The sequence below is a fragment of the Pan paniscus genome, chromosome 3 (assembly GCF_029289425.2).
Source record: "Pan paniscus chromosome 3, NHGRI_mPanPan1-v2.0_pri, whole genome shotgun sequence".
Lineage (NCBI taxonomy): Eukaryota > Metazoa > Chordata > Mammalia > Primates > Hominidae > Pan > Pan paniscus.
The window spans coordinates 25,430,322-25,554,961 of record NC_073252.2 but is presented as its reverse complement, the minus strand read 5'-3'; the positions used below and the strand labels follow the sequence as shown (position 1 = coordinate 25,554,961).

The 124,640-nt window shown below is 42.1% G+C and overlaps 1 protein-coding gene, 1 long non-coding RNA gene and 1 other non-coding gene across 4 annotated transcripts; 1 reads left to right on the top strand and 2 right to left on the bottom strand.

The window, feature by feature from the left end:
- Window positions 1-28,064: 28,064 nt before the first annotated feature.
- On the bottom strand, window positions 28,065-73,311 carry PI4K2B (phosphatidylinositol 4-kinase type 2 beta). Of its 2 annotated transcripts, none has more exons than XM_034958385.3 (10): window positions 73,038-73,311; window positions 54,902-55,056; window positions 52,112-52,312; window positions 50,703-50,834; window positions 48,171-48,324; window positions 46,772-46,839; window positions 43,289-43,388; window positions 38,559-38,692; window positions 37,933-37,992; window positions 28,065-30,144 (listed from the first exon to the last, which is right to left on the bottom strand). In XM_034958385.3, exons 1-10 carry the CDS (start codon window positions 73,306-73,308, stop codon window positions 29,971-29,973), a joined length of 1,449 nt encoding a protein of 482 aa, XP_034814276.2. In that variant the 5' UTR covers window positions 73,309-73,311; the 3' UTR covers window positions 28,065-29,970. The 2 variants fall into 2 exon arrangements, with proteins under 2 accessions (XP_034814276.2, XP_034814277.2); XM_034958386.3 differs by having other exon boundaries at window positions 48,171-48,309.
- On the bottom strand, window positions 56,663-56,852 carry LOC112439767 (U2 spliceosomal RNA). Its single transcript, XR_003027998.1, has one exon. It is a non-coding gene; the product is annotated as a U2 spliceosomal RNA (small nuclear RNA).
- A 311-nt stretch (window positions 73,312-73,622) lies between the features above and the next one.
- On the top strand, window positions 73,623-117,620 carry LOC112439577 (uncharacterized). The gene is made up of 4 exons (XR_010111937.1): window positions 73,623-73,686; window positions 101,186-110,810; window positions 115,775-115,879; window positions 117,168-117,620. It is a non-coding gene; the product is annotated as an uncharacterized LOC112439577 (long non-coding RNA).
- Window positions 117,621-124,640: the final 7,020 nt, after the last annotated feature.

Below are 124,640 nucleotides of genomic sequence, written 5' to 3'. Positions count from 1 at the left end.
AAGCAAAACAACAATCATTCTCTCCCATGCATCGGTGGGTTTGCTGGGGGTTGGCTGGTTTTGGCTGGGCTCAGCTGGGCAGTCCTGCCTCAAGTGTGGTTAACTGGGCTTGGCCCCTTGCTTGTGATGGGTCCAGGTCTGTTCTAAATGTCTCATTGTGGGGCCCAGGCAGATGGGGCCGCAGATTCCTGGGAGAGGCTCTTCTCATGACAGTGGCAGAGGCACAAGAAAGCGAGCCTCCCTGCACCACACATTTCAAGCTTGCTTTCAGTCTTGTCTGCTGTTAGCCCAAGCGGCCAAAGCAGGCCCCATCGCCAAGCCTGAAGTCAACAGGTGGAAAAGTAAAAGCACACGCCTGCCGTGGAGGCGGAGGGAAGAGAGTAAATATGTTTGAGCAAAAATCTAACCTACCTCGGTGATTTGACCTGATTATCTTAATTTAGCCCTGATCTCAAAATGTCATATACAGGCCGGGCGCAGTGGCTCATGCCTGTAATCCCAGCACTTTGGGAGGCCGAGGCGGGAGGATCATGACGTCAGGAGATCGAGACTGTCCTGGCTAACACGGTGAAACCCCTTCTCTACTAAAAATATATATTAAAAAAAAATTAGCCGGGCATTGTGGCAGGCACCTGTAGTCCCAGCTACTCGGGAATCTGAGGCAGGAGAATGGCGTGAACCTGGGAGGCGGAGCTTGCAGTGAGCCGAGATCGCACCACTGCACTCCAGCCTGGGCGACAGAGCGAGACTCCTTCTCAAAAAAAAAAAAAAAAAAAAAGTCATATACAAAGAGAAAAAAAAAACCATTTTGCCTTACATATCTCCAGTACTAATGCACTCTGATAAGAAAGTCCATGCCTCTGATGATTTCATTATAACTTAACCATGTGGTCATGACTATTTACATACAAAATACATATAGTCACGTGTCACCTAATAACAGGACTACATGCGGAGAAATGCATTACTAGGTGATTTCATCACTGTGTGAACGTCGTAGAATGGACTTACACAAACCTCAGTGGTATAGCCTACTACACACCTAGGCTACAGGCGATAGCCTCTTGCTCCCAGACTACAAACCTGTGCAGTGTGTTACTGTACTGAATACTAAAGGCAACTGGAACCCAGTGGGAAGTATTTGTGTATCTAGGCATATCTAAACATAGAAAAGGCAAAGTAAAAAATGCCGTAAAAAAGATAAAAAATGCTACACCAGTCTAGGCACTTACCACAAATGGAGCTTGAAGGACTGGAAGTTGCTCTGGGCGAGTGAGTGAGTGAGTGACTGGTGAGTGAATGTGAAGGCCAAGGACGTTACTGTACACTACTGCAGACTTTGTAAACGCTGTACACTTAGGCTATACCAAATTTTACTTTTTAAAAAGTAATTGCATCCCAGCACTTTGGGAGGCTGAGGCGGGAGGACTGCTTTGAGCCCAGGTGTTCAAGGCCAGCCTGGGCAATATGGCGAGACTTCATCTCCACTAAGATTTTTTAAAAAAATCAGCTGGGCATGCCAGCATGCACTTGTAGTCCCACTGTGGGGGCGGTGGGGTGGGATTGGGGGGTAATGGGGAGGAGGGGTAGGATGAGGTGGGAAGATTGCTTTAGCTCAGGAGGTCAAGGTTGCAGTGAGCTGTGATTGCACCACTGCACCTCAGCCTAAGTGATAGAGCGAGACCTTGTCTCAAAAAAAATGGAAAATAGAAATTGCACCGCAACAGCACAATGGCTACAATGTCACTAGGGATTTTTCAGCTCCGTAATCTTATGGGGCCACCATCGTATATACAGTCAGTCACTGAGTAAGACATCATTATGCAGTTCATGACTATATTTTATTATAAATAACTGTCCTTTTATTTTTAATATATGTATTTTATTGGAAATTAGGTGTTTAGATAAATTGTATAATTTGTTAATTTCATTTCAAGAAAGTCAAGAGGTTTGCCAAGTATTTTTATGAAAAGGGGGCTGTGAATCCATACGTGTGAGACTCGCAGAGGTAATCCAACAGAGTTCAGCATAGCAAGGGGCAGGAGAGCTGAGTCAGAGGGCCTCCTTTGGAGTCCTGCCCTCCCGTTTACAAAGTATGTCACTTCAGGCAAGGTGTTTCACATCCCTGAGGCTTTCTCAAGTGTGCTATGTGGTAATAATACAAAACTCTTCCTGGCTGCTGTAAGAATTAAATAAGATCACATGTGTGACATTCAGGATGCTGGCAGGACACAGATGACACATTCAAGTGGGTTAATGGAGGGGCATTTCATAGAGGGACAATTTGCCAGGTTGTGGGCCAAGTTAAAATAAACCACTCAAGAGAACATGCATTATCTTAAGGCTATTACAGCAGAGAGCCATTTCTACCCCCAGGTCTACAAGGTCAAAGTGACATGGAAGTTTCTGGAACTTTCATAGAACCCAAAAAGAATAAGTATATGGAAAACACAACTCTACAACAGCTGTGGCCTTCGGTAGAGGGCTTCAGCCAACCACGACAAGCCCACCGGGCAGAAGCTGGCGAGATAAATGCTTCAATCTCACTCTCCTCCTTCAGCTTACAGATCTTTCTTCTGTGTCTCTCCTATTGGCAAAGAGCAACCAGAAGTGAGAGGTGTCCATAAAAGTGCCATCCATGAAAGTCAGCCTCCCAGAGCACAAGGCAGGAGGGAAGGGTGGAGAGTAGATCTGGAGGAGAAAACAGGAGATGTCCAGTGTAGCATGGACAACAGTTAGCACCCAGTAAAGTGAGATATACCAAGATACGGCCAGGCGCGGTGGCTCACACCTGTAATCCCAGCACATTGGGAGGCCGAGGCGGGCGGATCACAAGGTCAGGAGATTGAGACCATCCTGGCTAACACGGTGAAACCCCGTCTCTACTAAAAAATAGAAAACATTAGCCGGGCATGGTGGTGGGCGCCTGTAGTCCCAGCTACTCGGGAGTCTGAGGCAGGAGAATGGCGTGAACCCAGGAGGAAGAGCTTGCAGTGAGCCGAGATCGCGCCACTGCACTCCAGCCTGGGCGACAGAGCAAGACTCCATCTCAAAAAAAAAAAAAAAAAAGATATACCAAGATACGTGTGGTAGCACTGTGAAATAAATAAACAAGCACACACACAGACATGTACACAGACGATACATACGCATGCACAGGAAATTTAAATAACCTGCCCCAAATTATAAGGAGAACAGCCACTAGAATTGAGTTAATCTCTTCATTCAAAGTCAAAGATTTTTCCACTTCATTCCTGTAAGGATTACATTAAACTTCTGCATAACCATGACAACTTGTCCCGAGCCTCAGACTTTTGAAACTTAAAGGTAATAACATTTGTCCTCAAGACATATTAAGGGGATACTGTCCCACTGAAGGAGCAGGACTTTAGCCAGAAATTCAGGGAATGAAGCATTTCCAACTCCTCACAGACAACATGGATAGCAAGTGTAGCTAGATGATAAATTGCTTAGAAGTCATACTAGGGCAGTTACTTCCCTGGTTTAAACAAGTACTTGGGTTTAAATGCAGTTCCTGGTTACCTTTAAGTACTGCAATTTAAAACAAACACTTGAAGGCTACAGTAGCTTTCTAGATTGTTCCCAAAGCCACACTGAGATCAAAGGCAGTGTTGTTCTCCCAGACTGGCATTCAGGCAGAAGCACCTGGTTAAACCAGTTCCATCGGCTATGGGATCAGCCCAGCCCAAGATGTTTATACAACTTTCTGACTCTTGGGGGAAGGCAAGTCTACTTGATTTTTCTGCCGCTTCTGCGAGTCTCAGAAGTTTCTGAAGCTTTACCTGTCAGGTAGGAATTGTGTAACCAGAGCTTCTGGGGCAGGCAGCGTTCTGGGAGTCAAAGGAAAAATAAACACATCTCTTCACTTACAGAGATTAGCGGCTTCTTTTTGAAATCACACGCTTTCAATTTCCAGATCTTAAAAAACCCACAAGACAACATGCAAGAGCACCAGCTACTGACTGCCAGGTTAGCATTTCACCAGCTAGACCCAGGCGCCAGGATTCTGAACAAATACATTTGGAAATGCCACTTGGTCTATCCTGGAGTCAGCTTTGGGTAAGTCTCTAACTAGGGACCTCAGGTGCCTTTTCCTGTCAACCCCAGATTAACCCCATATATGCCATGGAACAGAAAACTTTAATAGCTTTATGATTCCAAATTTGTCACCGTGCTCCAAGAAAGATGTCATAAAATCTAGAAATTTGCATGCACACATATTCACTTTATGCGATAATCCAAACCCATAAACACGGGTGCATGCCTTATTTCGTCATCTAAAACCAAAGATCCAAAAGTGCCGTGAACACACAGACTCTGCTCAGTGGAGATGAAGACCGCTCATGCCACATTTTTCACAAAACAACCCTCATTTAATCCTTGGTACAAACGTCATGAGCTATTTGCTCATGTCTTTTATACGTGGAGAAAGAGCTGATTTGAGAGATTGCAAGATCTGCTCAAAGACATGAAACTAACAAAGGGCAGAACCAAGATTTAAACTCAGGTCCCTATCCCAAAACCCAAACTCAAAACAGAATGGTACATACTTTCTATCCACTTATTGAAGATAGACAACATTTAGAACATAAAGTAAGTAAGTTTACAGTATTTTTAAGTGACAAAAGTTAAATCAATTGTCATTGCTTAGCGGTAGAATAAAAACTTTAAAGCTTAAGGATTTATTTTCTTGAAGAACTCTTTATATGGCTTCTGAAGTAGGTTAAAAATTAGTAAACAAAATGATGCTGATTAATAATGCAGTTTGCTTAGATAAATGCATTTTTGTTATATATTTTTAACGTTCAAGCAATAGGCTCACAATATTTAGGAATCTTCTTATGAGGAACACTGGGTAAAAGCAAAATAGCTCACATAAGTGAATGAGAACTCACAGATTAGAAGTCAAATACTACCTCGTTGCGTGTTATGTATTTTGTTCCCCTGAGATTTTTTCCTTAATTAGTATCAATCATGACAATATTCTTTTGATATTGTGAAAAGATTAGTACGTTTGCTTGATGAAAATCAAAAGAGCATGGTACTGGCATAAAAACAGATGCACAGACCAATGAAACTGGACAGAGAGCCCAGAGAGAAAGCCACACATTTGTGGTCAATGGATTTTTGGCAAAGATGCCAGGAACACACTGTAGGAAAAGGACAGTCTCTTCGATAAATGGCACTGGGAAAACTGGATATCCAATGAAGAAGAATGAAAGTAGACTCTCATCTCACACTATATGCCAAAAAAAAAACTTCAAATGGAGAAAGACTTAAAATACAAGTTCTGAAACTATAAAACTACAGAAGGAAAACATAGGGAAAAGTTCCATGACACTAGTCAAGGCAATAAGTTTTTGGGTGTGACCCCAAACGCACAGGCGACAAAAGCAAAAATAGATAAAAAGGATTCCATCAAACTAAAAAGCTTTTCAGAGCAAAGGAAACAATCAACAGAGCAAAGAGACAACCTGCAGAATGGGAGAATATATTGACAAGCAATACATCTGATAAGGTATGAATAGCCAAAATATATCAGGAACTCAAATAACTCAATAACAAGTAAACAATCTGATTTTAAAATGGCAAAGGATCTGAATCGACATTTCTGAAAAGAAGACATACGTGGCCAATAGGTGTATGAAAAAATGCTCAACATGACTAATCAACAGAGAAATGCAAATTAGAACCACAAGTGATGGAAAGATGTGGGGAAAAGGGAACCCACGTACACCGTTGGTGAGAATGTAAATTAGTACAGCCACTATGGAAAACAGTATAGGAATTCCTCCAAAACTTAAAAATAGAACTACCATATGATCTAGCAATCCCACTGCTGGGTATATATCTAAAGGAAATGAAATCAGTATGTCAAAGAGATATCTGCACTCCCATGTTAATTGCAGCACTATTCATAATAGCCAAGGTATGGAATCAGCCTGAGTGTCCATCAGTGGAAGATGAATAAAGAAAATGTGGCATAATACACAGTGGAATGCCATTCAGTCTCAAGAAAGAAGAAAATCCTGTCATTTGTGATGTGAATGAACCTGGAGAACATCATGTTAACTGAAATATGTCAGGCACAAAAAGACAAATACAGCATAATACCACTATATGTGGAATGTAAAAAAATAATTGATCTCATAAAAACGAAGAGAAAAACAGTAGTTAGCAGTGGCTGCGGGTGGGAGGATTGGGGAGACGTTGGTCAAAGGACACAAAATTTCAGTTAGATGGAATAAGTTCAAAAGATCTACTGCACATCTTGTAACTGCAGTTTATATACTATCTTTTTTGGTTTTTGTTTGTTTGTTTCTTTCATTCTGTTTTGAAACAGAGTCTTGCTCTGTCACCCAGGCTGGAGTACAGTGGTGTGATCCTAGCCCACTGCAGCCCCGACCTCCTTGACTCAAGTGATCCTCCCACCTCAGCCTCCTGAGTAGCTGGGACTGTAGGCATGTGCCACTGCGCCCAGCTAACTTTTGTATTTTAAAAAATGTTTTGGAGATGAGGTTTCACCATGTTCCCCAGGCTGGTCTCAAACTCCTGGGCTCAAGCTATCTGCCCATCTGGACTCTTAAAGTGCTAGAATTTCAGGTACAAGCCACTACACACAGCAATACTGTATTGTATCCTTGAAAATTGCTCAGCCAGGCACAGTGGCTCACACCTATGATCCCAGCACTTTGGGAGGCTGGGGTGGGAGGATTACTTGAAGCCAGCAGTTCAAGACCGGTCTGAACAACATAGAAATATCCCGTCTTTATTTCTAAAAAGTTAAAAATTAGCTGGGCATGGTGACGTGCACCTGTAGTCACAGGTACCCAGGAGGCTGAGGTAAAAGTACCCCTTGATCCCAGAAGGTCAAGTTTATAGTGAACCAGGATCTCACTACTGCACTCCAGCCTGGGCTACAGAGTGAGACCCTGTCTTCGAAAAAAAAAAAAAGAATATTGCTAAGGGAGTAGATATTAAGTGTTCTCACCAGATACACACACACACACACACACACACACACACACACAAGTGAGCTAATGCATATGGTAAAAGCTTAGTGGCTGGGCGCGGTGGCTTATGCCTGTAATCCCAGCACTTTGGGAGGCCAAGGCAGGTGGATCACCTGAGGTCAGGACCAGCCTGACCAATATGCCAAAACCCCATCTCTACTAAAAACACAAAAATTAGCCGGGTGTGGTGGTGCACACCTGTAATCCCAGCTACTCAGGAGGCTGAAGCAGGAGAATTGTTTGAACCTGGGAGGCAGAGGTTGCAGTGAGCCAAGATCACGCCACTGTACTCTAGCCTGGGCTACAGAGCAAGACTCCATCTCAATAAATAAATAAATAAATAAATAAATAAATAAATAAAACATTTAGTCATTTCACAACATGTACATATACCAAAACATCATATTGTACACCATAAGTATATACAATTTTAACTTGTCAATTAAAAAGAGAAAATCAAAACACCATCATCATTTAAAAAGAGCTGAATAAAAACTCATTGGTGAAGCTGGGACAAGAATTAAGTTTTCAAAGAAGTGCGGGAAAGATCTAACAGTACTACATGGACAAGAATATTTTATGATTGTGAACAGAGTTCCTGCTGCCACAGCTCTCTGGATCCTTTGGGACTTCTTCTCTACCATGATGAATTATTCAATCAAAATTAAAGATCTCTTATCTAACTCCTGATGTAAAGGAGATATTAAGTTTATAGCACCATCAATGAAATACTTTGCCAGAAATATTTAACCTGTACCTATTTAAGCTTTTAGATATCACTTCCAGTTTATAGAATATAGATTACAGGATCAAGCTGAACATCAAGAGGAGATAATTATACAAATCCAGAACCAAGAATATTCCAAATGTTAATGTCAGCGGAAAGCAAAGGAACTGTTCTAGATTAAAAGATAAAACAAGGTCGGGCCCGGTGGCTCATGCCTGTAATCTCAGCACTTTGGAAGGCTGAGGTGGGCGGATCATTTGAGTTCAGGAGTTCAAGACCAGCCTGGCCAACATGGTGAAACCCTATCTTTACTAAAAACACAAAAAAAATTAGCGGGACCTGGTGGCGCGTGCCTGTAATCCCAGCTATTCGGCAGGCTGAGGCATGAGAATCGCTTGAACCCAGGAGGCTTGAACCCGGGAGATAGAGGTTGCAGTGAGCTGAGATTGCACCACTGCTCTCCAGCTTCAGCGACAGAGCGAGACTCCATCTCAAAAATAAGAAAAAAAGAAAAAGATAAAATGCAATGTATAAAACTTCATTGGATTCCAACACACACACACACACACACACACACACACAGAAATCTAGCTGTAAAATATATATTTGGTGAATAATTGAAGAAATTTTAATATGGTCTATATAGTGGAGTGGGAATTTTTCGTTAATTTTCTTTTTTTTTTTCTTTTTTTTTTTTTTTTTAGACGGAGTCTTGCTCTGTCGCCAGGCTGGAGTGCAGTGGCAGGATCTCTGCTCACTGCAACCTCCGCCTCCCAGGTTCAAGTGATTCTCCTGCCTCAACCTCCAGGGTAGCTGGGACTATAGGCCAGTGCCACCATGCCCAGCTAATTTTTGTATTTTTAGTAGAGACGAGGTTTCACCATGTTGGCCAGGCTGGTCTCAATCTCTTGACCTCGTGATCCACCTGCCTCAGCCTTCTAAAGTGCTGGGATTACAGGCGTGAGCCACTGCGTCCAGCGTGTTAATATTCTTAGTAGAGATGATGTTGTAGTAAGTGGAGAATGACATTCTCTTTCTCTTCCAACATGGCCTTTCCATGAGACTAGTTTGGACTTCCTCATAGCACAGTGGGCTCTGGGTAACTAGACTTCACACATGGCTGCTGACTTCCCAGGGTGACAATGGAGGCTCCGTGGTTTCTTAAAGGATAAGGTTAAAGCAAGCTGCAAGGCCAGCCCAAGTAGAAGGGGAGTGGAGGTAGATCCCACTTCATGATGAATGGAACAACTCATGCTTACAAAAAGGGAAGGAATTGATAGCGGCCATCTTTGGAGACTATCCACTCCCCAGCCCCAAGGACATGATTAAACATATCAAGAGGTGGAATGAAAGCTTTGCCCTCCACAATACATGAGAAATCCAGACACTGAAAATATGTTTCTATTATAAATAAGAAAAATGTAGAGAGTTCACATTAAAAACAGTCAACAAGCATTTGGTGTATAGAACATTTAAGTTCTTTTCCTTACATGTAAGGACTTTATCATCTAAGAAGCAAAGGTAGAAATATGCAGGTATAAAACATGTAAGAGCAAGGATTAGGATATTATTCCCTAGAAAATATCTGACTTTAGAGCTATTACCATTTTCAGCTTCCTCTCCCTCACTTTGAACAGTATTTGAAGAGTGAATCCCAGAAATGAAGCTGTATTTTATTGATTTTTGCTCTCCTACCAATGTTTTGAGAATCCGGCACACAATGAGCACCCAATGTTTGTTGAATTCAATGAGTGAATTGTATCTATCATACAAACGGTTATCCATTCAGGAGTGAGAATTTTAGGAAATACACAAGGGCTGCAGCAAATTAATATATCTGTCATAATTGAGAAATGAGCTGTTCTGGTTCACAACTCTGTAGAGTAGAACCATGAGCCTGGTAATAAGAAAGAACTTGATCTCAGTAGTCAAAATAGGTACTGCAGATCCAGGTTGAAAAGTTCCTACACTTAAGTAAAAGCTACTCACACTCACTTTAGGAAGGGTTTATAGGTGGGTTGAAGACTCAATAGTTTCAAGATCCTTGTCCTATCTCAATCTTCCACTGGGGATATGACTAAGAAGGGGTACTGGCTAATGCAGACATAGGTGCTTACAACCTTTATATAATACTTTGGGTGGTGTTATGGCTGAATCATGTCCTCCCCAAATTCATATTTTGAAGCCCTAATCCCCAGTGTGACAGTAATTGGAGACAGGGCCTTTAAAATTAAAGGAGGTCATAAGGGTGGAGCCCTAATTCAATATGACTGGGGTCCTTATAAGAAGAGAAAGAGACAGCAGGGATGTGCATGCAGAGGACCCCATGAGGATACGTACAGATGGCAGCTGTCTCCAAGTCCAATTCTACCAACACCTTGATCTTGGACTTCCAGCCTCCAGAACCATGAGAAAATAAATTTCTGTTGTTTAAGCCATGCAGGCTGTGGTATTTTGTTATGGCAGTCCTCACAACCTAATAAAGGTGGCAAACAAAACATTCAGGTAAATGTACTCTCTCATATTATACAAGCTTTTTTAAACAGTAAAATAATTGAAACTTGGAAAATAACAGAATATAAAAACATTTACCTACCACTCAGATTTTAACAAATGTGGACATCTTGTCATATTTGCTTCAGATTTTTTTTAACTTTAAGAAATAAATTTGTTTTTTTTTTTTTTTTTTTGAGATGGAGTCTCGCTCTGTTGCCCAGGCTGGAGTGCAGTGGTGCCATCTTGGCTCACTGCCATCTCCACCTGCCAGTTTAAGTGATTCTCCTGTCTTAGCATCCCGAGTATCTGGGATTACAGGCATGTGCCACCACACCTGGCCAATTTTTGTATTTTAAGTAGAAACAGGTTTTCACCATGTTGACCAAGCTGGACATTTGTGGGTTTTTTGTTTTGTTTTGTTTTTGAGAAGGGGACTTCCTGTGTCACCCAGGCTGGAGTTCAGTGGCACAATTACAGCTCACTGAAACCTCTGCCTCTGCCTCCCAGGCTCAGACGATTCTCCCATATCAGCCTCCTGAGTAGCTCAGGCCACAGGTGCATGCCACCATGCCCAGCTAATTTTTTGTATTTTTGGTAGAAACGGGGTTTCATCATGTTGTCCAGGCTGGTCTTGAACTCCTGGGCTCAAGAGATCTGCCCGCCTCCCTCCCAAAGTGCTGGGATTACAGGCATGAGCCACTGCATATAGCCCAGAAATAAAATTTTATGCTTTTATACTTAAAACTTTATATTTTGGCACCCTTTGGGTCTGCTTCCATACTGTCCTAGCCCAGAGGTAACCACAATTCTGAAGAAGGAGACCATTCCTGTCCACATATTCATATACTTACATATATGCATATGTCAAAAAGCAACATATAGTACTGCTTTGTATTTACAAAAAGGATATGGTTAAATACTTGTGCAAATTTTTCCTTCAACACTGTGTTGAGGTTTATGTACACAATTTGATACATGTAGCTATAGTTCATTTATTTTCACTGTTCTATAGTCTTCCATAGTATGAGCATACCACAATTTACTTATCCATTTTCCTGCTGTCAGATCTTTAGGTTGTTCTCAATTTTTCAGTGTTATAAACACCACAGCATTGAACAACCTTGCATATGTCTGCTTGCATGCATTAGTACCACAAGGTATTTGCACCTTCAGTTTTTTTTTTTTTTTTTAAAGTAGTCTTTTTTTTTTTTTTTTTTTTTTCTTTTTTATTGATCATTCTTGGGTGTTTCTCGCAGAGGGGGATTTGGCAGGGTCACAGGACAATAGTGGAGGGAAGGTCAGCAGATAAACAAGTGAACAAAGTTCTCTGGTTTTCCTAGGCAGAGGACCCTGCGGCCTTCCGCAGTGTTTGTGTCCCTGGGTACTTGAGATTAAGGAGTGGTGATGACTCTTAACGAACATGCTGCCTTCAAGCATCTGTTTAACAAAGCACATCTTGCACCGCCCTTAATCCATTCAACCCTGAGTGGATACAGCACATGTTTCAGAGAGCACAGGGTTGGGGGTAAGGTCACAGATCAACAGGATCCCAAGGCAGAAGAATTTTTCTTAGTACAGAACAAAATGAAAAGTCTCCCATGTCTACCTCTTTCTACACAGACACAGCAACCATCCGATTTCTCAATCTTTTCCCCACCTTTCCCCCCTTTCTATTCCACAAAACCGCCATTGTCTTCATGGCCCGTTCTCAATGAGCTGTTGAGTACACCTCCCAGATGGGGTGGTGGCCGGGCAGAGGAGCTCCTCACTTCCCAGTAGGGGCGGCCGGGCAGAAGCGCCCCTCACCTCCCGGACGGGGCGGCTGGCCGGGCGGGGGGCTGACCCCCCACCTCCCTCCCGGACAGGGCGGCTGGCCGGGCAGAGGGGCTCCTCACTTCCCAGTAGGGGCGGCCGGGCAGAGGTGCCCCTCACTTCCCCGACGGGGCGGCTGGCCCGGTGGGGGGCTGACCCCCCCACCTCCCTCCCGGAGGGGGCGGCTGGCCGGGCAGAGGGGCTCCTCACTTCCCTGTAGGGGCGGCCAGACAGAGGCGCCCCTCACCTCCCGGACAGGGCGGCTGGCCGGGCGGGGGGCTGATCCCCCCACCTCCCTCCCGGACGGGGCGGCTGGCCGGGCGGGGGGCTGACCCCCCCACCTCCCTCCCGGACGGGGCGGCTGGCCGGGCGGGGGGCTGACCCCCCCACCTCCCTCCCGGACGGGGCGGCTGGCCGGGCGGGGGGCTGACCCCCCCACCTCCCTCCCGGACGGGGCGGCTGGCCGGGCGGGGGGCTGACCCCCCACCTCCCTCCCGGACGGGGCGGCTGGCCGGGCGGGGGGCTGACCCCCCCACCTCCCTCCCGGACGGGGCGGCTGGCCGGGCGGGGGGCTGACCCCCCACCTCCCTCCCGGACGGGGCGGCTGGCCGGGCGGGGGGCTGACCCCCCCACCTCCCTCCCGGACGGGGCGGCTGGCCGGGCGGGGGGCTGACCCCCCCACCTCCCTCCCGGACGGGGCGGCTGGCCAGGCAGAGGGGCTCCTCACTTCCCAGAAGGGGCGGCCGGGCAGAGGCGCCCCTCACCTCCCGGATGGGGCGGCTGGCCAGGCGGGGGGCTAACCCCCCCACCTCCCTCCCGGACGGGGCGGCTGGCCGGGCTGGGGGCTGACCCCCCCCACCTCCCTCCCAGACAGAGCGGCTGGCCGGGCAGAGGGGCTCCTCACTTCCCAGTAGGGGCGGCCGGGCAGAGGCGCCCCCCCCACCTCCTGGACAGGGCGGCTGGCCGGGCAGGGGGCTGATCCCCCCACCTCCCTCCCGGACGGGGCGGCTGGCCAGGCGGGGGGCTGATCCCCCCACCTCCCTCCCGGACGGGGCGGCTGGCCGGGCGGGGGGCTGACCCCCCCACCTCCCTCCCGGAGGGGGCGGCTGGCCGGGCAGAGGGGCTCCTCACTTCCCTGTAGGGGCGGCCAGGCAGAGGCGCCCCTCACCTCCCGGACAGGGCGGCTGGCCGGGCGGGGGGCTGATCCCCCCACCTCCCTCCCGGACGGGGCGGCTGGCCGGGCGGGGGGCTGACCCCCCCACCTCCCTCCCGGACGGGGCGGCTGGCCGGGCGGGGGGCTGACCCCCCCACCTCCCTCCCGGACGGGGCGGCTGGCCGGGCGGGGGGCTGACCCCCCCACCTCCCTCCCGGACGGGGCGGCTGGCCGGGCGGGGGGCTGACCCCCCACCTCCCTCCCGGACGGGGCGGCTGGCCGGGCGGGGGGCTGACCCCCCCACCTCCCTCCCGGACGGGGCGGCTGGCCGGGCGGGGGGCTGACCCCCCCACCTCCCTCCCGGACGGGGCGGCTGGCCAGGCAGAGGGGCTCCTCACTTCCCAGAAGGGGCGGCCGGGCAGAGGCGCCCCTCACCTCCCGGATGGGGCGGCTGGCCAGGCGGGGGGCTAACCCCCCCACCTCCCTCCCGGACGGGGCGGCTGGCCAGGCGGGGGGCTGATCCCCCCACCTCCCTCCCGGACGGGGCGGCTGGCCGGGCGGGGGGCTGACCCCCCCACCTCCCTCCCGGACGGGGCGGCTGGCCGGGCAGAGGGGCTCCTCACTTCCCGGTAGGGGCAGCCGGGCAGAGGTGCCCCTCACCTCCCGGACGGGGCGGCTGGCCAGGCGGGGGGCTGACCCCCCCACCTCCCTCCCAGATGAGGAGGGAGGACGCTCCTCACTTCTCAGACGGGGTGGCTGCCAGGCGGAGGGGCTCCTCACTTCTCAGACGGGGCGGTTGCCAGGCAGAGGGTCTCCTCACTTCTCAGACAGGGCGGCCGGGCAGAGACACTCCTCACATCCCGGACGGGGCGGCAGGGCAGAGGTGCTCCCCACATCTCAGACGATGGGCGGCCGGGCAGAGACGCTCCTCACTTCCCAGATGTGATGGCGGCCGGGAAGAGGCGCTCCTCACTTCCTAGATGGGATGGCGGCCGGGCAGAGACGCTCCTCACTTTCCAGACTGGGCAGCCAGGCAGAGGGGCTCCTCACATCCCAGACGATGGGCAGTCAGGCGGAGACGCTCCTCACTTCCCAGACGGGGTGGCTGCCAGGCAGAGGCTGCAATCTCGGCACTTAGGGAGGCCAAGGCAGGCGGCTGGGAGGTGGTTGTAGCGAGCCGAGATCACGCCACTGCACTCCAGCCTGGGCGCCATTGAGCACTGAGTTAACGAGACTCCGTCTGCAATCCCGGCACCTCGGGAGGCCGAGGCTGGCGGATCACTCGCGGTTAGGAGCTGGAGACCAGCCCAGCTGACACATCGAAACCCCGTCTCCACCAAAAAAATTCGAAAACCAGTCAGGCGTGGCGGCGCACGCCTGCAATCGCAGGCACTCGGCAGGCTGAGGCAGGAGAATCGGGCAGGGAGGTTGCAGTGAGCTGAGATGGCAGCAGTACCGTCCAGCTTCGGCTCGGCATCAGAGGGAGACCGTGGAAAGAGGGGAGAGGGGAGAGGGGAGAGGGGAGAGGGGAGACGGGGGAGGGGGGAGGGGAGAGGGGAGAGGGGAGAGGGGAGAGGGGAGAGGGAGCTCTATCTACCACACAGTCCTTCTCTGAATGCACCTTCAGTTTTACCAGATAATTGCTCTACCAGATAATTGCTCTCCAGAATGAGGCTGAGGTAGGTAGATCATTTGAGTTCAGGAGTTTGAGAACAGCCTGGGCAACATGATGAAACCCCATCTCTATTAAAAATACATAAAACTTAGCCAGGTGTACTGGTGTGTGCCTTTAGCCCTAGCTACTTTGGGAGCTGAGGAAGGAGGATCACTTGAACCTGCGAGGTCGAGGCTTCAGTGAGCCGAGATTGCACCACTGCACTCCAGCTTGGGTGACAAATTGAAACTCTACCTCAAAAACAAACAAACAAACAACAACAACAAAAAAACAACGAAATGACTGTACCAATTTTTCCCAAATCTGATCCATTTCAAATGGTAAATCATTTTTTATTATTGTATGAAGGATAATCCACATACAACGAGCTGTACAATTTGATGGTCTTTCACGAATGTCTTCACTTGTGAAACCAGAACCATGATCAAGATAAAAAATATCTCCAGGGGCCAAGATGGCTGACTAGAAACAGCTGTAGTCAGGGCCTGCCACTGAGAAGAACAAAAATGGCAACTGAGGTATCCAGGTGCTCTCATTGGGACTGGCTAGGAGGTTGATGCGACCCATGGAGAGCGGGTAAAAGCAGGGTGGTGACAGCCCACCTGGGAGCCACACGGGGTAAGGGGAGCTCCCACCCGTCTAAACCCAAAGAATGGACTTAGAGGCATGAAGAACAGCAAAAGTGAGACTTTTAATAACAGTCTTGCAAGATTGGGTGTCTGGTGAGCAGGCACATCCACGGCAGTCACAACAGGTAATTTATCTCCTAGCACGCAAGTCCCTCCCCCAGTTCCTCATTGGTTGAGTACTATGGGGTTACAATCTTCCCAGTTGTCCCCTAAGTTTCATTATCCCTCTTATAAGGTTATACCCCGTCCCCTTCTCCACTTCAGTTTTGATTTCGCAATAATGAAACTTTCTTCTCTCTCGTGGGTTGACCCCTCCTCTACATTCTGTTCGCTTATTGTGACCTTCTAGGTGCATGAGCCATGCGGTTTGTCACATTTGCAGACTGGCTGCCATACTTAGATTTATCATGCCTTGAAAATGGACCATTTCAAATATTTTCTCACAGAGAAACCACACTTTTTCCATGGATCTGTGCAACCCGCAGATCAGGAGGTCCCTCTTGTGAGCCCATGCCTTGGGACTTTGGGTCCCAAGCACAGAGCTGTGCAGATTCTCAGTGGCCACTCAGCTGGAGACTGCTGAAGACTACTGAGCTACTGAGTTCCGGGGTGCAGGGAGGCGGGGAGCCATCATCACTGCAGCTGCCTTTGGCCTAAGACAACTGAGTTCCCCGGGGGAGGGGCAGCAGTCATCACTGCAGCTCTAGTCTGTAGTTTGGATCCAGGAGGAATTTTCCACAGTGCAGCACAGTGGCTGTGGCCGATTGTGGCCAGACTGCCTCCTCACTAGGCGGGGCCTCCCTGCGGGAATTTCAGCAACTCCAGCCAGGGGTTTATGGACAAAACTCTAATCTCCCTGGGACGAAGCCCTGTGGGGAGGGATGGTCGCGGTCTCTGTGGATCAGCAGACTTAGTCTTTCCACCAGCTGGCTCTGAGAAGTCCAGGCAGTCCAGATGAGTGGGATTCCCCACAGCACAGTGCACCATCTCCGCTAAGGGGCAGCCAGAGTGCTTCGTTAAGCAGATCCCTGATCCTGTGCCTCCTGATTAGGTGAGACCTCCCAACAGAGGTTGCCGAACACCTTATACAAGACCGTTCCTGCTAGTATTAAGTTGGTGCCCCTCTGGGACAGAGCTCCCAGAGAAAGGAGCAGGCAGCCATCTTTGCTCTTCTGCAGCCTCCACTGGTGACACCTTCAGGTCCAGGAGGGACCCAGGAAAATAGGGTTGGGAGTGGACCCCCAGCAAATCGCAGCAGCCCTATGGAAGAAGGGCCTGACTGTTAAAAAAGAAACAAGCAAACAGAAAACAACAACAACAACAACAGCATCAACAAAAAAGTCCCCACAAAAACCCCATCCCAAGTTCAGCAGCCTCAAAGACTGAAGCTAGATTAACTCTCAAAGATGAGAATCAATGAAAAATTGCTGAAAACTGAAAAAGCCAGAGTGCCTCTTCTCCTTCAAATGGTTGCAACACCTTTCTACCAAGGGCACAGATTTGGGCAGAGGCTGAGATGGATGAATTTGACAGAAGCAGGCTTCAGAAGGTGGGTAATAACAAACTTCACTGAGCTAAAAGAACATGTTCTAACTCAATGCAAAGAAGCTAAGGAACACGATAAAACAATACAGGAGTTGTTACCAGAATAACCAGTGTAGAGAGGAGCATAAATAACCTGATGGAGCTGAAAAACAACACAAGAACTTCACAATGCAACCACAAATATCAATAGCCGAATAGACCAAGTGGAGGAAAGAATTTCAGAGCTTGAAGACTATCTTGCTGAAATGAGACAGGCAGATGAAATTAGGAAAAAAAAAAAAGAATGAAAAGGAACAAACGAAATCTCTGAGAACTATGGGATTATAGAAAAAGACCAAACCTACAACTGATTGGGGTACCTGAAAGAGACAGGGAGAAGAGAACCAAGTTGGAAAACATACTTTAGGATATCATCCAGGAGAACTTCCCCAACCTAGCAAGACGGGCCAACGTTCCAATTCAGGAAATCCAGAGAATTCCTGTAATATACCCCGTGAGAAGATCAACCCCAAGACACATATTTATTTACCTCCAAGGTCAAAATGAAGGAAAAAATGTTAAGTGCAGCCAAAGAGAAAGGCCAGATCACCTACAGAAAGAAGGCCATCAACCTAACAGTGGACCTCTCAGCAGAAACACTACAAGCCAGAAGAGATTGGGGCTCAATATTTCACATTCTTAAAGGAAAGAATTTCCAACCCAGAATTTCATATCTGCCCAAATTAAGCTTCCTAAGTGAAAGAGAAAATCCTTTTCAGACAACCAAATCCTGAGGCAATTCATCACCTCCAGGCCTGCCTTGCAAGAGCTCTTGAAGGAAGCACTAAATATGGAAAGGAAAAACCATTAATGGCCACTACAAAAACACACTGAAGTACAAAAACCAATGACACTATGGAGCAACTACATCAGCAAGTATGCAAAATAGCCAGCTAGCATCACGATGACAGGATAAACTTCACACATAACAATATTAACCTTAAATATAAATGGGCTAAATGCCCCAATTAAAAGACACAAAATGTCAAGCTGAATAAAGAGTCAAGACCCATCAGGTCCTGTATTCAAGAGACCCATCTCACGTGCAAAGACACACATAGGCTCAAAATAAAGAGATGAAGGAAAATTTATGAAGCAAATGGAAAGCAGAAAAACGCAAGAATTGCAATCCTGGTTTCTGACACAACAGACTTTAAACTAACAAAGAAAAAAAAAATTGAGAAGGGCATTACATAATGGTAAAGGGTTCAATTCAACAAGAAGAGCTAACTATCCTAAATATATATTCACCCAACACAGGAGTACCCAGATTCATAAAACAAGTTCATAGAGACCTACAAAGAGACTTAGACTCCCACACAATAATAGTGGGAGAATTTAACACCCCGCTGTCAATATTAAACAGATCATTGAGACAGAAAATTAACAAAGATACTCAGGACTTGGACTCAGCTGTAGATCAAGTGGACCTGATAGATATCTACAGAACTCTCCACCCAAAACAACAGAATATACATTCTTCTCAGTGCCACATGGCACTTACTCTCAAATCCATGACAAAATTGGAAGTAAAACACTCCTCAGCAAATGCATAAGAACTGAAATCATAACAGTCTCTCAGACCATAGCACAATCAAATTAGAACTCAAGATTAAGAAACTCACCCAAAACCACACAACTGCATGGAAACTAAACAACCTGCTCCTGAATGTCTACTGGGTAAATAATGAAATTAAGGCAGAAATCAAGAAGTTCTTTGAAACCAAGGATAACAAAAAGACAACGTACCAGAATCTCTGGGATGCAGCTAAAGCAGTGTTAAGAGGGAAAGGTATAGCACTAAATGTCCACAACAAACAGCTAGAAAGATCTCAAATTGACACTGTAACATCACAACTAAAAGAACTAAAGAACCGAGAGCAAAAAAACCCTAAAGCTAGAAGAAGACAAGAAATAACCAAGATCAGACTGGAACTGAAGGAGATGGAGACATGAAAAATCCTTAAAAAAAAAATCAACTAATCCAGGAGCTGGTTTTTTGAAAAAATTTATAAAATAGACTACTAGCTAGACTAATAAACAAGAAAAGAGAGGAGAATCAAATAGACACAATAAAAAAATGATAAAGGAGATATCATAACTGATCCCACAGAAATGCAAGCAACCATTAGAGAATATTATAAACACCTCTATTCAAATAAACTAGAAAATTTAGAAGAAATGGATAAATTCCTGTATATATACACCCTCCCATGACTGAATCAGAAAGAAGTTGAATTCCTGAATAGAACAGTAACAAGTTCTGAAACTGAGGCAGTAAGAAATAGCCAACCAACCAAAAAAAGTCCAGGACCAGATGGATTTACAGCTGAATCCTACCAGAAGTATAAAGAGAAGCTGGTACCATTTCTTCTGAAATTATTCCAAACCACAAAAGGAGAATATCCTCCCTAACTCATTTTATGAGGCCAGCATCATTCTGATACCAAAACCTGGCAGAGATAAAACAAAAAAAGAAAACTTCAGGCCAATATTCCTGATGAACATCAATGCAAAAATCATCAATGAAATACTGGCAAACTAAATCCAGTAGCAAATCAAAAAGCTTATCCACTACAATCAAGTCAGCTTCATCCCCAGGATGCAAGGCTGGTTCAATGTATGCAAATCAATAAGCATAATTCATCACATAAACAGAACTAAAAACAAAAACCACAAGATTATCTCAATAGATGCAGAAAAGGCCTTCAGTAAAATTCAGCATCCTTTCATGTTAAAAACTCTCAATAAACTAGGTATTGATGGAACACACCTCAAGATAATAAGAGCCATTTATGACAAACCCACAGCAATATCATACTGAATGGGCAAAAGCTGGAAGCATTCCCCTTGAAAACTGGCATAAGACAAGGATGCTCTCTCTCACCACTCCTATTCAACATAGTATTGGAATTTCTGGTCAGGGCGATCAGGCAAGAGGAAAAAACAGAGGATTCAAATAGGAAGAGAGAAAGTTAAACTGTCTCTGTTTGCAGATGACATGATCCTATACCTAGAAAACCCCATTGTCTTAGCCCAAAAGCTTCTTAAGCTGATAAATAACTTCAGCAAAGTCTCAGGATACAAAATCAATATGCAAAAGTCACAAGCATTCCTGTCCAAAAACCATAGACAAGCAGAGAGCCAAATCATGAATGAACTCCCATTCACAATTGCTACAAAGAGAATAAAATACCTAGGAATACAGCTAACCAGGGAAGTGAAGGACCTCTTCAAGGAGAACAACAAACCACTGCTCAAGGAAGTCAGAGAGGACACAAACAAATGGAGAAATATTCCAAGTTAACGGAGAAGAAGAATCAATATTGTGAAAATGCCCATACTGCCCAAATTAATTCATAGATTCAATGCTATTCCCATTCAACTACCTCAGACCTTCTTCACAGAATTAGAAAAAACTACTTTGAAATTCATATAGAACAACAACAACAAAAGCCCGTGTAGCAAAAACAATCTTAAGCAAAAAGAACAATACATATTACCCAACTTCAAACTCTACTACAAGGCTACAGTAACCAAAACAGCACCGTACTGGTACAAAAACAGACACATAGGGCAATGAAACAGAATAGAGATCTCAGAAATAAGACTGCACATCTACAACTATCTGATCTTCAACAAACCTGGCAAAAACAAGCAATAAGGAAAGAATTCCCTATTTAATAAATGGTTCTGGGAGAACTGGCTAGCCATATGCAGAAAATTGAAACTGGACCCCTTTCTTACACCTTCTATAAAAATTAACTCAAGATGGATTAAAAACTTAAAGGTAAAACCCCAAACTGTAAAAACCCTAGAAGAAAATCTAGGCAATACCCATTCAGGACATAGGCATGGGCAAAGATTTTATTACAAAAAGGTCAAAAGCAATTGCAACAAAAGCAAAAATTGACAAATGGGATCTAATTAAACTAAAGAGCTTCTGCACAGCAAAAGAAACTACTATCGGTGAGAAAGACAACCTACAGAATGGGAGAAAATTTTTGCAACTAGACAAAGGTCTAATATCCAGAGTCTAAAAGAACTTAAACAAATAATACAAGAAAAAAACAAACAACCCTGCTAAAAAGTGGACAAAGGACATGAACAGACACTTCTCAAAAGAAGACATTTATGCAGCCAACAAACATGAAAAAAAGCTCAACATCACTGACCATTAGATAAATGCAAATCAAAACTACAGTGAGGCTGGGCACAGTGGCTCATGCCTATAATCCCAGCACTTTGGGAGGCCAAGGCAGATGGATCACTTGAGGTCAGGAGTTCAAGACCAGCCTGGCCAACGTGCTGAAACCTGTCTCTACTAAAAATACAAAAATTAGCCAGGCATGGTGGTGTGTACCTATAGTCCCAGCTACTTGGGAAGCTAAGGCAGCAGAATCGCTTGAACCCAGGAGGCAGAGATTGCAGTGAGGGGAGATCACACCACTGCATTCCAGCTTGGGCAACAGAGTGAGACTCCTTCACTCACACACACAAAAAACTACAGTGAGATAACATCTCATGCCAGTCAGAATGGTGATTATTAAAAAGTCAAGAAACAACAGATACTGGTGAGGGTGTGGAGAAATAGGAAAACTTTTACACTGTTGGTGGGAATGTAAATTAGTTCAACCATTGTGGAAAACAGCATGGGGATTCCTCAAAGATCTAGAACCAGAAATCCCATTTGACCCAGAAATCCCATTGCCGGGTATATACCCAAGGAGGAATACAAATCATTCTTCTTTTTTTTTTTTTTTTTTTTTTTTTGAGATGGAGTCTCGCTCTGTCGCCCAGGCTGGACTGCAGTGGCGCGATCTCGGCTCACTGCAACCTCCACCTCATGGGTTCAAGCAGTTCTTCTGCCTCAGCCTCCCGAGTAGCTGGGACTACAGGCGCCCACCACCAAGCCCAGCTAATTTTTTGTATTTTTTTTGGTAGAGAAGGGGTTTCACCTTGTTAGCCAGGATGGTCTCCATCTCCTGACCTCGCGATCCCCCCGCCTCGGCCTCCCAAAGTAATTGGATTACAGGCGTGAGCTACCGCGCCCGGCCGGAATACAAATCATTCTATTATGAAGACACATGCATGTGTATGTTCATTGCAGCACTATTCACAATAACAAAGACATGGAATTATTATTATTATTGTCAACCCGAATGTCCATCAATGATAGACTGGATAAAGAAAATGTGGTACATGTATACCGTGGAATTCTATACAACCTTAAAAAGGAATGAAATCATGTCCTTTGCAGGGACATGGATGGAGCTTGAAGCCATTATCCTCAGCAAACTATGCAGGAACAGAAAAACAAATACCACATATTCTCACTTACAAGTAGAAGCTGAACAGTGAGAACACAGGGACACAGGGAGGGGAACTACACATACTGGGGCCTGTTGCAGGGATGGTATGGGGGAAGGGACAGCAGCCGGATAAATAGCTGATGCATATGAGGCTTAATACCTAGGTGATGGGTTGATAGATGGAGCACACCATCATGTCACACGTTTACCTATGTAATAAACCTGCATGTCTTGTACATAGATCCTGGATCATAAAATAAAAATATTTCCATCATCTCCCAAAGTTTCCTTATGCCTGCATGCAATCTAACCCTCCTTCAATGTCCATACCCACTTTTTTCTTTAACAATAGTTTTCATTTTAGAGAATTTTATATAAGTGGAATTCATACAGTATGTTCTGTGTCTGGCTTCTCCAGTTACCGTAATGATTTTGAAATTCATCCATGTCACTGTGTATTAGTAGTTCATATTTTTATTGTATGGATATGCTGCATTTTGCTTATCCATTCACCTGTTGGTGGACACCTGGGTTATTTTTAGTTCGGAGTATTACAAAACAGCCTGCTATGAATATTTTCATGTGGACATTTGCTTTTATTTATCTTGGGCAAGTACAAAGAAGTGATATGACCGGATGGTGTAAGTGTATGTTTAACTTTACTCATGGTTTTTATTTGCATTTTCCTAATGACTAACAATGTTGAATATCTTTTCATGTGCTTATTGGACATTCATTTCTACATCTTTTTTTGTGAAGTGTCTTTTTAAATCTTTTGTTTCTTAATTGGGAATTTTCTTTTATTATTGTTAATTAATTTTTTTGAGACAAAGTCTTGCTCGGTCATCCAGGCTGGAGTACAGTCATATGATCTTAGCTCACTGCAACCTCTGCCTCCCAGATATAAGGGATTCTCATGCCTCAGCCTCCCAAGTAGCTGGGATTACATGCATGTGCCACCAGCCCGGCTAATTCTATTTTTAGTAGAGTTTTGCCATGTTGGCCAGGCTGGTCTTGAGCTCCTGGCCTCAAGTGATTCGTTCGCCTTGGCCTCCCAAAGTGCTGGGATTACAGGCATGAGCCACTGCGCCCAGCCTGGGAATATTCTTGAGTTGTAAGATCACTTCATACATTCTGGAATTCTGGATACAGGTACTTTACTAGATATGTTTGGCAAACATTTTCTCTCAGTTTGTAGCAAGAAATGTGTTTCTTAAAAGTGTCTTTTGAAAAGAAGTTTTTAATTTTCATGAAGCCCAACTTCCTTTTTTTTTTTTTTTTTTTTAATGGTTTATGCCATTTGTAGTCTAAGAAATCTTTGCAAACCCAGAGCCATTAGATTTTCTGCTGTTTTCTTCTGGAAGTTTAGCTTTTATTAACTCTTTTAAGTCTATGAGGTAAAGGTGATGATTCATCTTTGATTTCTTTGCCTATCTCCCTCTACGGCACCATTTGTTGAAATGACTATCCTTTCCCATTGAATTGCCTTGGCACCTTTGTTAAAAAATCAGTTTACCACACGTGTTGGGTTTATTTCTGGATTTTCTATTGTTTCATTGATCTATGTGTTTATCTATACACCAATGCTACAATGTCTGTAGCTTTATAAGTTTTGAGATCAGGTAGTATAAGTTCTCCAACTTCGTTCTTCTTGTCCAGTTGTTTTGGGCAGAACATTTCCATATACGTTATAGAATTAGCTGTCAATTTTTACAAAAAAAATCAGATAGGATTTTGAGTTGAATCTATAAGTTTGGGAGAATCAATGTCTTGATATTATCAATACCTAAGCATCGTACAGCCTTCCACTTATGAGAATCTTTCATTTTTTCCAGTGCTCTCTTATGGTTTAGTGTAGAGGTCTTGCTCATCTTCATGGGACTTATTTCTAGGAATCCAATGTGTTTTGATGCTGCTATAAATGATCTCTTTTAAAATTTTCAGACTAACGTTGCTCATATGTAAACCTTGCAAAATTCACTTATTAAGGCTAATAGGTTTCTGTAGATATTTTTGAATTTCCAATATGCATAATTATGCCATCTGTAAATAATCACAATTTTATTTCTTCCTTTGACTTCTCTTCCTTGCCTTACTGCACTGGTTAGGCTCTAGAGTATAACACTTGAATAAAAATAGCAAAAGCAGGTGTCCTCGTCACATCACTGATCTCAGGGGGAAAGTGCAAAGCCAGAATAATGGTTCCCAAAGATGTCTCTATCTGGGGAATTTAAAAGTTGCAAATGGAATTAAGGTTGTATATCGACTGACCTTAAAAATGGGGCGATTATTCCAGATTATCTGGGAGGGCCCAATGTAATCACAAAGGCCCTTAAAAGTGGAAGAAGAAGGCAGAAGAGTCCGTTTAAGAGCAATGCAATAAGAAAAGGATTCAACGCACTACCTCCGACTTTGAAGATGGAGGAGGAGAAACAGAGCCGAGGAATGTGAGTGGCCTTAAAAAGCTGGAAAGGGCGAGAAAATGGATTCTCCCTGAAGGCCTCCAGAAAGGAATGCAGCCCTACTGGCACCTTGATTTTAGCCCAATGAAACCTGCATCAAGACATCTACCTACGGGCTGTAAGATAATAAATCTGTTGCTTTGAGCCAGTAAGTTTATTATAACTTATTAGAGCAGCAATAGAGAACGAACACCCAAAGCTTTAGATTTTTCAACACTAAGTACGATGTTTGCTGTTGGGTGGTTGCAGATATGTTGTCTATTTGCACTTGTGTTCCTTCTAGTTTACTTATTTTGTAGAGATGGGGGTCTTCCTATGTTGCCTAGGCTGGTCTTGAACTCCTGGGCTCAAGGGATCCTCCTGTCTTGGTCTCCCAAAGTGCTGGGATTACAGGTGTGAGCCACCACACCTGGCCTTATTTTTATTTTTCGAGACAGGTCTATGTCGCCTAAGCTGGAGTGCAGTGGTGTGACCATAGCAGCCTTGAACTCCTGAGCTCAAGTGATCCTCCTGCCTCAGCCTCCTTAGTAGCTGGGACTATGGGCATGCACAACCACACCTAAGTAATTTTTACATTTTTTTTGTAGAGATGGGGGGCTTGCCATGTTGCCCAGGCTGGTCTCCAACTCCTGGCCTCAAGGGATCCTCCCACCTCGGCCTCCCAAAGTGCTGAGATTACAGGCATGAACTACCATGCCCGATCAGAGTTTTTTCAATTTTTGTTGTTCTTTCTTAGCTTCCATGGCTTCTTAAATTCCTTCAGCATGTTTTAAAACATTAGATTACTGTTTTCCTTTGCTTTAGAGAGATGTTTCTGGGATATCTTCATTTCTGTGGGTATGTTATGCAGATTGTAAACCTTTTTTTCTTCAAGCATATTGTAAGATGTAGTCTTACATCTTGTAAGATGTTTAAATCAGATGGATTTTTCTATATGTTTCCTCCTGTATTTTTAGAAGATTCCTGTGTAGGAGGTGAGGGTGGGCTAGGACAGTTTCTGAGCTTCGTGGCTCTAGGGCTCTCTCTTCTGTCGTTATTAGAGTATTAGATAAGATGGTTTTGTGTGTTCCTACCTCTTCAGTACTTTCTGAGTTCGGTCTCATTCATTTGGTCCCCTCTTCTCTCATTATCTGAACCACTCTCCTTTACCCCTGGGGTCCTTCCCTCGTCTGTGCATGTTCTATTCCCAGTACTTTTTCTCGGTATAGCCCTATGTCCTCTCACTGGTTATTTTTGAAAACTACGAAGACCAGATTGCCTTAGTACCCTCACACCTTTCTGCAGGCCTTTTTGCTAGCTACCAGGTGAATGCTGGGCAGCCTTCTCCTAATTTTGATTGTGGTTTTTGGTTCTACCAATTGAAATTCCCACCGCTATTGGGGATCCTTCTTGTGGGGGCTTGGTACATGGTGGCAAATTCTGGGTTCTTTGGCTCTTAGGACCATCACAAATCCCCCTTCCCTTCTCTCTGCTTGATCCTCCGAAGCTGCTATTGCCACATGATCTTGTTGGTATTGATTTTATTTATTTTAAGAGATGAGGTCTCACTATGTTGCCCAGGCTAGTCTCAAACTACCCGAGCTCAAGGGATCCTCCCGCCTTGGCCTCTAAAAGTGCTGGAATTACAGGCATGAGCCACCATGCCTGGCCATGTATTGATGGTTTTAACCCAAACTATTCATATTCTGGAATTCAAAAAGATAACCTTTCACCTAGCTTTAGTGAAGAAATGTTACGGTATGCCTCCTATTTAAAAGTGATTGGTATTTTTCTTTTTACATCATAATGTCTGGGATAGGAGAGACGAAGCTAGAGTAACAATTACATTCAAAACTGCAGTGACTCAACACAGAACTTCTTTCTTGCTCATGTCACCATCAAGTGCAGTCAGGAGGCTCTCCTGGTAGCTTTCCCCAGCAGTGCCTCCTGTGCCCTGGCTGCTTCCATTTTGCAAATTCTTCGTTCATAGCTGAATGGAAAGACAAGAGAGTGGTCAATCGTGACAGTTTTACTGCCAGGCCTGGAAGTTGCATATATCACTTGTCTCCACATCTCACTGGCCAGAACTCAGTCACAAGGCCCCAAACTAATTGCAAGAGAGACTTGGAAACATAGCACAGCACTAAGAATCTCTGCTACAACTCTGTACAGTTGCCCAAGCAAGTTGGTGAAAGAAGGCAGACTATAAAACCTAGGATGCTGCCTGTCTATTCAAACAGCTGTACAAGGATTTAAGATGTAATTTGATCAAAGAACGTGGCACCATCATTTTTAAAAAAGGTTTTAATTCCATATAGTACAGTACTTCAATTTTTTTGTTTGTTTGTTTGAGACAGAATCTACTCTGTCACCCAGGCTGGAAGGCAGTGGTGTGATCTCGGCTCACTGCAACCTCCGCCCTCCCTCTTGGGTTCAATAATTTTCGTGCCTCAGCCTCTCGAGTAGCTGGGATTACAGGTGTGTGTCACCATGCCTGGGCAATTTTTGTATTTTTAGTAGAGATGGGGTTTCGTCATGTTGGCCAGGCTGGTCTCGAACTCCTGACCTCAGGTGATCCGCCCGCCTCGGCTGCCCAAAGTATTTCAAATTTTTGAAAAGTTTTCTGAATCAAATTATCTTCAAGTATGCAAAAACCATGTCTCCACAGTCTTCGATTGCTGACAAATTTTGGGGTGATAAGGTGGTGGCATATTTAATTAAGTACAATTAAGATGTCTTTAATTATAAAGGTTTCAGTTAAATATCTTTTGGAATTATAAAGAATTAGGCTAGGTGCGGTGGCTCACGCCTGTAATCCCACCACTTTGGGAGACCGAGGCAGGCAAATCATTTGAGGTCAGGAGTTCAAGACCAGCCTGGCTAACATAGTGAAACCTCATCTCTACTAAAAATACAAAAATTAGCCGGGCATGGTGGCACACGCCTGTAGTCCCAGCTACTTGGGAGGCTGAGGCAGGAGAATTGCTTGAACCTGGGAGATGAAGGTTGTGGTGAGCTGAGATCATGCCACTGCACTCCAGCTTGGGCAACACAGTGAGACTCCGTCTCAAAAAAAAAAAAAAAAAAAAAAGAATTAAACTATACCTTTAATATATGAAGAAAATGGTAGTTTGGCATCATTTATAGTAATTGTGTTCATAAACATTCTAAATATTCCAAACACATACATACAGAAGAACATAATCTTAAGACAATGATTTTTATTACCTTTAGTCTACCACATTTGACACTGTAAATATACTTATTGAAAAAGAACCATACTATTTAAATAAGAATTCAGTTCATGAAAGTTTACAAAATACAACCAATGTACTCTGACTTGTGGTTATATCTTAACTATCTCAACTGTACTTTTCTGGTATGGCCAGACCTTTTGCAAATATTACCATGGTATTTTAATTTTATGATATAAAACAGTAGCAATTTATTAAGTTTTCCATTATAAAAATTAATATGGCAATTCTCAAAATACTGAAAAAACTGTTTTATGAAAGCAGTACCCACATCACTGCAACGTATTTCCTTTCCCTTAGAAAACATCTTCAAAAGGCACATTTTAATTACTAGTGTTTATATCTAAAGATAGTAGTTTGAGTTTTGAATTTCCAGTCAATTTTCCATTATCTCAAAATTGAGCTAATGGAAGGTTGGAAGAGGTAGGAGAACACAGGTTTCCAATGAACTCCCTCAGGGCAGCAGAATCCTCATTCATCTCGTCCATGAAGACCAAAAGGAAGATATAAGGGAAAAAGGAATGGCAGATCTGTTTTGCATCCTAATTTAACCTTCTACACAAAATACTTCATTAAAAGCAAATAAACAAACACAAGATAGTAAGCTTAGAAAACAAAAGGCCTAGACTACAAATTACCCAGTTAAGCCCGAGTGGTGATATTGGTTTTAAGCCTCAAGAAAATGAAACTTCTGCTTCTGTAAAATCACATCTTCATCAATTGAATTTAAATCACTTAGTGCATTAACAGTGTTACAAATTCCAATAATGTCAGACATACGGATGATATTCAAAATAAAGTACAAAAATACATTTCAAAATCAAATATAAATGACTTTATGGTTATCTGCCATGCTCCCCTTTAATTTGGCCTGATAGTCTACATTTGACTGTAATTATAATAACATCTGTAATTTCAAGTACAATAGTACAATCATAATAATTTTGAAGAACATATGACCTAGGACCCCAAAATGCAATCCAATATACAATTTGGAGTATGGTTTACTTTTTAGTGAAGTTTAATACTAATTGAAGTACTAAATTGAACAAGGCCAGTACTCTGAAGTACTAATCTCAAGTATTTGATCCCATATAAGAAACAGAAGGGAATTTTTAAGGCAATTTTGGTATTCCAAAATATTGGGGATCTACCTTAATTTTCTATTATTCCCCTCAAGTCTCAATTGAATATTTCCATTTTTTAAAAAAAGGGGAAATTTCTTTAGATTTTTTCCTCACTACAACAAAGTAATTCACCAAAAATATTCTCAAGTACAAAAACCAAAATGGTCCTCTATTACTTAGCCAAGATATAATTTTCTGGTCCCTAATAATGGTCACTTTAGGAGTACTTATTCAAATTCTAAAATAGCAGCTTTTGAAATTAAGGCAACATTGCTTTATTCTTACCTGTTTTTCTATTAGCTAACTATTTTATTAAAGTTCGCAAGAGCAATTTCAGATGTAGGCATCCTCAAAGGCCTTTTGTAATGTAAGAAGAATTAGCATGAACATTCTTCTCAATATTAAAAGTTATTGTATTCTACTTGGAGTTCTAGAGTAATTACAGTCATTCCAGCATGTGTAAAATTACCTTTTAAACTAACAACAACATAAAATACAAATTTTCTACAAAAATACAATATAGGAGATATAGCACTTCTTCCCTGAAATAGAAATTTAATATTTGGACAAAAAACTGTAAACTTTTGGTTACATTCAAAATACAACCTTTTAAAGACTTAAGTTGAGGTTTTAGCAACTGGAGCTCCTAACAGCAGATTTATATTACTATGATGTTTTAAAAACATGATAATTCTAAACAGTTTGTTTCTCTTACTCTGACATTTACTACCAGGAGGAAAAAAATGGCTTCCTGCAATTGACAGTCTGGGTAAAGGAATTGCTCAGGTGGACAATCCGACCCTGACTTCCACCTTGACTGCGTTCCACAATCACACAAGGTATCTGTACTAGCTGGAAAGGACTCTTCCCGTCTCTCAATGCCTGAGTAAGGTTTAAGATCTGTGGGAAGAAGAGAGATTTTTACCAATTTAAAAAGATAAAAAGCTTCACTTCACTGACATTTTTTAAACCATTTATTCATTATAATTTTTATTTCATCCATTTATGAGCAACAGAGACTGTGAAGATAAGTACCTGTTATAAATATGTATTATATGAATGTATGTTTACACACACACACACGCACACACACACACACACAATTAGCATTAAATAACTTTTGCCAGATGGTAAGTTTAAAATATTCTAGAATATCCTGCCTATGTCCAGGAGTAATGGAATCAAAGAACGGTAAGTGAAGAGGTCTACATACATATTCAATTTAAAATAAAAACTCAACAAATACTGGTTTAAACAGTCTGGTTTTGACTAAATACTTGCCTTATCCATTCATTCAACAAATTTATTGTATGCCTACTATGTGCGAGGTTCTGCTGTAAGTGCTAGGGATACAATATTTAAAAAAACCAAGCAAAATTGCTGCCTTCGTAGAGCTTACACTTTAGCAGGGAGAAGAGTCAATAAACATGAATATGTAAATTATGCCATGTATTAGAAGGTGAAATTGCTATGGGAAAGCATGAAGCAGGGCAAATAGGTTAGAGAATTTGGGAAGGCAGTCATTTCAAATAAAGGTACATTTAAGAGTTTACTCTTAATAAGAAAAATAAAATTAGGGAAAGTAAAATATATTACATATCATGTTCAAAGATACTCTGGGAATTTCTACTTGGGCATGCAAATAAGGTTATGAAACACAATACACAGATTATTCTGGTGTCTGTTCAGGTCAAATAAAATTATAGCAGTTCGTCTTTTTTCCCTGCATATTAGGAAAAATGTCCTTTCTTGTATATTTTAGAAATACAGATTTCTCCTTCAGGTATTTGAAAATATCTAATATATACATCCTATGCATTTCACTGGTTCTTGTAAAGACTAGTCAATAGTGATAAGCATAAATGTTTCCACATAAAGCCACACTAATAAATTAACTTCATAATACTTTAAATAGTATAAACTAGATGGTTGGTTGATTGATTGATTGATTGACTGATTGATTGTAGAGATGGGGTCTTGCTATGTTGCCAGGGCTGATCTTGAACTCCTGGCTCATGCAATCCTCCTGACTTGGCCTCTTAAAGTGCTGAGATTACAGGTGTGAGCCACCACAGCTGGCCAAACTAGATGATTTTAGTTTGTAGAATATTTGGAGTATTTAACACATCAGGAAAATAGATCTTTACTAGTAACAGTGTTATAGGTTATGTTTATGTTTTAGGATCACTTTTAAGTTCTTCCCTTAACATTTTCTTTGTTTTGTTTTGTTTTGTTTTGTTTTGTTTTTGAGACAGGGTCTTGCTCTGTCATCCAGGCTGGAGTGCAGGGTGCAATCACAGTTCACTGCAGCCTCTGCCTCCTGGGCTCAAGCGATCCTCCCACCGCAGACTCCAGAGTAGCTGGGACTACAGGCACATGCCACCTCAGCTAGTTCTTGTACTATGTGGAGAGACAGGGTTTTGCTTTGTTGCCCAGACTGGTCTTGAACTCCTAGGCTCGAGAGATCCACCCGTCTCAGCCTCCCAAAGTGCTGGGATTATAGGCATGAGCCACCACACCCAGCCTTCCCTTAAAATTTCCTAAATTGACTACATTTGGATAACAAGAAAAAAAGAATTTACGAAATTTGAGTTTATTATAAGCATTGTTCCTACCACAAATATAAAAGTGTGCACTAGCACAGCTAAGGAAGGAAATGTTTTGGTTAGTTTCCTCTTTGGGTTTTAAAAATTCTATTCTAAAAATGTTAGTCTAAATATACCAATTTAAGTAACAGTTAATATTTTCCTGACTCTAAGAACAGTATGTGACTCCTGTAGAGAATATGGAAAACAGAAACGGTAACCAGGTGTGGTGGCTCATGCCTGTAATCCCAGCACTTTGGGAGGCCAAGGCGGGTGGATCACTTGAGGCCAGGAGTTTGAGACCAGCCTGACCAACATGATGAAACCCCATCTCCACACAAAAATACAAAAAATAAAAATTAGCTGGGTGTGGTGGCACATGCCTGTAATCCCAGCTATCAGGGAGGCTGGGGCACAAGGATCGCTTGAACCTGGGTGGCAGAGGTTGCAGTGAGCTGAGATCGCGCCACTGCATTCCAGCGTGGGTGACAGAGGGAGACTCTGTCTCCAAAAAAAAAAAGTACAGGAAAACGAAAGTTGCTCTACAAATTATTAATTTTCAAACAGTTACAGAAATTGCATAAATTATTAAATCCTGAAATTAACCTATTAATATTTCTCCGGGAATTCAGAAGACACTTGATAATCCTGCATTTATTTACTAAGGAAACACTTACTGAGCACTCATGGTGTTGGGGAGAAGAGGGGACCAAATGAGGGAAAAGCCATGTAAGCCCTTACAGAACTCAAATTCTAGAAGCAGCCACATGAACAAGTAATTACAATACTTGTGTGTGATGGAAAGGACCTCTGCCCTGACTTTAAAATCTGATCCCCTCCCCCACATACCACCTAGTTTTTCATTTCTCAAAGAATAACAAATCTATTACTATCTGTTTAAATCAGAGTGGATTATTTAAAAAAATAGAATGGAGCAAATTCTGCAGGCCAGGGGAGACACTACACTTCTCCACCCATGCCATAATGACAGCTTGACGGGGATGTGACAGCTGTGGTCCAGGCAGGTGGTATAAACTTGTGGGCTTCTACATATTGACTTTGCTTTCCTTTAGATTAGTTCGCTGGTCTTTAAATTTCCGTGGGCCTGAGAATTACTGCACTATATACATCAAACCACATATATTCTACTTTGTCGTAGATTTTAAGCTATCTCTCTATAGCAATGTACCCCATATGTTGATTTAAAAACCAAATTTCTGAGTAAAATGTGACACCAGCATATTCCCAGGGAGTGCTGCAAAAATCAGAACAGGAGGAGTTTAGGAAGACTGACATGGAGGTTGAAAGAAAAACTGTTTCCTAGATAAAGAGGGCAAGGCATCGAGGGGAAAGAATCGCATGCACAAGAGCACCACTGGGAAAGGGGAAGGAAGAGCAGTTTAGATTTGCCAAGCCCAGGGAGCGGGGCAAAACGGCAAGAGATAAAGGTAGATGCACTGTTTGGAGCCCGACTGTGTTGTCGACTGTGCTGAAAGCCTGGACTTGAGCCTGTACACATGGACAAATTATAGGAATTTTAAATAACAGAAGACATACTCAGATTTGTTTTTAGAGATTGTTCTTGTTTCAATGTGGAAGAGGAATGGGAGAAGAGGGAGGGTGAACTTAGAATGTCGGTAAATCCAGAGGAGAGATGATAAGGGCCCTGGGCAGAGGCAATGCCTAAATGTTGCCGATTGGCCAGGCTGGCAGGCCCCCTTATTTCACAGATACATGTTATTAAAGCCCTTTGAGCCAAAGTCATTCCACCTAAAATGTAGACTACTCTGTGGAGGTGTTTTGAGGATAAACAATAATAAGCATCATTAAAGTGTCCAGTAAGGGGTCAAGTACCAGGAGGTACTAAAGGGTTAGTTTCACTTTCTTTAATGTCAATTATTATTGAATCTGTAAATGAGTTTCTGGTATATAAATCTCTGAAGGTAAGTTCATTATGTTTTCAGAAAAAGTTTTAGTTATTATTTCTGCATTTTTTCAGGTCACATGGAAAATATATTTCACATTGCTTATAAGTAAATATATTCTCAGTTTCAGTGTTCCAAATTAGAATATAAGATGAATTTTACCTACCCTGATTAAGACCTATTGCTATTTAATATAAAATTCAAAACATTGTTTATCTTTAACGTTCATAAACATTATTACCAGCTCTGAATTAAAAAAAAAAACTTTCATATTGTTTCAGTCCACATCTTTATGTGAAGAATTAGAGCACGCCATTGATATATGTATAAAACTAACGGCTTACTACAAACTAGGGCAAAAGACTTGGCTGTAGAAAGCACAAACCATTAAGTTAATAAGCAAAACTGGAAGGGAGAGGGATTTAAATGATATTTATAACTGACAGAAATAACACAAGTATTTTGACTTGAGGAATTCGCTGAAGTAATTATTCTGTTGTTTGGAATATAGGTTAATTTTTTTTTTTTTTTTTTTTTTTTTTTTAAGAGACAAGGTCTTTCTCTGTTGCCCAGGTTGGAGTGTAGTGGTGTGATCACAGCTCCTTACAACCTTCAACTCCTGGGCTCAAGCAATCCACCCACCTTGGCCTCCCAAACTGGGATTACAGGCGTGAGCCAACACGCCTGGCCCAATACCTGATTTTTTAGATCTTTTTTTCCCTTCTTCTTAAGAGATGAGGTCTTGGTCTGTTGCCAAGGCTGCAGTGCAGTGGCTATGCACAGCTGTCATCACAGTGTACTACAGCCTCGAACTCTTGGGCTTAAACAATCCTCCTGCCTCAGCCTCCCAAGTAGCTGGGACAACAGCCGTGAGCCACCACACCTGGCCTTAGACCAACTTTTTTTAAAAAAGTAAAAACAGCCAAAACCAGAGAGCTACACAGTCATGTACATGGTCAGGACATATTATCTTTTTTGGCTATCGGAAAGCTCAAAATCAAATTAAAATTAAAAAACAAAACAAAATCAAGTGACAACGTATAATAACCAAAGTATCATCATTTTATTTCTTTCTCTCCTAAGTTATTGACCCTGTCATCTTCATATTTTATTACATTCATTTTTATAATGCCTTTTTCTTTTGTACATGAGATAAGATATGAGTAAATAAACCTAAAATAGGAGACAGCCACAGACACATCTTTGTAACAGGCCTCAGAACTGGAACACTCCCACACCTTCTTAGACAGGCTTTTTTTTTTTAAGACAAGGTCTTGCTCTGCTGCCCAGGCTGGAGTGCACTGGTGCAATCTCAGCTCACTGCAGTCTCCCCCACCTCTGGGGCTCAAGTGATCCTCCTGCCTCAGGCTCCTGGCAGCTGGAACTACAAACACATGCCACCATGCCTGGCTAATTTTTGTATTTTTTTGTAGAGATGGGGTTTCGCCATTTGCCCAGGCTGATCTTGAACTCCTGAGCTCAAGCAATCTGCCCTCCTCTGCCTCTCAAAATGCTGGGATTACAAGCATGAGCCACTGCACCCAGACAGGTATTTTTAAATTCCTCAGGTGTTAACTTTAAACCACAATTAAAGCTGACAAAATTATTTAACAGCTTTTATTTACTTCTTTATTTTAAATCAGATTCCTAAAATAAAAATAAACCTTTAGGGATAAGAAAGTTCCAGAAGATGAAGCATATTGATATGTCAAGTCAATTTATTTCAAACAGAAAGGTCAAATCAAGGCATATTTATCTATGCCTAAAAATTTAGCTCAAATAAGTTTTGGGATGGCAAAACTCTGCAACATGATTATAATCATTGATCACCTAATCCTTCCATTGATGCCTCAATTACCAGAAAAAGCCTCTTAGTGAGGCTCCTTGGCTGTCATCTCCTCATCTGCTAAGCAAATCTGTCCAGCCCAGCCTTCTGCAGTAGTCCTTAACTTTTTTGAGGGATATAAATATTTTTGCTGAGATATAAATCCTATCTTCTCTCACACCCAAAATGCACATATTAACATTTTATACACAATTTCAAGGAGTTCATAGAAGAAACCCAGAATAAGATCTCCTTTTCGAAAACTTCTGTCTCATCACAGCCCTTCTTTAATGCTTAATTTCTAACTGCTCCAATCCTTTCCTTGTGGAATCTACGTTCTGGTGTTTAAGGCCCTCTATACTCTGGCTCCATTCTATTTCTCGAGCCTTCACTTAACTACTTAAAACTCATGACTGCATTAAGCACTGCATAAATGTGATGGAGCAGAGAGATGTGTGAGCTAATAATCACCTGTCCCTTTTCACCGAGCCCTGGCCTTCTCTGCAGAGCAAAACTCCATGACAGCAGAAGCTTGGTTTTGCTTACTGCTTTAACTCCAGTGACTAGTGGCCAGCACTAGTTCTGTCAATAAACATTTGGTGAATGAATGAATGATTCTCTGTGTAATTATATGTACTTGTACTTCTTTGCTACAGGTATTGTGGCAAACAGCTACCTTAAATGTATATTTTAGGAAGAGAATGTTAATTTATAAGACACTAAAAGACAATGTTTACAGTATAATTTATTTATGTTTCAAGCTTTGCTTTTGGAATAGAAATACCATTCATAGAGTCCAAGAAGCAGAAGTCATCTAACAGTGAGCCCAGCCTGCAGATCCACATCAGCAGACTTAATGCCTTGTACTTCTAACCTTTAACTAAAGGTGAGGAGGGGCTGGGCACGGTGGCACACGCCTGTAATCCTAGCACTTTGGGAGGCCAAGGCGGCTGCATCATAAGGTCAGGAGTTCAAGACCAGCCTGGCCGACATGGTGAAATCCCATCTCTACTAAAGATACAAAAAAATTAGCTGGGTGTGGTGATGCACACCTGTAATCCCAACTACTTGGGAGGCTGAGGCAGGAGAATCCCTTGAACCTGGGAGACAGAGGTTGAAGTGAGCTGAGATCGCACCATTGCACTCCAGCCTGGGCGACAGGGCAAGAGTCTGTCTCAAAAAAAGAAAAAGAAAGAAAGAAAGAAAAAAAAAAAAAAAACAAGAGGAAAGGGGGGTCAGGGAGAGGACTGAGTTACAATTAGTTTTTTCATGTCACAATTGATACTCAATCTTGGTGACATGGTTATTTAGTGACTGCTCTAGCAAAAGCCACATTCTGCAAAAAAAAAAAAAAAAAAAAAAATAGTAATCTATTGGCAACAGAACTTGGTACTGAAATGTCTAAGTGAGTGGATCTGAGGGGGAAAAAGGTAGTGATGCCCAAGAAAATAGCTATCAAAATGGGGACAAACAATTCATAGCAGGGGAAACACTGAGCTAAATTAACAGTATACAACAAGGTCAAAAATACCTAAGTTAGGCTGGGCGCGGTGGCTCACGCCTGTGATGCCAGCACTTTGGGAGGCTGAGGCGGGTAGATCACGAGGTCAGGAGATCGAGACTATCCTGGCTAACACGGTGAAACCCCGTCTCTACTAAAAATATAGAAAAAAATCAGCCGGGTGTGGTGGCGGGCGCCTGTAGTCCCAGCTACTCGGGAGGCTGAGGCAGGAGAATGGCATGAACCTGGGAGGCGGAGCTTGCAGTGAGCCGAGATTGTTCCACTGCACTCCAGCCTGGGCTACAGAGCGAGACTCTGTCTCAAAAACAAAAAAAAACAAAAAAAACCCCACCTAATTTATAAGATAATAGAGGGAAGAAACTATTTGAATCAACTTCATTTCTTTTTTTTTTTTTGAGATGGAGTTTCGCTCTTGTTGCTCAGGCTGGAGTGCAGTGGCGTGATCTCAGCTCACTGCAACCTCTGCCTCCCGAGTTCAAGCGATTCTCCTGCTGCAGCCTCCCAAGTAGCTATGATTACAGGTGCCCGCCACCACACCCAGCTAATTTTTTTGTATTTTTAGTAGAGATGGGGTTTCACCATGTTGGCCAGGCTGGTCTCGAACTCCTGACCTCAGGTGATCCACCCGCCTTGGCCTCCCAAAGCGCTGGGATTACAGGCGTGAGCCACTGCAGTCGGCCGAATCAACTTCATTTCTAATAATCTGAGCTATTTTGGTTCAGCATAAGAGGTAGTATTAAAAATTCCATCTCCAGATCACAGTGGGGAAAACAGTTGACTACTGTTTCAAAGAGATTTTTATCCTTATGAACAAATAAAAAGGTAACTTACCTGACCCCTCATCACAGACATCTGACTTTCAAAAGTGGCTTTGTCAAATCCTTTGTCAGTCTATTATAGAAAGGAAAAAAACAATTCCCAAAATAAAGACTTTGATATAAATATTTGAAAACAGATGAACTCTTCAACTCAGCAAATAAGGCCATTAAAAAGCTTTCCTAATTGATAAAATAAAACAAAAATAATATTTTTACCTGAGGTATTTTTGTATACTCCCAGAATGACACGAATAGACTTATTTATTTGGACCCCAACTTGTTCCAGAAAGGATTTAAGATGACTTTCCAGCCAATGAATTTAGGCTTTTTAAGAGAACTAAAACATAGCAGGTCACCAAATATGTATTATTATTTATAGGTCTTTTTGTAAAAATTCAACTTTTGAAGAAAACAGCAAATTAAGTTTTAATGTAGTCTCACTTCAAAGAATGCTCATAGTAAGTATAGCTTTATGAATCTATGCTCCTGTAAATAAAACTGCTAATTCCTCCCTGTCCTGTCAGGTTTTATGGCAAGCAGCAATACGAGAAATAGAAAACTGCAAATCAGCTCTATTAAGCAGTCTCTTCTATTTTAAGATTTCATTTTCTGCAATAATCAAACTAAGCATTAACTTACCTTAAAAAGTTCATAGAGATCTTCACATAAATCTTGCACAAAGTTCATGTCAGAAATATATGGTAGAATCAAGTTTCTTATTTCTTCAGAAAAGGGAACTTTTGCTTGAGGAAGCCAAGCCCAGTGAAATGGATCTAATAGAAAAAAGCATTCTCCTAATCAGTGGTAGAAAATGGTTTATTTAGACTCACATTTTTCCTGGTTCTTTCCTACAACTCCTAGGTTCTCCCCAAAAAAGGACAGGATAAGAACTTAATCGGAGTAAAACTATCCACTGCAATCCAAATTACTCAGATTTGGACAGTCAATTCAGATAGTAAACTAGTAATGTCTCTGAGTTTTAGACAGTAAAGAGTAAGAGTTTAGATAATGAATCTATCTCAAATAGCTCTAAATGTACCTCAGTCTATCTGGTTCCTCAGTTCAGAAACTGATGAATACCTATACTTTGTACACAGCCCCAGGTTGTTTTTATTATTATATATATTTTAAGATAATGGGTCTCACTGTGTCACCCAACCTGGAGTGCAGTGGCAAGATTACAGCTCACTGCAGCCTTGAACTTCTGGACTCAAGGGATTCTCCCACTTCAGCTTCAAAAGTAGCTGGAACTACAGGTGCATATCACCGCACCTGGGCACAGATTGAATACCACAGCTGAGGTCTGCCTAGCCTCCACAGCTACAAATCATCAGAAATTGACCACTTACTTGTACACAGAAGATGTTCTAAACTTTGAAATCATTAGGAGGTAAATGGGTGAGTCATTTTAAGAGACAAAAGATCCATGACTCTAAGCTATCTCTAATTCTCCCTCAAGAAGACCATTTAAATCTAAACTACACCAGGACTAGAGAGATTTGTACAGGTATAATCTTCTAGAGAGGGTGCATATTCAGATTCCTGCAAGAGTGTAAGGTTTTTGACATGATCATCCACAGAGCTACTGTGAGCATATCCAATGAGAATCCCCAGCTTTGGTGGATCCTACCACTTTGAAAGCCCTGAAGAAGAAATCTGCCTTTGGAGTCATTCCTCCTCAGTCACCCAGGCTGGGGTGCAGTGGCACAATCATAGTTCGCTATAGCCTCAATCCCCTGGGCTCAAGCAATTCTCTCGCCTCAGCCTCCCAAGTAGCTAGGACTACAGGAGTGCGCCTCAGCGCCTGGCTCTCACTTCTTGATCTATCTCATTGCACACAGTAGGAAGGTCACTTTTCATTCTAAAGAAAGCATTTCCCCTGGCTCACATCCCCTTGTAGATATGTCCAGTTTTCTTTTTAGTTTTCCCTGAATAATTTCATAGAAGAAAGGCCCTTATTTTTCATCTGCCTCTACATTTAATCCCAACACTCAACTTCTAGTACTACCATCTAAACACTCTCTCCTAAGGCCACCAGTCACCAGACCCAAGGGTCTGTCCAAAGGCTCACTTGCAGTTGTCATGCTACCTAATCTCTCTGTAGCATGTAGCACTGTTTTCTATCATCTCTTTTATGAAATTCTCTCCTCTGTGGTGTTGGAGATACCACTCTGAGTTAACCTTCAGTCTTGTAAGCTACTCCTTCTCTCTTTTGCTAGTTTTTCCTCCCCTCTTTCAATGTCACTGTTACCCCTGATTCCACACTTAGTCCTTTCTCTTCTCTATTATTTAAGCATTCATAAAACATTCACTGAATACTTATGTACCTGGCATTGTGCTAGGCAACAGTGTTTGTTCTCTGTGATTTTCCTCAGTAATAGCAAACACTACCATGGCTTCCATCAACAAGATGACAGTTTAAAAGCTATTTCCTCTCTCTCATATCCCAGAAAACCAAAAAAAAAGAAAGAAAAAGAAAAAGAAATAAAAACTATATCCCCACTACCAATTCCTTTTCAAGCTCCAACCTTTAATCCCCAACTGCATGTTTGGTAAAATTTCCTAGATGTATCCTTTAAACCCTTTACAAATGCAATTTGCATAAAGGTTCCAAACCATTAGGAGAAAATAATAAAATGGAACCAAGACATTTCAAGTCAGTTCAATAAAAGACAGGACAAGCAAAAAAGAACAAATTACAATTCATGTTTAATAGGAAAAAAATAAGATGGCAGGAAAAGCTTAAGCATATCAGTAGTTTATTGAGACTTAAACTACAAAGTGCACCTATTAAAAGACTCAGACTGGGTTAAAAAAACAGCTAAGTATTCTTCATAAGTCATATATCTAAAACAAAATGATAAAAGTTAAAAATAAAAGTAGATTAGCTGAGTGTGATGGCGTGTGCCTGTAGTCTCAGCTACTTGAGAGGCTGAGGCAGGAGGATTGCTTGAGCCAGGAGTTTGAGGCTGCAGTAAGCTATGAGCATGCTACTGCAATCCAGCCTAGATGACAGAGGGGGACCTTGTCATTCATTCACACATGCATAAATGTAGAGAATAATACCAGGTATATGCTAACAAAATGAACGGAGGTATAACAATGTTACAGAAAACCAAATAAGAAAAGCAAAGGCCACTGAGGTATACACAAAGTGGGACATATTTCACACTGATTAAAAAAAAAAAAAAAGAAGCCACCAGGAAGATAAACAACTGGACCTCTACACACGTGAAATACAAAGCAAAAAATGCATAGAAATTGAAGAAAAAACTGACAAAATCACAATCACAGTGATCATTAATTTCCTCTGAAAATTAACAGATTAAATAGTCAGAAAATAAGTAAAGGATATGATATGACTAACAACCTTCAGGTTAGCAGACAGAATTTTGTCCTCATTCTTTTCAAATACTATCCTCTAAATAGGCCATATATAGGATCACACAGAAATTACTAACAAATTGCAAAACAGAATTTACACAGGCCATATTCACAGATCACAATGCAATAATGCTGGAAAATAACAATGAACAGTTTCTTAGAAATAGTAATAATGGACAATTAAAATAAGCTGACGTAGAAATTTTAAGATCAAACAAAATACTTCTAAATTATTCCTGTCAAAAAGAAAGTCAGAAAATATGAGTATGTAAAGCAGAGCCATAGAGTACCACCTGTGCAACCCGTGATTTAGCCAAAATGATACCCAGAGGAAAGTATGAGGCCTAATATGCATTTATAGGAAAGCAATATAGCATGAACATAATAGGAGAAAAGAATAATGATGGAAAACATAAATCTATAAAAGAAAAAGCAAACAAACTAAAAGCCTGATCTATAAAATAAAAAGGCAATTATCTGGGGAAAAAGAGCATAAATAATTAAATAAATAGAAGGACCAATGCTTAACCATAGACAAATCTTTGGCAAGCCTAATGAGTAAAAGGCTCACTAATAAATTGAAGGAATTTAAAAGAGACATATCATGGATACAAATTTTTTTTTTTTTTTTTTTTTTTGGTGAGACAGAGATTTACTCTTGTTGCCCAGGCTGGAGTGCAATGGCGCGATCTTGGCTCACAGCATCCTCTGCCTCCCAGGTTCAAGCGATTCTCCTGCCTCGGCCTCCCGAGTAGCTGGGATTACAGGCATGTGTCACCACACCCAGCTAATTTTGTATTTTTAGTAGAGATGGAGTTTCACCATGTTGCCCAGGCTGATCTCAAACTCCTGACCTCAGGTAATCCACCCACCTCAGCCTCCCAAAGTGCTGGGATTACAGGCGTGAGCCACTGCACCCAGCCAGATTTTTTAAACATACTATATATTTTTTATTTTATTTTTGAGACAGGGCCTTACACTCTTGTCACCCAGGCTGGAGTACAGTGGTGCCATCTTGGCTCACTGCAACCTCCACCTCCCAAGCTCAAGTAATCCTCTCACCTCAGTCTCCCAAGTAGCTAGGACTACAGGCATTGGCCACCACACCTGGCTCATTTTTGTATTTTTTGTAGAGATGGGGTTTCGCCATGTTGCCCAGGCTGGTCTTGGACTCCTGAGCTCAAGTGATCTGCTAGCCTCAGCCCCCAAAGTGCTGGGATTACAGGTGTGAGCCACCATGCCTGGCCCATATATTTTAAACACATACAAATATCAGAAAACAACTATAATAAACTCCCATGTTAACTCAATTATTACCAATTTTTTTGCAAAACTGGCTTTATTTATCCCTCCTGGTCCACACCACCAATATTTTAAGGCAAATTACAGAAATCATTTCATTTAACTCCCTAAATACTCAATACGCACAGAGGGAATTTTTTTAATTATAAGAGAATTCTAATAAAATGCTATACTCATAAATTTAAAACTCAAGAATCATGGAAAATTTTAAGCAAAATAAAAGTGCCTAAAACTGGTTCAAGAAGATGTAGAAAACATAATCATTTACCACAAAAGAGACTGGGAAAGCAATTAAAGCACTACTCCCTAAAAATGAGGTCAGGTGGAGGGCAGGCCTAAATTGTTTTAGAAGTGAATACAACCAAAAATGTAAAATATAGTTCTACCAAAATATTAAAATAATTTCAATGTTATATATTTTTTAAAAACTGGAACACTACTAAACTCATTTTCCAAGGATAACACAAAACCTAAAAATCAAAACCAGTCATCCCAGAATAAGCAAAAAATTCATAGCAAGACCCTGTAGTATACATTTGCATCCCTAATGCCTAAAACTGAGCCTTAATGAATAATCATATTTCATCTACTTTTTCCTCCGCTATGGTATCTGTAAATTTTTTTCCCTTCTCATTCTGGAGAAAAGGTAATTATAGACTCTACAGAAGGTTCTAAATACTCACATGCTCTCCATTCATCAGGATGTTTAAAAGGAAATGCTAGACCATTATCAATTGCAGCTATTTTAATAAGGAATTCTTCATCATCAATCCACTTTGATTCCTATAGAGTAGAAAAATGATATGTTGATAAAAGAACCTATATAAATATTCCCAAAGGATACGGTGAAACCCCGTCTCTACTAAAAATACAAAAAATTAGCCGGGCGTGGTAGCGGGCGCCTGTAGTCCCAGCTACTCGGGAGGCTGAGGCAGGAGAATGGCGTGAACCCGGGAGGCGGAGCTTGCAGTGAGCCGAGATCGTGCCACTGCACTCCAGCCTGGGCGACAGAGCGAGACTCCGTCTCAAAAAAAAAAAAAAAAAAAAAAAAAAAAAAAAAAAAAAAAAAAAAAAAAAAATTATTGAGGTTTAAGAACATATTCTCTCGGATGAGCCTATAAAAATTAACAATGTTACCAGAAAAAGTACAAATTCACACAGGAATGGAAGAGACTGAAAAAACAGTGTATTTCCTAACCACTATTTTTTAAAATTTGATATTATACCATTACTCAGTAATGGTTTCAAGTTTTTTCTCTTTAAAAGGCTTGAAAATATTGTGACTTTAAAAAGTGATGTTCTAGATAATTTACTGCTAGATTCATTGCTTAAATGTATGATGTAAAATATTACTAATTTTTTTAAACACCTTAATAAAATCACCTTATTAAGACCTAGTCTTTCTTAGGGTCCCAAAGAAATAAATCAAATGCAAAATGTTTCTAAATGAAACTCCTTCAAAGACCATAATTAAATATAATAAGATCTAGTAGAAGGAACCTCAAGATATTCTTGAATGTAGGTGTTATTTTTTGGCTGTGTCCCCACCCAAAATCTCATCTTGAATTGTAATACCTGTAATCCTTATGTGTCAAGGGCGGGACCAGGTGGAGGTAATCGGATCATGGGGGCAGTTTCTGCCATGCTGTTCTCGTGACAGTGAGTGAGTTCTCATGAGATTTGATGGTTTTGCAAGCGTCTGGCATTTCTCCTACACTCATTCTCCTGCCACCCTGTGAAGAGGTGCCTTCTGCCATGATTGTAAGTTTCCTGAGGCCTCCCCAGCCATGCAGAATTGTGAGTCTCTTTTCTTTATAAATGACACAGCCTTGGGTATTTCTTCATAGCAGTGTGAGAATGTATTAATACGGTAGGCCGTTCCTAACTTCTGTATTCTTCCACAACAGAAATAAAGATCTCAGGAGAAAGAGGGTTTTCATGTTAAAGAGTATTTCTGCGGAAGGTAATTTATCAAGCTGAATTATCTTTAGAGGTAATTATTGTGAATATCTGTTTTATTTTACCACGGTGGTTCACACGGCTCTGATGTTAACTTCATATTTTTGGAATTGCTTTACTTAGAAATTAAAACAGAATAAATTTAAAAGTGTGTGTTTTTTAAAGAAAAAAGAAGAGTATTCTGATTAAAGATAGATGGCCATTACTAAGTGGCCTAGATACAATAACAAAAAGTAAAACAGAAAATTTTTAATTTAAAAGCACTACAGTGAAGGCTGATGTGAGGTACGCCAACTTTATTTCTTTTAGTTTATATCAAATGTCTTACACCTCACTGAAAGTGCACAAAATACTTAGAGCAAAAGAATTTTCAGCAAAATCTAACAGCTCAAGATATACAAATAAAATAATTTGGGGAGCTTATGTTATTTAATTATCTTTAATTTTTTTTATTTTTTGGAGACAGGGTCTTGCTCTGTCACCCAAGCTAGAGTGCAGAGGCACAACCACAACTCACTGCAGCACTGACTTCCTGTGCCCAAGCAATCCTCCCACCTCAGCCTCCCGAATAGCTGGAACCACAGGTGCTTGCCACCATGTCCGGCTAATTTATTTCACTTTACTTTTTCTACTATCTTTAAGTCTTTTATCCTTAAGTGGTGCTTTAAAAAGATTTTTTTTTAATTCTTTGTAGACACAGGGTCTCAGACTCCCGGACTCAATCAATCCTCCCACCTTGGCGTCCCAAAGTGCTGTGATTACAGGCATGAGCCACTGTGCCCGGCCCAGGAGCTTATACATATGAGCATTTATGTTTGTATTTTAAGCCCATTTCTGCTACAACTGCCATTTATTATTATTTTTACTATTCTTTCCTATTTACAACTTTATTAAGGTATAATTTATACACAATTGACTTCCTATATTAACAAGTACAATGTGATGAGCCTTGACATATGTGAAACTTCCACGCCAAAGTTTCCTTGTGTCCCTCTGCAGTCCAGCCTTCCCTCTACCCCAAGACCAGGCAACTACTGGTCTGTTTTCTGTCACTAGAAACTAGTTTGCATTTTCTAATTTTTAAATATAAATATAATCATACAATATGTTCCCTTTATGTGTAGCTTCTTTCACTCAGCATAATTTTAAGTTTCATCCATGCTATTGTATCGTTTGTTCCTTTTTATTGCTAAGTGCTATGAATATGTATTTTTAAATATCCTTGATAAACATTTAAAAGCACAAACTTTTAAAAATGATGCAACAGCTTTAAGTCATTACTTGAGAACATAAATTATAAATATTGAAGAAATATTTTTAATCACTTAAAACTTTCCCAAATGTACAAACTGTTTTAAACTTGTAAAAGTATTTTATAAAAAAAACTTATGTAAATATCTAAAACTTCAACTTGGTACTCAAAGTCGATAGCAATTACTCTAAAATCTATAACTCTCATTATCAGTGTTGAGGCTCTATGCAGTCTATTATATATGTTAAAACTAGCGTCTTATAAATAGCAAAAGTATTTAATACTTTTTTTAAGTTCAGTGGACATGATTCGCAGGTTAAGCACACATGTTCCATTTATTAGGTAATATTGTATTATCTAATACTGAATGAAAGGACTCAGAAGAAAGTGAATTAGTAAAATACAAACATGGTGAACAAAAATCCCAGAAGCCTTTATTACATAAAAGCAAAATATGGGGATTCTATATATTTCTCAAACTCTAAAAAAGTACTAGGCAGGTATTATTCTTCTATTCTAATATGAAATAAAAAATAAAGCTGCCCAACAATTAATAAAAGAAAAAACAGAACTGGCTGGGTGTGGTGGCACATGACTGTAATCCCAGCACTTTGGGAGACCAAGGCAGATGGATTGCTTGAGGCCAGAAGTTCAAGACCAGCCTGGCCAACACGGCAAAATCCCACCTCTAAAAAAAAAAAAAAATCAAGAATCAAGAAATGCAATGTAAACAAGTGATGAAAATAAAAAGTGTGAGAAAAACAGAGAAAGTAGATTTAAAAACCAAGGATTAAGTGAAAGAAGGAGGAAATGGTGAAGAATAACTTAAAGTAATCTTTTACAGAAATTGAATATATATATATAATATTCACAAGTTATACACAATTATATACACGTGTGTGTGTGTGTGTATATATATATATATATAAACATATAAAATTGTAAATTTCCTTACCTTATGGTCAATTTCCTTTTCACATTTCTGCTTTTCGTATCTGACTAACCAATTATCATTGCCCCTGTCTTTCAAAACAAACAAGAAAATCTGTTACTTCATTTCTATGGACATCATGGCTTAATATCAATGAGAAAACTCTAGTGATCTCCTGATTTTTGAGACTTTCACTGGTTATCTGTAGCATATTAAAGGTCACAGTTTAACACAAAGAAACTAAAAAAAAAAAAAAAACATAAATGTGAGCTAACATTTATTGAATATTTTCTCTGGGCCGACATTGTTTTAAGTGCTTAGTATGTAATAATTCATGTAATCCTCAAAACTACCCTGTGAGGTGATACAATTATTAAATCAAGGTTATTAAAATCAAAGAGCTTTTCTTCACTTTAGGAAGAAAAAGCATTAACCCCCTATTTCTAGGCAAATTTCTAAGCAGGCTCACCTCATGTCAGCATAGAAGTAGTCTAGACTACAAATATATATATATAAATTAAGAAAGTAAATCTGGAAAATTATTTGATTCTTTTCCAAAAACTAAATAAGAAAACATTTTGAACCAGTGGTTCTCAAACTTCAGAATGCATCAGAATTACCTGGAGGGTACATTAAAACCCAGCCTGCCAGCACCCACTTGCAATTTCTGTTCCAAAAGGTCCAGCGTAGTGTCTGAGAAGATGCATGTTTAACAAATTCTCACGTAATGCTGACCCTGACAGTCCAGGGACCCACAATGGGGGAGCCCCTGCTTTGGATAATCTACATCAAGCTTATCCAACCCGTGGCCTGCAGGCCGCATGCTGCCCAGGATGGCTTTGAATGTGGCCCAACAAAAATTTGTAAACTTTCTTAAAACATTATGAGATTTTTTTTTATACTTTTTTTTTTAAGCTCATCAGCTGTCATTAGTGTTACTGTTTTTATGTGTGGCCCAAGACAATTCTTCTTCCAGTGTGGCCCAGGGAAGCCAAAAGACTGGACATCCCTGGTCTATGTCATTGCTCCTTTATAGCACAGGAAAAATTAAGAGTTTAGTGTATTTATAGACTACACTAAGAGTTACATAATGTCAAAATAAGCACCTAACATAATTTATACAATGAAGCCTTAATTACTCACATTATGCAGATAACATTTCCAATATCTGACTTTGCCCTGCCCCTAGGAAATTCCTCCCTAGGGGACAGGAACTGATCTAGGAGCCTGCTATGAGTCAGAATCTATCCCACACAGGATGAATTCTGCCCAGGAGAGTGAATACTACATCTGCTTGCCAAGACAGACAGAGAAAGTGGCTTCAAGACTTCTGCAACAAAAGTTTACCGCTTTGATTTGGATAACAAGAATATAGTTTGAAAATGAACAAGATTTACGTGAACAAATGAGAGAACTTCAATACCTGTATTTCTGATGATGTAATCCAAAATAACTAATCTTTCAAATTGTGACTGAAATTGTTTTCTAATATTCTCAGGCAAAGGGTCAGCTTCAAATTTCCTAAGCCAATATTCAGCCTCCTTGTAACCTTCAACAAATAACTGAAAGGAACCAATCTATAATTTTAAGAACTATAGTTAGAAAAGAAAGTACAAGAACAAGGGGATTAATATTTATATTTCTCAGCAGTACCGTCAAAAAATATGTCATGTAAACACAATAAGAAGACTTAACACTAATTTAGATAAGCCACATTTATCAAGAAAACCATTTTTATACACTAATTTTAAATAATCACATAAAGAATACATAGCAAATAAAAAATGCTTACCCCTAGACTTTCAAGGAGCATAGCAGCTTTTTGGGAAAATTTAAAAAAAGAATAAACATGTGTCTTCAAGGTGACACTCTGAAAAAGAATACTGTTTTTCTAAAAATATTCATTAAGGTGCATTTAATTATGGAGGCCAAATTTTAAACCTATCCTGCTTATTCAGTAACAGTGCAATTTTATCTGAACTTTTCCAGATTCTTTTTATGACATAAAATACAATAAATAATTTTTTTCTTTCTTTTTTTTTTTTTTAGTTGTTAAGACTCTTTCTTTGAATTCTAAATAAATTATTTTATTTTAAAAATAGGATGAGGCCAGGTGTGGTGGCTCACACCTGTAATCCCAGCACTTTGGGAGGCTGAGGCGGGTGGATCACTTGAGGCCAGGAGTTTGAGACTAGCCTGGCCAATATGGTAAAAACCCTGTCTCTATTTAAAATACAAAAAATTAGCCATGTGTGGTGGCACATGCCTGTAGTCCCAGCTACTCAGAAGGCTGAGGCAGGAGAATCGCTTGAACTCGGGAGGCGGAGGTTACAGTGAGCCAAGATTGCACCACTGCACTCCAACCTAGGCGACACAGCGAGACTGTCTCAAAAAAAAAAAAAAAAAAAAAAAAAAGGACAGATTCCTTAACCACACAGATTAAATACCCAGTCTTAAATTTTAAAGAACGAATCTATTAATCATAATATTGATAGTGGTTTTAAAAAAAGTCCTTTCCTTGAAGATATGACCATTTAAGAAGGCATTTTTGTTACTAAGATTACTAGTTAATAGTAAACAATTTGTTGGAGAAGGAAATACAAATTTAAGTAGCACGTGACAAACAGGTAATAGGTAACCCTAGTTTGCTTCAAAAATACAAACAAATCACCACAAAGAAAATCTGCTTTTTATTCTAACACTTAATGTTTTTGTTGTTGGCATGAAATTTTCATGATTTCCTAAAAGTGTTCTTTAAAATACTTATAACTAAGACCTAGTACTCATAAATATGGAAATAACATCCTCCTTTAGTCACGCTTATTTCAGCATGTCTAAGGAAGAACAAGCCTTTTAAAAACTTTCAAACTTCCTGCCCACTTTGAGTAAAATTTATCTTAAAAGTTAGGTTAACGATGAATTCCTACTGAAATTCTTTTTATCTAGATAAATGTATGGAAGCAAGAAAATCATAAGCCAAATACATTTCTAAAAAATAAGTCTTAAAGCTTTTTCTAGAATGCCTTTCCCATTAACCCTCTCTACCCTTGTTTAGCTGGCTGCTCATCATCCCTCAGGTTTACTTAAAGGTGATAAGAAAAAAGAAAATCTAATGTGTAGTAAGTAAACATAGCTGCTGCCATTTACTTAACCTTTACTATGTACCAAGTCCTTGACATGAATTTCTTAGTTTTCTCCTCACAACAACCTAAGAGGTAGTTTTTGTCATTCTCATTTTATAGAAACTGGGGCTTAGAGTAAGGAACTTGGCCAGGCACAGCGGCTAACACCTGTAATCCCAGCACTTTGGGAGGCCAAGGCGAGAGGATTGCTTCAGCCCAGGAATTCAAGACCAGCCTAGGCAACATGGTGAGACTCTATCTCTACAAAAAAAAATTTTTTTAAATAGCCAGGTATGGTGGTGTGCACCTGTGGTCCCAGCTACTCAGAAGGCTGAGGCAGGAAGATTATTTGAGCCCACGAGGTCGAGGCTGCAGTAAGCCCTGTTCACAACACTGTACTCCAGCTGGGGCAACAGAGTGAGACCCTCTATCAAAAAAAAACAGAGAGAAAGAGCAAGTAAAGAACTTACCCGAGGTAAGTTCTGGAATCAGACCTAATCCCAGCAAACTAGCAAAGAGGCTGGGATTAGGTCTGATTCCAGACCTGTGGTTTTACCCATTACTTTATAAGCCTTTCATGCAACCTCTTCCTGGAAACACCTCCCATCCCTCTAAACTGGGTTAGGCATCCATCTATCCTCTTAGAGCTCCCTAAACTTACCGTCATCTCAACAGCTTTATATTACACTGAAATTACCTGTTTACTATAAGCTCCTGGAAGATGAAAAATCTGTGCCATAATATCCACAGCTAACAGCACAATGCCTGGCTCCTAGAGCTCAGGATGTATGTGCCCAAATGCCCTCTAAATACAGCTTATCAGAGAAACTTACCTTAGGAGGGAGTCCTATCCTATGAAACTTTCTACCCACTTTTGGCACTTTTTCTAAAGCATACTTTTTGCCTCTTGATTTTGCACGGTCAATCGCATTATAGTTAAATGTCTCACTGACAAGCCAAACCACCTAGAAACATACAATTCAGAAAAATGGTTAGAATTTGCATTATAGTATCTCTTTTCATATACACCATGAAACTCACTCTAATGATGAAAATTAGCAAAGTTTAACCCTGTAATAAAGGCCCCAGAGAATCTAAAACAGAAAAGCCAGGGAATTTTGCAAAGCCTTGTTAAATGAAGGGCACATATTTCTTTCTGAGAGTGGTATAAAAGCCTTTTAAAGGCCTAAATTTGCCAGTGGTCAAAGTAACAGTATTGAACTGTAGACTTAGGAATAAACATTTTAAGGAAGAAGGCTTCAAGGAAAAATTTAGAAAGGATGCCAGGTTAGCTGGGTGCAGTGGCTCATGCCTGTAATCCCAACACTCTGGGGGGCTGTGGCAGGTAGACTGCTTGAGCTCAGGAGTTTGAGACCAGCCTGGGGAACATGGAGAAATTCCATCTCTACTAAAAATACAAAAGCTGGCTGGGTGTGGTGGTGATGCCTGTATTACAAGCTACTCAGGAGGCTGAGATGGGAGGATCACCTGAGCCCAGCAGGACAAGGCTGCAGTGAGCCATGATTGCATCACTATACTCCAGCCTGGGCACGAGACCCTGTCTCAAAAAAAAGAAAAGAACAGAAAGGATGTGGGTGTCAGGCGCATGATGGTATGTGCCTATAGTCCCAGCTACTCAGGAGGCTGAGGTGGGAGGAACACCTGAGCCCAGCAGGATGAGGCTGCACCTGAGCCCAGCAGGATGAGGCTGCAGTGAGCCATGATAAAGAGAAAAGATGGGGGTGCCAGGCACATGATGGTATGTGCCAGTAGTCCCAGCTACTCAGGAGGCTGAGGCAGGAGGACTGCATGAGCACAGAAATTTAAGGCCAGTCTGGGCAACACAGCAACACCCTGTCTCTTAAAAAAACAAAACAAGAGAAAAGAAAAAAATTTTGTATAAAAGCTGAAAGGACAATACGAGTCTTTAAGCACATTGGTTATCTCTGCCTTCAATAGGATCTCTGGATCCCCTGATATTTTCCTGCCTTCTGAATGCTAGTTCTTTATCCTCTTTTTGTTAGCATCATCAGATCTCACAGAGACAAGACACATTCCTTTAAATACTTTGTGGATCTACACTACAATCAATTTACTAGTTACCAGTCACTCATGACTCTTGGACTACTACCAAAAAAGGGGCTCCACTTTAGGTTCTATCATTAGGAATAATTACTGAAATATTCAGATATAAGCAGGTTGTAAATTAAAAGTCCATGGTTAAAAATAAAGTCTGGCTTACCTTTGTTTTAGGTACAATGCTCAGATGAAGCTTGTTGTCCACAAGATAGGCACCCGCTTCGGAAAGGTACCCCTGATTAGGAATCAGGCAGCCTCGGCCAAAGCAGCAAGGGCAGCAGACCTTATGGACATATTTGGTCCATTTTGGATTGAGTTGACCATAAGGCTCTTCTGATTTGGGTTTAAACACACCAATAATTTTCTAGAGCAAAAAAGTAAAAATCTTATTAGACTTTTTACATATATAGATAATCATCCATAAAATGCATTCTAATAAATTGTTCTCTACTGCTTCCTACCACAGATGTGGGCATAAATCCTCAAACTATTAAGATGATTTATAAACCTCAACTATTAAGAGATTTAGTTCCAATCACATTTTCATATTCATTCTTATTCAACAATCTAAAATCAAGACCAGTTTTCAAACTGTGCTCTGACAAACCCTGGGAAGGTGGGGGCAAGGCTCCAAGACCCCATGCCACTTAATCAGATTAACTCTAATTTCACCTGTTTTATATTGCTGGACTTCCAAGTTAAGAAACAGTTTCACTGGGCTGGGCACGGTGGCTCACACCTGTAATCCAGCACTTTGGGAGGCCGAGGCGGGCGGATCATGAGGTCAGGAGATCGAGACCATCCTGGCTAACATGGTGAAACCCCATCTCTACTAAAAATACAAAAAATTAGCCGGGCGTGGTGGAGGGCACCTGTAGTCTCAGCTACTCAGGAGGCTGAGGCTGGAGAATGGCATGAACGAACCCAGGAGGCGGAGCTTGCAGTGAGCGGAGATCGCACCACTGCACTCCAGCCTGGGTGACAGAGTGAGACTCTGTCTCAAAAAAAAAAAAAAGGAAAGACTTTCACTGATTTTTAAATGTTTCAAAACCGCCATTCTAGGTCAAACAGTGTTATTATTCACTATCTATTAAATATCCACATTACATGTTTGCTGTTTACTTTCCCCACATTAATGTACATTCTAATAAGGCAAGGACTTGGTTTGTTAGGGCTGCATTTCCAGTAGTCAGAACAGTACCTGATGAACAGTAGACATCCAAGTATTTGTTAAATTAACTAATCCAATGACAAAAACCACCTCTAAAATACAAAGATAATGATAAGATACAGTGTACATCCATGCTGTCAGATTCTCCTACCCTAATTCTTTTCCAGCTATTTTTTCAGGAACCAATTTAAAGTAAACTCTTGGCCAGGCGCTGTGGCTCACACCTGTAATCCCAGCACTTTGGGAGGTGAGCAGATCACTTGAGGTCAGGAGACCAGCCTGGTCAACATGGGGAAATCCCGTCTCTACTCAAAATACAACAATTAGCTCGGCGTGGTGGCGAGCGCCTGTAATCCCGGCTACTCAGGAGGCTGTGGCAGGATGATCGCTTGAACCCGGGAGGTGGAGGTTGCAGTGAGCCGAGACTGTGCTACTGCACTCCAGCCTGGGCGACAGAGTGAGAATCCATCTTAACAAATAAATTGATTAAATTCTCTCCTATTAAAAAATCTTTTTTTGCTCATGAATGTCTAAAAGTCTCTGTACTCTTATTGTTTGATACAATATATTCATATTCAATTTAGAAGCTGAATTATCCTTAGACAAGAACAAATATTATTATAATTTTAAGTATATAATTGCTTTATAACACAATAAATATAATGCAATAAGGTCTGAGTCACTAGTAAAAAAGTCAACAAGATCAAATTAAGAAATCAAGCTTAGAATAAAGATTGAGAGATTGACAGTACCTTCAAATACATTTTAATCTTAAAAAAGGGACTATGCTTTAAAATCATTTTAAAAATAGAACTTCTATCTTTGCAAAAAAAATTGGGTGAAATTATAAACATTATTCCCCTGGAGAAAAGAACTGCTCATTATGCATCATTCAGAAAGCTTTTAGAAAAAATAACATATTTTTGAAAAATTCTAGACTAAGTGGAGCAAAGTGCCACATCAACTTCTCTTTTCCACTTTAGAATCATCCTGTGGTTCATTTCACTTTCACATTCCAATACTTTCAAGCTTCAGATTGCTGAGCCTCCTTCCCCTGGTAAAATGCCAGAAAAGGTATTCACATACCTTTGAAAAAAAATCAAGTACTTTGGAAATGACATTAAACAAGTTTTGAAGGTTTAACCTTCCACTGTGTTTGGCTATTAAGGTTATAGACTTCCATAAGATAAGGACTTGTGAATATATATACTCAAAAAGGCTACAGCTGAATGTGGGTATTCAATAAATGCTTGAAACCAAGTATAAAATAACAAAATAGCAAACTGTGACTTGAACTGATTAGCTCTGTTTCTAAGCACTAGAGTGCTTTAGTAAAAGCAAAACATTGAGGCTGGGCACAGTGGCTCACACCTGTAATCTCAACACTTTGGGAGCCAAAGCCGAGGTTTGCTTGAGCCCAGGAGTTCAAGACCAGCCGGGGCAATATAGGGAGACCACCGTCTCTACAAATAATTACAAAAATTAGCCCAGTGTGGTGGCACGCAACTATGGTCCCACCTACTCAGGAGGCTGAGATGGGAGGATTGCCTGAGCCCAGGTGGTCAAGGTTACAGTGAGATATGATTGCACCACTGCACTCCAGCCTGGGTAAGAGAGGGCGACCCCGTCTCAAAAAACAAACAAAAACTGACCTTTATTTTGGAAAAGAGGTTACAATCAGACTTAATAGGAAAATATCTTTAGAAACTCACAATGATTTCATATTTAAATTAGTATTTACCAAAGTTTCCATTACATATAATAGGTCTGTGAAATTCTCACCCTCTTAGGATCCTTCACAAAGTAACTTCCACTTGAACCTTGAGAGATTCTTTCTGGAAAAATTCCAACTTCTATTGCTTGCTCTGCTCTCAGCATAATATCAGCAAATTCTGGGTCATCCAAGAATGCATTCATCTCTGAAGTACCAGTAGTTACTGCATTAAGAAGAAATACCAGCTATGAGAATGCTCATGATATGGACCTGTAATATCGATTAGCTTGCTGGTATCAGGATATAAGGTACAGAAAAATGTAATCAAGATTTGTATAGACTGCTCTAATCCTCCTTCCCCCCACTGCCTAACAACCCCCACTTCTCTTAAATTTCCAAATAATAACATGGGGGCGGGGGCGGGCACAGTGGCTCACGCCTGTAATCCCAGCACTTTAGGAGGCTGAGGCGAGTGGATCACTTGAGGTCAGGAGAGTTCAAGACCAGCCTGGCCAACATGGCAAAACCCCGTGTCTACTAAAAATACAAAAAATTAGCCAGATGTGGTGGTGGGCACCTGTAATTCCAGCTACTCGGAAGGCTGAGGCAGGAGAATCACTTGAATCTGGGAGGTGGAGGTTGCAGTGAGCAGAGATTGCGCCACTGCACTCCAGCCTGGGCAATAAGAGCAAGACACCGTCTAAATAATAATAATAACAACAACAACAACAACAACAACAACAACAACAACAACATGGGAGGAAGTTCACTGTTCATTAAAATAATACTAACACCTCTCATTTCTTTGAACTTCGGTCCTGCAATGATTCTATCATCCATCCTACTTCATCCTCTAGTTCCCCAATCATATCTCGGATTTTGTCAATACCAGTAACTGCAACCTCACCACACTTTCAATTTCAAGCACCTCCTGTCTTCCCAGTTCAGTCCCTCTGGCACTCCGAGTCCAAATACTCTTCTGCCCTACTAGAACCTACAAAGGACTGCTCCCCCACGTCACTGGAATTCTCTCCCTTCATGTCCTTGCTTCCCTCCTCCTTGGCCAGCTTAAATTATGCTGGGTCTTCATAAAATCAACTCTTTCTTTCTCCCTTCATCATGGTCACCTGCAAAACTCCCAGTCCTGGTTAAACCCAACTGTCTACCAACTCCATGCCTGCACCAGGGCAGCGGAATTAAAGAAATGCACACGAGCCAATTTCTCTCCTCAAATTCCCAGCACCTCCTCTTCCATCCTCTCTCTCAGGAGAGGATCTAGCTTCCTATTTCATTAAGAAATAAGCAGCAATCACAAAATACTACGACCAGCCCCCAGCACTGCATTTATTACCCACTACTTAACTTTGGAATGGCCCAGGTTCCATTCACAGTCCTCTTCTCTCCGTTACCAACACTGGTGACTCCCAAATTTCTAATTCAAGCCTGGACTTCTGCCCTAAACTCGACTACTGTATTCAACATCTCCACTTGGATGCGTAATAGACATCTGAAACTTCACTACCCAAAACTTCATTCTTCACCTTTACCACGCCTCCCAAAGGCTTCATCCCTATGTTTCCCATATTGCAGTTGCTGGCACCTCCAAATCTTCCAGTTGCTTAGGCCAAAAACCTTATAATCATCCATGATCTCACACGCTTACCCTCTACATCCAATCAGCACGTTGTATTGGCTCTACCTTAAATAAATACCCAGAATCCAACCACCTCTTGCCATCTCCATTCCTTCCACATGATTCAGGTTACCATCGGCTCTCACCTCGATTATTCTAAGAGCCTCCTATCTGGGCTCCCTCTCTCACCCAGTCCCTCTCTATACCTAACAGAGAAGCTAGTAATACTTTTTCTTTGTAACTTTTAAGTTCAAGGGTACAAGTGCAGGTTACATAGGTAAACTTCTATCTTGAGGGTTTGTTGTACAGATTATTTCATCACCTAGGTATTAAACTGGTAAGAACAGATACTACACTTGATCTTAGCCAAAAGACCGAGAAGCAATCACCCAGGTATTAAGCAATCACCCAGGTAATCACTAGGTATTAAGCCTAGTACCCATTAGTTACTGTTCCTGACTCTCCCTCCTCCTACTCTCCACCTTCTGAAAGGCCCTGGTATATGTTGTTCCCCTCTATGTGTCTGTGTGTTCTCATCATTTAGCTCCCACTTATTAGTGAGAACACGTGGTTGTTTGGTTTTCTGTTCTTGTGTTAGTTCACTGAGGATAATGGCCTCCTGCTCCATTCATGTCCTTGCAAAGGACAAGATCTCGTTCTTTTTTATGGCTCTTAAAACATTCTCCCTCTCCCTCTCCCCTCTCCCCTCTCCCTCTTCTTTGCACGGTCTCCCTCTGATGCCAAGCCGAAGTTGGACTGTACTGTCGCCATCTCGGCTCACTGCAACCTCCCTGCCTGATTCTCCTGCCTCAGCCTGCCAAGTGCCTGGGATTGCAGGCGCGTGCCACCACACCTGACTGGTTTTCGTATTTTTTGGTGGAGACGGGGTTTCACAGTGTTGGCCAGGCTAGTCTCCAGTTCCTGACCGCAAGTAATCTGCCAGCCTCGGCCTCCCGAGGTGCCGGGATTGCAGACGGAGTCTCGCTCACTCAGTGCTCAGTGTTGCCCAGGCTGGAGTGCAGTGGCGTGATCTCGGCTCGCTACAACCTCCACCTCCCAGCCACCTGCCTTGGCCTCCCAAAGTGCCAAGATTGCAGTCTCTGCCCGGCCATCACCCCGTCTAGGAAGTGAGGAGCGTCTCTGCCTGGCCGCCCATCGTCTGGGATGTGGGGAGCGCCTCTGCCCCGCCACCCCGTCTGAGATGTGAAGAGCGCCTCTGCCCAGCAGCCGCCCCATCTGGGAAGTGAGGAGCCCCTCCGCCCGGCAGCCGCCCCGTCCGGGAGGCGGGGGACAGCCCCCGCCCGGCCAGCCGCCCCATCCGGGAGGCGGGGGGCAGCCCCCGCCCGGCCAGCTGCCCCGTCCGGGAGGCGGGGGGCAGCCCCCGCCCGGCCAGCTGCCCCGTCCGGGACGTGGGGGGGTGCCTCTGCCCGACCGCCCCGTCTGGGAAGTGAGGAGCCCCTCTGCCCAGCCGCCACCCTGTCTGGGAGGTGTACCCAACAGCTCACTGAGAACAGGCCATGATGACGATGGCGGTTTTGTCGAATAGAAAAGGGGGAAACGTGGGGAAAAGAAAGAGAGATCAGATTGTTACTGTGTCTGTGTAGAAAGAAGTAGACATAGGAGACTCCATTTTGTTCTGTACTAAGAAAAATTCTTCTGCCTTGGGATGCTGTTAATCTATAACCTTACCCCAACCCGGTGCTCTCTGAAACATGTGCTGTGTCCACTAAGGGTTAAATGGATTAAGGGCGATACAAGATGTGCTTTGTTAAACAGATGCTTGAAGGCAGCATACTCGTTAAGAGTCTTCACCGCTCCCAAATCTCAAGTACCCAGAGACACAAACACTGCGGAAGGCGGCAGGGCCCTCTGCCTAGGAAAACCAGAGACCTTTGTTCACATGTTTATCTGCTGACCTTCCCTCCACTATTGTCCTATGACCCTGCCAAATCCCCCTCTCCGAGAAACACCCAAGAATGATCAATAAATACTAAAAAAATTAAAAAAGTAAAAATAAAAATAAAAGATTTTCCTAATTTCTTATTAGCTCTGACTCATTTGAGGCTGAATTCTTACTATGCTATCTAAATCAAAATTTTAATGTACATGTTAGCAATGCATAATAAAAAAACTCAAAACAGAATACAGCTTTTATATTATTGAACTTTATGTACAAAGTCATTTGATTTCAAATAAACATTTAATGTAAAAAAAAAAAAAAAAAACATACATCATGTCACTCTTTTGGACCAAGCAGTCCATTTATTTCCCATCTCACAATAAGTCCACATCATTATGACCCCCAAGACCCTTACCCAATCTCTAACCTCCACTTTACTTTTCTATTTAGCACTTACCACCTAATCTACTGTGTATTTATTTTGGGTGCTCCAAGAAACCAGGAAACTCCAAGACAAGAGAAACTCCAAAACGAGGACTTATTTCACTGCTGTATCCCTGGAACTTACAGAACTTATTATGTTCCTGGAACATAATAAGCACTTAATAAACACTTGCTGAATGACCTTGCCTTGACCACACCTAAGGGTTATTACTGGTCCTTTAAAATGCAGAAACTAAAAATGGAGAACTAAAAATAAGAGAACTCATTATATAACCTTTTTTATTTAGCACAATTGAAGTATGTATGAAGTATGTAACTTATCAAGTTTTCATTTCAAATAAATAAATCAAAATGAACTTTTTCTCTCTTGAGGATTAGAACTGTAAACCTAAACCTACCTATCTTTACCATATCTTACTCACTAACCAGAATATTTTCCAGAAAAAAATAGATGTTCACTGGCTGGGGTGCAGTGGCTCACGCCTGTAATCCCAGCATGTTGGGAGACTGAGGCAGGAGGGTCACTTGTGTCCAGCTGTTCAAGACCAGCCTGGGCAACATAGTGAGACCCTATCTCCACAAAAAATAAAAAATTAGCTGGGTATAGTGGCATGTACCTGTAGTCCCAGCTACTCAGGAGGCTAAGGTGGGAGGATCACTTGTGCCCAGGAGTTCAAGGCAGCAGTGAGCCGTGATCATGCCACTGCACTCAGCCTGAGTGTCAGAATAAGACCCTGTCTCAAAAAAAAAAAAAGAAACTTGAGGTGTTCACAAATTTGGTGCATTGAACCCAGCCTCAGGGCTTTTGGCGCTATTCACCCTTCAGGTCTTGAACTGGATGCCACTTTCTCTAAGTCTTCCCTGGCCCCTACATCTAGGGCATGGCTCCATGCCTCAATGCACAACTTTCCCCATCCAACCACATATATACAGTCTGTTAGGACCGTTTGTTTTGACTGTTTCCTCCATTAGGCTATAAAGCTGTAAGAGGATAGGGCAGGTGAACAGGCATCCATCTAATACAGGTCACTATTGTTTCCCCAAAGCCTTCATTTCCACTGCACCCAGTAGGCACTCAAAATATTTGATGAATGATGCATGTCTGCAATGGATGGAAAACAATGTATTATATGCACTGGTTGAGAAATACTCTCCAACACACCACCACTCACAGACTTTCAAAAGCTCACTTATGGAAAATGGTCAAAACACATGGAACATCTACTCTGCTAAAACCTTCCTCTAAACTAAATCAGATTATCAGTATGTTGAACCTAGATAAGGCAATACAGATAGTGAGAGGTGACAGCATGCGGGCAGCCCTTGCTCACTCACCACACCTCCTCGGCCTAGGCGCCCACTCTGGCCGTGCCTGAGGAGCTCTTCAGCCTGCCACTGTACTGGGGGAGCCCCTTTCTGGGCTGGCGAAGGCCGAAGCCAGCTCCCTCAGCTTGGGGGAGGTGTGGAGGGAGAGGTGAGGGTGGGAACTGGGGCTGCATGCGGTGCTTGCGGGCCAGCGCGAGTTCCAGGTGGGCATGGGCTGGGCAGGCCCCACACTGGGAGCGGCTGGCCTGCCCTGCTGGGCCCCAGGCAGTGAGGGGCTTAGCATCTGCGCCAGCAGCTGCAGAGGGTGCTGCTGGGTCCCCCTGGGCCAGCGCTGCGCTCAATTTCTCGCAGGGCCTTAGCTGCCTCCCCACAGGGCAGGGCTTGGGACCTGCAGCCGGCCATGCCTGAGCCTCCCCCCCCGCTGCCGTGGGCTCCTGTGCAGCCCGAGCCTCCCCAACAAGCCTCACCCCCTGCTCCATGGTGCCCGGTCCCATCAACTGCCCAAGGGCTGAGGAGTGCAGGCACAAGGCTTGGGACTGGCAGGCAGCTCCACCTGTGGCCCCAGTGCTGGATCCACTGGGTGAAGCCAGCTAGGCTCCTGAGTCTAGTGGGGACTTAGAGAACCTTTATGTCTAGCTAAGGGATTGTAAATACACCAATCAGCACTCTGTATCTAGCTCAAGGTTTGTAAATGCACCAATCAGTGCTCTGTATCTAGCTAATCTAGTGGGGACTTGGAGAACTTTTGTGTCTAGCTCAGGGATTGTAAACGCACCAATCAGCACCCTGTCAAAACGGACCAATCAGCTCTCTGTAAAACAGACCAATTGGCGCTCTGTAAAATGGACCAATCAGCAGGATGTGGGTGGGGCCAGATAAGGGAATAAAAGCAGGCTGCCCGACCCAGCAGTGGCAACCCGCTCACGTCCCCTTCCACACTGTGGAAGCTTTGTTCTTTCGCTCTTTGCAATAAATCTTGCTGCTGCTCACTCTTTGGGTCCACACTGCCTTTATGAGCTGTAACACTCACCGCGAAGGTCTGCAGCTTCACTCCTGAAGCCAGCGAGACCACGAACCCACCAGGAGGAATGAACAACTCCAGACACACCGCCTTAAGAGCTGTAACACTCACTGCGAAGGTCTGCAGTTTCACTCCTGAGCCAGCGAGACCACGAACCCACCAGAAGGAAGAAACTCCGAACACATCCGAACATCAGAAGGAACAAACTCCGGACACGCTGCCTTTAAGAACCGTAACACTCACTGGGAGGGTCTGTGGCTTCATTCTTGAAGTCAGTGAAACCAAGAACCCACCAATTCCGGACACATTTTGATGACCCAGATGGGACTATCGCCTATTGCCAAGCAGTGAGACTTGCCAAGCAGTGAGACCACTGCCCATTGCTGAACAAAGGGACTATCGCCTATCGCCAAGTGGTGAGACTATCACCAAGCAGTGAGACCATCGCCTATCGCTGAGCGGTGAGACTGTCACCTATCACCAAGCAGTGAGTACCATCGGACCCCTTTCACTTGCTATTCTGTCCTATTTTTCCTTAGAACGGGGGCTAAATACCGGGCACCTGTCGGCCAGTTAAAAGCGACTAGCATGGCCGCTGGACTAAAGACACGGGTCTCAGGCTTTCTGGGAAAGGGCTCTCTAACAACCTCAGACTCTTCAGAGTTGGGAGCGTTGGTTTGCCTAGAACCAGCTTCCACTTTTCCTGCACTTCTGGGCTGAACCGAGGGTTGACAGAGAGGAAAGCTATGCAGCTCCGCGGGTCCCAACAACAAGTTGGTTGACCCTGCGGCCATGAGCGGAACTCTCCAAGGCATGTCACCCAAGCGAGATTTGCCCATCTATCCTATCTATCCTGACCCTTACCCCCTGGGTCCTAGTGCCTGCCAGACAAACTTCCTCTCGCCTCTCTTCTCCGAGGTTAGTCCCGCTTCTAAAAATTGCTACCTGTGTCTGGTGCTCTCCTAGTTTCTCCTATAAAACGACTTCTAGTATAAACTGTTACCTTCTTTAGACACCCAGGCTCACCAATCAGAAAGACATAATTTTTGCCCGAAGTCCCATCGTAGTGGGGACTACCTGGAACTTTAGGATCCCTCCTCAGACTAATAGGCCTAACAAAAGCTATTCATAAAGCTAGGATATGGGGAGCCTCAGAAATTTTATCCTTCTTATTCATATAAGTGAGGACAAAAGGTGTCACTCTTCCAACCCTGGAGATCCCTTCCCTCCCTCAGGGTATGGCTCTCCACTTCATTTTTGGGGCATAACATCTTTATAGGACGGGGGTAAAGTCCCAATACTAACAGGAGAATGCTTAGGACTCTTAACAGGTTTTTGAGAATGCATCGGTAAGGGTCACTAAATCTGATTTTTCTCGGTCGGTCCTCCTTGTGGTCTAGGAGGACAGGCAAGGGTGCAGGTTTTTGAGAATGTGTTGGTAAGGGCCACTAAATCCAACCTTCCTCGGTCCTCCGTGTGGTCTGGGAGGAAAACTAGTGTTTCTGCTGCTGCGTCGGTGAGTGCAACTATTCCAATCAGCAGGGTCCAGGGACCGTTGCGGGTTCTTGGGCAAGGGTTGTTTCTGCTGCTGCGTCAGTGAGCGCAACTATTCCGATCAGCAGGGTCCAGGGACCGTTGCGGGTTCTTGGGCAGGGGGAGAAACAAAACAAACCAAAACTGCGGGTGGTTTTGTCTTTCAGATGGGAAACACTCAGGCATCAACAGACTCACCCTTGAAATGTATCCTAAGCCATTGGGACCAATTTGACCCATAAACCCTGAAAAAGAGGCGGCTCATTTTTTTCTGCACTACAGCTTGGCCCCAATATTCTCTCTCTGATGGGGAAAAATGGCCACCTGAGGGAAGTATAAATTACAATACTATCTAGCAGCTTGACCTTTTCTGTAAGAGGGAAAGCAAATGAAGTGAAATACCTTATGTCCAAGCTTTCTTTTCATTGAGGGAGAATACACAACTATGCAAAGCTTACAATTTACATCCCACAGGAGGACTTCTCAGCTTACCCCCATAACCTAGCCTACCTATAGCTCCCCTTCCTATTAATGATAATCCTCCTCTAATCTCCCCTGCCCAGAAGGAAATAAGCAAAAAAATCTCCAAAGGACCACAAACCCCCGGGCTATTGGTTATGTCCCCTTCAAGCTGTAGGGGGAGGGGAATTTGGCCCAACCTGGGTACATGTCCCCTTCTCCCTCTCTGATTTAAAGCAGATCAAGGCAGACCTGGGGAAGTTTTCAGATGATCCTGATAGGTACATAGATGTCCTACAGGGTCTAGGGCAAACCTTCGACCTTGCTTGGAGAGATGTCATGCTACTCTTAGATCAAACCTTGGCCTTTAATGAAAAGAATGTGGCTTTTGATGCAGCCCAAGAGTTTGGAGATACCTGGTGTCTTAGTCAAGTAAATGATAGAATGACAGCCGAAGAAAGGGACAAATTCCCTACCTGTCAGCAAGCCATCCCCAGTATGGATCCCCATTGGGACCTTGACCAGATCATGGGGACTGGAGTCGTAAACATCTGTTGACCTGTGTTCTAGAAAGCCTACGGAGAATTAGAAAAAAGCCCGTGAATTATTCAATGATGTCCACCATAACTCAGGGAAAGGAAGAAAATCCTTCAGCCTTCCTTGAGCAGTTACGAGAGGCCTTAAGAAAATATACTCCCCTGTCACCCAAATCACTCGAGGGTCAATTGATTCTAAAAGATAATTATTACCCAATCAGCCACAGATATCAGGAGAAAGCTCTAAAAGCAAGGCCTGGGCCCTGAACAAAATCTAGAGGCATTATTAAACCTGGCAACCTCGGTGTTCTATAATAGGGACCAAGAGGAACGGGCTCAAAAGGAAAAGCAAGATCAGAGAAAGGCCACAGCCTTAGTCATGGCCCTCAGACAAACAAACCTTGGTGGTTCAGAGAGGATAGAAAATGGAGCAGGCCAATCACCCGGTAGGGCTTGTTATCAGTGTGGTTTACTAGGACGCTTTAAAAAAGATTGTCCAATGAGAAACAAGCTGCCCCCTCATCCATGTCCACTATGCTGAAGCAATCACTGGAAGGTGCACTGCCCCAGAGGATGAAGGTTCCCTGGGTCAGAAGCCCCCAACCAGATGATCCAACAACAGGACTGAGGGTGCCTGGGGCAAGCGCCAGCTCATGTCGTCACCCTCACTGAGCCCTGGGTATGTTTAACTATTGAGGGCCAGGAAATTGACTTCCTCCTGGACACTGGCGCGGCCTTCTCAGTGTTAATCTCCTGTCCTGGACGACTGTCCTCAAGGTCCATTACCATCCGAGGAATCCTGGGACAGCCTGTAACCAGGTATTTCTCCCACCTCCTCAGTTGTAATTGGGAGACTTTGCTCTTTTCACATGCCTTTCTTGTTATGCCTGAAAGTCCCAAACCCTTATTAGGGAGGGATATATTAGCCAAGGCCGGAGCTGTTATCTACATGAATATGGGGAACAAGTTACCCATTTGTTGTCCCCTACTTGAGGAGGGAATCAACCCTGAAGTCTGGGCATTGGAAGGACACTTTGGAAGGGCAAAAAATGCCCAGCCAGTCCAAATCAGGTTAAAAGATCCCACCACTTTTCCTTACCAAAGGCAATATCTGGTAAGGCCTAAAATTCATAAAGGATTACAGAATATTGTTAAACATTTGAAAGCTCAAGGCTTAGTAAGGAAATGCAGCAGTCCCTGCAACACCCCAATTCTGGGAGTACAAAAACTGAATGGTCAGTGGAGACTAGTGCAAGATCTTAGACTCATCAATGAGGCAGTAATTCCTCTATATCCGGTGGTACCCAACCCCAATACCCTGCTCTCTCAAATACCAGAGGGAGCAGAATGGTTCATGGTTCTGGACCTCAAGTATGCCTTCTTCTGTATTCCCCTGCACTCTGACTCCCAGTTCCTCTTTGCCTTTGAGGATCCCACAGACCACAAGTCCCAACTTACGTGGAAGGTCTTGCCCCAGGGGTTTAGGGATAGCCCTCATCTGTTTAGTCAGGCACTGGCCCAAGGTCTCGGCCACTTCTCAAGTCCAGGCACTCTGGTCCTTCAATATGTGGATGATTTACTTTTGGCTACCAGTTTGGAAGCCTCATGCCAGCAGGCTACTCTAGATCTCTTGAACTTTCTAGCTAATCAAGGGTACAAGGTGTCTAGGTCGAAGGCCCAGCTTTGCCTACAGCAGGTCAAATATCTAGGCCTAATCTTAGCCAGAGGGACCAGGGCCCTCAGCAAGGAACGAATACAGCCTATACTGGCTTATCCTCACCCTAAGACATTAAAACAGTTGAGTGGGTTCCTTGGAATTACCGGCTTTTGCTGACTATGGATCCCTGGATACAGCGAGATAGCCAGGCCCCTCTATACTCTAAACAAGGAAACCCAGAGGGCAAATACTCATCTAGTAGAATGGGAACCAGAGGCAGAAACAGCCTTCAAAACCTTAAAGCAGGCCCTAGTACAAGCTCCAGCTTTAAGCCTTCCCACAGGACAAAACTTCTCTTTATACATCACAGAGAGAGCCGAGATAGCTCTTGGAGTCCTTACTCAGACTCCTGGGACAACCCCACAACCAGTGGCATACCTAAGTAAGGAAACTGATGTAGTAGCAAAAGGCTAGCCTCACTGTTTAAGTGTAGTTGCAGCAGCGGCCGTCTTAGTGTCAGAAACTATCAAAATAATACAAGGAAAGGATCTCACTGTCTGGACTACTCATGATGTAAATGGCATACTAGGTGCCAAAGGAAGTTTATGGCTATCAGACAACCGCCTACTTAGATACCAGGTGCTACTCCTTGAGGGACCGGTGCTTCAAATATGCACATGCATGGCCCTCAACCCTGCCACTTTTCTCCCAGAGGATGGGGAACCAATCGAGCATGACTGCCAACAAATTATAGTCCAGACTTATGCCGCCCAAGATGATCTCTTAGAAGTCCCCTTAACTAATCCTGACCTTAACCGATATACCGATGGAAGTTCATTTGTGGAGAATGGGATACGAAGGGCAGGTTCCACCACAGTTAGTGATGTAACCATACTTGAAAGTAAGCCTCTTCCCCCAGGGACCAGTGTCCAGTTAGCAGAACTAGTGGCACTTACCAGAGCCTTAGAACTGGGAAAGGGAAAAAGAATAAATGTGTATACAGATAGCATGTATGCTTATCTAATCCTACATGCCCATGCTTCAATGTGGAAAGAAAGGGAGTTCCTAACCTCTGGGGGAACCCCCACTAAATACCACAAGGAAATTATAGAGTTATTGCATGCAGTGCAAAAAACCCAAGGGGGTGGCAGTCTTACACTGCCAAAGCCATCAAAAAGGGGAAGAAGAGGGGAGAACAGCAGCATAAGTGGCTGGCAGAGGCAGGGAAAGACCAGTAGGAAGGAAAGAGACAGGAAGTCAAAGAAAGAGACAGAGAGACAGAAACAGAGAGAAAAGAGAAGGAGACAGAGAGAAGAAGAAACAGAGAGTCAAAGAGAAGGAGTCAGAAAGAAAGAGGGACAGACACAAAGTCAGAGAGTCAGAAAGAGAGGAAGAGACAAAGAAGTCAAAGAGAAAGAAAGAGAGATGGAAATAGTAAAGAAAAACAGCATACCCTATTCCTTTAAAAGCCAGGGTAAATTTCTGTCTACCCAGCCAAGGCATATTCTTGTTATGTGGAACATCGACCAATATCTGCCTCCCCACTAACTGGACTGGCACCTGCACCTTAGTCTTTCTAAGTCCCAACATTAACATTGCCCCAGGAAATCAGACCCTATTAGTACCCCTCAAAGCTCAACTCCATTAGCGCAGAGCCATACAATTAATACCCCTACTTATAGGGTTAGGAATGGCTACTGCTACAGGAACCAGAATAGCCAGTTTATCTACTTCATTATTCTACTACCACACACTCTCAAAGGATTTTTCAGACAGTTTGCAAGAAATAACAAAATCTATCCTTACTCTACAATCCCAAATAGACTCTTTGGCAGCAGTGAATCTCCAAAACCGCCAAGGCCTAGACCTCTTCACTGCTGAGAAAGGAGGACTCTGCACCTTCTTAGGGGAAGAGTGTTATTTTTACACTAACCAGTACGAGATGCCACCTGGTGTTTACAGGAAAAGGCTTCTGAAATCAGACAATGCCTTTCAAACTCTTATACCAACCTCTGGAGTTGGGCAACATGGCTTCTCCCCTTTCTAGGTCCTGTGGCAGCCATCTTGCTGTTACTTGCCTTTGGACCCTGTATTTTTAACCTTCTTGTCAAATTTGTTTCCTCTAGAATTGAGGCCATCAAGCTACAAATGGTCTTACAAATGGAACCCCAAATGAGTTCAACTAACAACTTCTACCGAGGACCCCTGGATCAACCTGCTGGCACTTTTACTGGCCTAGAGAGCTCCCCTCTGGAGGACACTACAACTGCAGGGCCACTTCATTGCCCCTATCCAGCAGGAAGTAGCTAGAGCGGTCATTGGCCAAATTCCCAACAGCAGTTGGGGTGTCCTGTTTAGAGGGGGGATTGAGAGGTGACAGTCTGCTGGTAGCCCTTGCAGCCCTCGCTCACTCTCGGCGCCTCCTCGGCCTCGGCGCCCACTCTGGCCGCAATTGAGGAGCCTTTCAGCCCGCCACTGCACTGTGGGAGACCCTTTCTGGACTAGCTGAGGCCGGAGCCAGCTCCCTCTGCTTGTGGGGAGGTGTGGAGGGAGAGGTGCGGGCGGGAACTGGGGCTACGTGCGGCACTTGCGGGCCAGCACGAGTTCTGGGTGGGCATGGGCTTGGCAGGCCCGCAGTTGGAGCGGCCGGCCGGCCCCACCGGCCCCGGGCAGTGAAGGGCTTAGCACCTAGGCCAGCAGCTGCAGAGGGTGCTGCTGGGTCCCCCTGGGCCAGCACCGTCCTCGATTTCTCACTGGGCCTTAGCTGCCTCCCTGTAGGGCAGGGCTCGGGACCTGCAGCCAGCCATGCCTGAGCCTCCCCCTGCTGCCATGGGCTCCTGTGCAGCCCGAGCCTCCCCAACAAGCGCCACCCCCTGCTCCATGGTGCCCCGTCCCATCGACCACCCAAGGGCTGAGGAGTGTGGGCGCAAGGCACGGGACTGGCAGGCAGCTCCACCTGTGGCCCCAGTGCTGGATCCACTGGGTGAAGCCAGCTGGGTTCCTGAGTCTAGTGGGGACTTAGAGAACCTTTATGTCTAGCTAAGGGATTGTAAATACACCAATCAGCACTCTGTATCTAGCTCAAGGTTTGTAAATGCACCAATCAGTGCTCTGTATCTAGCTAATCTAGTGGGGACTTGGAGAACTTTTGTGTCTAGCTCAGGGATTGTAAATGCACCAATCAGCACCCTGTCAAAATGGACCAATCAGCTCTCTGTAAAACAGACCAATCGGTGCTCTGTAAAATGGACCAATCAGCAGGATGTGGGTGGGGCCAGATAAGGGAATAAAAGCAGGCTGCCCGACCCAGCAGTGGCAACCCGCTCACGTCCCCTTCCACACTGTGGAAGCTTTGTTCTTTCGCTCTTTGCAATAAATCTTACTGCTGCTCACTCTTTGGGTCCACACTGCCTTTATGAGCTGTAACACTCATCGTAAAGGTCTGCAGCTTCACTCCTGAAGCCAGCGAGACCATGAACCCACCAGGAGGAATGAACAACTCCAGACACACCGCCTTAAGAGCTGTAACACTCACCGCAAAGGTCGCAGCTTCACTCCTGAGCCAGCGAGACCACGAACCCACCAGAAGGAAGAAATTCCGAACACATCCGAACATCAGAAGGAACAAACTCCAGACACACAGCCTTTAAGAACTGTAACACTAACCGCGAGGGTCCATGGCTTCATTCTTGAAGTCAGTGAGACCAAGAACCCACCAATTCCGGACACAATAGCACCAGTAGTTAAACCATTTCTGCTGAAATGGACTTTAGGGAAGTTATAAGAAATACCTTTATGAAATTAATCACTTTTATCACAGATATTGTTCAGCATACAGCATTCACCAAGAGACTGTGACAGGCTACCCTTTGTCCGTTCTGTTTTGGTTCAAATAACCAGTTTATTTTAACTGTATAGACCACATGATTGTGTTTCTCTCAAGTTAGCTGCTCAGTAATTTTAAAAATCAAATTTGTGGGTTGCCTGCATCAAGCATCTGAGGTACATCTTGTGTAATCTGACTCCAGGCTCCATCTTCTCATCTTTCTTCCTTTTAAATGATTTTCTTATTCTGTTCACATATTTATAAACCACCATGAATCATTAAATGACTTACAAATTCACATTTTCTTTTACTTTGGCAGCTCTTTGTGACTTCTAACACTGTTTTCTAACTGTTAGGCTCTCTAACAGGAGCTAAGCATTCCTGATTTGTATTAACTGGGAACTTGGAGAAGTCACTTCACTTCTTTGTGCTTTTTTTTTTTTTCTTTTGAGACAGGGTCTTTTTCTGTAACCCAGGCTGGAGTATAGTGGTGCAATTATAGCTCACTGGACTCAGTGTAACCTGAAACTCATGGACTCAAGCAATCCTCCTGCCTCGGTCTCCTGAGTAGCTTGGACTACAGGTGTGCACCAAAGAGGCCTCCCAAAGTGTTGGGATTACAGGCGTAAGCCACCATGCCCAGCCTCTCTCTGTACTTTCTTAAAATGAGAACAAGGCCAGGCATGGTGGCCTTGTAATCTCAGTGCTCTGGGAAGCCGAGGCGGGCGGATCATCTGAGGTCAGGAGTTCGAGACCAGCCTGACCAACATGGTGAAACCCCGTTTCTACTAAAAATACAAAATTAGCCAGGCATGTGCCTGTAATCCCAGCTACTTGGGAGGGTGAGGCAGGAGAATCGCTTGAACCTGGGGAGTGGAGGTTGCAGTTAGCCGAGATTACGCCATTACAATCCAGCCTGGGTGACAGGAATGAAACTCTGTTCCCCCACTGCCACCCCTACAGCCACCCACTGCCAAAAACAAAAAAACAAAAACAAAAATAGTACTCACATCACAGGGTTGGTTATGAATTAATATATATGAAGCATACAGAACTATGCCTAGCACATATTAACTGCTATGTAGGCATTAGCTATCATTACTACCGAATTCACTGATTAAAATAACTAGAACAAGGAATGCACTAATCCTTCCACTTTGACACTGATCCAACACCACTATGGTTTATGCTGTTTGTAGGCTTTGTTAAATGCCTTGTTGAAGATAACAGACATATGACATTCTTCCACTGGCTAAAGTACATAAACCTCTTGCTTATATAAGTAAGAGTTAAGCATCGTAAATGATGTTCATATTAATCTAAAGGCAAGAATTTCTTGGAACTAGTGAGGTAGTTTCATGGAAATCGGACAGTAAAGGACAAATGAAGTTAATGGAGTCATTTAAAAAATAACTAAAAAATTATTAAATTACTCAATCATGAACATTTTAGTCTTTAAAAATTTTTTAAACAGTTTTCACAGAAACTATTTTAAAGTCCCATTAAAGGTAAAAACCTCCAAAATAACCACAGACACAATTATTTTATAACACTTGTGGACCCAAGGCAAAACGGAAAAGGGGCAGAAGATGAAGAAAGAACCAGGCTTCCTCCTGATTTATCACTTCCTGGATATTTGACTTTGGGCAAACCATTTACCTCTGAAGACCTGAGCTACCAGTCATTACCAGTTTATTAATTCTGAATCCTCATAACGAGAATAATGGCAAGTAACAACTAACTTGCTGTGCTGTTGTGAAAATAATTTTTTTTTTTTTTTTTTTTTTTGAGACAAAGTCTCACTCTGTCACCCAGGCTGGAGCGCAGTGGAGCCATCTCTGCTCACTGCAACCTCCACCTCTCGGGTTCAGAAGTGATTCTCCTGCCTCAGCCTCCCGAGTAGCTGGAATTACAGGCGCCCGCCACCATGCCTGGCTAATTTTTATATTTTTAGTAGAGGCGGGGTTTCACCATGTTGGCCAGGCTGGTCTGAAAACTCCTGACCTCAAATGATCCACCCACCTAGGCCTTCCAAAGTGCTGGGATTACAGGCATGAGCCATGGCACCCAACAGAGAATAAAATTTATTTATTTATTTATTTATTTTTGAGACAGAGTCTTGCTCTGTCTCAAGACAGAACCAGGCTGGAGTGCAGTGGAGAATAAAATATTTTTTAAAGAAAGATCTCAGCAAATTGTAAACTGTGATACAGGTAAGATACTACCTTTAAAAAAGGTAGGAATTCTAAGAATCCATTTGTATTCTAACACTATACTCTATCCTCACTTTGAATTTTTGTTGTTGTTTATTTTTTATAGAGATGGGGATCTCGCTATGTTGCCCAGGTGGGTCTCGAACTTCCAGCCTCAAGCTATTCTCCTGCCTAGACCTCCCAAAATGCTGGGATGGGATTACAGGCCTGCCATCTCGTTGGCCTCTCGCTTTGATTTTTTTCTAGCCTTAATACTGTTTGTTTATAAAACACCTCACTTTCACAGAACAAGTGCATTTTGAAGGCTTTAGGCTCTTTTAAAAATCCAGGTACACAAGGTAGCTTACACAAGGTAAGGGACAGAAAAAGGCAAGCTAGCTATTTTACAGACTAAATTCTAAGTAACATATACCCAAATTGCCCATGTAGCTAGGCAAATGCAGACCCGTTTGTGATCTGGTTTCAGCTTCACGTTGTTTGGTTAAACGTCAATGCATCCATCAGGTCACATTATAACGGGAGCAGACGTTGGTTAAAGCTTAAACAATCAGACAAACGGCTCCCCTTGGGATTCTCTGATTTATTTACTCTAGAATATGCCTGAATGTAGCCTCTAGCTAGAACTTGAGTGACCAATTCTATCCAAAATTCTTTAAACTGTAGAGGACACATTAGTGTACCACTAACAGTACATTTAAAATCTAACAATTCCAAAAAAAACTAAGCAGTGTTAAAGAAACTTCCATTTTCTGTGGCTTTTAAGTTGTCATGTGTGAAGCCATAAACCAACCGGGTGCACAACATCTCATTTAATCCATCCTCACAACCAGCAGGGAGGTGTACCATCGCCTTTTTACAAACAAGTCTGTCTCACCTCTGAGAGTCTTACAAGTCTCTTGCTATTTCCATCACATTTGTATAACTCCACTCAACACGCCAGAAAAACTCACTTTATTAATAAATATCCAGGCCTGCACAGCATACCTAAATTTAACTTTCAACATCATTTCAACTGCCCTGTTTCGCCTGAGGTTATCAGTCCGCTTAATAGCGAAAAGAGGTTTTTCGTTTTGGTTTTCTTATGTATTAGAAGTAAATCAAGAAAGAGAAACTAAACTGTAAGAGGGCAGGAACAGACTTTCAACTGCTTTTGCCCCCTGTGGCTAACTTCATAATAACAACATTTAATAGAAAAAGGTTTTGAAACGTGCCCCAGTGGCAACTGGATATTCTGGCTGTCCATCTCTCTCCTGTCATCCACTTTGCAAATTCACCACTCCGGGAACTTTCCTGAGAGTTCAAGGTTCTTAATTCAAAAGTCAAGTCCAAACTTGAGCAAGGACTTACGTCATTTTACAGCGTTAACCTCTCCCCAGTGTCGGTTTCTAGAAGTTTAGACTCACTGCGGGGAGGTCTAAAGAATCGGTTTAATGACAACCACTGGCCTTAGGAGAGGGAGCTCCCGCAGAAAGAGCGAGCAGGCTAGGTGCCCGCGGTGCGGCTGCGGCTGGCGCCGGTCCGAGCTCGGGAGCTGCTGCCCAGCGAGCGGGGAAAGCCCGTCCACCTCGGCCAGCGCGCGCGGGAGACAGGACCGAGCCGGGCGACAGGGGCAGCCGCCCGGAGGGGCGCGGGGAGTGGGGCAGGGCCGGGTCGCACCTGAAACCGCGGGGCGGCTCCGGTCCAGCTCGGCGGGCGAACTCCGCGAGACCCCCGCGTCCCCGGGCGGGAGGGGCAGCTCCTCGTCGCCGGCCTCGCCCTCCTCCCCGGCAGCGTCCAGCAGCCTCACGGCGCTGCCTGGGGCGCCTCTCCGCGGGTGGGCCCAGGCGATCCGCGGTAGCAGCGGCTCCCGCTCCCCATCCTCCTCCTCCTCCTCCGGGCTCCCGCCGTCCGCGGACGCCAACCGGTCGGGCTCGGAGGGATCCTCCATGGACTCCCTCTGCTCCCTCCGCGCTGAGACCAGATCAGAGCAGCCAGGTGCCAGAGACTGGGCTCTGCATGGCGCGGAACGGGAGCGACCGGGTAGAACGGACGCCACCTCACCAGCGCACGGGCACGCTTGGCGCCCGCCCAGCGGTTGTCCCGCCTCGCCGCCGGCCGCGCCCCACCTCGCGCCTCCGCCAGGCACCACCCCCGCGCCTGCGCAGAAGGGTCGTGGCGGCGGCGGCGGCGGCGGCAGCGGGGCACCTGGGAGTGAACAGGGGGCGGGGCTTTTGAGGGGGCAGGTGGGGTGGGGCCGCCACCTGCTTCCGTGAGCGCGGGGAGAAGCTGGGCACAGCTCGCTTTACTCCCAGTGGAGGGCGGGAAGGTGAGTAATTTTCAAAGAGGTGCCCTCCTGCAACCAAAATCGGCTTCTCCGCGACAGAATTCTCTCTCAGAGTTTACCATAATCTGTAACTATAGATTTAATTGTATGACATTTCTTTCCTCCAGTAGACGTCCAGGAGGGCAGGGACCTTGTCTTTGTTCAGATATTCTTGATAGTGGCAGTTTGTATGTTTTTTTTTTTTCTGACTAATCTAGCTAGAAGTTTATCAATTTTTAAATCTTTTCAAAATGTCATGTTTTGGTTCCATTGATTTTCTGTTTTCTGGTCCATTGCCTTATTTCGCTCTTTATTGCTCACTTGAGTTTTGATTTCCTCTTCTTTTTCTAGTTGCTTAGAGTAGAAGATGATTGATTCTGGATCTTTCTGCTTTTCCAATGCTAGTATTTTAAGGCTATAAATTGCCCTCTAAGCACTGCTTTAGCTGAATTCTCCTTTTTTTTTTCTTGGTGGTTGTTGTTTTTGAGACAGGGTCTCACTGTGTTATCCAGGCTGGAGTGCAGTGACACAATCATAGCTCACTGCAGTCTCAACCTCCTAAGCTCAAGGGATCTTCTCAGCTTTAAACTGTAGAAGACACAGTAGCTGGAACTGCAGGTGTGCACGACCACACCCTGTTAATTTTTAAATTTAAATTTTTTGTAGAGATGGGATCTCACTGTTGCCCAGATTGGTCTTGAGCTCCTGGTCTCAAGCAGTCGTCCTGCTTCAGCATCCCAAAATTCTGGGATTACAAGCATAAGCCACCTTGCCTGGCCTGCTACTGTGCTTCTGTTTTCCTTCAGCTGAAAATAGTTTTTAATTTCCTTTATGATTTCCTCTTTGACCCTGTAAAGGAAAATAAAAATCTCAGAACCACCCCCCACCCCCAACTTGTTATGTCAAAGGGAGAGTTAAGCCTGGAGACTGAAGTCACCCAACACTACAATGCTTTTCCCAAATGGATAGCTGTTACTTCCCATAGTTGTATTAAAACTTTATATGTTAGCCAGACCCTCCTCAAAATGCAAAAAAAGCCTTATGCATCTCAGTCTCAGGATGACTGTCCTCAACAAATTAATCATAGTAAATTCTTTACTGGCCCTTAAACCTTTCAAGATGTATATCCTTCCATAAAACAAGGACATGTCAATTGTATAACTTTAAGTCTGCAACCTAAATCAAACTGGTACAACTAAAGTCTGTTAAATTTCACATGGATAAATTCAGTTACAAGCTTATCTTCCCAGATGCAGAACAAGGATAAGATCAATCATTCCTTCACCTGAGATATCTGTATAATTAACTTCCTTTACTCCATTTTCTTTGAATATTCACCTTATCTTATGCATAGCATAGAGTTACTGGGCACTACCTAAAGTCTAGCAAAAATGTAACCATTTGCTTCACCACCTACAACCCTCTTCCTTGATGCCTTCTCCACTTTAAAGAAAGAATAGCTGTAATTACAGGTGCCTGCCACCATGCACGGCTAATTTTTGTATTTTTTAGTAGAGATAGGGTTTCACCACATTGGCCAGGCTGGTCTCGAACTCCTGACCTCAGATGATCCACCCGCCTCGGCCTCCCAAAGTGCTGGGATTACAGGTGTGAGGTACTGCACCTGGCCTGTAAATGCCTTTTAATTGGAGTTTGGGGTCCATTTACATTTAATGTAATAATGATGTGGTTGGATTTAGATCTATTATTTTGCAATTTGGGTTTTATTTGCTTTAACCTTTTCGGTTCCTCTGTTCCTCCTTTCCTGCCTTCGTTTGGATTAATTCAATAATTCTGATTATTTCATTTTCATTCCACCATTGACTTTCTGTTATACTTATTTTTTTTCTTTTTTTGAGATGGAGTTTCACTCTTGCTGCCCAGGTAGGAGTGCAGTGGTGCAATCTTGGCTTACTGCAACCTCTGTCTCCTGGGTTCAAGCTATTCTCCTGCCTCAGCCTTCTGAGTAACTGGGACTACAGGCACATGCCACCATGCCCAGCTAATTTTTGTATTTTTAGTAGAGACGAGGTTTCACCATGTTGGCCAAGATGTTCTTGATCTCCTGACCTTGTGATCCACCCACCTGAGCCTCCCAAAGTGCTAGGATTACAGGCATGAGCCACCACGCCTGGCCTCTGTTATACTTCTTTACATTAATTTTTAGTGCTTACACTAGGGTTTTCAATACTCATCCTTAAATTATCTCAGTGTACTAAGAGCCAATATTGTACTATTTGACATAAGAGGTAAGAACTTAGTGTCATTCCATTTATGCCCCATCGTTTATGTTATTGCTGTCATGTATACTAGACCTAAATATTTAAATACAGTGAATAATTTTTGCCTTAATTGCTTTTTTAGAGAAATTACCTACATAGTTACAACTTCCGGTGTTCTTCCTTCCTTTTTGTAGATCAGAGTTTCTATCTAGTATCATTTCCCTTTCCTCTGAAGAATTAAAAACAAATTTTATAATGCAGATTTGCTGATTAATATGGCTTGGCTGTGTCTCCACCAAATCTCATCTTCAATTCCCACGTGTTGTGGGAGGTGGGAGGTGGGAGGTGATTGAGTCATGGGGGCAGATCTTTCCAGTACTGTTTTCATGATGGTAAGTGAGTCTCATGAGATCTGATGGTTTGAAAAACAGGAGTTTCCCTGCCCAAGCTCTCCTTGCCCGCTCCCATCCACGTTAGATGTGACTTTCTCCTCTTTGCCTTCCCCCATAATTGCAAGGCCTCCCCAGCCATGTGAAATTGTAAGTCCAATAAACCTCTTTCTTTTGTAAATTGCCCAGTCTCAGGTATGTCCTCATCTGCAGCATGAAAACAGACTAATACACTGGTGATAAATTTAAGTTTTAATTTATTAGAAATTGTCTTTATTTTACCATCATTTTCAAATGCTGTGTCCTCTGGATACAGACTTCTGGGTTGATATTGCTATCCTTACCCATCTAAGTTCAACTGTAAATATGTCATTCTATTGTCCTCTTGCCTTCATTGTTTTTGAATCATAACCCTTCACTTACACACCCGACTTGTGCTATGTCATTTTCTCTAGCTGCCTTTAAGATTTTCTCTGGTTCTTTGGTTCTTTGATTTTCAATAGTTTGACCATGATGTTTTTGGTATGATTTTCTTTACAAATATCTTGCTTAGGTTTTGCTCTACTTCTTGAATCTGTAGATTTATGTTTTCCACAAAATTTGGAGAAATGTCATTCTTTTTTTTTTTACAAGCAGTTTATTACCTTAAAGCATTTAGCAAACCTAATGTCTGACCTAATTTCAACCAAATGTCTTTATTTTACCAATAATCTTCAAAACTCTTGATTTCCCAAAGCCTACTAAAGTCATGCTATTACAGGCCATTAGACGGCATGAGCAGGGCAGGAAAGGGCTCTTCTCCCACCCACCAGGAATGTTGGGTGATGGCTCAGCAGTTATCACATTGCCTCTCTAAAAGTCATACATTGGCACCTAGGGTCAGGGAGATGCCATTTCCTGATGGTCCACACCTATTGCACTAAAGTGTTAATTGAATGCAGATGCCAGGGAGATGCAACTTCCCAGGCAAATGCATTAAGAGACAAAACGGCAGAGTATGACCTTTCCGTGGCACTCCATGGGAAAAGGGAAGAAAGCCTTGGGTGGGCATGTGTACAACTTCCTAAACACACTGCATGTGCTCACCTCCCAAGGATAGGGAGGGCACTGTGCATGCGGGCAGCTCACCCTAAGGAAAGAATCATGGGAAAAGAGCCAGCCTATAAAGTCCTAGGATCAAGGTTCAACAGTGCACTTGACCTTCACGTGCCCACGTGCCTGCTTGAGTCTCTTCCAAGCATACTTTCATTTCTTTTCTGTTCTAAAGCCTTTTTAAATAAGCTTCCACTCCTGCTCTGAAACTTGCCTTGGTCTCTTTTTCTGCCTTATGCCCCTCAGTGGAATTGTTTCTCCTGAGGAGGCAAGGAGGTTGGTGCTGACTAGTGCAGATTCGCTGCTGGTAACTTGGATACCTTCCACCAGTAACAACATCAACTGAAAGGCATTACAGTTTTTATTTTTCTGACAAAATATTTGATTTAAGCACTTGTTATTTTTAAAACATTAATTAGAGCTCTTTCATATATAAACATTACACACATAACACACATATAACTACACAGACAGAGAGAAGATCCAGTAGTTGTAGGATTTTTCATTTGCCAGTTTTTGTTTCTTAATTGGATTACTGGCTTCAAGGTGGAGCCCTTGGAGGAACAGGGCTAGGAAAACATGCAGTTTCTAGGGCCTAATAAGCATACACAGCTGGAAGGCAAAACAGATCCCCAAAACTTCAGGATCCCTTTTTCATATTAGATCCTGAATCCCCAAAAAAGAAATGCTACGGAACAAGACAGAGCGTGATTTTACCATGCATTTCATTGCAAAGCAACCCAAAGACAGTTAGCCTGTTCTGTGATCTCAGTCATTATTTCTTCAAATATTTCTTTTCTGCTCTATTCTCTTTTCCTTCTGAGATTTCTATTACATGGATGTTAGACTCTTTGATATTGTTCCAAAGGGCAGTAGAACTCTACCTATGTTTTCATTTTTCTCAATAATTGTTCTCTCTGTTCTTCAGGTTTGATAATTTGTCTTTATCTGTTTTAAATTCATCAATCTTTTGACTATTTCCAAAAAGTTGTTAAGCCCACTCAGTTTGTTTTTAATTTCAGACCTGTACTTTTCAGTTCTACAATTTCTATTTAGTTCCTTTTTAGAGCTTCTATTTCTCTGCTGAAATTTTCCATCTGTAACTCATTATGACATATATTTTTAAAGTCCTTGAAAAAAATGTATATATATAACTTTTAAATGTCTTTGCTAATTCTTACATCTGGGTCCTCTTATAGTCAGTTTCTATTTACTGCTTTTTCTCTTGGTTATGGGTCAAACTTTCCTGTTTCTTTACATATCTGTTAATTTTTTATTGTATACTGAATATTGTAGATAATATATTATAGAGCCTCTAAATTCTGTTATAGTCCTCTCACAAATGCTGATTGTTCTAGAAGGTAAATAACTTGGCTGGAGTCAAACTCCACCTGAAATTTCTGGTCATTTCTTTCAGCAATCCAACTGTTGCTTTTTGCTGAGCTGCTTGAAGCCTCGCCATGTATACACAGTTCAGGAGTCAACCGAGGATTTGGGCAGAGTATATATGCATGTTTTGGAGTTCTCTTCCTCTCTGACTTCTTTGTTTTCAAGACATCTGTCCTCCATTTTTAGCTGTTCTGAGAGCCCCAGAGTCCATTCCCTAACTTCTGAAGCCCTTAAGAAACTGTAGCTTTCTAATTGAGTTCCAGCTGCCTTGCACAGTGAATATTCAGAAGTGCTCTTAGGTGAAAAGGTGTATGAACATAAATCTCACTCATTATATTTCCATGTTTTGAAGAATATCCATGACTTCCATTCCTATCTGCTTGCTTTTGGTTGCTTTTCAATGTCTTCAAATAATTGTTTTTTGTATTTTGTCCAAAGTTTATCATTTTTTTAATAAGATTAGTTCAATATACTTTTCTATGGTGTGTTTGATTGGAAATGCATTTTTAGTGAAATGAATAATGCTATATTTTCTCAGTACGTCATCTGTTAGTAGAGAAATATTACTTATAGGTAGATGAGACAAGATTCATCATCAGCTCTATTTGTAGTTTTAGTTTTTACAAATGGAAACACTGAGAAAACCTATTCAAATTAATAGATGGATATGGGAAACATTTTGTAATAGCAATGTCACTCAAGTCTTCGACCTTTTTCCAAGATATATGCTAAAAAAAAATCAATCACATAATACTCTAGCATCAAACACCTTATGATTTATTATCAGACTCCTTATTTAGGTCCTCCAACATTTGAATTATTCAGTTTCTCAATTTCTGGGGAGTACACCAAAAAGCATTTTAAAAGACTTACCAAATTGTTAATAATTATACTGCAACTCTTTCATTTCAAGCCACCTTTTAACTTGGAGTTGAGAACATAGACATATTAACATTTCTATAGATCTTTTGCCAATAAAATATTTTTTGTTAAAATGGTTTTATCTTGAAATTTAAGTTTATTTTTGTCAAAGCCCTGGAACTGCTGATTTGGCTCATTCAATGTATGTAAAACATCTAACTTAAAAGTTAATCAGGGCTGGGCATGGTGACTCATAACTATAATCCCAGCTCTTTGGGAGGCCAAGGCCAGAGGATTGCTGGAAGCCAGAGTTTTAAAGACCAGCCTGAGCAACATAGTGAGACCCCAGCTCTACAAAAAAACCCAATATTTAAAAGTTAGCTGGGTATGGTGTCATACACCTGTAGTCCTAGCTTATGGAGGGACTGAGGTGGGAGGCTTGAGCCCAGGAGTTAGAGGTTACAGTTAACTGTGATCATGCCAGTGCACTCCAGCCTGGGCAAGAGTGAGACCCTGTCTCTAGAAAAAAACAAAAAGTTAATTGGAAAAGCCAGGTTTCATTATCAAATCCGTCAGCCAAAGAAGACTTTTTTCAATTCACATAAACATGCTAAAATGTATTATTGTATCGACATCTCAGTTTTAAATTCTAAGGCTCTACCACCTTCAGTATACCTTACTGATACTTTCTTCACTTGGTTCTTATGGGATACTCCCAAAGTACTGGGATTACAGGCAAAGGAATATTTCTTCAACCAGAAAAGAAAGAAAACACTGCTGCTACTTTAGGGAACCTTTGTTAAGGAGGCTTTGCCAACACCTATATTTCAAATACAGCCTTTGTTGGGAGCCTTGGCTTTGTTTACACCTTGGGGCAAAAAGCCATTGGAAGATTCAGAACAGGTGTTCTGAGACCAATTCATGCACCGCTATTCAATTCTGGCACTAACCACCCAGAGTTAGTACAGAACCCACAAGTTAAGCATTTAGTCCTCCACAAGTTTATCCTCATTTCAGATGCCAGCCATGCTTCTGGGGTCCCCTGGCCACCTCCCCTTATGAACAACTAGATACAAATTCAGGCATCAAACCTGACCCCCTCAGATTTGACAATTTGGTAGAATGATTCATAGAACACAGCAAAGATCTCAAGGTTCCTGCCTTCATGAAGATTTCGATGAGATGGGATTTACAGACCAATGAACAGGTGATTCCAATGCAGTAAGATAAATGCTATGTAGAGGAAGTATGGGCTGCTAAGAGGGCATAGAAGAGGGACCAAGATTTGGGAGGATCGGGAAAGAGAGTTAATAACAGACGAAACAAGGGTAGGGGAAGGACTTGACTGAAGTCAAACTCCACCTGAAATTTTGGATCATTTCTTTCAGAAATTCAGTTGTTGCTTTTTGCTGGTCAAATAAATGGTCAGGGTAGGCTTCAAGGGGCAGATGACATGTAAGTGGAGACTTAAAGGATGAGAAAGAGCAGTTTATAAAAAAAAAAAAAAAAAAAAAAGAAGGAAGAGTGCTCCTGGCAGACGGGACCAAAGGCTCTGAAGAGTGCTCCCTGAAGCTCTCTGGTGACCACAGATGGAGGAGTGCCTGTGACCAGAGGGGGGAAGCATAAGCTTCAAGAGGTGGTCCAGGGCCTCACTGTGTTTTATTTCTCAACCTGAAATAATCCAGAGGATTAAAATCCAGTTTTGTTTTTGTTTTTGTTTTTTGAGACGAAGTCTCACTCTTGCCCAGGTTGGAATGCAGTGGCACAATCTGGGCTCACTGCAACCTCCGCCTCCCAGGTTCAAGTGATTCTCTTGCCTCAGCCTCCCAAGCAGCTGGGATTACAGGCACGAGCCACCACGCCAGGCTAATTTTTGTATATTTAGTAGAGATGGGGTTTCACCATGTTAGCCAGGCTTGTCTTGAACTCCTGGCCTCAAGTGATCTGCCTGCCTTGGCCTCCTAAACTGCTGGGATTACAGGCATGAGCCACTGCACTCAGCCTAGAATCCAGTTTTGAAGAGGTTATTCAAATGCAAAGCTGAGAATAGTCATTCGAGTAACACACACTCCAAGAGATTGGGTCAGTGCTTTCAAGTTAAAAGTTAAGGTCTTGCTTACATAGGCAGGAAACAAAGACATTTAGTAGGATTATAATACTTTCTATAAAAGGCATGTTTATGACCTACAACAATTTCATTAGTTACAGTTTGTTTTCTTTTTCCTATGTCTTGTTTTCATTTCCTTTCCAATTTAAAAGAGAATATTTAACATTCTATCTGAAGACAACCTAATAGCCATGAAGTTTTTATGTGAGAGAAAAAATGGGAAGTTAATTTATAATGAAGATTAACAGTTGATATGATTTGGCTGTGTCCCCACCCAAATCCCATCTTGAATTGTAGCTCCCACAATTCCCATATGTCCTGGGAGGGACCCAGTGGGAGGTAATTGAATCATGGGGGCAAGTCTTTCCCATGCTGTTCTGTGATAATGAGTAAGTCTCATGAGATCTGATGGTTTTATAAAGAGGAGTTCTCCTGCACAAGTTCTCCCTCTCTTTGCCTGCCACCATCCATGTAAGATATGACTTTGCTTCTCCTCGCCTTCTGCCATGATTGCGAGGCCTCCTCAGCCATATGAAACTGTGAGTCAATTAAACCTCTTTCCTTTCTAAATTATCCAGGCTCAGGTATGTCTTTATCAGCAGTGTGAAAATGGACTAATACATCAGTAAATAGGGAATGGGTCTTCCCTGGCACCCTTTAGTAATTTACATTTTACAACACAATGTAGGTGAGGAATAAGGCTAATCCACAATCAGAGAAACAAAAGTTATAGCTGCCTAGGTTATAAGTGCCTGTAATGTGACTCAGACCCCATAATCACATTCCTTTAAGGCTCAAAATAATTTAAGGCTCCAACAGTTTAAATTTTCTATTACTTGTTTTCACATCTTTAATACTGTTCTTGTGTCAAGATTTTCAGCCTTTTGGCTACAGATCCTGACCACCCCTCTACCCGCTAGCTAGAACCTGTAGGGTGAAGAATGGCACAAAATGATGATGTTAGAGATCTTGGGGATTTACAGAGCTGGAATGTATGGGTCAACAGAGTTTGGATTTAACTGGAAATTCAGTGGGACTTTTTTTTTTTTTTTTGAAACAAGGTCTCACTTTGTTGCTCAATCTGGAGTGCAGTGGCACAATCAGAGTTTCTTGCCACCTTAAATTCTTGGGCCCAAGGGATCCTCCCACCTCAGCCTCCTTTGTAGTGAGGCAGGAAATTAAATAAACATAAAATTAAGAAGAGAAAAACAAGCTTTCTATATTAGGCTGACTCATCCCAAAGGCAGTAACAGGCAAAGACTGAACCCAGGCGAAGTCTTGATAACATTCTCAAAGAAGCCAGGGCTCAAAGGGATGTGCTCTGGAGACTCTCCCAGCACTCCCTCAACATAAGGATAAGAAAAAGTGAATTTCTCCCTCAAATCCCACCCCCTTCCGCATGATTGTACCTTGCTTTGCAAATGTTATGAGTTTATAGATTTCTGTTTTCTGTAGCTAGTAACTTCAAGTATTCTGTTTTATCTAAGCAGCACAGTGAAGGTTATAAGACACACCTGAACAGGCCTGGGCTGTGGCTGTCTGGGTGCCATAGCAAAGTTATGAGATAAGCCAGTGCAAGGCTCTTTTGAGCAAGTCTGGATAACAGCCATCTGGCTGCATAGCAACAGTCACCTGTCACAATTTGATTAACTGCCTTTGTTCTGCCTCTGTATCCTTGCTTTTGTGCCACTATGCTTTATACCACTGTAAGCTTGTTTCAAGCTAGCCCACCGCCTTTTAGAAGTGTGTAAAAAAGTCAAGTGCTGTCTTTGTTCTGGGCCCAGTTTTTGGATGTTAATCTGCTGGTTCTGAGTGCACTCAATAAATCCTCCTATCTCACCCCCACGGTCTCTCTAGTCCTCCTTCATTCCTGCAACAGTAGCTGGGACTCCTGGCATGTGCCACCATGCCGTGCTTTTTTTTTTCTTTCTTTTTTTTTTTTTTGGTAGAGACTATATCTCTGTATGTTGCCCAGGCTGGTCTTGAACTCCTGAGCTCAAACAATCTTTCTATCTCAGCCTCCCAAAGTAGTGGGATTATAGGCATGAACCACCGTGTCTGACCAATTTTAACTTAATTTTAGATCCATATATGTTCATGTAAAATCCCTGGAGCCTATGAATGTTATCTTATCTGGAAAAAGGATCTCTGCAGATGTTATTAGGTTTAGAATCTTGAGATGAGATCATCTTGGATTAACATGGTATGCCCTAGATCCAATGACAAGTGTCCTTATAAAAGAGAGGTAGGGGGGGATTTGAGACACATAGAAGAGGAGAAGACGCACACAGAGATGTATGTGAGGATGCAGTGCAGATTAGAGCGATATGGCCACAAGCCAAGGAAGCCAAAGAGAGCCAGCAGCCACAGGAAACTCATTACCATAGTCAAACACTTGAAGAGAGTCTTGACATAAGTACAGAAGTGGGGTATTAGGCTACATGGGGGAAGAACATTCCAAACACATGGTTGCCTTTAAATCCCTTGTATATTGGAATGGTGGAGGTTCTACTTCTGCATATATTTTTGCACTGCTTAATTTTTTTAACCAAAAAAAAAAAAAATCACATCAAAATTATTTATTTATTTATTTTTGAGATAGGGTCTCACTCTGTCACCTAGGTTGGAGTCCACTATCAATCACAGCTCACTGCAATCTCAATTTCCCAGGCTCAAGTGAGCTTCCCGCCTCAGCCTCGCTAGTAGCTGGGACTACAGAAATGCACCATCATTCCTGGCTTATTTTTTATTTTTTAGAGATGGGATCTCACTATGTTGTCTAGGCTGGTCTCAAACTCTTGGGCTTAAGCAATCCTCCTGCCTTGGCCTCCCAAAGTGCAGGGATTACAGGTGTGAGCTACCATGTCCAGCCTAAAAATAATATTAGTAAAAGGCTTTTATAGCATTGGGGGAAAAAAAGAAATAATAACTAATTAACTATGCTGGAAGTCTTAATTATATGTGGTTGATATTTTTCCCGGGCTCAAGCTATCCTCCCACCTCAGCCTCCTGAGTAGCTGGGACTATTAATGTGCATCATGATATCTGACTAATTTTTTTAAAAAAATTTAAAAACTGTTTTAAAGAGATGGGGGTATTGCTATGTTGCCTAGGCCAGTCTCAAACTCCTGATCTCTAGCAATCTTCCTGCCTCAGCCTCCCACAGTGCTGGGATTACAAACATGCACCACTGTATCTGGACAGATGTGGTTGATTTTTTAAGGCTGTGATTCAACTTGTATACAATCAGTAAGCAGGGAGAGCAGAGAGAACACTAGCCTTTGAGTAAATCTGATAATACCCCCTTGGATGATGTCTTTATTTGCTTTGTTCAGCTAGCTGCAGTGGACTTTTGATCTTAGGAATCTACTGTTGCCTTGCACTTGAAGAAACTGTAGAGGTCCTCTGGATGAGCCTGCCAATCTTTATATCTGCCCTATTTTTAATATTTACATGTATGTGTTGTGATTTAAATACAGATACATTTAGAAAAATCTTAATACCTGGTTTTCTGTCATTTCCAGAATTTATTTTACACTAATACTGGATCTTGCTTTAAGCAGTATCCTTAGGTGCAAATAAAATGCTTGTGAAACAAATGCTGCTTGAATGTAGCAATAATGAAGGCTACAGTTTCTGAGAGCTAGACTCTGTTCTGTGTGCTTTAAGTTTACTAGCATGTACACCCTCACAACAACCCATTTAGACAGGGGTTCCTATTTTCCCCTTGATATGATTTAGCTGTGTCCCCACCCAAATCTAATCTTGAATTGTGGTTTCCATAATCCCCATGTGTCATGGGAGGGATCTGGTGGGAGGTAATTTAATCAAGGGGGCAGTTACCCTCATGCTGTTCTTGTGATAGTGAGTGAGTTCTCATGAGATCTGATGGTTTTATAAGGGGCTTTTCCCCCTTTGCTCAGCACTACTCCTTGCTGCCACCCTGTGAAGAAGGACATGTTTGCTTCCCCTTCCACCATGATTGTAAGTTTCCTGAGGCCTCCCCAGCTATGCTGAACTGTGAGTCAATTAAACCTCTTTCCTTTATAAATTTCCCAGTCTTGGGTATGTCTTTATTAGCAGTGGGAGAATGGACTAATACGCCCCTCTTTACAAAGAGAGAAACTAAAGCACATAAAAGTTAAGTAATTTGTCCCCGATCAATCTGATATAAGAGGCAAAGGTAATGTTGTAACACAGATGGTCTGGCTCCATTCTCTTAGCCATTCTAATAGGCAGCTACCCTTCACTTAGGAAACTAGTGGAAGGTTGTTTTTCAATCACAACTCTGATCACTGTCAGTAACTTCTAATGTTATTCCATTGCTCACAAAAAAAACCCAAAAATCTAAAAATTTACAGTCTAGACTCTAATCTCTAATTTAACCCTATGTTTCACTTATTTCCAACTAAGGCCACCCTAAATGCCCTATTTCCAGAACAAGTTATTTCAGGCCCCTGTGTCTTTGTTCTTGCTCTCAGGATACCTTACCTTCTTCTCCACTTGACTAACATCTACCTAGCCTTTAAATCCTAGTTTAATGTCAATTTCTTTGGAATGCAGTCCCCAGTTTCCTAAGCAGATCTTGTCTCTGTGCTGTGTGCTCTGCAAACTCTTGTTCTGACCTTTAATTGAACATTCTCCCACTGAAGTTTAATTATCTCCCTATCAGAAGGTGTCTTGAAACTGTGATCCCCTTGTAAAGAGGAATCTGATGTTCTCCTCTCTGTATTTCTCTCTCATTCCCTTCAGTCCCTAAGGGAGTAACCAGAACATATTGTGTGTTTGACAAAAGTTTTATAACTAAATGAATGAGCAAATGAATAATGAGTAAAATTGTACTTAAAGGAGTTCTGTAAATAAATTTTATTGTGAAAGCCATCCACCTCCAACTTTTCTTTGGTAATGTTGACATTTGCTGCCCAAATATCACCAAGACAAGTTGTGTTGGAAGTGCCCAAGACAACCACAAGGTTGTTCACTAGAAGGACTCACAGGGCTCAGATATAGTCATATTCACATCTATGACTTACTATGGCGAAAGAATACAAAGAAAAGCAGCAAAGGGAAAAGGCACATGAAGCTAAGTCCAGGGAAACCAGGAGTCTTCTCCCATTTGAATCACACAGGACACTCTTAGTTCCCCAAACTACAATTTGTAACAACACATGTGAAATGTTGTCTACCAAGGACGTTCATCACGGACTCAGTACCCAGGGTTTTTATTGCGGATGGTAACGTAGACACACTTTACCTAGCAGGTACCAAAATTCCAGGCCTCCAGAAGCAAGGCAAGTGTTTAGCATAAACCATAAGGTCTGCACAGTTTAGGCACAGTTCGCCATTTTTTATCAGGAACGGTGGGAACCCTCCTAAAATCCAAGTTCACAACTCCAGCCAAGGACAACCCTTCCAAGCTGGCCTTTCTAAGGATAGCAGTCTCAGGTCTGCTGTGTTAAGTTTTCTTTGCAACACAACATATCAATAAGACCAAGCTGAGTTATTGCTTACCATGGTAAGGAAGACCACCATCTTGTTAAAACTTGGCAGCATCCCAGAGAAGAAAGGGCAAAATCAGAATTCATTGATATTGGGAGTTTTGTTCAGGTAGGTCTTTCAATGTGAGGCCTAGATTAGGATTGAATCAGGATTGGTGGAAACAGCAAGGCAAGGATTTTTGAGACAAGGGATTCAAAGAATTTTAGCACTCAAACTATCTTCATTTTTTTCTTTTCTTTTCTTTTGTTTTAGAGACAGGGTCTCACTATGTTGCCCAGACTGATCTTGAACTCCTGGGCTCAATAAATCCTCCTGCTGTGGCCTCCCAAAGTGCTGAGTTTACAGGCATGAGCCACTGTGCCTGGCCTTCTGATGCTTTTTATTGAAGAGTTGGTAGGTCTTTCAGAAAGTTTCTGTAAAGAACATTAAGTGATTTGACTAGAAAAGAGTCTACTAGAATAGTAAAGTTATACCAGTGAAGACAATGAAATAGTAAAGTTAAGTTCATGCAATTAGACATGGGAAACTAGGTAGGTTCTTTTTTCAGCAAATATACATTTTTAAAAAAATCAAACATCTTAATCAGAAAGTACAGTTGACCTTTGAAGAACATGGGTTTGAAATGCGTGAGTTCACTTACATGTGGATTTTTTTCTACCTCTGCCACACGGAGACAGCAAGATCAACCCCTCCTGTTTCTCCTCCTTCTCAGCCAACTCAGTGTGAAGACAAGGAGGATGAAGGTTTTTATGATGATCCACTTACACTTAAGACAGTAGTAAATATATTTTATCTTCCTTATGATTCTTCTAAATAACTCTTTTCTCTAGCTTACTGCATTGTAAGAATACGGTAATATATATAGTATTGAATATACTGAATACAGTAATACATATAAAATACATATACATATAGTATATGATACATAACATACCAAATATTTTCTAATTGATTGTTATCGGTAAGGCTTCTGGTCAACAGTAGGCTGTTAGTTATTTGAGTTTTTGGAGAGTCAAAAATTATACACAGATTTGCGGCTGTGAGGAAGGCTGGCACCCTTAAACCCCACTTTGTTCAAGGGTCAACTATACATACTTTGCTAGTGAAAGCTGAAGTTAATTTATACCTGAAGTTTCTTTTCTTTTCTTTTTTTTTTTTTGGAGATGGAGTTTCGGTCTTGTTTTCCAGGCTGGAGTGCAATGGCGCAATTTTGGCTCACTGCAACTTCCACCTCCCAGGTTCAAGCGATTTTCCTGCCTCAGCCTCCCGAGTAGCTGGGATTACAGGCACCTGCCACTACGCCTAGTTAATTTATACCTGAAGTTTCTAAGAAAAAGGAATACCAGTCAACTCAATGTACTCCCTGGTCATGGGGAAATAAGATTGTTTTCTTCCAGATATTTGATCTCCAATCTACCATCATTATAATCTGGGAATGACCTTCAAGAACAAGGTGAATGTGTTCTTCTGATATGAAAAATGATTTGCAGGAAGAAGCGAAATTACGAACAACAGCACCAAGCATTTACAGAGACCCTACAACACAACAAACACACACTTTACTTATATTGCCTCCATCTTTACCCTCATCTTTCTCAGATGAGGAAGCTGAGATTCAGAGGAGCTAAATACTCATTCATCTTCCCATAGCTAGTAAACAGAAGAATTGTTATTTGAACCCCGGTGTCTTTAACTCCAGAGCCCATGATTAATTTTCTTTTACATAGTTATATCCCATCAACTCAGAGCACTTTGATTTTCATACATACCCACAGGTACTGCATTGCTTGGACAATATTCAAAGTGATATGACTTTTCTCCACCTTCCATTTGCCCTCTGCACAAAAAATTCACCTGTCCTCTGTTTGATTGGCTTATTAATCTATCATACTGTGAGAAAGGTTACCAAAATGCTAAAGCAGAGGATTTTCTTTCCACTGGACTAAACATGTATCTACCACCTATTGTGTATCAGGGACTTTGCCAGGCAAAATCCTGGTCTGTGATGAGAACAGGTTCATGGGATGCGAGGCTATGGTGGTGATTAAAAATGTATGTACTTAATTATAATGCATTGGTATTATACAGCTTGTGCTGTTTTATATTATTTTTAAGAAAGTTTTTAAATTTTATAACTATATAATTATATAATTCAATTTTTGTTTGTTTTTCATTTTAACAGAAAACTAAAATATCCAAGGCTAATTTAATTTCATATGCTGGACAAATTCAGGAACTAGAGTGCAGGAACTGAGGTTTAATAAGTTATATAGGCTGGACACAGTGGCTCACGCCTGTAATTCCAGCACTTTGAGAGGCTGAGGTGGGAGATCACTTGAGCTGAGGAGTTTGAGACCAGCCTGGGCAACAGGGTGAAACCCTGTATCTACAAAGAAAAAAAAAATTAGCTGGATGCACTGGTGCATACCTGTAGTCCCAGCTACTCGAGGGGCTGAGATGGGAGTATGGCTTGAGTCCAGGGAGGTTGAGGCTGCAGTGAGCTGTGATTGTACCACCGCACTCCAGCCTAGGCAACAGAGTGAGATCCTGTCTCAGAAACAATGTGTACCACTCTGCGGCTGGGCTTGTATGAGAGGAGAGAGTGGGTGATGGCAGTTGCTGAAAAAAAAGGAAAATAAGCCAAATCCCTAAACCTGTGGCAGAGAGAAAGAATGGAGTGAACACATCTGGGCCTGCAGAGAGGCCTGTGGCTCAACCCTTGAAACCTATATTAGTTTCCTAGGGCTGCCATAAAAATTACCACAAACTGAGTGGCTTAAAGCATCAGAAATTTATGCCCTCACAGTTGGAAATCAAGGTGTTGGCAGGACCATGCTCCCTCTGAAGGCTCTGGGGGAAAATCCTTCCTCGCTTGATGTGGTTTGCTCTGTGTCCCCACCCAAATCTCATCTTGAATTGTAATCCCCACATGTAGAGGGAGGGATCTGGTGGGAGGTGAAAGGATCATGGGGGCATTTTCTTCCATGCTGTTCTCATGACAGTGAGTGAGATCTGATGGTTTAAAGTGTTTTACAGTTCCCCCACTCTCTCTCTCCTGCTGCCTGTGAAAAACGTGCTTGCTTCCCCTTTACCTTCCACCATGATTTTAAGTTTCCTGAGGCCTCCCCAGCCATGCAGAATTGTGAATCAATTAAACCTCTTTTCTTGGCCAGGCATGGTGACTCACACCTATAATCCCAGCACTTTGGGAGGCCAAGGCGGGCAGATCACTTGAGGTCAGGAGTTCAAGATCAGTCAGGCCAACACGGTGAAACTGTCTCTACTAAAAATACAAAAAAAAAATTAGCTGGGCATGGTGATGGGTGCCTGTAACTCCAGCTACTTGGGAGGCTGAGGCGAGAGAATCACTTGAACCTGGAAGATGGAGGTTGCAGTGAGCAAAGATTGCGCCACTGCACTCCAGCCTGGGCAACAGAGCAAGACTCCATCTCCAAAAAAAAAAAAACCTCCTTTCTTTATAAATTACACAGTCTCAGGGTGTATCTTTACAGGAGTGTGAGAACAAACTAATACAGAAAATTGGCACCAGGATAGTGGGGTACTGCTATAAAGATAATCTAAAAATGTGGAAGCGACTTTGGAACTGGGTAACCAGCAGAGATTAGAAAAACAGTTTGGAGGACTCAGAAGAAGACAGGAAGATGAGGGATGAGGGAATATTTGGAACTTTCTAGAGATTTGTTGAATGGTTTTGACCAAAATGCTGACAGTGATATGGACAGTGAAGTCCAGGCTGAGGTGGTCTCAGATGGAGATAAAAAACTTGTTGGGAACTGAAGTAAAGGTCACTCTTGCTATGCTTTAGCAAAGAGACTGGTGGCATTTTGCCCTTGCACTAAAGATCTGTGGAAATTTGAACTTGAGAGAGATTATTTAGGGTATCTGGTGGAAGAAATTTCTAAAAAGCAAAAGAGTTCAAGAAGTAACCTGGCTTTTTCTAAAAGCATGCAGTCATATATGTTCACAAAGAGATGGTTTGAAATTGGAACTTATGTTTGAAAGGGAAGCAGAACATTAAGGTTTGGAAAATTTGCAGCCTGACCTTGTGGTAGGAAAGAAAAACCTATTTTTGGCTGGGTCTGGATGGATCACCTGAGGTCAGGAGTTCGAGACCAGCCTGACCAACACGGAGAAACCCCATCTCTATTAAAAATACAAAACTAGCTGGGCGTGATGGCACATGCCTGTAATCCCAGCTACTTGGGAGGCTGAGGCAGGAGAATCACTTGAATCTGGGAGGTGGAGGTTGCGTGAGCCAAGATCACACCATTGCACTCCAGCCTGGGCAACAAGAGTGAAACTCTCTATCTCCAAAAAAAAAAAAAAAAAGAAAAACCCATTTTCTGGGGAAGAATTCAAGCTGGCTGAAGAAATTTGCATAAGTAATGAGGAACCAAATGTTAATCTCCAAGACAATGGGGAAAATATCTCCAGGGCATTTCAGACCTCTTAGCAGCAGCCCCTCCCATCACAGACCCAGAGGCCTAGGAAAGAAAAAATAGTTTCACAGGCCAGGCCCAGGGCCCTGCTGCTCTGTGCAGCCTCAGGACTTGGTGCCCTGTGTTCCAGCCACTTCAGCTCCAGCCGTGGCTAAAAGGGGCCAAAGTACAGCTTGAGCCATGGCTTCAGAGGGTCCAAGCCCCAAGCTTTGGCAGTTTCCCCATGGTGTTGGGCCTGCAGGTGCACAGAAGACCAGATTTGAGGTTTGAGAACCTCTGCCTAGATTACAGAGGATGTATGGAAATGCCTGAATGTCCAGGCAAAAGTCTGCTGCAGGAATGGAGCTCTCAGGGAGAGCCTCTCCTAGGGCAATGCAGAGGGGAAATGTGAGGTTGGAGCCCCCACAGAGTCCCCATTAGGGCACTGTCAAGTGGAGCTGTGAGAAGAGGGCCACCATCCTTCAGACCCCAGAATGGAAGATCCACTGACAGCTTGTATCATGCACCTGGAAAAGCTTCAGGCACTCAATGCCAGCCTGGGGGCTGTACCCTGCAGAGCCACAGAGGCAGAGCTGCCCAAGACCTTAGGAGCCCAGCTCTTGTATCAGCATGCTCTGGGTGTGAGACATGGAGTCAAAAAAGATTATTTTGGAGCTTTAAGATTTAATGAGTGCCCAGCCAGGTTTTGGACTTGTATGGAGCCTGTGGCCCCTTTGTTTTGGCCAATTTCTCCCATTTGGAATGGGAACATTTACTCAATGCCTGTACCTGCATCGTATCTTGGAAGTAGCCAACTTGCTTTTGATTTTACTGGCTGCTAGGGGGAAGGGACTTGCTTTGTGTCAAATTAGACTTTGGACTTGGACTTTTGGGTTAATGCTGGAATGAGTTAAGACTTTGGGGGACTGTTAGGAAGGCATGATTATGTTTTGAAATGTGAGAAGGACACGAGATTTGGGAGAAGCCAGGGACAGAGTGATATGCTTTGGCTCTGTGTCCCCACCCAAATCTCATCTCGAATTGTTATCCCCACATGTTGAGGGAGAAACCCGGTAAGAGGTGATTGGATTATGGGGACTGTTTCCCCAATGCTGTTCTCATGATACTGAATGAGTTCTCATGAGATATGATGGTTTGAAAGTGTTTGGCAGATCCCTTCTACCTCCTCCTGCCCTGTGAAGAAGGTGCCTGATTCCCCTTCACCTTCCATCATGATTCTAAGTTTCCTGAGGCCTCCCAGCCATGCAGAACTGAGTCAATTAAACCTCCTTTCTTTATAAGTTACCCACCCTCAGGTAGTGTCTTTACAGCAGCATGAGAATGGTCTAATACATTGCCTCTTCCCAGCTTCTGGTGGCTCCCAGTAATCCTTGGTGTTCCCTGGCTTGTAGATAATCCGTCCAATCTCTGCTCTGTTGTTACATGGTCTTCTCTCTGTGTATCTCTGTGTGTCTTCTCCTCTTCTTATAAGGAAATCAGTCATTGGATTTAGCTCCCACCTTAGTACAGTATGACCTCATCTTGAGTAATTACATCTGCACAGACCCTGTTTCCAAATAAAGTCAAGTTCTTGGGTTTCCAGGGGACATGAATTTGAGGGGGAAGCTATTCAACCCATTATAAAAACTTAGTGCAGTAACTTACACCTGTTATTATCAGATAGACAGTCTCATCAAAAGCCTCAGTGTGTCATTAGTATAACTTTCCTAGAATCTGTGACTATCACAGCAAGAGAACCACTGAGCAAACCTAAGAAGTGGTCACAACAAAGAGTGAGCACAAGAAAAACCACTTCCTGAATGTGACCAGATTTATGCTGTTTCATGGATGAAAAGACCATGATTCCAAATTCTGACAACAAAAGCTCTTTGTTGAATGGAAATCTTCCATAAAATCTTCCTATGAAGTACTGGATACTGAATGTAGTTCCATGAACTCTGCAGAACATCTTGGATGTGCTCAGAGCTTCATCAGCAGGGTCCGTCCCTTCTCTACTGGGTGTGTGACAGGCCTACTCTGAGACAGGATAGGGAGAGAACAAGGTGTACATGTTTCTAAACATCCCAGACCTAAGAAGATGCCCCAGCTACACTAAAACATGACAATTTTCTTCTGCTAAGCTTTCTTATCAAGCTGGCTTCAGGATAAAAGGAAACTTAATTTGTCCAAGGAAGCTCTGGCCGTGGAAACTGTCACTCTTGGCTTTGAGGAAACACTCCATAGTGGCTGCAGAGTAGTTTCTGCTCCTTGAATTAGACTTTTGGACTCTGACAGAGGTTAAAAACCAACCTTACATGATGATACTATTTTTAACTTCTAATCTCAGAGTTGGTATTATTGGGCAATGGATTAGATTAGATGCAAAAGAACATCAGAAGTACAGTCATAGTCATTCCTGTTTGATAAGAAATTTTCAAATGGCATATTAATCTATTAATTGTCAACATGTACAGAACTTTCCTAATGACTTCATCTATATGGATCCATACACTCCTCCACTCTTAACCCTATTGATTCTACTTCTGAAATATCTCTTGAATCATCTGCTTTTCTTTCTCCCTACCACTACCACCATAGTCCAAGCCATCATCATATCTGTCCTGACCACCACAACTGTCTCTGAACTAAATCTCACTTCCACTCTAGTCCTGCAAATAGTTAGGATACCATGGGCAGCAAACGCAGAAATCTTGATTCCAGTTGGTTTAAAGGAAATTTATTATCTCACATAGGAGGAAGGCTAGCAATAGGGCAAGTTTGGGAGCTGGCTGACTCAGCAGTTCATCATTGTCACCAGAGTCCCAGGTTCTTTCTATCTTTTAGCTCATCTATGCTTAGTTTGTCATCTTTAGTCTCAGGCTGCTACCCTCATGGGTGAAAGATGGCTGCAGCTGTTTTCAGCAGCTTCACACCCAGACATGGCCACATTCAGATGCAGGAAGAGACTGTCTCCTAGTGCGTTCCTATGAATAAGGATACTTTTCCCAGAAGTCTCCCACAATAGATATTCCTCTCAAAGCTCACTGGCCAAAACAGGTTCACATGCCCACTACTAAACCAATCAATTACTAACAAAGAGAATGAGACCATCTGTACTGATTTGGACCAATCAGGATTTATCCCCAGTGTTGGGAATACGATCCTATTTCTATGAGTTATCTGGAGAAAAGATGGATACCTTAACAAAACTATAATTTTGCCTGTGAGAGCTAAGGGAGGAAAAGATATTGGACAAGCAACTAAAGGTGTCATCAAGACCCTCTGCCACAAATCTCTTTTCTGTTGAGCAAGCCTGTCCAACCTGCAGCCCGCACACATCCCAGAATGCCTTTGAATGCAACCCAACACAAATTCATAAACTTTCTTAAAACATTATGAGGTGTTTTTTGTGGCTTTTTTTTTTTTTTTTTAGCTCATCAGCTATCATTAGTGTATTTTATATGTGGCCCAAGACAATTCTTCCAATGTGGCCCAGGGAAGCCAAAATATTGGACACCCCTGCTACAGAGCAACCAGAATACTTTTCTCAACTTGCATTTCCAATTATGTTCTTCCTCAGCTAAAAACTTCAATGGCTTCCTATGGTACATAGAATGTAATCCTGAAATCCTATTTGGGTTTACAAGGCCTTGTGGGCTCTGCACACTGCTCTCCTCATTAATTATAAGCCAGTCCTTCTGGCTTCCTCTCCATCTTAGGGCTTGTGTGTATGCCTGAACTTGGACTGTACAGAAACAGAACCAATAGGATATATTAGGTTGGTGCAAAAGTAATTGCAAAAGGCTCAGTTACTTTTACACCAACCTATAAAAGATTTATTTCAAGGCACTGGCTTATGTGATTGTGGGGGTGGGCAAGTTCAAAATTTGTAGGGCAGGCTGGAAACTCAGGCAGGAGTTGATGCTGCAGTCTTGAGGCAGAATGCCTTCCCTGAGAAACCTGTTTTTGCTCTTTTGGCCTTTCAATAGACTGGATGAGGCCCACCTACATTGTGGAAGGTAATACCCTTTACTTAAAATTAACCGATTGTAGATGCTAACCACATCTACAAAATATCTTCACAGCAACACTTGGATTAGTGTTTGATTAGACTGGACACTATAGACTAACCAAGGTGTGATGCTATTTTATATATATATATGTTTTCATCCATGGTTCCTGGCTTACAACTCCCATAGCCATTGTAACAGCCTTGTTATAATGTTGGTTGTGTTAGTGTGTTAGGCCTTAGATCAGGCCTCAGAAAACAAAATTTGTCTCTCTGATCTTCTCCTGCCCTCCTTTCACATGCCCCAAGGCAGGATTCTAATCATTCCCCTCCTTCCCCTGTCCTATACTCCCAACTTCATCCAGCCCTATAACCTGGAGGAAGGAATCCTGCCATCATGTAGCTTCCATAATGACCCAAGAGGACTGGTTTTCGAGAGCTTCTAGATAGCTAAACACATGAGGGTTCCTAGGGGGTGGGGGTTGCAAGGCATGGAAGCTCCATGCACCTTGACCATACCTCACCCTATCTGTCTCTTCATCTGTATCCTTTGAAAAATCCTTTATGATAAGCTGATAAATGTGTTTCCCTGAATTCTGTGAGCTTTTCCAGCAAACTAATTGAACCCAAAAGGAGGGTTGTGGTAATCCCAAATTGAAGCCAGTCATCAGACATTCCACAGGCCCAGACTTGTTACTGGTGGGGGAGGGGCAGTTTTGGGGACTGAGCCCTCAACCTTGGGATCTGATGCTATCTCTTGGTAGATAGTGCTGGAATTGAATTAGAGGACCCCCAGCTGCTGTCTGCTGCTTGGTGTGTGGGTAAAACTCCCCATATTTGGTCACAGAAATCTTCTGTGTTGACTGTTGTTGTGTTGGTGTGAGAGTAGAGGATGAGCATGGTTTGCAAGATATCCCCCTCAAAAAATATCCCCCTCAAAGCTCACTGGCCAAAACAGGTTCACATGCCCACCACTAAACCCTCAATTACTAATAAAGAGAATGAGACCATCTGTATTGATTTGGACCAATCAGGATTTATCTCCAGAGTTGGGAATATGATCCCATTTCTCTGAGTTACCTGGAGGAGACATGGACACCTTAAAACTATAATTTTGCCTGTAAGAGCTAAGGGAGGAAAAGATATTGGACGAGCAACTAAAGGTGTCACTAATTCTTTGCCACAAATTTGTTTTCTGTAGAGCAAGCTTGTCCAATTGTAAACACAAATTGACACATAAAGCTAATGAAGGAAATAAAAATAGTTCACCAGAAAATATGGCTCCCTGGTATAATGAGTATTTTAAAGTAAAAACCCTTAAAGATCAACAAGCTCTGGAAGAAACTTTCCCCTATCTACGTAAAGATAGGACTGACCCACCAAGGAGAACAATTGCTCCTGTTCCCTTCCTTGTTATCTTAAGATCCATTACAGGAAAGAAGATCAAGAATGTAACCACACCTGAACAGACCTTATTCAAGGTATTGACTGTCTCAAAGTATCATATACATTCCAAAGAGAACTATTTACAAGTTAATTTCTGTTCTCCTATCCAGTCATTCTCCCTACTAACCATTTATTGCCCCTCAGTGAAATTCCACTTCTCCCCATCCCATAATCCATTTCACCAGGATCCAGGCCCCTATTCTTTCTGTAAACTCAAGATGGTACATAAGCTTCTGTACCTCACTGGGAGGTTGAGTCTTCATTCTGAAGTCTCCTGTGTTAAATAAATTTGTATGCCTTTTCTCCTATTAATCAATCTGCCTCATGTCAGTTGATTTTTCAGCTAACCTTTAGGCAGCCAAGGGCTTTGGTCCTGCAAACCAAAAATAAAATTCTAAGTACCCCCAACAGGCTGAATGGACCCCTCCTCCTAGTCAAGGGAATTCCAAAGAAACCTGAAAAACTAGTTCAGCCCATGATGGGAAGAGGGGTTGAATATGCCTCATTATACTGTCCTCCCTTTGGAATTCAGGCTCATCTGACCAGCATTAATATTAAAACAGAGATCTTAAGACTGAAAAAACAGACTCTTTTTAGCAATAAGACACCAAATTCCAACCTGACTCTAGTATAGCATCACATCACTGATGGCAGGTCTTGAAAGAAATTAAAGTATTTTACCTCAAAATATATATTTTTTTCTTTTCCTTTCTTTTTTTTTTTTGCTCTTGTCACCCAGGCTGGAGTGCAATGGCGTGATCTTGGCTCACTGCAACCCCCACCTCCCAGGCTCAAGCGATTGTCCTGCCTCAGCCTCCCAAGTAGCTGGGATTACAGGCGCCTGCCACCATGCCTGGCTAATTTTTGTATTTTTAGTAGAGACAGGGTTTCACCATGTTGCCCAGGCTGGTCTTGAACTCCTGACCTCAGGCAATCTGCCTGCCTCGGCCTCCCAACGTGCTGGGATTATAGGTATGAGCAACCGTGCCTGGCCTCTTTTTCTTTTCTTTTTTTGAGGAAAGGTCTCACTCTGTCACTCAGGCTGGAGTGCAGTGGCATAGACCATGGCTCACAGAAGCCTCAACCTCTGGGCTCATATGATCCTCCCACCTCAGCTTCCGAAGTAGCTGGGACTATAGGTGTACGCACTACCATGCCTGGTTAATTTTTGTGTATTTTTTTGTAGAGACAGGGTCTCACCATGTTGCCCAGGCTCGTCTCCAACTCCTGGGCTCAAGCAATCTGCCCAACTCAGCCTCCCAAAGTGCTGGGATTACAGGTGTGAGTCACTGCAACAAGTTCCCATATATATTTCTCTGACATATTTTGAAACGGCCCTGCAAAGCTGTCTCTTGTGGGGGAAATTTACATCCTGTAGAGACTCCTCTTCCTTTTCCAGGTCTTCTTCTGATCCTGAAGAGATTAGCTGGGAGTCTAGCACCTTTCAAACATCTAAGTAGGAAACATTTGCCATCTATTGCCTCTAAGGGCAGCCACTTATGAGACTTCATCTACATAATAATCTTGGTCTCCACAACCCCTTGTCTTAACCCAGACACTCATTTCTGTTTATTACATGTCTTTAGATAATAACTTAACTCTTTCAACTAATTGGCAGTCAGAAAACTTTTGAATCCACATGTGACCTGTAAGCCCCCACTGGAGTTGACCCACCTTTCTGAACTGAACCAGTATATACCTTACATGTAGTGATTGAGGTCTTATGTCTCCTTGAAACATATAAAACCAAGCTGTACCACAACCACCCCGGGCACAGGTTCTCAGGACCTCCTGAGGCTGTGTCATCGGTCATGGTCTCCACATCTGGCTCAGAACAAATCTCTTCAAATATTTTATAGAGTTTGGCTTTTTCATCAACAGCCCCACACTATCACATGGATTCTTCTTCTTTTCTTCTGTCCAGCCAGAAGATACCCAGCCACTCAATGTGGTAGACCAACATTTCCTCATCCAGGTCTTAATGTCCCCTAGGAAGACCTCTGGGAGGGTCTCCTGCCCCATCCAGATTAGGTACCCTCTTTTGGCTCCAAAGAAAACTCTCTACCTCCAACATATGCTAACATTACACAATTTTGTAATAACCTGTTTACCTATCTGTACTGCCAACTACAACATAAGCCAGAAGAACCAAAAAACCATGCTTAGTGCACTGTTATGCTCCCATTAGCCAGCACAGAACTAGTCACATAGTAGACACTCAGTAAATATTTACCAAATGAATGTATCTCATCCAACTCCATTTTCTAGTTGAAGTAATGGTTTAGAGATGATAAGCCCCTTATCCATGACTACATCAAAAATAGTAGTTAAGCTGGGTTAGAACTCGCAACTCCTGCCTGTAAATGTGGGCTCTTCTCGACTTTGCTACTCCTCTTTGTGCTGGAAGGTTAAGAATATCCAGATGTGGTGAGGTTTATTTTTTAGAGGTAGGTAGGTGTGTGTGTGTGTGTGTGTGTGTGTGTGTGTGTGTATTTATGCTCAGCCCTTTTGTATTAAAAAAGAGAGGCACACTCAGGTTCCTGCAAGTAATAGGATTTTTGGGGGGAGTTTCCTTGTTTTCTTTTTAGACACACACGTTAAGGATGATAGAAAGCTCATGTGACAAGAATTGCCATCTAGCCAGGCCCGAAGGAAACCTGACCAGGAACTAGGTTTTCTCCTTGTTCCTGAGCAGCAAAATGTCACCAGTTCCCTGCCATCCTGAGGACTCAGCTCTGCCCTATTGCTTCTGTTCTTGTTGCTGCTATCTACCAGTGACCCGCCTTCTGTGCATGCCTTCCTGATGGCTGCTGCTTAACAGGAAGATGAGCTTGCACATGCCTTCTCTTTGCAAATTTTTATCATCTCTTATTGCTACCCAACTGATTTTCTCTTCTATATTTTCTAATCCTAATTTCTGACCACGCTACTCTGGTTGGCTGCTTTGGCTACATTCTTTTCTGTTTGGGTATGTTTTTTTTTTTTTTTTTTTTTTTATGTCTGGCCACTCCATAGGTTAGCCCAAGGGCTGGCTGCTTTTGCAGACAATTAGCTATGATGTGGGAGGACAAAGGCAGGTCATGTGGAATATAACATGTTTTTTCCATGGAGATTGTAGGGGAGGCATTTTTTTCTTTCCTTGTGATTGAGAGTGAGGCAGATAACATCATTGACCTGTCCAGTACAGCAAAAAACAAAAAACAAAAAAACACCTCAAACCACAGTTTTTGGATAACAGTCCAATGCACTCTCTCATGGCAAGGTATAGTAGTATCTTTAAAAGGCTCAAATGCTTTCATTCCGAGCATGTGTGGGTCCCAATTTTCTTTTTCAGGTTAAGGGGCTGGGGAAAAACCATGCTAGGGGTGGTGTAAAGAAAATGGAAAGTAAAATAACTCAGATTGTAACATTATTTGACTTAGGCAATAACAAGAATTTAAATGGAGCTAGATCTCAAAGTGATTTCTATGAAAACAGACAACTAAGTTTTATTTTTCTTTCTTTTTTAAAAAAGATTTTAATCTAATCTGATAGAGTAGGAGAAGATAACTCAATGTTCTGAAAATAAATTTCCCAGAGGAGGCCATTAAGGCAGCCCTTTTGTTTCCTGTCATACTCTGAATCAGCTACAAGGACAAACTCTATTTGTTTGGGTATGTTAATTTTGCTCAATGGCCTTTCTATAAAATGAGCATCAAATTGATGGGACTGGACCTCAGTAAAGAAGAAGTTCCAATTTTCTCTGGATGGATTGTTCTGGACGTGCAGTGGAAAATTATTATTAACAGCAATTCATGTTTACTATCCAGTGAGCACAAGAGAAAGATGGAGTTTAGAAACACAGCTGTATCTGACTAAGCACTGAGCACCATAGGACAAATTACTAGGGAATGATGAGCTGATCTTTGTCTTCTGTGTGGCTAGTCTACTTGGGCCATATTTGGTATGCTGGACCACAGATTTTCTCTGACTGTGTCTTGGTTCAGTAATTTCAGGGAAGCAAGATAGGTTTTTAATATGATCTAGTCATTTGGGTTGTCTTGTTGCAGGTACCATATGGTGCTGATGTGTTGGATGCCTCCATGTATTGATTTCAATCATTCAACTGGACACATGGTGAGAGGCTGAACAGACATGCTTCCTTCCCTCATGGAGTTTATATTGCAATTGAATCTGGTTCCGAGACCTTCTGATTCTGATTCAGCCTTCTAAGTTCAAGCCAAAGCAGAGGTATTCAATGGCTCTTAATTTTCCTTCTCAGGTTAAGGGGTTGGGAGTAAAGCATGCTGAAATAATGTATGAAGAAGGAAATTAAAAGAAGCAAAATAGGCCAGGCACAGGGGCTCATGCTTGTAATCCCAGCACTTCGGGAGGCTGAGTTGGGAGATCACTTAAGGTCAGGAGTTCAAGACCAACCTGGTCAACATGGTGAAACCCCATCTCTACTAAAAATAAAAATATTAGCCGGATGTAGTGGCACACACCTGTGGTCCCAGCTACTCGGGAGGCTGAGGCAGGAGAATCACTTGAACCCTGTAGGCGGAGGTTGCTGTGAGCCAAGATCACGCCACTGCATTGCAGCCTGGGGACAGAGTGAGACTCTGTCTCAAAAAGAAAAAAAGGAAGCAAAATAACTTCATCTTCCTGGGGCTCAGTCAGAACCCAGCAAGTTCCTGCAGACAGTGGGGTATGGAGAGCTGCTATAATTCACATTTCTCGTAAATGTATAAGACTTTGCCATTTGCATTCTATGTGCTAAGCTCATTCCTGATTCTATTTATCTTCTCTTCCATGGAAATAAACAAAGACCTACTCAAACGAGAGCAGGCAAAAGCTCCTTATTTACAGCTTGTTATAGCAAGGGAGTCAGCCACCATCACTTGTGTTTGGCAGAGACTCAAAGGCAGGTAGAGGGGTGGGAAAGTTTCATAGTAACAAAAAGGGAAGGCTTCAGGTACACCCTAATGGGAGGCTGTTGGCATGGAGAAGTTGGAGGCAGCTAACCAGAAAGAGGGCATCCTATGTGATTGATTCGGGTATAATACTTGGCTTTCTCTAGTTGGCCTTGAGTTGGAAGCAGGGATTAAAATTAGGGAAGCTGGCAGTTATTAATCAAGTCTTGGCCATTTTGGGCCAACGGCTAGAGGAGTTATTGTTTAGCTTCCTGGGCTGTTGGCTAGAGATAATGGGTTGGTTACTACAGATTGTGGGTCAGGAAGTTCTACTTAAAAAATATATACATATGTGTGTGTGTGTGTGTGTGTGTGTGTATGTGTGTGTGTATATATATATGTGTGTGTGTGTACATGTATATATATAAAGAGAAAGACAGAGAGGGTCTCACTCTGTCACCCAGGCTGGAATGCAGTAGCTCAATCACAGCTCACTGCAGCCTAGACTTCCTGGGCTCAAGTGGTCCTCCCACCTCAGCATCCCGAGTAGCTGGAACTATAGGCATGCACCACCATGCACAGCCAATTTTTTTGTATTTTTTATAGAGACGGTGTCTCACTATGTTGTCCAGGCTGGTCTCAAACTCTTGGCTCAAGCGATTTGCCCACCTCAGGCTCCCATAGTGCTGTGATTACGGGCATGAGCCACTGTGTCTGGCCTCAGAGTTCTACTTTGGTAGATGGTCTGGCATCTCACTTATCATTTTACCTAGATTGCTTCATGTATTTTAACTTTCAAATCCTTTATCTTATACATATCTATTCACAGCCATCAATTCTGCAACCTCCATAGTACATTTTCTAAAAATTTTTAACATAAAAAGAATACATGTTCATCAAATTAAGTTTTAAAGATAGAGCTAAACAAAAGGAAAAATAATTTCATAAACTCCCACCAACCACATTTCTGCTGACAATTTGCTCTATGTTCTTTCTATGCATATATGTCAGTATAATCCCATAGCACTTTGTACATTCGTAACTCTTTTATAAATAGTTGTCGGTGTGTGCTTCCTCCCCTCCCCCAATTGGAGATTTGCAGAGATAGAGAGTGTTTTTCATTTAACCCTTACTCTCCAAACCTTACATGGTGTGTTAAACCTGGTAGCATGTTTAATAAGCATTAAGTACAATTGGGAAATAGGGAAATTTCATGTGGTTAAACCCAGTGGATGGATGGATAAATGGATGAATGGATGGATGGATAAATTGTAATACCTTTAACCATTGTCAATTCTATTCCATGTAACTAATGATTTAAACATCAAAGTTTTGAATGAACATGTTGTGGCCTCTTGACAGCAATGGAGAAAATTCTGACTTCTGCTCTTAGCTTAGTTATTTCTCACATTTGTCTATGACTGATAGTTAGCCAATTACTAAATGACAGTGTCAATCCCTTTCATCCATACGTGCATTCAACATTTTTATAAAACTGCAATCTCCCTGTCACGAGTAGATAGATCATTTTCATTTTTCAATTATTTGAGCTTCAGTTTAGGACTTTGGTTAATGGTTTTGCAAGACATTGATTGGAGAGGTCCTTTTCTTTCCTGATTAAAAGCATGTATGATGTCGTCTCTCTAGCTATCTTTTATTTGTATCTAGTAATTGTGAATCTAAATATATGACTATGGTGATCTGTCACATACTATATTATGTGAATTTTTCAGGAAGCAAAATAATTCTAAAAAAATCATTTCAGAAGATTGTCATTAGTCAGACTAAGGATATTGGAAGTAAATCTTATGTAAAATAAATTGTTTTCAATAAAACATTATAATAGAAAATCACTGTTGCCAACTCCTATTCAATATTCCTCCTATTATAGTATCTGTGTATCATATCTAGAGAGGAGTTTCTACATAAATTGTTTCTATGGCCATTGTCCTTGGGGCTTAGTCTTTAAAAAACTACAGTTGGTAGTAGCATAGAGGAGAAGAGTACAAAGTCAGCCGTCCTGAGCTCCCCCTCATTCTAGCTCTGTCTCTTACAGGTTCTGTGATCTCGGATATGTTATCTTCTCTGCTGGAGTCTTACTTACCTGTTCTGTAAAATGGGGATCAAATGTTATCTTGTAGAAGATAGTCATTCATTGTTTCATTCAATGTACACTTACTTATGTGTCCAAGCCCTGTGGTAGGCAGAGCTATTGGGTGATAGCACAACTCCATGCACAATATGTTTCTATTGTTTTTTATGCTCTGGGGATGAGTAGGATGGAGGCAGGCAAGGGGCTTCTTCAAATCTTCTGTTGTAGTGAAATTGGCAACTTCAAGATATAAGCCAGTTCCTGGTAACAACATGCTGTAGTTGCAGGTATGAGTATTGGGGCTCAAATCTTTGGTAATTTGATTTTGGGAAACTCTGAACTGTTCCCTTTCAATTCTCTCCTGGGCAAAATGTAAATAATGGTTTCTGCTTCACTTACTGTCCAGAATTCTCTAGGCGGTTATATCTGTTAGCAGTTTACATTCGTTACCATAATCAAATGAGATCATCAAAAGGCATTATCTCTGCCCATGACCTTTGTAAACTGTAAATATATAATTGGTGATTAAAATTCTTACTTTTTTATTTTTTAACTCAGGTTGGTTTGAGGAAAGCAATGTTTTTCAGTTTTTTGGTTAAACTTTCCCAGAGGAGTTTGAAACTCTTCCCTGCACCTACCCTAGAGTTTATCCACAGCATCGCATGTTTACTGACATCAACTAGGAAGAATTTCAAAAATCCCAAGGTGTCTTGCCCAAAGCAATTGAATTGTACGTAATCTCTGGGGGTGCAGCTGTTTAAAAAACTCCCCAGGTGATCCGAATCTGCGGCCAGGGCAGAGAAACACAGCCTCAAGAAATGATTTTCCAGTTTAACACCTGAAGTTCAGCCAGAAAAACTCCTAAGCATTACAACTGTTCCAGGTGGGCAGGTAGTGGTTTATCCAACCTCCCTCTCACTTTCAGGAAGGTGGAGGCTGCAGCCATTCTGGGTGCTTGGACAGGTGGATAGAGGATCTGCCTCTGCCATTACAAAATGCCATTGCCAGCATTTAATATTTTCAATAATAGTAATAAAATCACTTTTTATAATTGAAGTGCTTCACAGATTCCAGAGTGCTTTCAAATGCATCGACTCATTGAAATAATTTACTTTGCCCCCACCAATAAAAAGAAACAAGTGCTTTTTTATAGGAATTTTAGAAAGTATAGAAAAGCTGAAAGAAGACATCAAAAAATCTTCCAAATCCCATTACTTAAAGACAATCATATTTTGTAAATTTTCTTCTAGTTTTTTAAACAAATTAGTTAAAATTTTTGTCATAAAATTATGCATGTTTATTGTAAAAAAAGTTAAATACCGAATTTGTAAAGCAAAAAATGAAAGTCCCTATCCTCCCTCCAACCCCTCACCTATCCTAACTCCTACCCCCACCTTATTAAAGTACACTCTTCAGAGTCAGACGTTGTTAATGGTCTTTGTTTTTCCAATTTAGATGATTTTTTATTTTTCATTTTTTAAAAAGTTTCCATAGGTTATTGAGGAACAGATGGTGTTTGGCTATGTGAGTAAGTTCTTTAGTGGTGATTTGTGAGATTTTGGTGCACCCATCACCCGAGCAGTATATGCTGCACCCTATTTGTAGTCTTTTATCCCTCACCCCCTTTCTACCCTTTCCCCCTGAGTCTTCAAAGTCCATTGTGTCTTTCTTATGCCTTTGCATCCTCATAGCTTAGCTCCCACTTATGAGTGAGAACATACAATGTTGGTTTTCTATCCCCGAGTTACTTGACTTAGAATAATAGTCTCCAGTCTCATCCAGGTCACCGTGAATGCCGTTAATTCATTCCTTTTTGTGGCTAAGTAGTAGTCCATCATATATACATACCACAGTTTCTTTATCTGCTCATTGATTGATGGGCATTTGGGTTGGTGCTATGGTTTTGCAATTGCGAATTGTGCTGCTATAAACATGCGTGTGCAAATATCTTTTTCGTATAATGACTTCTTTTCCTCTGATAGATACCCAGTAGTGGGACTGCTGGATCAAATGGTAGTTCTACTTTTAGTTCTTTAAGGAATCTCCACAGTGTTTTCCATAGTGGCTATACTAGTTTACATTCCCACCAGCCATGTAGAAGTGTTCCCTGACCACCACATCCATGCCAACATCTACTATTTTTTGATTTTTAGATTATGGCCATTCTTGCAGGAGTAAAGTGGTATCACATTGTGGTTTTGATTTGCATTTCCCTGATCATTAGTGATGTTGGGCATTTTTTTATATGTTTGTTGGCCATTTGTATATCTTCTTTTGGGAATTGTCTATTCATGTCCTTAGCCCACTTTTTGATGGGATCATTTTTTTTTTCTTGCTAATTTGTTTGAGCTCCTTGTAGATTCTGGATATTAGTCCTTTGTCAGACATATAGATTGTGAAGGTTTTTTCCCACTCTGTGGGTTGTCTCTTTGCTGACTGTTCTTTTTGCCATGAGAAAGCTCCTTAGTTTAATTAAGTCCCAGCAATTTATCTTTGGTTTTATTGCATTTGCTTTTAGGTTCTTGGTTATGAAATCCTTGCCTAAGCCAATGTCTAGAAGGGTTTTGCCAATGATATCTTCTAGAATTTTTGTAGTTTCAGGTCTTAGATTAAGTCCTTAATCCATCTTGAGTTGATTTTTGTATAAGGTGAGAGATGAGGATCCAGTTTCATTCTCCTGTATGTGGCTAGCCAATTATCCCAGCACCATTTGTTGAAAAGGATGTCCTTTCCCCACTTTATGTTTTTGTTTGCTTTGTCAAAGATCAATTGGCTGTAAGTATTTGGGTTTATTTCTGAGTTCTCTTTTCTGTTCCATTGGTCTATGTGCCTGTTTTTATACCAGTACCATGCTGTTTTGGTGACTATGGCCTTATAGTATAGTTTGAAATCAGGTAATGTGATGCCTCCAGATTTGTTCTTTTTGCTTAGTATTGCTTTGGATATGTGGGCTCTTTTTTGGTTCCATATGAATTTTAGAATTGTTTTCTCTAATTCTGTAAAGAATGATGGTGGTATTTTGATGGGAATTGTGTTGAATTTGTAGATTGCTTTTAGCAGTATGGTCATTTTCACAATATTGATTCTACCTATCCATGAGCTCCTCCTCAACATAGTACTGGAAGTCCTAGCCTGAGCAATCAGACAAGAGAATGAAATAAAGGGCATCCAAATTGGTAAAGAAGAAGTCAAACTGTCGCTGTTTGCTGATGATATGATTGTTTACCTAGAAAACCCTAAAGACTTCTCCAGAAAGCTCCTATAACTGATAAAAGAATTCGGGAAAGTTTTCTGGATACAAAATTAATATACACAAATCAGTAGCTCTTCTATACACCAACAGCGACCAAACTGAGAATCAAATCAATAATGCAACCCCTTTTACGATAGCTGCAAAAAAAAAGATACTTAGGAATATACCTAACCAAGGAGGTGAAAGACCTTTACAAGGAAAAGCTACAAAACACAGCTGAAAAAAATCACACACAACACATACTAATGGTCTTTACATACAAACACTTTCTGGCCTTTCCTTTCTCTGTGCATAAGTTTAAAAAGCTTTGTTTTTCGTGGTTGTATTCTTAAAGTACATGCAACTTTTATTCAGTTTTACCTCAGTGCAAATTATATCATAAGCTCTCTTAAGTATGACTTTTAATGGCTGCTTAATATCCTATTGAATATATGTATTATAATTTGCTTAATTATGTACTGTTGAATAATTAGTTTTTTTCTAGCTTTTTACTATTATAAAACCTGCAGTAACTGTCTCGCACATACAGCCTTTTCTGTTCTATTTAGGCAAATTCTTTCTTTCTTTTTTTTTTTTTTGAATAGAGAAAGGGTTCTCACTATGTTGTCCAAGTTGGTCTTGAACTCTTGGCCTCAGATGATTCTCCCACCTTGGCCTCCCAAAGTGCTGGAATTACAGGAGTGAGCCACCGTGCCTGGCCTCTTTCCACAATTTCTCTAGATATAGCCACACTCCGGGAGAGCATTCCTGGGTTGCGTTAATGATTCTTTCCATGACCCTGGGAAGTTGGCTATGCAGGAAGTTGGCTAACACAGAGGAAGGAGCATGGGTTTTGAGGGTCAGACAAACTTATATTCAAATCCTAGCTTTGGCCGAGTGTGATGGCTCACACCTGTAATCCCAGCACTTGGGAAGGCTGAGACAGGTGGATCACTTGAGGTCAAGAGTTCAAGACCAGCTTGGCCAACATGTGAAACCCTATCTCTACCAAAAATACAAAAATTATCTGGGTGTGGTGGTTGCACACCTGAAATCCCAGCTACCTGGGAGGCTGAGGCATGAGAATCGCTTGAACCTGGGAGGCGAAGGTTGCAGTGAGCTGAAATCACACCACTGCACTCCAGCCTGGGTGACAGAGCAAGACTCTGTCTCAAAAAAGAAAAAAAAAATCCTAGCTTTGCCATTGATTAGCTGTGTGACTTTGGAAAATAACTTAACCTCTCTGACTCTCATATTGTGCATTTGTGATACAGAGATAATAATGCCTACTTAATGGTGCTACTATATTATGAAGATTATTTTGTAAAGCACTTATGGAGATAACTACCCTGAATTAACACAGAGTAAAAGATATTTCCTGTACTTCCTTGAAAACAACAATGTTGTGGGGACCTTTAAAAAAATTGAAGTGTGGCTTATATACTGTAAGGTGCACATGTTTTAAACACATAACTTGACGATTTTTAAGCATATGTCTAAACCCAAGTAACTACAATTCAGATCAAGAAACAGAACATTTTCATCACCCAGAAGATTCCCTCATGCCTCCCACTTCCCCATCAGTAACCATTTTCCTTCTCAGAGGTAAGTGCTGATGTCTACCAAAATGGATTAGTTTTTTGTCTTAAGCTTTATTATTTTTTCTTTTATTTCTTTAAATAAAGTCTCTTATAAATGTATTTCCCCAACAATTTTGTCATTAGGATAGCATTGGCTTTCACCTAGATAACAAGATTTTTCAGCACAAATATAAAGTTTTCTGTAAGTAGCATCCAGTAGTTAGTCCTACGCTGAATCCAAAACCTCTTATTTTGCATGTCATTCTTTCCCAGTCTTCAGTTGCACAGCGGAAGAGGAAAAGGGTGGAAGAGCAGAGGAAGAGAGGGTGCTATTTTATCAGGGACAATGAGAATTCAACATGGCTGGGGAGGCCTCAGGAAACTTACAATCATGGCAGAAGGAGAAGGGGAAGAAAGGCACCTTCTTCACAAGGCTGCAGGAGGGAGAATTATCTTAACCTTTATTTAAAGGAATCAAACAGTATACACTTTTGTGTTTCTGGTATCTTTTGCTCAATAATTATGTCTGTAAGATTTATTCATGCTGTTGTGAGTTTTAATAGTGTTTGTCCTTTTATATTGTGTCATATTTCAAGCTCTGAACATCCCAACATTTGTTTATCTTTCTGCTATTGATGGACATTTGAGCTGTTTCCAGTTTGGATCTATTATGAACACTTTGGCACATATCTCTAGTGGACACAGAACACTCATTTTTTTGGTATATATACCTAGGAGTAAAATTGCTGGGTCATGGGATAGGTGAATATTTAGCTTTGGTAGATATTTCCATTATCGCCTACGAAGACAGATTTTGAAAAGCTAAAGTTGGTCAGGCACGGTGGCTCATGCCTGTAATCCCAGCATTTTGGGAGGCCAAGGCGGGTGGATTACCTGAGGTCAGGAGTTCAAGAGCAGCCTGCCCTAGTTGGTGAAACCCTGTCTCTACTAAAAATATTTTTAAAAATTATCCAGGCATGGTGGTGGGCACCTGTAATCCCAGATATTCGGAAGGCTGAGGTAGGAGAATCGTTTGAACCCGGGAGATGGAGGTTGCAGTTGTGAGCCGAGATCTCGCCACTTGCACTCCAGCCTGGGCGACACAGCGAGACTGTCTCAAAAAAAAAAAAAAAGTCACTTAATTATTTATTCGATAAATGGTAAATGCTACTATGCATCACGTACAGTCCTAAGTCCTGAGTTGGAGAAGTTCCAGGGTTAGTCAATTGAGAGAATCAAAGACATTAGACCACTTTTTCTTTTTACCCTCTTTAGAGTGTTATAGGGCACTGAACTTCATCTCCTCATTCCTACCCTCATGGTCTTAAGATGGTCTCTGCAGTTTCTCGTATTATATTAATATCATTACAAGATCTCATCCACATACAAAAAGCAGGTGAGGAGAAGGGGAACGGTTCTCCTTGTGTGTGCATTTTATTTTATTTTTTAATCAAAAAGAAAACTTTCTCGTAACTCTCCAGCAAGCTTTCCCTCTGGCCCCATTGGCCAGGTTAGGTGATATGCTCATGCCATTGCAGCAAAGTCTGGATGAAGAGTTTCCAATGACTGGGTGTGGTGGCTCATGCCTGTGATAGCAGCACTTTGGGAGGCTGAGGGAGGAGGATTGCTTGAGCCTAGGAGGTCGAGGTTGCAGTGAGCTGAGATAGTGCCACTGCACTCCAGCCTGGGGCAACGAAGCAAGACCCTGTTTCAAAAATTTAAAAAAGTTTCCAGCATTTTCCTTCTTTTTGAGTTTCCAGCATTTTCAACTTCTTTAATGAGAAGCATGTTCAGCCAGCAAAGAAGAAGAAGAAAAATGGTCATAGACAAGCAACCAACAGTATCTGCCATAGCTATTTTATAGCTGTTTAAACTTGGGTAAGTAACTTACTCACTTTCTGGCTTTTCCATCAGAAAAATGGGAACAATAACAATTGCTTTAAAGATTAGGATCAGTATTAAGTGAAAAAAAAAAAACATGTGATGTGATAGGTATCAGATAAATACTAATACCCTCCCTTTATACTAGTCTTACTCCTCTGGTGCTCAACATTTGTGATTTCATCAATTGTCCAAATAAAATACCAGCTGAGAAAACTGAAGAGAAGAAACTAAGAGAATGTATTTAATGTTGTGATATGTGTATGTAATTTATAAATTATATGGCTGGAGAAATTGCAGTTTATTATTTTAGGATGCAAAATACACTGTGGAAATCTGAATCAGTTACAGGGAGATGTATTGCAGTTAAATGAATTGTTTTGCTTCACAAATACATGAAAAAATATAGTCGTGTGAAGGATATTGGGTACCAAATGGACTTTATTTTTAACTGTTTGTTTTAATAGCTCATGAAAATACGGCGGTGCTTTTATGGCTGCAATGAATTTTAGGAATAGGAGACTTCACTGAAGCTTTCTAGCACTTAATCTTTTTAGTGGAGACCTAAGAGACTTAGCATGCTGGTGTCTCTCCATGCATCCTGGTGGCCAGTTCCTCCTCTGCTCTTATTCATGCTTTTCTAAAAACTGGAGGCTGTGAGGATGGATGGAAGGGGTGATAATTTCAAGAGCTGGTGCCTAGGAAAGTCGTATCATCCCTCATGAGCTTCATTTGCTTTTCTTAAGTTGATTCTCTTTTTTTTTTTTTTTTTTTTTTTTGAGACAGAGTCTGTCTCTTGTCACCCAGGCTGGAGTGCAGTGGTGCAATTGTGGCTTACTCAGCCTCGACCTCTTGGGCTCAAGAGATCCTGCTGCTTCAGCCTCCTATGTAGCTGGGACTACAGGCCTATGCCATGTTACCTGACTATTTTATTTCTTTTTTGTAGAGACAGCGTCTTGCTATGTTGCTCATGCTAGTCTCAAACTCCTGGCCTCAAGAGATCCTCCTGCCTCAGCCTCCCAAAGGGGTTACAGGTGTGAGCCACCGCACCTGGCCAATTCTCATTTCTTAAATACAAGCCTTTTCCTCTTCCTGTGTAGGTTATATGATGGCTTCTTCGGAATTGACTTTAAAAGCGGGAAGATTTGGGAGGCCAAGGCAGGAGGATCACTTGAGCCCAGGAGTTAGAAGTCGTAGTAAGATATGATTGTACCACTGCACTTCAGCCTGGGTGACAGGGTGATACCCTGTAAAAAAAAAAAAAAAAAAAAAAAAAAAAAAGATAAAAAAGACAGGAAGACTTTGTGGATATATAAGATTCTTTTATTTTAATATTAGAAATTCAGCTTAACTTCTTATCCATAAAAAGGGAATTGATGGCCAGGCATGGTGGCTCACGCCTGTAATCCCAGCACTTTGGGAGCCTGAGGTGGGTGGATCATGAGATCAGGAGTTCAAGACCAGCCTGGCCAAGATGGTGAAACCCCATCTCTACTAAAAATACAAAAATTAGCTGGGCATGGTGGCAGGTGCCTATAATCCCAGCTACTCAAGAGGCTAAGGCAGAGAATTGCTTGAACCTGGGAGGCGGAGTTTGCAGTGAGCCGAGATGGCACCACTGCACTCCAGCCTGGGCGACAGAGCAAGACTCCATCTCAAAAAAAAAAAAAAAAAAGGAATTGGTTAGCTCACACAACTGAAAATCTAGGTCATCTTTGACTTCAGACGTGGCTAGATCCAGGAGCTCAAAAGTGTCAAAGAATTGGTTTGCCTGTTTCCTGTCTTGCCTGCTTTCCTCTATAGTGGCTTCATTCTCAGACAAGCCAGTCTCTAGAGGTAACAAAATACCTGCCAGTAGTTTGTCTTCTCGGCAAACTCAGAAAAAAAAATACCTTCTTTCTCCAATAGTTCCACAAAAAGGTATCTACTCTGGAGGGCAAGGCTAAGGACAGGGCTGATTCTGAGCCAGAGGGCACCAGTACAGGTAGAGCAGCAGTTTCTAGTTGGCATCAAATTGGGCAGTGCTTATGCTTTATCTCTTGTTAACAATTTTGAAGTAAGAAGTGGCAAATGACTTATCCTTTTGGGCTTTTGGTAACTTTCATTTCATTTCATTCACCTTCATCTTCATTTTTCCCTTACCTCTTTCTTTTGCCCTTCTAAAATCTCAGTAAGTGGGTGGGTGAGATTTGATCCTAATTGGGGTAAAATGAGGGTGATATAGTCATAGTGGTGGTGATTGTGCCTTTGGAAAGTGGGGCCTGGTTATACCAGTCCTAGTTTTCCACCACAAATTCCCTTGTCCCCTTTAGTTGTCTGAAAGAGCATGGACAATAGAGCTAGAGCTCCTGGTCTTAAAATGAGGCATTTCAGCTCTGCCCTTATGAGCTGTGTGACTTTGAGCTATTGCTTAACCTCTCTGTGTCTCTGTTTTTTTACCCGTAAAATGAAGATAGCAACAGGGAATTGTTGAGAGGATTAAACAAATTAATATATATAAAATACTTATGTGATAGACTGGATTTTTTATTACCTATATATAATCAGCTGTGGGAAGAATGTACCTCCCCATCCCATTTGAAGTTAGACTTAGTCTTTCTTTGAAAGGCAGTATCTCACTCTGTCACCCAGGCTGGGGTGCAGTGGCACAATCATAGCTCACTGCAGCCTCAACCATCTGGGATCAAGAGATCCTCCCATCTCAGTCCCCTTGAGTAGCTGAGTCTACAGGTGCATTGCCACCACACCAGGCTAATTTTTCAATTTTTTGTAGTGATGGGGTCCCACTGTATTGCCCAGGCTGGTCTTCAACTCCTGGCCTCAAGCAATCCACCTGCCTTAGCCTCCCAAATTGCTGGGATTACAGGTGTGAGTCACTGTGCCTGGCCTTAGAAATTTCTTAAAGGAAGATTTACAAATGGCCAATAAGCACATGAAGATACTCAACCTCAGTAGCCATTAGAGAAATGCAAACCAAAATCACAGTGAGATACCACATCATACTTACTAGTATAGTTATAATAAAAAAGCCAGCCAGATAGGCCGGGCGCTGTGGCTCATACCTGTAATCCCAGCACTTTGGGAGGCTGAGGCAGGCAGATCATTTGAGGTCAGGAGTTTGAGACCAGCCTGACTGACATGGTGAAACCCCATCTCTACTAAAATACAAAAATTAGCCAGGCGTGGTGGCAGGCATCTGTAATTCCAGCTACTCGGGAGGTTGAGTCAAGAGAATCGCTTGAACCCAGGAGGCAGAGGTTGCAGTGAGCTGAGATCATGCCACTGCACTACAGCCTGGGTGACAGAGTAAGACTCTGTCTCAAAAAAAAAAAAAAAAAAGCCAGATAATAACAAGTATTGATCAGTATGTGAAAAAATTAGAACCCTTGGTGCAATGGCTCACACCTATAATCCCTGCACTTTGGGAGACTGAGGTAGGAGGACTGCTTGAACTCAGGAGTTTGAGACCAGCCTAGGCAACATAGTAAGACTCCCATCTTTATATTTAAAAAAAAGAATGAATAATTTAAAAAAACCAGAACGCTTATACACTGTTGAGAGGATATAAAATGGTGCAGCTGCTCTGAAAAACTGTTCAACAGTTACTATAAAAACTCTCTGGAAAACTGTGTGGCAGTTACTCTGAAAGTTAAATATAGGTTTACCAAATGACCCATCAATTTCACTCCTAGATATAGACCCAAGACAATTGAAATGATATAAATTGGTATAATATTTCTGGGATGTAATCCTATTTGACCCATAAATTCTACCTCTGGTAATATATTTTAAGGAAGTATATATTTTCTTTTTTTTTTCCCAGGCTATTCTCAAACTCCTGGGCTCAAGTGATCCTCCCACCTCATCCTCCCAAGTCGTTGGAAGTAAAAGCAGGCACCACTGCACACAGCTCTAATAAAATATATTCAGACAAGAATGCAAAATATATGTATAAGATGTTCATTGACGTATTGTGTAATAAATTTGGAAATAACCTCAAAGATCTATCGATAAGAGATAAGTTATGACACAGTTTCTATTAGGCAGTGGAATACCTAGCACTTATTTAAAAGGATTTCGTTGATAGCTGGGTGTAGTGGCTCACACCTGAAATACCAGCACTTTGGGAGGCCAAGGCAGGTGAATCTCCTGAGCTCAGAAGTTTGAGACCAGCCTGAGCAACATGGCAAAACCCGGTGTCTACCTAAAATACAAAAAATGAGCCGGGCGTGATGGCACACACCTGTGGTCCCAGCTACTTGGGAAGCTGAAGTGGGAGGATCTCTTGAGCCTGGAAAGTGGAGGTTGCAAGGAGCTGAGATCACTTCACTGCACTCCAACCTGGGTTACAGAGTGAGACCCTGTCTCAAAAAAAAAAAAAAAAAAGAAGAAGAAGAAGAAGAAGAAGAAGATAAGGCCAGGAGCAGTGGCTCATACCTGTAATCCCAGCACTTCGGGAGGCTGAGATGGGCAGATCACTGGAGGGTAGGAGTTCGAGACCAGCCTGGCCAATATGGTGAAAACCCATCTCTACTAAAAATACAAAAATTAGCTGGGCATGGTGACTGGTGCCTGTAATCCCAGATACTTAGGAGGCTGAGGTAGGAGGATCACTTGAACCCGGGAGGCAGAGGTTAGAGTGAGCCAAGATCATGCTACTGCACTCCAGCCTGGGCAACAGAGTGAGACTATGTCTCCAAAAAAAAAAAAAAAAAAGAGGATTTTGTGTTACTGGGCTGATGATCCTTTTACCCTGTAATTTTTATCTTGTTTGGAGATGGAATGAACAGACTAGGACAAACATCTGCTTTTCTTATTCACTCACCTCTGGGCCCAGTTCCTAGAAGATACCGCATATTTGAAGCAACAAAGGAGAATGTGCAATGTTTGCAAATTCCTTTTCTACAGTTCCTGGTTGTTGAAGGCTATGTTGAGTTGCTTTCTATGTTTCTATTTGACAGTTGGGGGTGAAAGATGCCCTTCAGTGTCCCAAATGAGAGAAGAGAATTTTAATTGGGAGTGGCCAAGGTTCACAATTTCAGCCTGGAGGAAAGTAAATTAAAGAGGTAAGGGCAGCTCCCACCTTGGAAAGACAATCTCCGCAGGCCTGCAGAAACAGACCTGCAGAATACCAGAGGCCCCTTGTCTACTCCCAGATCACTGAGAGAGTTTCCCTAACTTGAGGCTCAGCAACATTTGGTATCCTACATTTAGGCAGAGGGTTGCAAACAGTAGGGGCAAATGCTTGAACTCTGCTTAGCACTGAGTGGTCTTTGCTGCTTTTGGTCCTGAAATTTCTACCATGTTCCAATGAGTCTAAGTACAATCTAGTCTTGGGGTCAGGTGGGGTAGCCAGGCTAAATTTTAGGATTTTTGTTGTTGTTGTTGTTTGTTTGTTTTGAGACAGTTTAGCTCTTGTTGCCCAGGCTGGAGTGCAGTGGCGCGATCTTGGCTCACTGCAACCTCCGCCTCCCAGGTTCAGACGATTGTCTTGCCTTGGCCTTCCAAAGTGCTGGGATTACAGGTGTGAGCCACCATGCCCGGCCTTTAATAGTCCTTAAATTATCTATTTATTGAAAGGAAAGATGTCCATGATGTTAAGTAGAAAAGGAAAGCTGACTACGTTAGGGCATAGATATGTTCATATGCTGGACCATGTTCACATGTGTATCAAAACATCACATTGTACATCTGAAATATATGCAATTTTAAAAGCTGAAAAAGAGTATATATTGTGATTTCTATCTTTTATATTAAAAGCATACAAGTTGTTTGTATAGAGAAAACATTCTGATGGACATATATCCAGCATGGTAACAGTGGCTATCACTGGGTGTGTTTTGGAGGCGATCCTTTTTTTCTTTTGTATTATTCACTAGCATTTTATTTCTATTTTGCAATGAGCATGTATTTTATAAACAGTAGAAATAAAACTATTTTTTAAAAGATGCCAATGTGAGAGGGTCAGGTAGATATTATTGGCCTCAATAGGTAGACTTTGGAGCCTGACAGATCAACAGTGACATGCAGCAAAGCACATAACACAGGGTGGTTCCTGATTGCAGGGCAGAGGGCGCTACTTTCTGCCTGACTTTTATCTCTCACCAGACATTTGTGGTCATGTCTCCTCCTGCATTATATGGAAGTTAAAGGAATGTCAGAACCTGGTCTGCTAAATGGAGGATTGCTATGGGCTGAATTGTATCCTGCCCTTTCAAATTCATATGGTGAAGTCCTAACCTACAGTACTTCAGAATGTGGCCCTATTTGGAGATAGGGGCTTTATAGAGGTGCTTAAGTTAAGATGAAGTTATGAGGGTAGCCCCTAATCCAATCTGACTGGTGTCCTCTAAGGGAAATTTGGATACACAAAGAGATGCCAGGGATTAACCTACCCAGAGGAAAGGTCACGTGAGGACACAGCAAGAAGGTGGCTGTCTGCAAGCCAAGGAGAGAGGCCTCAGAAGAAGCCAAACCTGCTGATACCTTGGACTTCCCGGCCTCCAGATTTGTGAGAAATAAACTACTGTTGTTTTAAGTCACCCAGTCTATGATATTTTGTTATAACAGCCCTAGCAAAATAATACAAGGATATTCATCATTCTATGTTTTTGTGCTTTGAAATGCATAAATATTTCAGCCTCAATATTTTCACAGATGCTGTCTTTTTTATCTTCATTCAGAGTAGCTTTCTTCAACAAATATTTCATAAGAACAACTTCATAATATAAATTGTCTCTATTTATGATTCCACATAATTATGGGCTTCCACAATTTCATTTTATTCCAGTACAGAACATAAATTTATCTAATTAAAAATAGGTGCTTCAGCAAATGACTTACCCTGCAAGTTGAAATATTCTAAAATGCAATTACAGAATTTCAACATTAATATTGTATACTATTTGAGGGCTTATTGTTTAATTTGTTCAGTACTCACTGTGCTTATGAAAGGATAAATTTCAAGTTTCTCTGCTTGCAAATGATTTTTCCAATAACCGCATTTTGGTATTTCATTTGACAAATACTTTGATTAAAACTTTTTATAAGCATATGAAAACGTGCTCAACTTTATTATTCATCAGAAAAATACCAATTAAAACTCCAATGAGATACCACTACACACTAGAATGCGGAATCATAAAGATTGACACTACCAAGTGTTGGCAAAGATAAGTTGCAGCTGGAATTCTCAGACGTCGCTGGTAGGAACGCAAAATGGTATAGTACCTGGCGGCATGGCATTACGTTACAAAGTTAGATTCATTACCATATGATCCAGAAATTCTACTTCCAGATATTTAACCAAGAGAAATAAAAACATATGTCCAAACAAAAACATGAACATGATAGTGGGGCGTGGTGGTGGACACCTGTAATCCCAGCTACTCAGGAGGCTGATGCAGGAGAATTGCTTGGACCTAGGAGGTGGAGGTTGCAGTGAGCTGAGATCGCGCCACTACACTCCAGCCTGGGTGACAGAGTGGGACTCCGTCTCAGAAAAAAACCCAAAAAACAAAAACCCACAAAACAACGTGTACATGAATGTTTATAGCAGCATTATTCATAACAGTCCCAACTGGAAACAACACAAATGTCCATCACTATTAGATGGATAAACAAAGTGTGATATATTCATACTACAGAAAACTTCAGCAATACAAAGAAAGGACATAATACAGACAATAACATGGATACATCCTAAAAATATTATGTTAAGAGAAAGAGGTCAATCACAAAAGATTCCATACTATGTGAATCTACTCATGTGAAATTCTCTATTATGTAAAACCATAGGGACAGAGAGAGAATCAATGGTTGCCTGGTGCCAGGGTTAGGGGAGATAAGTGAATATATACAGGTATGAGAAAACTTTCTGGGGTGCAGAATTGCTCCATTTTTTGATTTGGTTAAATGATTAGACACAATAATCAAAATTTACCAACCTGGACGCTTAAAATTAGTATAAATAGGCCGGGCACAGTGGCTCACGCCTGTAATCCCAGCACTTTGGGAGGCTGAGGCAGGTGGATCATGAAGTCAGGAGTTCAAGACTAGCCTGGCCAACATGGTGAAACCCCATCTCTACTAAGAATACAAAAATTAGCTGGGCACAGTGGCAGACACTTGTAATCCCACCTACTCAGGAGGCTAAGGCCAGAGAAGGGCTTGAACCGAGGAGGCAGAGGTTGCAGTGAGCCGAGGTCAAGCCATTGCACTCTAGCCTGGGCCATACAGTGAGACTCTGTCTCAAAAAAAAAAAATTAGTATAAATATTACCTTGATAAACAAAAAGAAGAAAGCAGTTTCCAACCAATTTTGAACAAATACAACCAAAATTAAGAGGACTTGTTTGTACAAAGTTCAGTACAATGGTTGAATATCTATATTGGTTTATAAAATAGATATTCAAAGGCTTAAACATTTTTAAACATCAGATTGATGACAGGTAGCAGAGAGAAAACACATAATGCCATATTGAAATATGTTTTTATATTCAATGTCAGCATTGTCACAAGATTTTATAATCTAGTTATTCTGTGCATATGTAAAAATATTTGGCAATTACATTTTTTTTTTTTTTTTTGAGACGTAGTCTTGCTCTGTCCCCCAGGCTGGAGTGCAATGGCGTGATCTCAGCTCACTGCAACCTCTGCCTCCTGGATTCAAGCGATTCTCCTGCCTCAGCCTCCTGAGTAGTTGGGATTACAGGCAGCTGCCACCACGCCCAGCTAATTTTTCTATTTTTAGTAGAGGTGGGGTTTCACCATGTTGGTCAGGCTGGTCTTGAACTCCTGACCTCAGGTGATCCACCCGCCTTAGCCTCCCAAAGTGCTGGGATTACAGGTGTTAGCCACCGTGCCCAGCCCGGCAATTACAGTTTCTTTTTGATAATTAAAAGAATTATTTTTTGAGAGTTTGAATGCAGTTATAAATTATGTGCAGTTATAAATTATCCAAATGCAAGTAAATCTCTTTAGTAAGAACACTACTTTTTTCAAAATTTGTATGTATGTTATCACCACAAAAATTCATCAGTTTTCTTTAGCATTGAAATTTTTATTTTTTTAAGCTGGAGTCTTACTCTATCACCCAGGCTGGAGTGCAGTGGCATGATCTCGACTCACTGCAGCCTCCACATCCCAGGTTCAAGCGATTCTCCTGCCTCAGCCTCCTGAGTAGCTGAGATTACAGACACACATCACTACTCTCGGCTATTTTGTTTTTTTTTTTTTTTTTTGTATTTTTAGTAAAGACAGGCAGGCTGGTCTTGAGCTCCTGACCTCAGGGGATCCACCCACCTCGGCTTCCCAAAGTGCAGGGATTACATGCGTGAGCTGCCAGGCCTGGCTTGAAAATTTTAATTTATTACAGAATAACAGTCATAATAATTTCATACATTAAACCTTCAACAGAATAAACTTCAAAAGCTTTACTTTGATTCTATGCACTGGGTGGAAAAAATTAAATAATTATTGGACTGAACTGGTTTTCTATTTGAAGCTGATGGCAATGATATACAATTAGCACCATTCAACTGTAAAGTTTTTCTTCATCATGCATACTGCTATCACTTTTTCTATACACACAAGAAAAAATGAGGGAAAACGAGCAAAAATATGAATGTTGTTTGATCTAAAAGTCATGCGTCATAGAGTGATAGATAAATCCACCTTTTGCAGCTACACATGTTAATGGTCGACTTTAGGCACAGACTTAAAATAACTTCTAGTTTTAAAAACAGATGCTGATGTTTCTTCAAAAATTTGTATTTATGACCAGGCATGATGGCTCACACCTGTAATCCCTGCACTTTGGGAGGCCAAGGCGGAGTGATCACTTAACTCAGGAGTTTGAGACCAGCCTGAACAAAAAAGAAAAAAAAATAGCCAGGCATAGTGGCACACACCTGTGGTCCCAGCTACATGGGAGACTAAGGCAGGAGGATCACTTGGGCCTGGGAGGTCAAGGCTGCAGTGAGCTGTGTTCATACCACTGCACTCCAGACTGGGTGACAAGAGTGACACCTTGCCTCAAAACAAAAACAAAAACAAAACCCAAAATACTTTTGTATTTATTCATATTATCAGTGATATAATTACAGCCCTCATGATGATGTAAATGTTGACACGTTATGTGCAAGTATCCTATCATAACTTCCTTAGTTAACAGATACTCATTACTTAATTTTTCATTAAATACACACTTTGTAATTCTCAAAGGGGTCAGGAAAAGGAATGGATTATTGGTCATTCTTCAGAATTAAGGGGAGAGTCGTCTTTGCTAGCTATGCATCTCATGACTACTAGATGAGATCATGAAAGAAGCCAGAAGTACAATGTGGAGGTCTTCCAAACCCATCCCAGTTTATCCTTTTAGTGAGGTAAAGTTTTAGTGAGGTGAAATGCAAAGATTTTAAGTGTATTCCTCATAGAGTTTTAACAAAGGTATATGCCCATGTAACCCATACTCATATAAAGTGTAGAATGTTCTCGTTACTCCAGAAAGTTCCTTCACTTCCCCTTCCAGTTAATTTCTACCTGTATAGGTGACCTGTGTTTTTGCTTTTGTTTTTTCGAGATAGGGTTTCACTCTGTTGCCCAGACTGGAGTACAGTGGCATGATCTCAGCTCACTGCAATCTCAACCTCCCAAAGCTCAGGTGATCCTCCTGCCTTAGCCCCCCAAGTAGCTGGGATTACAGGTGCATGTCACCATGCCCGGCTAGTTTTTGTATTTTTAGTAGAGACAGGGTTTACCCATGTTGCCCAGGCTGGTCTTGAACTCCTGGGCTCAAACGATCCACCTGCCTCGGCTTTCCAAAGTACTGGGATTATAGACATGAGTCACTGTGCCCGGCCTATAGGTGACTCGTGTTCTGATTTCTATTGCCACGCATTTGTTTTGCTTGTTTAAAAACTGTATAAAAATGGAATTATACAATATAAATTCTTGTGAGTTGGGCTTCTTCGTCTCAACAATATGAAGTAAGATTCAACTACAACATTGCATGTATCAATACAGTAGTTTGTCCTATTTTCTTTTTCTTTTTTTGAGACAGAGTCTCGCTCTGTCACCCAGGCTGGAGTGCAGTGGCATGATCTCGGCTCACTGCAACCTCCACCTCCCAGGTTCAAGTGATTCTCCTGCCTCAGCCTCCTGAGTAGCTGGGATTACAGGCCCATGCCACCATGGCCAGCTAATTTTTGTATTTTTAGTAGAGACGGGGTTTCACCATGTTGGTCAGGCTGCTCTCGAACTCCTGACCTCATGATCTTCCCGCCTTGGCCTCCCAAAGTGCTAGGATTACAGGCGTAAGTCACTGCACCCAGCCTTTCTTTTTCTTTTTTGACATGGAGTCTCACTCTGTTGCCCAGGCTGGAGTGCAGTGGCATGATCTCGGCTCACTGCAGCCTCTGCCTCCTGGGTTCAAGCAATTCTCCTGCCTCAGCCCCCCAAGTAGCTGGAATTACAGGCATGCACCACTACACCTGGCTAATTTTTGTATTTTTTTTTCAGTAGAGACGGGGTTTCACTGTGTTGGCCAGGCTGGTCTTGAACTCCTGTCCTCAAGTGATCTGCCCACCTCGGCCTCCCAAAGTGCTGGGATTACAGGCATGAGCCACTGCGCCTGGGCCTCTTTTTCTAATTTTTAAACTGCCGAGTGGTATTCTGTTCCATGCATCTATCACAATTTATTTATCCATTTTCCTACTGATGGATGTTTTTCTTCAGTGGTTAATGCTTTCTGTGTCCTGTCTAAAAAGAGTCATTTTCTTAAAAGTGTTGTTGGATGAGCATAAGTTTTAAATTTTGATGGAGTCTATGGTATCCATTTTTTTTTTTACAGTTAGTGCTTTTGTGTTCTTTCTAAGAAATCTTTGCTTATCCCAAGGTTGCAAAGACATTGTTCTATGTTATTTTCTACAAGCATTATAGTTCTAGCTTTTATACTTAGAAGAATGATCTATCTCAAATCACTGTTTATGAGTAATGTGAGGTAAGAATTGGAATGGTTAATTTTTATCTACATTAGGCAACTTTTTTGAGCCTAATTTACCCCCTCTACAAAGTGATTAAAGGCTAACTCAGAGTAGAATTGAATAAAATACATAAGTTATTAATATTAGCATTTAGCACAGAGTAGGTGTAGAGTAATGTAGTTCAGTAAAGATCATCTTATATTTTTGTGGATCTCTTGAATGTCCCACAAATAGTCCGGCCCATTTTGTCATGGTCCTTTTAATGTGTAACAGCCTCAATTAACATGAACACAAATAATAAAAACTGGCACTTTATGTAAATTCCAATAACTCTTTGAGCAAGTATGATCTTCATTTTGAAGATGATTAAACCGGCTGAGAAAACATAAATAACTTGCCCAAGGAAACAGCTGGTAAGTGGTAAGTGGTATTCCAAATTAGTTCCAAGTTCAAAGCTCACATCATATTCACCATATTCCTTTGATTTTTTTTTTTTTTTTTTTTTTTGAGACAGCATCTTACTCTGTCACCCAGGCTAGAGTGAGGTGTGTCATCATAGCTCACTGCAGCCTCAACTGCCTGGGCTCAAGCGATCCTCCGTCCTCCGCCTCTGGAGTATCTGGGACTACAGGCATGCACCACGACACCTGGCTAATGCCTTTGACCTCTTCATTGGGCCTGACATTCGTGTTAACACGGTCCTTTGGAGTCATCTGGACGTGTTGTGACTAGCACTTAGAGATAACCCTCATTTTCAGCCTGTTTGAAACATTGTTTTCCTGGTGCATCTTCTACCACTATCATGATGCTCTGTCAGCAGTCTGCAAATAAGCCTCGCGTATTTTCCCCGCACCTTAGTCTTCTCCCTTTGGTCACACTCCCCTCTGCTATCCATCCATGATTCACACCCAGGGAAGTACAGCCTTCCAGGGAGGGGGTATTTTGGACCTGCTGCACTTAGTGGACAGGGTTTAGGGATTCTGAACATCATACCGTGCAAGCAGCAGACCCACAAAAGGAGTCCTTCAGCCCAGTAGGCCAATAGTACACCTCCCCCCCATCCCCCCATGTTTGGCTAAATCCTAACTGTCTTTAGGGACCCATTTTCCTCTGTGAGGCTTTCTCTGCCCAGCGAGGCTCCAAGTCATCTCTGCCTCTTGAATGACTATCTGCTAACACCATCTCTGCTGCTCCTATAGAGATTTCAGTCCTGTGTTCTCTGGTTTCCTTCTCTTCTGGGTGCCTTCCTGTTGAAACACATTGAATGCACTCTGGCTTCAGAAAGCAAGTCTGCTACTCCCCTATCTAGCACTTCATGAGCACAATGCTTCATTTGCTCAGTCATTCAGTCAAAAAATGATTTAAAAAGGCCTCAATCAGTAGAGCTGTAGGAATTTATTCAGGGGTTGTAGGCAGAGAGACGTGAACAGTGGCCTTTCTACAGAATGAGTAAAAATATGTACGCTATTGATGCCTGTGAGAGACCTGGGGGCAGGGACGGATGCAGGGGAAGGCTTCAGCCGTGGCTGACCCTTGCCTAGACCTCAAGGCAGCAACAGAGATATGAGAGAGCCGAAACCACCTGTCAGCACTCAATTCTGCAATGGCAGTCCCTGTGATTCATGCACCAGGCCATTAATTCAGTAAGAAGCCGCTCAATGGGCAGATGAACAAAAACAGGAGGCCCTTCTGAGAGTCATAAATTCACTCTCCTAACAGCTTTATATACTTGAAAGTGAAGGGTATTCCAGGAGCACTGTGGAAACGACTCAGAGACTCAGTTTCTAACAGAAAACCAGGAAATTCTATTCTACTGCTAACAAATTGAGGACTTACTTTGTCAA

Bases quoted from the DNA above. Each gene is read 5' to 3' on its own strand.
- PI4K2B (XM_034958385.3), bottom strand. From the start codon at position 73,308: ATGGAGGATCCCTCCGAGCCCGACCGGTTGGCGTCCGCGGACGGCGGG. The intron at 46,840-48,170 runs GTATTGAAGTTC...TTGTTTTGAAAG, and splicing joins TTACATCATCAGAAATACAG to ACAGGGGCAATGATAATTGG. The intron at 30,145-37,932 runs GTAAGTTACCTT...TTCTTCCCACAG, and splicing joins TGTCTGTGATGAGGGGTCAG to ATCTTAAACCTTACTCAGGC.